The sequence below is a fragment of the Mobula hypostoma genome, chromosome 1, assembly GCF_963921235.1.
Source record: "Mobula hypostoma chromosome 1, sMobHyp1.1, whole genome shotgun sequence".
In the NCBI taxonomy this organism is placed as follows: Eukaryota; Metazoa; Chordata; class Chondrichthyes; order Myliobatiformes; family Myliobatidae; genus Mobula; species Mobula hypostoma.
In genome coordinates, this window is record NC_086097.1 from 97,137,914 (window position 1) to 97,282,092 (window position 144,179).

General features: G+C 44.9%; 3 protein-coding genes and 1 long non-coding RNA gene across 8 annotated transcripts; 1 reads left to right on the forward strand and 3 right to left on the reverse strand.

Moving 5' to 3' along the window:
• Nucleotides 1-38,809: 38,809 nt before the first annotated feature.
• On the reverse strand, nt 38,810-46,042 carry LOC134336469 (uncharacterized). Its single transcript, XR_010015806.1, has 3 exons — nt 46,014-46,042; nt 40,165-40,306; nt 38,810-38,946 (listed from the first exon to the last, which is right to left on the reverse strand). It is a non-coding gene; the product is annotated as an uncharacterized LOC134336469 (long non-coding RNA).
• Nucleotides 46,043-49,598: 3,556 nt separating this feature from the next.
• Nucleotides 49,599-59,958, reverse strand: LOC134336522 (EEF1A lysine methyltransferase 3-like). Of its 5 annotated transcripts, none has more exons than XM_063031142.1 (5): nt 59,655-59,897; nt 57,706-57,765; nt 55,985-56,187; nt 54,762-54,873; nt 49,599-50,211 (listed from the first exon to the last, which is right to left on the reverse strand). In XM_063031142.1, the coding sequence occupies exons 3-5, from the start codon at nt 56,153-56,155 to the stop codon at nt 49,808-49,810; spliced, it is 687 nt and encodes a 228-aa protein (XP_062887212.1). In that variant the 5' UTR covers nt 56,156-56,187; nt 57,706-57,765; nt 59,655-59,897; the 3' UTR covers nt 49,599-49,807. The 5 variants fall into 5 exon arrangements, with proteins under 5 accessions (XP_062887212.1, XP_062886983.1, XP_062887132.1 ...); XM_063030913.1 differs by having other exon boundaries at nt 49,600-50,211; nt 55,985-56,216; XM_063031062.1 differs by lacking the exons at nt 57,706-57,765; nt 59,655-59,897 and adding an exon at nt 59,910-59,958 and having other exon boundaries at nt 49,600-50,211; nt 55,985-56,216.
• A 19,970-nt stretch (nt 59,959-79,928) lies between these two features.
• LOC134336980 (EEF1A lysine methyltransferase 3-like) lies at nt 79,929-92,333 on the forward strand. The gene is made up of 3 exons (XM_063032080.1): nt 79,929-80,024; nt 85,810-85,921; nt 91,882-92,333. Exons 1-3 carry the CDS (start codon nt 79,929-79,931, stop codon nt 92,331-92,333), a joined length of 660 nt encoding a protein of 219 aa, XP_062888150.1.
• Nucleotides 92,334-113,686: 21,353 nt separating this feature from the next.
• LOC134337690 (EEF1A lysine methyltransferase 3-like) lies at nt 113,687-128,441 on the reverse strand. Its single transcript, XM_063033267.1, has 5 exons — nt 128,436-128,441; nt 124,633-124,695; nt 122,797-122,820; nt 118,647-118,758; nt 113,687-114,087 (listed from the first exon to the last, which is right to left on the reverse strand). Exons 1-5 carry the CDS (start codon nt 128,439-128,441, stop codon nt 113,687-113,689), a joined length of 606 nt encoding a protein of 201 aa, XP_062889337.1.
• Between the last annotated feature and the right edge of the window lie 15,738 nt (nt 128,442-144,179).

Genomic DNA, 144,179 nt, shown 5'->3' on the forward strand with positions numbered 1-144,179 from the left:
TTTTACATCCCCACCCTGGTTCCCCTCTTACCCCTTCCCTTCTCCTCGCTTGCCCATTATATCCCTCTGGTCTCCCACTTCCTTACCCTTTTCCCCATGACCCGTGTTCTCTGACATCACATTCCTTCTTCAGCATCCCTTTACCTCTTCCACCTGTCACGCCCAGCTGATCTCTTCATCTCCCCTGTCCCACTCACCTACCCACAATCCCCCTTACCTGGTTTCACCTATCACCTGCCAGCTTGTACTCCGGCCCTACCCCACCCTGTGATGGCCCAAGTGCGGAGCGAGAGACACGAACGCGGAATGAACTAAATCTTTATAGGAACTAGGCAGAACAAAAGGAAAGTAATAAATGTTAGACCAACAGGATCGTTAACTGAAACCCCCAACTAAAAATCTACGCCGACACTGCTGCTCGGAAGCTGGAACATAATACTAAATAAATTCCGCTGCTTTACAGCGTCAATCTAAATTGTGGTCTTTTTTCTCGGAATGTGGAATAAGGCAAGCAGGGAGCGTTGCTGTCTCGTGTTCTGCTCAAAATTTGATAAGGACTGAAACGAAAGGATTTCAATACCCCAATTTGCTGCAACATACATTCTCGTGAGCGTGACTGCCGACTCTTTTTAGTTGCCCGTCTGCGAGGGCGCCCGGACTTCATGCAGAGTCAGTAGTTGTGACATAATCTGGCTTCTTCCGCCTTCCTTTCCTGACCTGATCTCGGCCAGAAACGCCGACTATTAAGTATGAGCAGAAATGGGGGGAAATGTAAGGTTATACGGTGCTGCTGATAGTACGATATAGGTTTGAAGTGACACAAATATAAATAGGGCGGTGTTGGAAGCCTATCTGGGAGAGAAGTATTTTGTGTGTTTGAATGCTGGTAGAGGTACAAGGATAAATCTATTTAACAACACTCATTCTGCTATAGACCTTACGCTGGTATCTGAGGATATATAAAACTCTGCTTAACTGGGATGTATAATGATACGACAGTGACGAGTAATCATCTCCCCGGTATTTGTACAATGGGAATAGGTGTGTATCATATTATTCCTATCTCCAGATGGAATTTTAAACAGACAAATTGGGATGTATTTAATGATTTATGTGAAAGTAGATTTCCCGATCATTTGGTTTTGGAGGAGATCAAGTTGAGTAGGAATATCTGTCCTGATGAAGGGTCTCGGCCTGAAACATTGGCTGCTTATTACCATTCATAGATGCCGCCTAACCTGCTAAGCTCCTCCAGCACATTGTGTGTATCGCTGTAGATTTCCAGCACCTGTAATACCTCGTACTCTGTACGCAACTCAAGATCTAAGGGATCCGTTCCCAGATGGTTGAGAGATAATAAAAGGAAAGCTGTTCCCTGGTGGGTGGATGGATGTAAAAGAGCTGTGAAGGAGCAGAATAAATCTTTAGAAAAGTTAGGCATTGTTACGCCTGGTCGTCTTTCATATAATATAAAAGAGCTCAAGCTATAGTTAGAAGAGTAGTGAGAAAGGCAAAGAAAATGTATTAAAGAGCGTACAGTGCCAGCGTTGGGAAAGAGGTCCAGGTAGGAGAAGTTTTGGGTATGATACAGAAAGTGGACAAAGTTAGAAAACTTGATGCATGGTGGGGAGAAGAGTACGATTATTGGCTCTGAGGAAGAGGCATATGTCAGTGTTCATAGTTCGGTCTGTTACATGCTCAAGGAGATCTGTTTTTTGTGAGAATGCTGTAATGGTCTTTTGGAGGTCACCTGATGTGATTTTCCCGCCGATGTGAGGTCACGTGATGACATGTTCCCCGCCCCCCCCGTGTCTATATAAGGGTCGACTCAGGTGACGCAGTGGGTTTTTGAGTTTGTAGATTTCCTGGTGGAACGTGTTGTGCCTCCGTTTCTGTTGCGTGTTTATTTTTGTGCCGCAGTTTCATTTTTAAAACGGAAGGTGCGTTCTCTTGCAAGATATTGCATTTGGATTGGAAATTTGAGGCTGGAAGTGCCAATTTACTCAATTCCGACAATTCTGAAGGGAGAGTGAAGAATTCATCAAAGTGAAGCATCGACAGAAGTCGGCATAGTTTGGCAGTTTAATAAAGGATCGACCTTATTGCGTCTTCGTTGAAGAGAACCTGCATTGAGATAACTCTTGTAAAAGCGCAATGAGTTCATGCACAAAGGCTCTCTCTCGAAAAGGAAGTTAAGGTCAGTCGATATAAACTGTTTATTTTCGGCATCGGGAATCCTGTGGACAGAATCAGCAGTAAAGGTGCGTCTGTGAATAAATCCTTCTCCAGAGAAGTCTCTCCCAATTGAATGTGTAAAACCGTTGGACTTTAGAAGTTTTCGCTTTAAGAACTATATCTGATTGTATCGCTTTAAGAAATGTTTTCGCATTTAACGCTTTAAGAACCAGAGCCGAGTGGAGTTGATGAACGGCTGCGTACCTGTTTAACCTCCGGTTAAAATTTTCCTTTTTTTTTCTTTTATCGTTTATACATGTTTAATAAATGTTTGGTTGTTTTCATAAAACCTGTCTCGATTAATATTCATTGTTGCCGGTTACGTAACATAATTTTGTGGGTGCTCGTGGGATATGTTCTGATTCTGAGTTTAAGTGCTGATAATTGCCATTTTGATTTGGTAAAAGGGAATACCCGGTTTTTTTTTTGGTTTGATTGGTGTATGTGTTGTATTCGGCAACAATGGATATTGACGAGTTTTAGAAGACGCCTGACTCGGGATTTTTAAAGAATGCGAGAAAACCTGTGGTATTGGAGATTGCTAAGAAGTTGGATATTAAAGGAATTACGAGGAATTCTACCAAGGCTTTCATACAAAGGAAAATTGCTGAACATTCTATTAATTTGGAATGTTTTGAGGAGGAGGTGTTAGAGAAGTTTCCAATGAGTAATCTCGAAATGCAGTTGCATCTTGAACAGTTAAAGTTTGAAAGATTTAAAGTGGAAATGAGAGGAAGAGAAGCTGAAAACCAGAGGAAATTTGAGCTAGAGATGGAGAAAATAGGGTCTGGGAATCAGTCTTCTGGTTCTACAAAACAATTTATTGCTAGTCGTGAGGTTGTTTTGGCTCCTCCATTTAATGAAACTGATGTGGATGCATATTTTCAGCATTTCGAAACAGTTGCTCTGAGTTTAAAGTGGCCAAAGGACCAATGGCCAGTGATGTTACAAAGTGTAATTAAAGGCAAGGCACAACAAGTTTACACAGCTTTAAATGCTGAGCAAGCACTGGATTATGATATTGTTAAAGAGAATATATTAAAAGCATACGAGATGGTTCCGGAAGTGTATAGAGAAAGATTTAGAAGTTTAAAGAAATCGGTGGAAAAAACTTGTGGAATTTGCTTATGAGAAATCTGTGTTTTGAGAGATGGGTTTCCTCTAAAAATGTGAATGGGGAGTATAATAAATTGAAAGAGCTGATTTTGCAGGAGGAATTTAAAAGAAGCATTCCTGTTGAAGTGAGAACATACTTAAATGAACGGGACACTGCTACATTGCAGGAAATTGCTAAGTTGGCTGATGAGTATGTTTTAATTCACAAGAATAAATTTTCTCCAGGTACAATTTTTAAAAGGAAAACTAGCACAGAGAGTCAAGGTAAATCAGAAATTAAATCTGAAGTTAGTGAGAAAAGTAAGGATGAAGGGAGACGTGAAGGAAAGACATTTTGGTATTATTTGTAATTATTGTTAAGAAACCTGGACCTGTAGTGGCTAATTGCTTCTGATTGAAACGGAAAGAGAAAGAAGTGGCCCCAGATGCTTGTGTGCAGCATATTGAAAAACCTGTAAAACCACAGGGTTTAGGAAATATTAATGAAGATGTGTCAGAGTCTGACCAAGTTAAGAAGGGATATGAGGCTTTTATAGCAGAAGGATTTGTATCCTTGAAAGAAGGATCCAATGCAGTACTGATAAGGATACTTAGAGATACTGGAGCTTCACAATCACTAATATTAGATAGTGTGTTAAGGTTTAGTGATGAGTCTGACATTGATGAGGTAAATTATATAAGAGGAGTAGGGAGTGCCCTTATGCCAGTACATTAACATAGAGTAAATTTAAGGTCAGGATTAGTTACAGGGGTTGTTAAAGTAGGACTACAATCCAGTTTACCTGTGAATGATGTTTCTCTTTTGTTAGGGAATGATTTAGCAGGTGGACAAGTTTTTCCTGAAGTGCATTTGACAATAAATTCAAATTCTGAGGAACCACAGAGGGATTCTAACATAGATTCTTCCTGTGTTGTAACAAAAGCTATGGCTAAAAAAGACTGATGTAAAAGATGTGGTTGTTACCCATGACAGTTCAAATCAAGATTTGAATTTTGAGGATGTATCAGAAACTTTCTTATCTACCTTATTTGATCAGGATTTTGATGGTAAGTCTGATGGGAAGATTTGTCTTTATCTCGGAAGGAGATGATAGCAGAGCAGGGTAGGGATCCTGAGATAGTTAAATTAAAAGAGCAAGCCCTTCCAGATAGTGAAATTGTAAAAGTACTAGTTGGATATTATTTTGAAAAGGGGGTATTAATGAGAAAGTGGAGATCGCCTACAATTCTTGCTAATGAGGAATGGGAAGTTAATCATCAGGTTGTTGTTCCTAAAATTTACCGAAATGAGATTTTGACTATGCCTCATAGTATTCCTTTGGGTGGTCATTTAGGGATAAAGAAAACTATGAACAAAGTTTCTAAACATTTTTATTGGCCTAGTTTAAGACAAGATGTGGCGACATTTTGTAGAACATGTCATACATGTCAAATTGTGGGTAAACCTAATCAGGTTACTCCAGTGGCCCCACTGCAACCAATTCCAGTATTCGGTGAGCCGTTTTCAAAAATCATTGTAGACTGTGTAGGTCCTTTGCCAAAAACTAAAACTGGACATCAATATTTATTAACTATTATGTGTACAGCATCTAGGTTTCCAGAGGCAGTACCTCTTAGGAATATAATAGCCAAAACTGTGACAAAGGCTCTTATAAAATTCTTCACTTATTTTGGGTTCCCTAAGGAAATACAATCTGATCAAGGAAGTAATTTTATGTTTGGGTTGTTTCAGCAGATAGTTTATAAACTGGGAGCAAAGCAGATTATTTCCTCAGCCTATCATCCAGGATCACAAGGAGCCTTGGAGAGATTTCATTCTACATTAAAAACTATGATTAGGACATATTGTGTAGAAAATGAAAAGGATTGGGATGAAGGTATACAGTTACTACCTTTTGCAGTCAGGGAGGTAGTACAGGAATCATGAGGTTTTAGTCCTATTGAACTTGTGTTTGGACATAGAGTTCGAGGACCTTTGGCTTTGTTGAAGGAACAGTGGATTAATAAAGAAGTATACACTAGTTTGTTAGATTATGTTTTGAAATTTAAAGACAGGTTGTACAAAGCTTGTAGTATGGCCAAAGAAAATTTTAAGTTAGCTCAAGAGAACATGAAGACGTGGTATGATAAGGAAGCTACGATGAAGTCATTTAAGCCTGGAGATAAGGTGTTGGTTCTTTTCCCAGTGGAAATGAACCCATTACAGCAAAATTCCATAGTCCTTATGAGATTAAATCTAAGGTAAATGAGGTGGATTATGTGGTAAAAACCGCAGATAGGAGAAAGACAACACAGCTGTGTCATATAAATATGATAAAGCCGTATTATGAGAGAGAGGTTGTTACTGTGACTGTTAAGGAAAAGGGTTAAGGAAATTAAACTCCAATTTAATAATCCAGTTTAATGTTACAGGAGTAGAATATTTTGATCACTCATATCAAGGGTAAAGATAATGTGATCACTGACAGTTTGTCTAGATGTTGAATGTACAATGAAAATTTTTTTTTTGAAGTGATGTTTTTAATCATTTGTAACACTCCTACTGTACATTAGTTTGTAAAGGACTGAAAGATAAGATTGTATATATTGTGTATTTTGTAAATTTTATACCTTTGTATTTTTTTGTATAAATTGTTAAATTTTTGTTTTTCGAGAGACCAAAAATTTTTTTTTTTGGAGAGAGGTGTTACATGCTCAAGGAGATCTGTTTTTTTTGTGAGAATGCTGTAATGGTCTTTTGGAGGTCACCTGATGTGATTTTCCCACCGATGTGAGGTCACGTGATGATATGTGCCTCCCCCCCCCCCGTGTCTATATAAGGGTCGACTCAAGTGACGCAGTGGGTTTTTGAGTTTGTAGATTTCCAGGTAGAATGTGTTGTGCCTCCGTTTCTGTTGCGTGTTTGTTCTTGTGACGCAGTTTCATTTTTAAAACGAGAGGTGCGTTCTCTTACAAGATATTGCGTTTGGATTGGAAATTTGAGGCTGGAAGTGCCAATTTACTCAATTCCGACAATTTTGAAGGGAGAGTGAAGAATTCATCGAAGTGAAGCATCGAGAGAAGTCGGCATCGTTTGGCAGTTTAATAAAGAATCGACCTTATGGAGTCTTCGTTTGAAGAGAACCTGCTTTGAGATAACTCTTGCAAAAGGGCAATGAGTTCATGCAAAAAGGTGCTCTCTCTAAAAGGAATTTAAGGTCGTCAATTTAAACTGGTTATTTTCAGCATTATGAATCCTGTGGACAGAACCAGCAGTAAAGGTGCGTCTGTGAATAAATCCTTCTCCGGAGAAGTCTCTCCCAATTGAATGCGTTAAACTGTTGGACTTTAGAAGTTATCGCTTTAAGAACTATATCTGACTGTATCGCTTTAAGAAATGTTTTTGCATTTAACGCTTTAAGAACCAGAGCCGAGTGGAGTTGATGAACGGCTGCGTACCTGTTTAACCTCCGGTTAAAATTTTCCTTTGTTTTTTTTTCTCTTATCGTTTGTACGTGTTTAATAAATGTTTGGTTGTTTTCATAAAACCTGTCTCGATTAATATTCATTGTTGCTGGTGTAGCCCCCCTGGCCACCCTCAGGGTCGCTCGGCTCGCTGTCGTCTAGGGAAACAGCCTCGGCCCTGCCAAACTGGATAATTCGTTTATGTGGATGCTGTGTGAGGTACCCCACCCCGCCCAAATAACAGACAATACACCAGATGCAATTAAATGATATACAGTTTATAGATATTACTGGAACTATATAATTAAAAGAGAATAAATTATAAAAGGAAAATAAAAGGTGCCACACTTATCAGAGTTCAATCTCTTCGTGCACAAAAACCCGTTGGAGCTCAAGGACCTTCTTCTTCACCCTGCGACCCCCTCGGACCACCTCGACCGGCCGCCTGGGACCAACAACGGTGGTCAACCAGACGCTCCACAGGAGTCCGTCTCCTTGCCGAACGTCCCGCTCGGGGTCCGACCCCGTTAGCGGACTCACAGCACCTCGTCCATCCTCTGTCTCGCTCTCCCGCCTTCTACCCCAAAACCCCGCGCATACAGTATCTTCAAATACACCAAAACCATAACAACTATCCCAATTGGTTAATAACGTTTTTCTTATCACCTTCTGAACCAAAGTAGTGCAAACTTTCTCAACGTTTAACACAACAAAGCCGCATTCCCCAGATTAACATAACAAAGACGCCATTTTAATTAGCCTCCGCAGTAACATAAAAATCGAAACCCCCTTACACTCTCCCCCCACCAAATAAAGTCATGTCCTCATGACTTCTAAATAACTCGCCACCCAGTCCTGCAGACACACAACACACACATACACAGATACACACAGTGACAGTGCTCCCCAAACAGTGGACCTGACTCCCGTCCCACGGGCGCTACATAGGCCAACCTATCTGGGAGCTTCTTAACCCTCCGAGACCTCTGTACCCCCTCACCTAAACCCAAAAGGCTCAGACACTACTAGGGATACCTCGGGCCTGCTTGCCAACTCCTCTCTCACTCAGGCCACCATTACAGCTCAGAGCCCCCAGTCCCGTGTCCGGGCCCCGCCTCTCCTCCTTCCCAATCCTGCCACAACTCAGACTGCCCACAGCTAGCCCTCCCCACTACACCTGACTCAGTGGGAGAAGGGCCAAAGGTCTCTTCCTCAATCATGGGGAAGTTAGTGAAAGGCAGCATGTACCACATGTGCCCCACATCATCCTTTGAATCCGTATCCTTCCTCATTCCCTCGATCGGTAGCTGCTGTTTAAGTTTCTCCAAACTGAAACATTTAGCTGGGGCTACCCCTTCAGCCTCCTGCAGTCGAGACGTCAGCTTCTTCGGGGACTCCTTTAACTCTCGCCACAGCCTCCGCAGTTCTGACTCAGGGTTCCTGGCCATCTCAGTCTGGGACGCAGTTACCCCACCAGCTTCTCCCTCCCTGACCTGAAAAGCAGCAGTTAAAGAATGTTCAGCCTCCGGTGGTTTCTTCCTGAGGGCGTCTTCCAGGTCAACGTTCAGTTTTTCCACTTCATTTAAACTCACGATAGTCAACTTCAGGTTCCTTTCAAGCGTCCGCCTCCCTTTACCGAGATCTGTCCTCCATTTCTTTACCTCCTCGGGAGTGTAGTCAAACTCCCCTCCCCGGGCTCTCGGTTTTCTGTTGACCTTAGTCAGAACACTTCCATGATCTTCCCCAACTTGCAAGTCTTCCAATCTGTTCTGAATCGACGTCTTGAGTTTCTGCTGATCCCTTCGAAGGCGGGTCATTGTTTCTTCTCGCTGGATTAATTCGTCAGTATATGACCGCAGTGCGGTGCAAATCCCCTTTCTCCCCTGTGTCTCATTCAGATTGGCGACCCAGGTTTTCATCCCCAGGTCCACCACTGTCTGTCCCAACACCAGGAAGTTCAACTGGTATGTCGGGTCATTTTGCACCAAACTCCTCTGGCCAAAAACTCCTCCACATTTGACACTTCGCTTCGGTCGCCCGGGCTCAGCCACTCGCCTCGCCTCATAGTCCCCCCAGGCGAATCCAAGCTCTAGGCGGTCATCCACATACGTCAAAACTCCACACACCTTCACTTCCCCCATGGTCTTCCTCATGCCCCGCGGGAAGGATGTAGGGGCTCCGGATATGCCCTCGGGCATCTTTTCGGATTGGAGGAATCCTAGGGAACTAGTAAAGGCCATCTTCAGCTCAACAGCCGCACCCCTCAGGATCTGGCAACATCCACTCCTCAGATGCAGCACATTAAACCACATCGCATCATCCACACACACGCTGCCTTCATCTTCCACGCCGCCAGGGTCCAGTTGCTGCGACCTCTCTCTCACTGAGGTGTCTTCAGCGGTCAACTTCCCTCCCTCGTGGTGGTTCGGAGCATCTACTAAGAGGGTCTCACCCTCAACTACTTTCCCCAAGCCGTACCACCGCTGGGTCTCGTTTAAATTCGGTACTGGCTCAAGCCTGCTACACACGTCCTCAGAAGCAACTCGACACGCTGGGTGCCCAGACAATGCCCCCATGAACTCCAGGGTCACTAACCAAACATTGTCTTCTGGATAACTACTGCCACTAGTACCCAAAGTCTCCGGTGCCCTTGCGGTTGTCAAGGATAAATGCTTCAGACACCGGTTGTAAAACGAACTGTACAACAACTTGATCTGTGCCCCGAGGTCGAGGATGGCTTTAGCATCGCTTCCCTCTATTCATAACGACACCCTGGGGCGTGGTCCCTCTAAGCCTTCAGGAATAGGGTCTTTTCCTTGCGGAAGTTCAGTGGTACATTGCTGGGAACGTGCTTCCCCAGAGACCCCAAGCCTTTCCCCCACTGGGCCTCCACTAAGTTTCTCGATCCCTCTCTGATCAGCTGAATAACTGAGGGAGGGGCTGATCCCCTGAAATGATCCCCCTGGTACTACAAGCAATTTAGCCGCCCTCCTCACCAGAGAAGACACACTGAAAACTTTCCCCCCCTCTTTCAAATAACTGACAGCTGTCACTACGGTGTAAGTGAACCTGACAGCTCTAACACTGTCACCAGCCCGCCTACTCAAACCTTCAACCAATCCCTGTCGCTCTCCCTCAACCGAGCACTGCCACTCATGTAACAACTGAGAGATCCTCTCCGCCCGCGTCTCACACGCCTCCGCCCCTCTTGGGGTGGACACTATCCCAAGTGCCAGGCGGAGCCTGCCAGAGCTAGAACATTTATTCGCAGACTCTACCTCCAAATCAGACCACTCTTTCCTCTCTCTCCCAACCGCATGGACAGCCCCGAGTGCCACCTCCAACTCGTCAATGCCAGCCTGAACTCGAACGAAGACCTCACCCACCACGCATACAGCAATAACCAGCAAATAACCCACAGAGAGACACACTACAGATTTAAACAGGGCACTCACACAGCATACCAACAGCCTCAAGCATCCCGGACAAAGCCCCCACAATGTAGCCCCCCCGGCCACCCTCAGGGTCGCTCGGCTCGCTGTCGTCTAGGCAAACAGCCCTCGGCCCCGCCAAACTGGGTAATTAGTTTGTGTGGATGCTGTGTGAGGTACCCCACCCCGCCCAAATAACAGACAATACACCAGACACGATTAATTGATATACAGTTTATAGATATTACTGGAAATATATAATTAAAAGAGAATAAATTATAAAAGGAAAATAAAGGGTGCCACACTTATCAAAGTTCAATCTCTTCGTGCACAAAAACCCGTTGGAGTTCAAGGACCTTCTTCTTCACCCTGCGACCCCCTCGGACCACCTCGACCGGCCGCCTGGGACCAACAACGGTGGTCGACCAGACGCTCCACAGGAGTCCGTCTCCGTCTCCTTGCCGAACGTCCCGCTCGGGGTCCGACCCCGTTAGCGGACTCACAGCACCTCGTCCATCCTCTGTCTCGCTCTCCCGCCTGCTACCCCAAAACCCCATGCATACAGTATCTTCAAATACACCAAAACCATAACAACTATCCCAATTGGTTAATAACGTATTTCTTATCACCCTCTAAACCAAAATAAGCTGCTAGTGCGAACTTTCTCAATGTTTAAACACAACAAATCCGCATTCCCCAGATTAACATAACAAAGACGCCATTTTAATTAGCCTCCGCAGTAACATAAAAGTCGAAACCCCCTTACACTGGTTTAGTAACAGGTCAACTTAAGTAAAGAAAGGACTAATAGGAAAACTGAGAAAAAAGAATGTCCCAGTTCCTGCTTGGATATCGAATTTACACTGTCTGAACTTAAAAGGGATATTAATAGTGCTGATGAAACATCACCTGGGAAAGATGATATTTGTTTTAATATGTTTACACAGTTATCGTATTCAAAGCTTGCGCTGGTTTTGAAATTCTTAGATACAAGATTGGCTGAAGGGGGATTTTCTGCTTCCTGGAAGTTAGTGGTTGTTAACCCTATAGTGAAACCTGGTAAAGATCAATTATATCCTTCTAGTAAAAAACCTATTTCGTTCACTTCACGTGTATGTAAGATAATGGCTTTCTTTTTGTGGAAAGGAATGGAAAATCAGCTGTGTAGCAGTTTGGATTTCGTAAAGGGAGAATGACCTGGGATTTGGTGTTAAGTTTATAATCTGATATTTGTAAGACCCAAGTTAATAAAGAATCAGTGGTAGCAGTTTTCTTTGATGTAGAGAACCCATATCATATATTATGGGTACAAAGATTGCTGCTTAAACTGGAAAAGATGGGAATAGGTGGTAGAATGCAACACACACACACACACACACACACACACACACACACACACACACACACACACAGACACACACACACACACCTGGAACTCTGCAGGCCAGGTTGTATCTATGGAAAAGAGTAAACGGTCGACACTTCAGGCCGAGACCCTCCATCAGGTCTGAGAAAATGGACGAAGAAAGTGGGAGGAGGGGAGGAAGAAGTGCAAGGTGGTAGGTGATGGGTGAAACCGGGAGGGGGAGGAGGGTAAGTGAAGAGCTGGGAAGGTGATTGGTGAAAGAGATGAAGGGCTGGAGGATGGGTAATCTGATAGGAGAGGGTGGAAGTGGGAGGAGCACCAGAGGAAGGTGACGGACACCTGAGGAGATAAGATGAGAGAGGGAAACCGGAATGGGGGAATGGTGAAGAGGGGGGAGAGGCAATCACCGGAAGTTTGAGAAATTGATGTTCATGCTATCAGGTTGGCGGCTGCCCAGACGGAATATAAGATGTTGCTCCTCCAACCTGAGCGTGGCTTCATCGCGACAGTAGAGAAGGCCATGAACTGACATGTTGGAATGAGAATGGGAAGTGGAATTGAAATAGGTGGCCACAGGGAGATCCTGTTTTTTCGGCCCACAGGTGCTCGCCGAAGCTGTCTCCCAAACTATGTTGGGTCCACCAATATACAGGAGGCCACACTGGGAGCACCAGATACAATGGATGAAACCAACAGGCTCAAAAGTGAAGTGTCACCTCACCTGGAAGAGCCTTTTGGGGCCCTGAATGGTAGTGAGGGGGGAGGTGCTTGTTCCACTTGCATAGATGGTAGAATGTTCATTTGAATTCAGTATTTTTATGTGATAGGAAGATACAAGTTAGGATGGGAACAACATTCTCTAGGGATTATGAGATAGTCAAATGGATTCAACAGTATTTATAATTTTATGAATTTTATGATTAATTATACTTACTTAAATGTTGCCTCGGACATTTCCAAATCGTTATATGCTGATGGCGTAGTGTGAAAGAGAGGCAGGAATATAATTGATATAGTTAGGAAAATGTGGGCAGCTATTCATAATAGTCATAGTCATACTTTATTGATCCCGGGGGAAATTGGTTTTCGTTACAGTTGCACCATAGATAATAAATAGTAATAGAACCATAAATAGTTAAATAGTAATATGTAAATTATGCCAGTAAATTATGAAATAAGTCCAGGACCAGTCTATCGGCTCAGGGTGTCTGACCCTCCAAGGGAGGAGTTGTAAAGTTTGATGGCCACAGGCAGGAATGACTTCCTATGACGCTCTGTGCTGCATCTCCGAGGAATGAGTCTCTGGCTGAGTGTACTCCTGTGCCCACCCAGTACATTATGTAGTGGATGGGAGGCATTGACCAAGATGGCATGCAACTTAGACAGCATCCTCTTTCCAGACACCACCGTGAGAGGGTCCAGTTCCATCCCTACAACATCACTGGGCTTACGAATGAGTTTGTTGATTCTGTTGGTGTCTGCTACCCTCAGCCTGCTGCCCCAGCACACAACAGCAAAGATGATAGTACTGGCCACCACAGACTCGTAGAACATCCTCAGCATCGTCTGGCAGATGTTAAAGGACCTCAGTCTCCTCAGGAAATAGAGATGGCTCTGACCCTTCTTGTAGACAGCCTCAGTGTTCTTAGACCAGTCCAGTTTATTGTCAATTCGTATCCCCAGGTATTTGTAATCCTCCATGATGTCCACGCTGACCCCCTGGATGGAAACAGGGGTCACCGGTACCTTAGTTCTCCTCAGGTCTACCACTAGCTCCTTAGTCTTTTTCACATTAAGTTGCAGATAATTCTGCTCACACCATGTGACAAAGTTTCCTACCGTAGCCCTGTACTCAACCTCTAACTTCCGCTAATGCCCCACCTCCCCCTCGTACCCCATCCGTTATTTATTTATATACACACATTCTTTCTCTCTCTCTGTGCTTTTTCTCCCTCTGTCCCTCTCACTATACCCCTTGCCCATCCTCTGGGCTTTCCCCCCCTCCCCCTTTTCTTTCTCTCTAGGCCTCCTGTCCCATGATCCTCTCGTATCCCTTTGGCCAATCACCTGTCCAGCTCTTGGCTCCATCCCTCCCCCTCCTGTCTTCTCCTATCATTTCAGATCCCCCCCCTCCTCCTCCCACTTTCAAATCTCTTACTATCTCTTCTTTCAGTTAGTCCTGCCGAAGGGTCTCGGCCCGAAACGTCGACTGTACCTCTTCCTAGAGATGCTGGTTGGCCTACTGTGTTCACCAGCAACTTTGATGTGTGTTGCTTGAATTTCCAGCATCTGCAGAATTCCTTGTGTTTACGAAATCCGTATTTGCCATTTATTCATCACGGAGTCAAGTGCATTTCAAACGGTGCCTGCCTTTCTATCAATGTATAAGAAAATGAACATACAGTAGAAAGCCGTGTGATGCGCCCCGGGTTACCGATGCAAATTCAAGTCTAATTGTCATTCAATCACACATGCGTTCTGCCAAATGAAACAAAGCTCCTCGAGGAACAGAGTGCGAAACACAGTAAGATCAATCACACACAGCACTCAGTACACATGGCACATATAGTTACCATAGTAGAAAAAATACAGTTACAAACCAAGTCTCTGAGTGGCATGCATGGAGATTGATGGTGCGTGAGATGCTGTCCTGGGGCTACGTTCTTGCAAAAACAAGCGTACAGCTAGTGTAACCACAGATGAACGCAATCCAGTTTTTCTTTTACCGAGAGAACACTAGAGTGCAGCACGAATGGGAGGGGACCCAACAGATACTGAAGTGTGTCTCCTGTGCTTCTGATTCTCCCACACCATCTCCCTGGGCGGCTGAAAACCGGCCGTGCCGTGGCATGAGGGCCTGGTCCGTGCAAAAGGCAAAGCCGTGCAGCTCCCCCGCTTTCAGTCTCGCCAATAAATCAATGGCCCAGTCTTGCAGTATTCCACATTAAACGTGCCCATTTGTTGGGCCACTCACAAAATGCCGGTGGAACTCAGCAGGTAGAGCAACAAATGTGGACAGGCACATCAGCTATCGTTGGGGCATCTGCTTAAAGATCTCCAGTTTAAAAATGGAATATTTTTGTTCACTTCCTGATATGTGGAATCTACTGCAGTAGAGTTTATCTTCCTAATAACACCAAATTGAAAAAGAATAAATAATTAAAATTGCAGGTATTGGAAATCTGAAACCAAAGAGAAAATGTTGGCAATAGGCAGCGTTCGAAAGGGAATGAGTTTTCAGTTCAGTCTGTGCCCATTCAGGTTAGGTAAAAGAAAGATGCAAGTAAGTTTCCAGTCGGAGGTAAGGTGGAGGGAAGTCAAACACAGTGAATGCCCGTGATTGGATGCAGTTAAATGGCTTAATGAGGATAGTTACAGGGACGTTGTTAAAGGTTAGATGGCCAAATTGCCCTGTAAACTAGATGTGGGGGGAGGGGATAAAAAGATAGAAAATGGAAAATAATGAAATATCTAAGTATATCAGGCAGTGGAAGGAAAAATAATGTTTCAGTTGATAAACCCTTTACCAGACCCCAGAAGGAGAGAAAGTGTTAATCCTGGTAGTTGCAATATGTGGTCAGAGTCAAGAGTAATTATCTGATAGCGTGAACGTGTGATAGGTAGAAGAAAGGAATTTGAGAATACAGATCTATAATTCCTTGAAAGTGACATCGCAGGTAGATAGGGTCGTGAAGAGAGCTTTTGGTACATTAGCCTTTATAAATAAGAATACTGAGTACAGGAGTTTGGATGTCATGTTGAAGACATTAGTGAGGCCTAATTTGGAGCAGTATGCGAAGTTCTGTCCATCTATCTATGAGAAAGATATCAATAAGAAACATAGAAAAACCTACAGCACAATACAGGCCCTTCAGCCCACAAAGCTGTGCTGAACATGTCCTTAACTGAGAAATTATCTAGGGTTACCCATAGCCCTCTATTTTTCTGAGTTCCATATACATGCCCAGGCATCTCTTAAAAGACTCTGTCGTATCCACCCCCACCACCATCGCTGGCAGCCCATTCCACGCACTCACCACTCTCTGCGTCAAAAAACTTGCCCCTGACTTCCTACTTCCAAGCACCTTAAAACTGTGCCCTCTGGTGATAGCCAATCCAGCCCTGGGAAACAGCCTCTGACTATCCACACGATCAATGCCTCTCATCATTGTATGCACCTCTATCAGATCAACTCTCATCCTCCGTCGCTCCAAGGAGAAAAGGCCAAGTTCACTCAACCTATTCTTATAAGTCATGCACACCAATACAGGCAATACAGGAATTACAATACTTGTAATTCTCCTCTGCACCCTTTCTATGGTTTCCACATCTTTCCTATAGTGAGGCGACCAGAACTGAGCACAGTACTCCAAGTGGGGTCTGACCAGGGTCCTATATAGCTGCAACATTACCTCTCGGCTCCTAAACTCAATCCCACGAATGATGAAGGCCAATTCACCATATGCTTTCTTAACCAGAGTCAACCTGCGCAGCAGCCTTGAGTGTCCTATGAACTTGGACCCCAAGATCCCTCTGATCCTCCACACTGCCAAGAGTCTTACCATTAATACTATATTCTGTCATCATATTTGACCTACCAAAATGAACCTCCTCACACTTATCTGGGTTGAACTCCACCTGCCACTTCTCAGCCCAGGTTTGCACCCTATCAATGTCCCGCTGTAACCTCCGCACTATCCACAACAGGTTAAAAATAAGATTAAAAGAGTACAGCGATGTTGCTAGGACTTGAGGACCTGAGATATAGGAAAAAAGCTGAATAGTTTAGAACTCCCCCGGAGTGTGGGAGAACAAGGGGAGAGTTGATAGAGGTATGCAAATTTATGAGTATGTATTGTATTTTCTCCTGAGGTTTTATGAGTATGTATTGTATTTTCTCCTGAGGTTGGGTGGAACTAGAACTAGACATCAGGGGTTGAGGGTGGAAGGTGAAATGTTTAAAGGGAGCATGAGGGGGAACTTCTACACTCGGGGGTTGGTAAGAATGTGGAATGAGCTGCCGGGGAAGTGGTGGATGTGGGTTCAGTTTCAGTATTTAAGAGAAGTTTGGATGAGTGCATGGATGGGAGGGGTGTGGAGCACGGTTGTCCTGGTGCAGGTTGGTGGGACTCGGCTTGGACTAGATGCGCTGAAGTGCCTTGTTCTTTGCTGTAGTACTCTATGTCTCTATGACCTCCTGCTTGGTCAATACAATGCCAGAGATGCGAAGAGATGTCAGGAGTCACATTCACACCTGTTCCGCTGCATCAGTAGTAACACAGGTTGTGTGGTCCACAGTAACAAATCATCACTTATACCCACAGCAATGACTGAGAATAAGCCTTCCAAGCTTTGTAATCTGTAAGACAGTCTTATTGCACCTAGGATTGACATAACTTTGTGAAAGGACATGTGGTGAGTCTTTGAATAGGTGGTTAAAAATATCCAGTTACATCCAGTCAGAGATAATTGAAATAATTCCGGAGTAATATAAGATTTGTGCACACGAGGCATTGATATACTTGTGAAGAGTTGCATAGTCCTACTACCCACACATTTTGACAGATCCCCGCCTCATCTGGTTTCATCTGACCTACATCTCTTCCTTAATAGTTCATTTCCTTACTTATCATATTGCACCACTCATAGATGCTTTGTGTTCCCACTTTTCATACTCGTGGCTGCCCCCATCTTCACTCTCCCCCTCGCAGACCTGGCTCCATTTGCCCAATATTCTTTACCCTCACCCTCCACTCTTTATACCAGCCCTTCCTTCCCTGTCAGTGCTGATTCAGGTTCACAACCTGAAATATCAACAATTCCATTCCTTCCCCGGATGCTGCTTGACCTGTTAACGTCCGTAAGACCATGAGATATGGGAGCAGAATTAGGCCATTTGGCCCATTGAGTCTACTTCACCATTTCATCATGGCTGATCTATTTCTCTCTCAACCTCAGTCTCCTGCCTTCTCCCCGTAACCCTTCGTGCCCCGACTAGTCAAGGGCCTGCATTAAATATACCCAATGATTCGGCCTCCACAGCCAACAATGGCAAGGAATTCCACGGATTCGCCACTCTGCCTAAAGAATGTTCTCCTCATCTGCGTTCTACGTGGACGTCTCTCTATTCTGAAGCTGTCCTCGGGTCTTGGACTCCCCTACAGTAGGAAACAACTTCTCCTCATCCACTCTGTTGAGACCTTTGAAGATTCGATAGATTTCAATGAGCTCCCCCCTCGTTCTTCTGAATTCCAGTCCATGTATGTCACGGTCCATACCAGCTTCCGGGGTTTAGAAGCTCTAATTCTCCGGAGTATGGATAGCTGGTGCGGCCCCTTTTGGGGTTTAGGATCGATCCGCTAATTAGCAATCATGTTCTGGACGCCAAGAATAGAGTATTTAAAGAGCACCTGATCGGTCCTCAGTGTTCAATCGTTAGCCCGATCAGAGATATAGTCCAGTGTTTCGTTTTGCGCTAGGTTCACGATTCAGTACTGTATCTTGGTCCGAGCCTCGAATAGTCCAGCATTTGGGTCCAAACCATTGTCGTGAAGAACTTTCATCCCATTACGATTGAGCCAGCATAAACTCATTGATCTTTTAGTGTCTCTCGTCCGCTGTGACCAGTCCCAGCGAGAAGATTTCCAGACAGAGCCGGGAGATACACGACCTCCGGGTAGCCGTTTGTCAAATTTCGCAAGGGGGAAATCAGAGTCGCCTGGGAGAGCCAGTCGTTCGCTCTGCGGAACCAGTACATCTTCCAAGCCGGAGAGACCCGGGCTCTTGCCACGGCTTCCTCATGCAGCGCTCATTACTGTTGGAAATCCAGCCGTCCTAGTTCCCTTCAGAACACGGAAAGCTGTCTTCATTATCTCTATTCCGACCGGAAAAACCTTGGTCTGGGCTTCCTTCCGCGCATTGGGAATTCATTGATGCCATGAGGAAGGTGTTTCAATCGTCTGGTGAAGATTCGAAAGGGTGGTCGGTCCGCGGCCGATTACGGCATCGAGTTTTGGATCTTAGCCCGAGAGAATGTCTGGAACGCGGAGGCCTTGGCTACTCTACACCGCCACGGACTCCGAGACGAACTGAAGGAATCCCTCGCAATGGGAGAGCCAGCAGGTGACTACGAAGTTCTAATCGACCTCGTCTCGATGATCGTGTGGGACTAATTCGAGGTCGAAGGCGGCTAACCGAGGCCAGCTTCAACTCCCCCCACAATCCGATCTCGGACCATGACCTGCCCGTCCGCCGTTCGGGACTTAGTCGAACCCAGACAGATTGGCTGCACTGGACTCTCCGCCATTGAAATCCCGGCGCCAGAACTCCTATTGATGTGGGGAGATGGGTCTCCTGCGGGCCGAAGACCCGAGGGTGCAGCCGTTGGGATAACAGCAAAGACAGTCCAGTGTCGGGAGAATTGACCCCATAGCAGCCACTACTCCCGATTCCAGGGATTCTGGTTTCGTGCTGAAAGCGGAGATGACCTGGGGTAAGAAACGGCGGCAGTTGAAGGCTTTTGTGGGCTCTGGGGCTGCGGGGTAACGTTTTGGATTCGGGACCGCCTGTCGGCTCGAGAGGCAGCTGCGAGAGTTTAGCCAGTCCCTGCCGGCAACTGTCTTGGACCGCGGCCTGCTAGGTTCCGGCCAGGTGCAGCAATAGACTGCGCTATTGGATAGGGCATCATGTGGAGGACATTATTTTCTACATCATTGACTCACCAGTCATATCCTGATCCTCGCGAACCCCTGCTGTCCCAACATAAACCATTCGTGATTGGAAGGAGAGGAGAATCATAGCTTGGTCCAGTCATTGAAAGAGGGCATGTTTGCGGCATGGTGTTGCTACCCCACGACTCCCCGTAGATCAGCGATCAACAAGGGGCAGACTTCGGTGCAAGGCAACCTGAGGCCTTCTGGAGACCTAGTCCTGCCTTGAAGGACAGACAATCCGGTCCCGGCCAACAGGACCGTGCGTGTCAACCCCGTCTGGTCGGGACCGCACAGCAACTAGAGATGGGAATCTCTTGTTCAGGAGATGCCCGAGCAGTCTGGAACACTTGTAGCTAAGCCTAAGGAATCCAGCGGCCAGGTATACGCAGATCCTTAAAGCACATACGGGGCGGCGCGGGGGTGGCGTGGATTTGTAACGCCTTGCTTCCGTCGCCTGAGATTACAGACAAGGATACTGACTGATTTGGCCAGTTTCTACAAATGAGTTGTGAACCTAGGAAGGGGAGTCTCTCACTTGAGAAGCCTTAAGGGTCGTCCTCTAAAGGAAGGTCCGGAAGAGACTGCACCACCAAGGGCTCGCGTCTCCATGGAGTTTGTCACGGGTCTTCCACCATCCAAGAGAAAGACTGTCATGTCGCTCGATTTTCGAAAGTTTGCAAATCCTTTGCCTTGGATGAGCTACCATCTGCAGCGAGGACGGCCGAAGTTGTCCAACACCAGGTCTTCAATATCCACGAATTCCAAGTAGACATGGTCTCGGATCGTGGTCCACAATTCGCAGCACATTTCTGGAGGGCGCTCTGTAAGCTGATTGGGACAACAGCAGGTCTTTCTTCTGGATTTCACCCGGAGTTTAACGGCCAGAAGGAGTGGACCAACCATGATCTGGAACGAACTCTAACATGCCTGGCCTCAAAGACCTGAGGATTGGTGAGAGCATTTGATGTAGGAAGAGGTCGCCTACAACACCTCGCAGTATTTGGCGGAGGGGATGTCACCGTTCGAGTGCCAGTTTGTTTATCTTGTACCACTCTTTCCGGAACAGGAGGTCGAGGTTGGGGTTCCTGCGTCTGAAGACCTGAAGCAGAAATGGACTGGGTTGAGAGATCTGGCTGGCCTCTCTCCGGTAGGCGGATACGAAGGCGAACCGAAGGAGAAGGCGGGGGACTCGCTTTGCTGCCTGGGCAACAGCTCTAGCTGTCCACTCATAATATGCCTTTCCGGGTGTAGTCTGGAAAGTTGGTACCCAAGTTCATTTAACCCTTCAAAGTCCTAAGAGACGTAGACACGGTGGCTGCACCTTCCAGTTCCCCAAGACCCTAAAGATTCATTCCACACCTCTAAATTAAAACCTGTCAGCACCAGCTCTTTCTCCCCACTACCATCAGCCCCGCCACCACCCAGGTTGAGGGAAAGGTCTTCACGGTGAGAAGACTTTTGGACTCGTGAACTGCTCGAGGTGTTCGGTGATATCTCGCGGTCTGGGAAGGATTCGGACCCGAGCAAAGGTGCTGGGTGCCTGAAAGAGGCTCTCGGAACTGGTTCTCATTCACGATCACCATCGCCGTCTCTCTGAGCATCCAGGCCGTCAGGAATCGGCGCGGGGCGGAAATTCTGTTACAAGAAGCCCTCAACCGCACCAGCTGCCGGCGATAAACGCTCTAACTCTGCAGAATACAGATAACTCGCGTGGCCCCTTTAAGAGTTCGGACCGGTCCAGCTAGTTGGCAATCATGTTCTGGTTGCCAAAAAGTGAGTATTTAAAGAGCACCGAAACAGAGTCTCCGTGTTCAATCCCAAATGTCGTCTAGCATTTTGTTTTGTGCTCAGTTGTCGATCTAGTTTTATTCCGTGTCCAGATTCTAGCCTTGGATATTTCAGCATTTGGGTCCAAACCAACCTCGTCAAGGACGCTCGTCACAGTACAGACCCAGAGCAACCAAACGCACCTCATTGTAAGCCTTTCAATCCCGGAATCATTTTCCTGAACCCTCTCCAATGTCAGCCCATCCTTTCTTAGATAAGGGGCCTAAAACTGCGCTCATGACTCCAAGTGAGTCGTTACAGTTCTTTATAAAGCCTCAGCATTACAACCTTGCTGTCATATTCTAGGTCCTCCTGTAGTTTTGTGGTTTTGTTGCTCCAGATTCCAGTACAGTAATTTATATTGCATCAGTCAATGTAAGTTCCAGGTTGTACCTAATTGTCAGAGAGAAGGAGACGTGCGAATTGCTATTTATGCACTACCTCCTATTGACATAGGGAAGGATAATCAGGTAATTAGGAAAGGCACGTCTGATTTTGTAATCTGAATTGGATATTGCCTACTTCCAAGTTCTTCGTGAGCGATGCGCCCATTTTCCAGTTACAAGACTATTGCGGTCGGGCTACATTTTAATTGGCCACTATAATTTGCACCTAGTGTAAGTGAGTGGTACACTAATAGAGTACAGGGAAATTAATTGTGGGATTGGTGGGATTTCTCAGTGAGATAGCAGAAACTCGCTGGACCGAATTATCCTCCACATGTAAGAATTTTTCAATCTAATGCTGGGAAAATCGGTTTTCCAGAAGAATAACATTTAGCTCTATTAATTATCGGCATAATTTCCCGAATCTTCTTTAAACTCGTGCATTTTATTGAGTAGACAAAAGACGCGGACCTCGGGATTGGTACTAGAATGCTGAAATATTATCGTTGGAGGTATCAACCCTACATTCATTCAGGACCGAACACCAACTACCAGGAGTAAGCAGCCACGGTGCGCAATGGTTAGCCCTTAAGCCTTCAATGGAGTGGTGACATTGGGAGCAGTTCGAACAGTTCACTGTCGAATGGCCCGGCGAAACAATGTGTACAAATGTTATTCTTTGACTAGGAGCACCGAGTTCTGTACTTCGTCGATCTAAATGCACACAGTGCTTATTAATTCGCTACAATTCGCGTTATCAATTTGTTTCTCTGTGACTTCCTCATCCAAAATACTCAAGGCAAGATGCCTTTTACCTCCGTGGCACATCCGACTAACTGACTAACTCCGCAGCCCGGCTATCTTATATGTGTCTTAACATCGTACAGCTTGCAGAGAAGGACATGACCATCTTGGAGTAACAGTCTATCGCGCTATAATTTGAAATCAGTGCAATAACAACGCAAGACCTCAGGTCAGGTCAATTCCCATTATTGTCAATTTGTCACTAAATCATAATAATTAACATACGATTTTGGGACGAGTCATCTTAGATGAGCCGCGGAAAAGCTGCAAGAGAGCGCACTACAAAAACACTCAAGACAAAGGCGGCCGCTGAGAGTGTGGTTTAGAAGCTGGAGTAAGGTTGGGCGGGATAGCGATGTTCGGGGCTTGTTTCATTATTGGAGTATTCCACATTCATGAACGTAAACACTGGATCTATATTCGAGATCTTATAGATTCTATAAGAACAGGTAGAGAACATCTGAAAAGGATACTAATATCAGCACATCAAATAAGAATAATTGCATTCTGTGGTTTCGAAGGAGTGGTAGAATATAACCAAATCAATGTGGTTATAAGATCAACCTAACCCTAACCTCCATTTTTCTGTCCTCCATTGCCTATCTAAGAATTCCTTAATGTATCTGCGTCTACCAACTAAGGTAGGCGGCAATGTTCCCATCCATATTTTTAATTTTTCTGCGTGCACACAAACTGTCACCATTTGGCAGTCGATGAAGTCTGGAACCTACACTCCAATCCTCTCCACCCAGCTCCTCCTCCCCCCTCTCCGACCTCCGCCTCAGTTAATGCAAATTAAAAGCTGGCCGTGGGGACTTTTACCAATCTGGTACATAATAACGTATGATGCAGACTCAGGAGTAGACCAGTCGGCCAGTCGCCTTTGTCATTCAACAAATCATTGCTTGATAGTTTCAGTTTCATACCCAACTCTGCCCACTCTGCTTGGTATTTTATATTTTAAATGTCCACCCCGAGCTCGGACAATGACATAGTCAGCTCCCACCCATTACTCCCCATTAGATCCTGGATATTTAGATGGGATTGGAGGTTCTTCTCACTTCAAATGGGCCTTGTTCAACTCCCTTCAATACTGGAATCAGCCCAGTGCACCTCAGTTATACCACCTCTCAGAAAATAAATAATTCTTTTGTGTGGAGATCTAAACCGTGAGCAGCACTGCAGGTGGCTTTTTGCGTTCCCTATTAAATGTCATCAAATTACGCCTACTTTTCGGATCATTCGCCCTTGAAGTAAAGCTAAATGTTGCATAAGCCGTCATAATTATTGTCATGCCTATATGTTCTGCCGAATGTACTGGTACCCCAGATCCCTTTGCAGCAGAATATTTGGTAGCCTCGTTCCATATAAACGATTTACTGCCTTCCTTAAAAATGATGATTTCACATTGTCCCTTCTGACAAATTCTCGCCCAGTCGCTTAAATTGAACATATCATCTTTTATGGAACTCGAAAGCACCATTTTGAGATGCTTTCATGCTAGAACGACAGAAGTTATACAGCCTGTTGTTGTGAATCGTTATAAATGTGTATTAGTTAAAGTAATAGCTAGCTCACGGTGGGGGTGTCGACCTGGACTCAGGAGAGGGTAGATCTGAGCTCCGCCACCAGATCAGAACAAATAAAGATAGGGTCACACAGTCAAAGAGTCAATGAACACTACAGCACAGAAACAGGCCCTTTGGCCCATCTAGTATGTGCCGAACTATTAATCTGCCTAGTCCCATCGACCTGTAGCCAGACTATATTCCTCTATACGTCTCCCATCCATGTACCAACCAATTTTGCACTTAAATGTTGATATTAAACACGGATCCTCCACTTCCACTGACAACTTGTTCCACTCTCTGAAGTCCACTTCCCCCTTGTGTTCCCCTTAAACATTTCAACTTTCATCCTTAACCCATGGCCTCTAGTTGCATTCTTACCCCACTCAGTGTAAAAAAGCCTGCCTGCATTTACCCTATCTATACACCTCATAATTTTGTATACCTCTATCAAATCGCCCTTCACTCTCCTACCCCCTAAGGAATACAGTCTGAACCTGTTTATTTTCCCCTATAACTCAGGTCCTCAAGTTCCGGTAACAACTATGTAAATTTTCTCTTCACTCTTTCAAACCCATTGCTGTCTTTCCTTTTGGTACTGTATGTGACCAGAACTGCACCCAACACTTCAGATTAGGCCTCAGCAACATCTTTCAGAACTGCAAAATAACATCCCAACTCCTGTACTCAATGTCTTAATTTATGAAGCCCTGTGTGTCAAATGCTCGCTTTAAGATCCTATCTACGGGTGTCGCCACTATTAAGGAATTATGGATATGCATTTCCGGATCCCTCTGTTCTACCACCCTCCTCGCCGCCCTGTGGCTCACTATGTAAGTCCTACCCCGGTGCAACTCCCAAAGTGCGACATCTCACAATTGTCTGTTTTAAATTCTATCTGCCATTTTTCAGACCTTTTTTCCATCTTGTCTAGATCTCGCTGCAAGCCATGACAGCCTTCCTCGCTGTCCACTGCACCCCCAGTCTTGCTGTCATCTGCAAATCTGCTGAGCCAGTTTAGCTCATTATCATCCAGAACGTTGTTGTAGTTGTAAAACAACAACGGACCCAGCACCCACCCGTCTGACACGCCACTACTCACAGGCCGCCAGTCAGAGAGGCAACCACTTAGAACCACATCTCCCATGAAGCTAACATCTAATCCATTTTACTTCCTCATCCTGTGTGCCGACCGACTGAACCTACTTGACCAACCTCCCATACGGGACATTGCTAAGGCCCATGTAAGGCCCACTGCTTTTCATTGATCAACCTCCCTGGTAGCTTCTTTGAAAAACTCTATAAGTTTGATTATGGAGGACCTACCACTCACAAAGCAGGTTGACTATCCCTAATCAATCCCTTTCTATCCAAACACTCATATATCCGGTCCCTTAGAATACTTCACAATAACTTTTCCACTACTTTTGTCAGGCTCACCGGCTTATAATTTCCTGAAAACATAAACAAAATGCTGGAGGAACTCAGCAGGCTAGGCAGCATCTAGGAAGGGCTCCGGCCCTAAAGGTCGACTGTACTCTTTTCCTAGATGCTGCCTGGCCTGCTGAGTTCCTTCAGCATTTCGTGTGTGTTTCTCAGATTTCCAGCTTCTGCAGATTTTCTCATCTATAATTACCTGGTTTATTTTTAAAGCCTTTCTTAAACAGGAGAAAAACATCAGCTATCTTCCAGTCATCTAGGACCTCACCGGTGGCTAAGGACGTTTTAAATATCTCTGCCAGGGTCCTGGAAACCTCTCCGCCAGCCTCTGACAAAGACTGAGAGAATGTCTTGTCAGGCCGTGGGGATTTATCCACCTTTATTTACCTTAAATTATGACATTGCAGTTTGTAATATTTTAACATGCTTAAAATATGACCACGATTCACTTGGATGTAAGACTAGAGCTACTTTTTGCAAAAACAAAATATTCTCAAACATAATATAACTTTCTTCCCTGGCCCCACGCCACTAAAGCATGATAACCTTGCAATATCTGTATTCCGCAAAGCTGTCAGCCCAATGTGCCTAAATTACTAGGTCGACTATGTATCATTGGCCGTGAAAAAACTTTCCGTTTGAGGCCGACTAGAAGGGCGCTATATAAACGTTAGTTCACCATTTTCAGCAAATCGCTTGTGTTAATTCCCTGTCGGGAGCGAATCCCACCGCGTCTCCTTGAAGACCATCGACTGAAATTTGGGGGAGTGTAAAGATGGCAGCAATCCGACGGTTGGAGGCCTCCAACGATGGCGCCTCGAAGGAGGGGGATAGAGATTCCACAATCATTTTTGAGAACAAATACGAGTTCTGCAGATACAATTTAAAGATCTCTCGTTTCATCAATGCTATCCTGGGCTTTTCAGCCTATGTTTGGGAAGCTGTAAGTCAACTGATGAACTACAGCAGGGAAAAGACCGTGTTACGCATGCGCAGCGTTGTATTTACTACCGGGAAAGTGGGGAGGGGCGGTGGTGGTGGTCAAAAAGAAAAAAAAAAGCAGATACTGTATCCGTCTTTTTAAAGTACTTATCACATCGTGATTTGTCAGTGCTCTAATATAATATCTTTCCTAAAAACTGTATGCAGTAATATCCCTGTTACCTCTTCCTTAGTCATTTTCATGCGTGTGGATACAATTAATCTAAAGCAGGCATGTTGTCCTTTAAGCAACACACATCAAAGTTGCTGGTGAACACAGCAGGCCAGGCAGCATCTATAGGAAGAGGCGCAGTCGACGTTTCAGGCCGAGACCCTTCGTCAGGACTAACTGAAGGAAAAGTTGTCCTTTAAGTCTAATTTCCTTATTTAATGCAAATCCATTTTGAATTTTTAATCTCCTCACTCAGTCCGCTATTGTATCCATCTATGTCCCTGGATAATACTTAAGAAAACAAGGGTTTATAATTCTGCCATCTTCTAATTGTTACCTCTGTCTTGTACTGTCTGTCCACGATGGGCCTCACAATGTTTTGGATTTTATTTCAAATAACATAGTGATGAAATGGTTCCCTCTTCTTTCCCAAGCACTATTCCCATACCTTTAGTTTAGTCTCAATAATATTATATTGTTAATATTTCCAGTTGTAGTACTTCCATTCGGCTTTCAGTTCCAGAACATCTGGGGTGTCTTCTTTCTTCAAAGAACTGGGGTTCCGATCTTCAATTATCAATGCTGCTCTCAACCGCATCTTTTCCATATCCCACATATCTGCCTTCACACATCTTCCCACCTCCATAACAGCAATAGGCTTACCCTTGTGTTCACCTACCATCTCACAGGCCTCCCTATCCAGTACATCATTCTCCATAACTTCCACCATTTACAACAAGACCCACTTGTGCCTCCCTACTGACCTTCCTCCTGGCACTTATCCCAGCAAGCGGAACAGGTGCTACACCTTCTCCTAGACCTACTCCCTCACCATCACTCAAGCCCCAAATTGTCCTTCTACGTGAGCCAACACTTCACCTGCGAGTCTGTCAGGATCATCCGGTGCTCCAGGTGCGAACTCCTCTGCATCCATGAGACCCCACATAGATTGTGGTCAATTTCCTCAACCACTTTCGCTTCCGCAACAAAAGGTGGAGGGGGGGGTGGGGGTTCCGGTGGCCACCGTCTTTCAATAGGACTTTCTATTCCCATTCGGACATGTCGATCCATTTTTATCCCTTCTGCCATGACCAGGCCCCACTCAAATTAGAAGAGCAACACCTGATATTCCGTTTGGGTAGTCTCCAACCTGATGGCATGAACATTGATTTCTCTAGCTTCCGGTAATTTCTACCCCTTCCTTTTCTCTCTTTTTTCATTCTCCTTTCTGGCTCCCCTTTTTCCCTCTCTTCTTCGTGCATGTTTATTACCACCCTCTGGTTCCTCTCCTCCTTCCCTTTCTCCCTGTACTCCCCTATCACCTTGCTCCTTCTTCAGCCCTTTGCCTCCTCCATCTATCGCCTCCTAACTTATTACTTCAAACCCCTCCTCACCCACGCTCCTTACCCCTCACCTGGTTTGCTCTGGACTTACAGCATCTGCAGAATCTCTTGTGTTATGATTCTGGTAGTTATGATGTTTTATCAGAGGCGGGGTTGAAGGAGAATTTGATTTTGAGTCCGAGACACGGAAAGGGTTGGACGGTGAACTCCGGAACCAATGAAGTGGATTCCTGAACTTTGAAGCATATGTTTGGAAGCCAGAGCATCATTGTATCTCCAGTTCTGCCAATCAAAGAGTTAATTTCAGAAATTGTGCAGAACACAACCTGCAACACCTTGTATGTGCATATTGAGACAAAACAAATTTTTAAAAAAACGGAAGTAATTCAAGCTTGCCCAGTAGCAACTTCTACAGAGCATTTTGGACGAGGAGAGGTGATAGCAGGGTATCGAATTGTTAGGATCAGGGCTGCAATTCTATTGTTGTGCGGCGTATTCTCTGCACAGCTGGTTAGTGTCTGGGTTGAAGTTCCTCTCATGGTTGCCTGGTTGGGAAAAACTATAAGTTCAGAGTGGATCGGGGCCATTAAGAAATTGGAGCTTGAGAAGGGATTTTGTAAAATAAATAGCCATAAAATGGATTAGCTGTCTCAAATGGTATAAATACAAGAAAATCTCCATGGGGCACTGTTGAAGAAGACAGGTCTACGTAATACTAGTTTTTTGTGCCTCTTATCTCCATTGCAGGAGCAACAACGCGTGGCACAAGATGCTTAATGATGCCATCCTGTGGCTTGAGATGTTCACATTTATTTAACATATGCAGACGTGGACATCAGTAAGATAAAAAAAACATAGTGTTGTCTGCAAGAGCTTGATATAGTGCAGTTTTTCGCAGGTGATTATTCCTATGTAATGCCCTGGGAAAAGTTTCACTGCCAATGTAATGGTTGTTCTGTAGCAGCAGTGTTTGGGTCATGACTAGAGATAACAGGGGCTTTGGAATGTGCGCTGTCCAATGAAGGGAGTGTTTTTTTTCTTGTTGTGGGCCTGAGAGCAAGTTGTCGAGTTGTTCTAGGTCTTTTGTTCGGCAGAAGATGAAGAGAGGATGCCAGAATGGAGAGGTCATAGACTGCAGGACGGAGTGGACCTGGAATGTCGCCGGCAGTCATCGACGCCCGGGGGAAATCGAAGGAGGACTAATGGACGGGAAACCGTGATCTCCAACGTGTACATTAGACTGTTTCATTAAAATGGGCCTTTTTTCTGTTTTTCTTTACTAACCCTCTAGTTAAATTAAGAATTATAAAGCTAAATCATTTAATTGCATATTGTATACCGTCTGTTATTTCGTGGTACAGTACTGACTTGTAACAGGGGAACTCATCACGCAGCATCCACACAAACAAGAGGTTTTGCACCTCAGATTTCACAGGTTTGGCGGCGCCAGAGACTGTCTTCCCTAGACTAACACCACCGGCCGAACCTGAAGGTTAAAATTGTGGGGGCTCGTCTGGGATTTATTCTGTTGGATGCTGTGTGATTGTCCTGAGGATTGAACCAGTGGGTTGTGGCTTAAGTCTGTGCTAGTATGGATACTGCCGGGGTGGAGCGGTGGTGTTCATCCACGGGGTTGCCAGTAACTAATGCGTGCGTGTTGAGTGGGGTAGATATTCGTAATCCTGATGATTTGTTAATTCGACTTTGAAGTATTGTTAAAGCTGTAGGCAAAGCTACGACTGTGGAGTGAAGATCTGATAAAATGACGGGCACAGACATTGTTTTAGTTCGGACTAGCGCTGACGTAACGGCAGTAGGACTGCCTGATACTATTGGGACTGCAGGAGACGAGGGATGGGGGGCGTTATCTGTGTACCGCCGGGGGTTCAGCGGGACTGCGCAAGGGATGAAGCGGGGCTCGGCCAAGGGACAGGCGGGTCCGAGTTGCAGGAGGACAGGAGTGATAGACCGGGGGAGGCCTCACCAGGCGGACCAAAAGTATCCCCAGTAGTGTTGGAATATGAAGAGGTAGATGAGGTGGTATGGAGATCTCAGGGAATCAGGAGACCACCTGATAGGCTGGCCTATGCAGCACCGGGGGAACAGTGTGTGGCCCTTACCGCTTTGGGGGAGCTATGTCACTGCCTTTTACACCTGGGTTGGACTTTGTGCTTTGCGGGAAGGGTTGGCAAATTATCTCAATGTCATGAGCGCATGACTAAATTCTGGTGGGGTTGGGGGGGGAGGGTGTAACGCCCTGGGAAAAGTTTCACTGCCAATGTAATGGTTGTTCTGTAGCAGCAGTGTTTGGGTCATGACTAGAGATAACAGGGGCTTTGGAATGTGCGCTGTTCAATGAAGGGAGTGTTTTTTTTCTTGTTGTGGGCCTGAGAGCAAGTTGTCGAGTTGTTCTAGGTCTTTTCTTTGGCGGAAGATGGAGAGAGAAGATCTCAGAACGGAGAGGTCGTAGACTGCAGGACAGAGTGGACTTGGAATGTGGCCGGCAGTCGATGACGCCCGGGGGAAATCGAAGGAGGGCTAAAGGACGGGAAACCGACGTGCACATTAGACCGTTTCATTAAAATGGGCCTTTTTTCTGCTTTTTTTTACTAACCCTCTAGTCAAATGAAGAATTATAAAGCTAAATCGTTTAATTGCATATTGTATACCGTCTGTTATTTCGTGGTACAGTACTGACTTGTAACAGGGGAACTCATCACGCAGCATCCACACAAACAAGAGGTTTTGCACCTCAGACTTCACAGGTTTGGCGGGGCCGGAGACTGTCTTCCCTAGACTAACCTGAGGGTTACACTTAGAAAACAACAATTAGTGAACATCTGCACCGCATGCATGGTGAAAGCAATTCCACCGTTAACCGCAAGAGTACTTTCAAACGCCCGAGCCTTCGCATTGTGCCGCAGAAGTACTGTATGCACCAGTGTCTGGGTGTGTTTGATCCTCCTCAGCCTGAATCTAGAGGCGTTGAGTAATTTACTGAGCTGCAGAGCGGTTCAGTAGCTTGATGACCTGATCTCCCATGTAACACCGCACTATTCACTTGATTCCGGTCCGATCTCTCGTTGTATTGGTGTTTTCTAATTGACTTAAAATCATTTACTTTATTTATAAGTTTTAACGCATATATTGATGTTCTAATTGGTAAGTGTTCTGTTAAAGTTAATGCATTTCCAACTTCTCATGTCTGCGCAGCGTTTGAAATTAATGAAATACCTTTTGATAATGGGACCGCACTTTTTACTAGCGTCCCTCGCCCCAGTTCATAGAGCTCCCGGTCTCGTGAGAAACTGCTGCAGCGATATCGGCTGTGCATTGAGAGCCACGCAACTGCAAAATATGAATGTGGCTGCTACCTGATCTCAGGGACTTCTATTACAACGACAGGGCAAGTGGGCTTTTATTTGTGAAATGTGACTTCCGGAATCCTGATTCTAACATTCAGATACAAGAAATCGACTCAAGATCATTACATAGAGCAAAAAGAATTGTGTACTCGGAACTACTCGCAATTTATTCAGGAATTAAGATAGTCGTCCACTCAGATCAAATAAAAAGATTACTAAACGATTGGTGCGTGCACTGTTCTGTAGTCTGAAACCAGTTGATGCTATCTCGGCTGAACCACACGGTATAAATCTTTCTTAATGCATTGGTTTGATCAATTCTTCATAGAACATAGGACATAGAAAACCTACAGCATAATACATTCATGATCGGCATCATCTCTACGCCCATTAAGGACAAAACTTCTGAAACTCTAGACTATTATTACAGGTACTGTACAAAAGTGCCAATGTCCCTCAATTCTTCCACGTAAGAGTAGATTTTTATAAGAGCATCAAAATTTCCTTTTCCAATTGAAACACTGTATATAAAATCAACTCCCATTGATGCATCTTGCCAAAATGTTTTTAAAAACATTTTCCAGAACGAGGGGTCACAGTTTGAGGATAAAGGGGAAGCCTTTTAGGACCGAGATTAGGAAAAACTTCTTCACACAGAGAGTGGTGAATCTGTGGAATTCTCTGCCACAGGAAACAATTGAGGCCAGTTCATTGGCTATATTTAAGAGGGAGTTAGGTATAGCCCTTGTGGCTAAAGGGATCGGGGGTATGGAGAGAAGGCAGGTACAGGGTTCTGACTTGGATGATCAGCCATGATCATACTGAATGGCGGTGCAGGCTCGAAGGGCCAAATGGCCTACTCCTGCATCTATTTTCTATGTTTCTATGTTTCTAAAAAGGTACAGTGCTGCCCTGACCTACACGTTTAATTAAGTTAGCGATGAACAAAAAGAGGCTTCAGGAAACATCTTGTGCGACACATGTTCAGTCTTTCACCTGGATGAAAGGGCTATCGCAAATTGTCCCCTACTATTAGGGTGATTATAATTAAAATCAAAACAATAACCTAGTAATTTCTAACCAGTAACAGACTTCCTTAACCACTGTGACGTTCGGCCCGGCCATCTGCGGTAGAATAACGTCCGAAACGTCACCGAGGAGCAAAGATATCATATACGGAGTGGCCAGTTCCACCAAACAATCAGCATTAAGAACAGACTAGAAGATTAAATGTTGGATTGTTACTCATTTTTGAAATATTTTCCAGCAAGAAAAATAAATGTTCGGATGTGCAACTTGGATTAGTGTGGAAGCAGAAAACTTGAGACAAACTTCAGTAAAGAGCAAAAACAATTGTGTCGATATCATAAACTGGAAAGACAGTTGCCAGGGCAGCGAAGGTGAGTTGGCAGAGATAATGAATACACAATTGCAAAACTCAGTTAGATCTTATCTAACAATTTTTAATGTTTTCCTGCTTTTTACTGCGAGAATACCACCCATACAGAGAGACAGAGTAACACGAAGAGAACAGTAACACGCAGACTGAACGTTTACATGCAAAATGTACATTCAGCAATCAGAAGTGAAGACTGAAGATCAGGACATCGAACAAACATTGAGTGGAACAGAATGTTGACGAGAAACGGTAAAATTCAGGGGTAAGTGCTTGTTGATTACAACTCTGGAGAAATTTGCCTTTGATCGACAGCACTCAACAGGCCCCAGTATAGATACCTCTTTGAAATATAAGACACTAATAAGAGTAGAAAGGCCTTCAGTCAATGAACGGAGGTGTACAGCAAGAACACAAAACAGCAGACAATATACATTTGGCTCCCGCCTGCAAAGGTGATAATTTTCCACGTGGAAAATGTTACCTGTGTATCGTGGAACCAAATTATTATAAACAATAATACCCCTTTGTTGTTACAAAACCAGAATTTTACACTAATATGGGATTAAATATGAATGGAAGAGTGATCTCCACAAACAAGGAAAGACAATTGATTATCAATAACTGTGAAGGCGAGCAAAAGCACGGAGAGAAGCAAACTAGAAAACGCCATTCGCCTAACATTTCCAAGAATTTGTAAATCTTGGGAATCGCCTAAATAACAATTATCTTAAAATATCATTCTCCCTCTGACTACAAGGAAACATTAGTTCGCATCAATTGGGAGCTTTTTGGTTACTTTGTAAATGCAATTTCCATTGTTTGAGCAAATTATTTCGCTGTTGAACTTCTTTGGTAAGATATCCTCATGAAAATGCACAGCCCCAACCCTAAGTTTCATGTTAGAAGACAGGTAAATTATCGTATTTTCGTTGCAAAAATGCTGCAGTGTTTTTATCAGATTGGGAAACTGTGTTGGACTATATACGATATCGGAGCCAAGAATGATATCGAAATCTGATGGGTAGTTGTCCTGATCACTACCCCAAACCAAGGTACCGATGTTGGCCCTGTGTCTGGAGTGTGACGGGACGTTAGCAGAGACGTTGTGCTTGATTTGCTTCAAAACATCTGGTCTGTCCGTCAAAGTGACATCACCGCCTGAAGAAAAGGTCAAATAACTGTTATTGTCAATCTACCCAGTTCTTTTAGCAACATACATCAAGAGAATATAAATATTAAGATTCTGCAGGGAAAAATATCCATTGGCCTATTCCATCCGGCGTGCACTTGATTCATAAACTCAGACATGAAGAGGGCCAGGGTATGGCGCAAACGTCCTGAAGGGGATTCTGTGAATGAGTTCACCTATACTGTACACGCTTGCCGATTATACTCTTGCGAGTTAGTGAGGGGAATGATATAACACCCCTTAAAAACAGGGCACTCTTCGCCCTTCTTTACATACATTGGAAGCGAGGAAAATTTCGCAGTAAGACCAAGTGAAATTAGATCTTTCCAAAAGTAAGGCTGCATTTACAACTAGGACATTTCCCCAAACTTTCATTAGTTGCTTTATTCACTTCCCCACAAAGACGTCGCATTGGTATCAGAATTCTCACGTGCTTGATTTACACCAGTGGCTCTGTGCGAAACTTGCAAGGGGTGTTACGATATTCGAGTTCTTTGCTGGATGGCTCAAAACTCACCTAACAGAAAGTGGCCCTTCGATTTCAACGACCTAGTTACTGGCTATAGGCTTCAATAATAAAAATCTCTAAGTGGCTTGCTGAACTGCAGAAGGTACGAGTTGTCCGTATGCCTCAATTGTACGTTTGTGGCTTCTCGATGATGTACAAAGCACAACCCCTCGCCCTTTTCTCTGGCACGCTGTAATTGAAATAAACGCTTCAGTCCTCCTTAGGATGATCAATATCGGGTTATAGGGAAAAGTACCTCGAAAACAGCGGGAAAGCATTGAGATTCATAATCTCGTTTATCGGTAAGTCTCCTTCAAGATTTGGCGTCAGATTTTCTTTGTTAAACATGCAATGAGCGATCAGCTTGGGAGGGTTTTACAGAGTGCACCACATTGATCAACAGATTATTCGTTCATGGTTTGTTTAGGAAAGAACAATTGACGCCTCCTTTAAAAAAAATGTAAGTTTTGTAAGTAAATATTGTTATATTCGCTAGTTACAGCAAATTACAGCATATAAAAGCACAGAACGTATATTTGCAAATTTTATGAATGAAGTATATTCTTGGAGAAATACAGTTCTGCCAACATGTTAATGACGGGGTCAAAATTATAAATAAACACTACAGTTGTGCTTTAGGCGCCGAGTCTAATAGCTGAATTTTGGGCGACAGCGTGGCGTAGTGGTTAGCACATGCTTTACAGTATCGGGGAACAAAGTTCATTTTCCACCGCCGTTCTCCCCGTGACAGCGTTGGTTTCCTCCGGGTGCTCCGGTTTCCTCACACAGTCCAAAGACACACCAGTTGGTAGGTTAATTGGTCTTTGTAAATTGTCCTGTGATTAGGCTCGAATTAAATCGGGGAATTACTGGCCGGAAGAGCGTATTCTGTGCTGTATCTCAATAAATAAATTAATGAGCAATAAATACTACCAGCACAATCAATAATTATAATGATTTACAATGTGTATAGTTATTGTAGATTTAAGTGCAATAAATAATTAACCTATGCAACATTATGTTGTATATTAATTGTGGCAATAATGGCGAGAGGCAGTAATTATAGATTTCAGCGTTATTAATACTAAAGAAAGATCTAACTGAATTGTAGCTTTTGAGATAACCACCGTGGATTATAATTACCGTTTTACGAGCTTTAAATGATAATGCAGCACTTAGATACTTTGAATAGATTTGAAGCTGGATGAAGCAATTGTGTGATGGGGCAGTACTGTACTAGAACGTTATCACAGACGTAGGAAATGTGCAGTTGGGATAAATATTTCAGTTTGAGTATGACCCTAAAAATTAACTTGTTGTTGAGCGCCGTCGACTCATGGCGACCCTGTGGATAGTGTAATTATCCATACGGTTTTCGTGGGAAAATACGGCAGTCCCTCCTTCCGCGCAGATTTAGCTGCTGCCCAGGTTGGGACCGGGCCGGATTCGAACTCAGGACTATCAACCTGGAGTCCAATACTGATGCCACTACACCACCGGCTGGCCTGTATTAACTTAAAATGTGCATTAAGAATGTCCCCTATCGTGAGATTTGCTCTGATCTGCAATTATAGAGGCGGCTAAAATCAATATTAAATGTAAGAAACATTGGTCCTCCCGCAAATGTGCTTTAAAGTACTTAAAACCTGTAATATTACGTAGGAGGGTGAATTAACCTACCAAGGAGTACTGCCAAAATCCCCACAATTCCCGTGCCGGATCCGAGTTCAAGTATCTTCTTCCCGACAAAATTCATCTCCGTGTTTTGAAAGTGTTGACAAAGTTCAATGCCCTAGGAAGAGGAACGGGGCTCTGTTAATGGCGGGCAATCCACAGATTACGCCCGTTCCTGTGACATTGTAGGCACAGCAGTGACAGCTAGTTGGTGGAGGTTTAAGTGAAAGGCGCCTGTGGTTAGATCTGAGTGCTTTTGTTCACGACCCAAAACTCTGCGATCTCAAGGGGAAATGACAGTCTTCGGAAAACCATGACATATTGTATTGCCTTAACAGTGTGGATGTTTTTTGAGTAAATGAGTTTGTAATTTTTAAAAAATTGAAAAATCCGTTTTTTAAAAGCTTCATTGTCACACAGGATCTAATGGCAGTAATATCAAACAGAGGCAAAATGTAGTGCAAGTGGGATACTTTTACTCTTACTCTTCTTCGGAAGGAAACCAAACAGAATGGTATCACTTTGCTGACTAAATATTGATCCTTCTTATCGATCGATTCCCCCCTACAGATTAAAATCGACGTTGTTAGTTTTATACTCTACGACAAAGGTGGCTTTTTTTTAACTCTCAGAATGTAGCCCGAAAAGTTTGGCATCTGTTCATAGAGGCTGTTTTGCATTAGGGTCTCAGTGTTTGTCTTCGCCGGGTTGTAAATCATCTTGCTGTAGATAGCGTCACATTAGTTCAGGCTGTGCAAAAGTGACAAATCCCGTTCACACACAAAATGCTGGTGGAACTCCACATGCCAGGCAGCATCAATGGAAATGAACAAACAAATAGTCGACCTTTCGGGCCGAAACCCAAGGGATGCTGCCTGACCTGCTGAGTTCCTTCGGCATTTTGCGTGGGTTGTTCTGGTTTTCCAGCATTGGCAGAATCTCTTGTGTTTTTGAAAAGCCATTCCCTTTAATTTCGCAATTTTCTAAATGAAGAATTAATATACTTTGGCTATCTTGTTGTGCCCATGATAAAACAATTGCTCTGGTTTTTGAAATATGTTTAGTGTACGGCTTCGGGTCTCTTTATCTGGAGCCTCGCACTACCGCTAAAATATTGAAACTCAGACTGAACCTCAACTGTAGTCTCAGTACCTCAGCCACTGGCATATGTAGGAGCTATGAGGCATTCATGGGCGGTGTGACAAAGAGTGCTCCATAATAAAGAAGGAGGTGGGGAAGATGAAGATCTGGGAAGGCTGAGATGATGGAGTCGCAGTGAAAAGACCACAGAACGCAGGTAACTCAAAACACGTCCTCTAAGTGGGGAAGTGATCAAACAAAAATGGGGGCACCTGGCCAAAATGAACGACCGAAGAGAGCTTAGGGATATTGTGGCAAATAAAAGAGATAAGCAGGATGCTGGCACTACGGGGATTGAAGGCAAAGCCAGACATAATCATTGTAAAGATAATTACGAACGAGATTTTCTTTGCATTAGTGAATTGATATAATTATGCCTGATAGCCCTCTTGAAAGATCGCTAGGAAACTATCCAGGCGGTATTTATAATGTTCATTACTAGAAGATAGCTCAGATGCGATTAAAGTTATAGATAATTGAAAATCTAGACCATTATAGCTATTATGCCCATGAGACCTATTTTGTCTAACTTAATGGCGTAACATCGCCTTGAAATGTGGTCTACTGCGCATTGAAATAAAAGCGGCCTTTCGCTCCTCTGAATGCGCACTACTGCAGTGACACGAGGAATTCTGCAGATGCTGGAAATTCAAGCAACACACATCAAAGTTGCTGGTGAACGCAGCAGGCCAGGCAGCGTCTCTAGGAAGAGGTACAGTCAACGTTTCTGGCCGAGACCTTTCGTCAGGACTAACTGAAAGAAGTGCTAGTAAGAGATTTGAAAGAGGGAGGGAGAGGGGGAGATCCAAAATGATAGGAGAAGACAGGAGGGGGAGGGATGGAGCCAAGAGCTGGACAGGTGATTGGCAAAAGGGATTTTAGAGGATCATGAGACAGGAAGCCCAGGGAGGGGGAACCCAGAGGATGGGCAAGGGGTATAGTCAGAGGGACAGAGGGAGAAAAGGGAAGGAGAGAAAAAGAATGTGTGTATATAAATAAATAAATAGACATATCAGAATGGGAATGGGACGTCTACCCACGGCCTTCTCTACTGTAAAGATGAAGCCACACTCATGTTGGAGGAACAACACCTTATATTCCGTCTGGGTAGCCTCCAACCTGATGGCATGAACATTGACTTCTCAAACTTCCGCTAATGCCCCACCTCCCCCTCGTACCCCATCTGTTATTTATTTATATACACACATTCTTTTTCTCTCTCTCCTTTTTCTCCCTCTGTCCCTCTCACTATACCCCTTGCCCATCCTCTGGGTTTTCCCCCCCCCTTTCCTTCTCCCTAGGCCTCCTGTCCCATGATCCTCTCATATCCCTTTTGCCAATCACCTGTCCAGCTCTTGGCTCCATCCCTCCCCCTCCTGTCTTCTCCTATCATTTTGGATCTCCCCCTCCCCCTCCAGCTTTCAAATCCCTTACTCACTCTTCCTTCAGTTAGTCCTGACGAAGGGTCTCGGCCTGAAACATCGACTGTACCTCTTCCTAGAGATGCTGCCTGGCCTGCTGCGTTCACCAGCAACTTTGATGTGTGTTGACTGCAGTGACAAATTGCAAAGGCGTTTAATATATCGGCGGTATCGTTTAATCCTCGGCTGCTAAATTTGCAATGAGCTACTCCACTTACTGGTTCCCAGACATAGGCAGAAACGCCCAAAAAAGAATTCTTAAACATTGACATTTTTAAAGTGTATCCACAAAATTCATATATTTTTTCTTGCCGCCAGGGTTTTCTGTCATCGATGTCGCTCATCCTCGCTGGTTTTGAACAGGCCTGCCAAACAAGTAGACTCTATCAGCCAGTCCCAAGCACGCTACTTCTCCGGGATTTGATCTGGGATAAACGAAGAACGTTAAAGGTTTCATCTAAAAGTCTAAATATCGCAGAAACACCATAGTGGGAGAGTAACCAGAGTTACCTTCAGAATATATACTGCAATCAATTGGAACACTTCGCTAAATTCAGCACAAATCCAGTATTGAATTCTAACGTGGCTTAACAGTTATGCTACTAGAGATACGAACTACTACGTATACAAACTATTATCTATAAAACGATTTTTATTAATAAACTTATGTTAGCCGCAGAGCCCGATAGGAATCGCTCTACAGGAAAATGGTGTTGAGGTAAAACGTAAGCCATGATCTTATTCAACGGTTTAAGACACGAGAAAGTCAATAACATGATTTCGTGTTTCATCTATTACCTTCTTATGCAAGGTAAACACTCAAAAAAGTTCAAGTAACCACAGACTGCGGAGAACGTTCTCCGGCCTTGGCATCAGCATTACCTTTTGACCTATTAGCTGCGGGATTTTCTTTTTTGATTTTGTCTGTCTTCAGAAGCACAGGATTATTCTAATATGAAGCTCAGCACTGGTGGCATTCCGCCGAGACTCAGGAGTTACACTGCATTTAGATGGTCGGGCGGTACAGTGGTGAGGCCTGTAAAGCTGCTGTATTCGCAGCTCCTGTGGCCTGGTTTCAACATTGCGCCTAGAGCCGTCGGCGTGGAGCTTGTTTTTCTTCCTACGAACACGTGAGTTTCCTCGTACGTCCCAAGGGATTCGGCTGGTAGGTGTATTGGCCTATGTAAATTGTCTCGAGTGTGTAGCGAAATGGCAGAATCTGGGGAGGTATTCATAGCACATGGGGTGAATGAAATGGTTTACGGTATAATTAGTGCAAGAATGCGTTGCTGGGGACTCGATGGTCTGTTCCATGTCATGTCGTTATGACTCCGTAACTCTAACCCTTTAATAATAACCATCAGATCTTCCTCAACCTGATTCAGTTACCGCCCAAATTATACAACTCAAATGGGTTCCCAATCAAAAATCAGGTGTGCTTTGGAATTTCTCCCTATTTATCAGAATGCATTATTATTAATAACTCCGTAATATTTTACTTTCTTATTTTATGGAGACTATGACGGATCAGAAATCCCAAAGTCTCTCTCTCTGAAGAAATTTGGCAACATTCAGACATATCAGCAAAAACAAATATATCGCAGCTAAAGCGAATTCAATACCGGCAAAAGTGTAAAACTCACATTAATCAGCGTCACTGTCTCTACAACGATCTTCAATTGTCCTTGCTTCACTTTCAGTGAAGGAGCATACGGTGAAAGTGCTCAGGGCTTTAAGCCGCCAAAATCTCGCAAGAGTTAAAGTTGACCGGCCTTGATCTTATCACTGTCAAGGAGAGAAGAGACACATGAAACAGAATCCATGAAACATCAGTTCTACGAGCCTTTTCTGTGAGATCAGGGCAGACTTTAATGAAAAGTATCCCAATAAATAACCCAATTATTGACCCAGTGAGTTTGGATCTCTGCAAAAAAAAAAGACGCCTTTTAATTCTCGGTCTTCAGCTGCATTGTCCGCACGCACTGGACATCCGTTGCCTGTATTAAAAATTAAAAATGAAAATATATTGATTGTAAGACTTCCGTCAGCTTGCAGTCTTTCGCCTCCCTATCTTCAAATACTCCACACTTAAGTAACTTTAATATTTTAGGATGTGCTGACTGCCGTTTCTATTATATATGAGGGGAGTACATGCTGAGTAGTGTTATTACAGTAGGATGTCACACTGAATTGAGGTTAATATTGAAGTAGAGTTTAGGAAAACGGAGAACGTAGTGACTTCTTTGGCACCATGTTTTCGTGGCAAAAGTACGCATTGTAGATGCAAACAGCAAGCAACATCTTTGCGTGAAACTTATAAACGAACGTGATGCCCAACGTAACCAATTAAGATAGAAAGTCAGAAACTAGCAGGAGGTATTTCTTTAATCAGGAAGAATGATGAATTTTCTTGATACTGGTAGGTGAACTTGGACCACACCATCATCGACAGGTTCGCTTCATCGCAAGGGCTGCGCGAAGCTCCGAGGCGAAGATATCGTAAATCTACAAAACAAAAAGAAATTAATAGAATTCCACTGAATATTGTCCTCCTCGTCAACAAATGAAATGATAGCAACGTAATTTCAACGTCTGAAACTTTCTTGTCAAAAATCTAGAAGGTTGGACCTAGAAACTGGTAAATTTGTAAATTAGTTTATTATTGTCACGTGTACGGAGGTGCAGTGAAAATCTGTTTTGTATGCCATCCATCCAGACTATTTTATTACATCAGAACAGTGAGGTCGCCCAAGGGAAAATAACGACAGAATGCAGAATGAATTGTTGTAGAATGAAAGTGCAGTGCAGGCAGAAATTGTGGTGCAAGGCCATGACGAGGTAGATTGTGAGGACAGGAGTCTTATCTTATTGTATGGGGGGGGGAGGGGTGCGCGTTCAATAGCCTTTTCAGTGCTGGATGGTAACCGCCTGGTGATACGTGCGTTCAGGCTTTGCGTTCCCCATATCAGTCATTTAATTTTCAATCTGGGTTTCAAGGTAAGCAAGAAGATTAAATTTATGATCTGTTGTGTTGGTTGATGTTTACGAGAAATAACAATAGAAATCACTGTCACGTTGATTGCATCCCTCCTTGCTTGTGCCGCCCATCATTTGTGGGGGAGACAAAGACATTCTTTCACGTTAAGATCACTAAGTACTGCTTTCTGCAACAAACATTTTCTGTTTCTAGGACAAGTTGTTCAGGATTTTACGTTTGGACACCGAGGTTATCTCCCACACCCTCATGTCGTGTATTTTCGTTCGAATTACGCATGTGTAATGAACACTGTCTGTAAAGTTCTTGGCCCTGATACGAACTGTTCGAGCACTAAGATCTGATACTAGTGAAAGCACGAACGTATCAAGTGCGTTAAGCAACAGTCTCCTGCCCAAATAGAGTCAGTGTCTGGGTTCTGGATGCCGGCGAGAATCCCCGCCAGACTTCTACGCGGTCAACAAAAGGTGCTGCTCTTCTGCTTAAACGAAGTTCAAATGCTTGCAAGATTCAAAGATTCAAAAAACTTTATTGTTATTCTAACCGTACATCAGCTCTGCAGGGCAGAATGAGACAGCGTTTCCCAGGAGCAGTGCAGATCCTGCTATACATTAAGAACTGAAGATATTGCAGGTCTACACCATCAGCGAGCTGCTCACTAGCGGAGATAATGAAGGAGCTGCGTAACGTGCTGCTGCCTGAGGCAATGGGGGGTCACAGTCAAATGGCGAACGCCCGTTATGATTACTTTTCTTGTGATCACAAGACCCCTTTGAACATTGTAAATCTGGTACGCCGCAAGTTCGATTCGCTGATTTATTGGATGAGATCAGGGGCAGATGGAGGGGGCGTAGTCCTCAGTCGTAGCGAGGACTAGGCCTGAAGCCTCGGTGCCGCCTGTTTGCAGCGCCCGGAGTGAGGGGACAAAACCGTTGCGCTTCACCGGAGGCGGTGTGGCGAGGTGTCGCTGCCATCCCGGGGTTTCGTACGGCAGAAGACAAGCGCTGTTGTGGCTGACTTTGTTTTGCCAGCACCCAATGGACTTGGGGTCTCAAGCTGTGAGATCGCGTGCTTTTCCGCCGCCGTTGGAAGAGAGGTGTCCGAGCCGGAGCGCTCTACCGGCGGCAGCGTAGCAACTGGAGATTTAAAATTGACTATATACATATATATTTATGTGTTTGTGATTTATTAATATTCCATATCTGCTTGTAAATGCGAGAACTGGGCCTCAAGGCCGCGGATTCGCCTAACGGGATTAGGGTGTCGGGTCGACGACTGGGCCTCAAAGCAGCGGGGTCTCCTATTGGGTGTCGAGGGCCGGTCAACGGATGATATCAGTGGTTTGGGCGGGGGGGGGTGGAGTGTCGGAAATATATATATACGCATATTCTGTGTCGTTGGATTTTTACTGATATTCCATATGGTTTTGTTGACTTGTATGTGCGAGGACCGGCGACAAGCCGTGGGATGGGGGTGGGGTGTGGGGCATGGGGCGTGGACGCCGGGTCCCGGGACTCCTATTACGTGATTGTGACCTTATGTTTGCTTACTGTGTGTGACTGCTGGTAATGTCTCTTTGCACCTTGACCCCATAGTAACGCTGTCTCGTTTGGCTGTATTCAAGTATAGTTCAATGACAATTAACTTTGAATTTATTTTAATTCCCTGCCAAAACAGACGAAGGGGAGACATCCAGCTCCTCATTTCCTTCATCCAGGCATCATCTGCTCAAAGTTGTCAGAAAAGTAACCGTCCAGAATTTCCTTCTCTTCGGAGAGAGATCAGGTCCCGCAGTCCCTCCTAGAATGACACGGTAGCTGGCGGCAGCGCCAGTGGTGGGGCGGGGAATGTGGTGTGACTATTCGAGCCTCTGTCTGTAAGAAGTTTTACATTCTCGCTGTGTGCACGTGTGTTTCCTCCGGATGCTCCGGTTTCCTCCCACACCCCAAAGAGGCACGGGTTAGCCAGCGTTTGTAAGCTGTGGTCATGTTATGTTGGTACCGGAAGCAGGACGACACGTGCGAGCTGCCTCGGCACTTCGTCGGACTATACTGGTCATATGTTTCAACGTGCGTGAGACAAATAAATCTAACCATTAATCTCTAACTGTGCCACAAAAGGAAGGCTCGGAGTTCGGTACTCACAGTGGGTACGGTTGCTTCCAAACCAATCTTCTGCAGGGGTCAACACGTGCAAAGCCTGCCTGCGGTGAGCGGGCTCAATGGGATCTCTCTGCCCTTTCTATGAGTTAAAAATAAATCGGAGCATCCAGCAAATGCCACAACTGTGAGAATCATTGTACCTTTCAATACTAACCGCCCCAGTCCGCGTTCCCCGGGCCACTTAGTGCAGGGTGATATATCCGCCTTCCGATGTTTATATAGAGACCCGATTCTCTCTGTGTCATGGAAGAAACCAGTCGAGTGACCCGCTGTGCTCCAGTTTTCATCGTTAACACTTGTGAAACTGAAGATTCATCTGATGCAAGGATTAAAAATGACGGGGAAATCCAGCTCCTCTCCCTCCTCAGCCAAACCTTGACCCTCTAAACTTGTGGTGAGGTCAAATACTGGTTTTTCCCCAGAACTTAATCACAAGAAGATAGGCCCAGGGTGGGCCACTCGGCACTTCAAGCCTATCCTGCATTCAGTATCATTACTGATCTAGCCCAGGCCCCGTCTCCTTTCCGTGTCGGTTCCCCCAGAGCCTTTAATTGCCCGATCTTTCGAAAATGGACGACTTCGTCGTTCAACTACCTTTGATGATTTAACTTCTACAGCATTGCTGGGTAGAGAATTCCAGTGATTTACCGCTTTTTCTAAGCATCTGGTTAATTCCTCCAAAACAAAATGAGTAAATCTTGGACAGGGAGTTCTATGCTGAACGTACCATTAATCAAAGGTGAAAGAAATAATAATTTTCCCATGTGCACTGTCGGGTAAATGAGATAACAAACGAGCAGTTTTCTCCATCTTGTACCACAGCGATTGGAGAACGTAAAACATTTGCCGCATTCCATTTATTTTGTGTAATTGGAATCCCGCTGGCCCGATTACTCCTCAGATGACATTAAAACTTTTTTGCACTATCTGGGTGCACAGATTCACATCCAAACATGCAAATCACGATATTTTTAGTGACGGTAAGTAGAAAGGTTCATTGTGAGTAAGCAGAGATACAGAGTGGGGATGCAACATGATTTTTTTGATATCTGAGAATGGGATAAATTACAACATCCAGTCAGCAACCCGGATAAATTAACATCGGTATAAACTTAATAGCTAATTTATCAAGTAGTTCTTAACTTGTACCTGATCTGTGTATTGGTGACACACAAGAGAGATCCCCTAAATCAGTCACCGTCCTGCACAGCACTGCACACCAAATGTCTGCGGAATGATATTCAGTGTTATGGTAATTATGGCCTCAAGGTTTGGAGGAGGCTCCAGTTTTCAGTTGCCGTACCGTCCATCAAACCACGGGAAGACGTGAGGACGACAGTGTCGAATTGTTTTAAATATATTGAAGCAAGCTTACATTACCTATTTCTTGAAAGGAAGCATTATTCGTATGCACCGAGATAAAGGTGTGCCATTGATCCCTTTGGAGTAGATGGCTGGTTGCTGACTAATTTATGGAAACCCGTGTGTAGAAAAGTGAATTAGGTGTAGCTACACCACTAAAGCGGAACATCATCTGAGCGGACTGATTTGTTCCAAAAACAGTTTTAGAGATGATTTCCACCCATTCCGTGGAAAGGCAGAGAAGCGGCGCTGATGAGCCAGACGGGCATAGAAAACGCGATAGGATTCGAAGAATGGTCCGGGAAAGGAGTGTGCTGTGGATTGAGAGAAAGGGTGTGGATAGGTGACCATCAGCACACCTACAGACACTCAACAACAGTGCACAATAACATTCTTTTCACAGTGTTTTGCTGGTAAATCGTGGGAAGCGAATCGAAGGATCATGCATATGTGGTCATGTAGAAAACGACTGAAGAAAGTATCACTTCCTACGTGATTCCCTTGTCCACTCTTCCCTCCCCGCTTATCTTCTCTCCCTTGGTACTTATACTTGCAACGGAACAAGAGCCACTGCGCCTCCTCCCTCACTACCATTCAGGGCCCCAAACAGTCACCTGCCAATCTATTGTGGGCATTTGCTGTATCCAGTGCTTCTCGTGTGGCCTCCTGAACAGTGAGAGCCGACGTAGATTGGGAGACTGCTTTGCCAAACACTTACGCTCCACCCGCCAGGAAAATCGGGATCCCGCTGTAGCCGCCCATCTCAATTCCACTTCCCATTCCCATTCCAACATGTCAGTCCATGCTCTCCTCTACTGCCATGACGTGGCCACACTCAGGCTGAAAGAGCAGCGCGGTCTGGGGAGCCTCCAATCTGATGGCATGACCAGCGATTTCTGAAACATCTGGTAATTGCCCCGCTCTCCTTCACCATTCCCCATTCCTGCTTCCCTCTCTCACTTTATCTCCTTACCTGCCATCACCTCCCTCTGGTTCCTTCCCTTTCTTCTATGGTCTACTCACTCCTATCAGACCCCCTTTTCTCCAGCCCTTTATCTCTTCCACTAATTATTTTCCCAGCTCTTTACTTGACTCCCTCCCCCTTCCCGGTTTCGCCCTATCACCTGCCACCTTGTACTTATTCCTCCCCTCCCCCCACCTTCTTACTCTGATTTCTCCCCTTCCTTTCCAGTGAAGAAGCGACTCGATCCCAAACGATCCCAATCTTTTCCATAGATGCTGCCTGGCCTGCTGCGTTCCTCCCGCATTTTGTGTGTGTTGCTTTTGATGGAAGTGTTACCGCTTTGTGCTATCAGCTGCAATGCGGCTCACCAATAACCTCTCAAGGGACAGTTAGGGACGGACACTAAGTGCTGGACGTTTACAAGGAGAATAAAAGGTCGAAATTAAGCCTATAGTTTTGGAGGAGAGTGTTGATGTTATCGGATGTTCATTTATCGTCAGGAAAATGAAATAGATTAACATAGTTTCCATCCTTCCACCGATGTAGTGGACAACACTGGATGGAAAGAACGTGAGAAACGCAAGAGATATATTGAGATCTCCGAGTCTGAACGTTTCTCGCAGAATAATACGACTGTTGGAGGGGAGAGGCGACGGGAAAGTGTTTTGCTGAACAGAAGATATTCCTGTTGCACACAGGAATGATCGTCATTGCCATACTCAGATGTATCTAAAAATAGCCGAAACTTAGTAAACTTTCCAAAGCACAGTAAAATGAGGCATCACGTTACCAGCAGTTAGTGCTAACAGCGCTCAGTTTAATGCGGGTCATGGAACATACAACTTCGATGCCCGATTTTTGAAATATTATTTCCACACCACGTGAGCCGCCCTCTTATAACGACCAGGTCACCGTCAAAAATTACAAACAAGGAAGCGTAGAAACATGGAAAAGAGGTATACATATGATCATGGATGGCCGTCTGCTGCTGAAATTTGTTCCTGCTTTCCCACTCTATATGTTTGCAGACAATATGAAGATACGTGGAGGGCCAGATTACGTTAAGGAAGTAGAGAGGCTACAGAAGCACTTAGACAGATTAGGAGAATGAGCAAAGAAGTGGCAGATGAAGTACAGTGCTCGGAATTCTGTGGTCATGCACTTTGGTCGAAGAAATAAATGAGTAGACTATTTTCTAAATGGAGAGAAAATACAAAATACTGAAGCGCAAAGGGACTTGGGAGTTCTTGTGCAGGATTCCCTAAAGGTTAATTTGCAGGTTGAGTCAGTTCGAGGAAGGCAAATGCGATGCATTCATTTTAAGAGGACTAGAATATAAAAGCAAGGATCTAAAGTTGACACATTATTAAACACTGGTGAGACTTCACTGGAGTATTGTGAGCAAGTTGGGCCCTTTATTATAGAAAGGGCATTCTGAAACTGGAGAGGGTTCAAAAACGTTCTTGAAAATGATTCTTACCACCATTCAGGGCCCCAGACAGTCCTTCCAGGTGAGGCGACACTTCACCTGTGAGTAGGCTGGGGTGATATACTGCGTCCGGTGCTCCTGATGTGGCCTTTTATATATTGGCGAGACCCGATGCAGACTGGGAGACCGCTTTGCTGAACACCTACGCTCTGTCCGCCAGAGAAAGCAGGATCTCCCAGTAGCCACACATTTTAATTCCACGTCCCATTCCCATTCTGACATGTCTATCCATGGCCTCCTCTACTGTAAAGATGAAGCCACACTCAGGTTGGAGGAACAATACCTTATATTCCGTCTGGGTAGCCTCCAACCTGATGGCATGAACATTGACTTCTCAAACTTCCGCTAATGCCCCACCTCCCCCTCGTACGGAAGCCGTAATTTATTTATATACACATATTCTTTCTCTCTGTCTCTCCCTTTTCTCACTATAGCCCTTGCCCATCCTCTGGGTCCCCCCCTCCCCCTTTTCTTTCTCCCTAGGCCTCCTGTCCCATGATCCTCTCATATCCCTTTTGCCAATCACCTGTCCAGCTCTTGGCTCCATCCCTCCCCCTCCTGTCTTCTATCTTCTCCTATCATTTCGGATCTCCCCCTCCCCCTCCCACTTTCAAATCTCTTACTTGCTCTTCTTTCAGTTAGTCCTGACGAAGGGTCTCGGCCCGAAACGTCGACTGTACCTCTTCCTAGAGATGCTGCCTGGACTGCTGCGTTCACCAGCAACTTTGATGTGTGTTGCAGGATTGAGCGGCTTGTCATGTGAGGAGCGTTTGATAGCTCTGGGCCTGTATTCACTCGAATTCAGAAGAATGGCACGTGATCTAATTGAAATTTGTCTAAATAGAGTGGATATTTCCTGTGATGGGAGAGTCTGAGGCCAGAAGACAAAGCTTCAGAATAGAGGGGCATTTTTTCAGAACGGAGATGAGAAAGAATTTATTTTAAACTGGCGTGTGGTGAATCCGTTGAATTCATTGCCTCGGCAGTTGTGGGTGACAAGTCTTTATGTATACTGAAGGCAGAGGCAGAGGCTGATTGATTATTGATTGGTTCAGGCATGAAGGGATACGGTAAGAAGTACCTTCTTGAATGTACTTCACAACTCTTGATGGAGATTATCTCCTGTGGCTGGGTCTCGCCTACCACACGCATTCCTTTCCCATTGTTGGTGAACGTGGGCAATGTTGGATTTGAGTTTCATCGGTGGAAAGGAAAAGGGCGATATGCCAGTGCGAGCGAGCCTGACAAAGAGCACAAGGATCCGGTATCAGATGAAATGATTTTCGCAAGAACAGAGAAATCGTTTTTGCTCAATTCTCACGAAAGCCGTGTACACCAAAATTACTGTAACAAAATTAGCTTTAATCTGGTGTGTATAATTTACTTGAAATCCCTTTCGTTACGCCAGCAATTGCAGAAATAGGAAAGGATTAGTGACTATTCGTCATGTTTCTCTGTAACTCGACTGAATGTTCTTCTCTAAAGCCGAAGTATCCGTGCTCGTTGAGTGATGTTGGTTATCTTCAGAATCTTTCTATTTGCAATATTGGACTTCCTGGTAATATTTTTAACTTTCGCATTAAAGCTTCAAGGATATTTTACCCAATGTTTACAGCAGGAACGTTAAAGTGCGGGAACCATTGCCAAAAATTGGCACCAAGATAGAGATGCTCTAGCTGACAAATAGCCACATAGCTTGAGATGGCTGCTGCTTGGAAGACTACTGCATATACATAAGGACTTTGCTCCCACAGCCCTCTGGCAGAGTTCCAAAGGCTCACAGCCTTCTACAATAAGGAACTCCTTCCCACTCAGTCTGAAATAAGTAGCCTCTTATTCTGAGACTATGCCCTCCGGCCTGGAACTCCCATGAGATCCACCCTCCCACCATTGACCCTGTTTCACCTCCTAAGAATGTTATGCCTTTCAATAACTTCGCCTTTCATTCTTCCAAACTCCAATCAGCAGTTTCCTCTTTCTGCATGTCTATCCTACTGCGTGTAAGGCACGAAGCACATAACATCGAATACAAAGATTTAGACCACAGAACTCAACTAAATGATAAATCCCGCGCGTCTTCTCCATTAATGGCAAGCACGGGCGTCTAACTTAATTAGGCTTTGCAAACAATAGATCAAACTTTCTAATAATTAGGTTCCATTTATGTCACAGAGGTACAGCAACTTGTTACAACAACTGCCGTAAAATCTTTAACTACTGCATTATGTTTAAGATATTAGTGTAGATTGATGCGTTGGCTACATGTGAACTACCTGCTATGAGGTGAGTGACAATGATATTCGAGTTACATCTTCTATTTTTTACTGTGCCTTGTATCAATTTTAGTCAATTTGTACACAATAATACTTTTAGATTCTAATCTGCTTACGACCTCACAGTTAAAATAGTCAGGCAGGATTACATCATGGAAAGGGATGGACCCGTTCCCATTTCGGAGTTCCGATGAAAGGTAAATCGTGGTTTCTTCGCTGGAGAGGTAACGCAGTGTTTCTAAAAGCGCGGGATAGCAAACTGAGCTGTAGACGATGTCCGAGCCCAGAATGAAATCATAGTTGGTAGGGAAATTTTTGTGATCTTCTCCCCAAGTCAGCGGACGAACGTTTAAACGATGTCGGCATGCTAAAGGGACGTTGATTGAAATATTGCTGTTTATTTGCTTCAGGGTATCCGGTTTGTCTGTCATGGTAACATTGCCACCTGAGAATAAAAGAAGATGCCGATGTTTAATTCATGGTTGTCCTGGAAGACGTCTGTTCTTATACCATATTTATAGAGACATTATTACGGCCGCCGAAGACAGAGAGTGCGATCGCAGTCACCCTTTGGCTCTCTAAACCGCAGGTTTTACTGGTGAGAGCACCTCCTCAGGTGGGAGGAAAACATAGGAGCAAATGAAATGAGAAGTTGCAATCGTGGGGTCATAGAAACGTACAAGTTGGGTCCTCGACCTATCTCGTCAGTACGTTCCCTGATTTTTACCTTCGTGGATCCCATTTGTATTAGACCGTCTCCTTCTACTCTTTCGTTGTCTGCGTACTCATTTAAATGGCTTTGTTGTCTATTTAATATTTCAGTAAAATTGTCAATCGTATTATTTGACTAAGCATTCGTGTTGTAAAAGTTCGTAATTGGCATAAGCTTTTACACCTCCACGTCATAAGTGCGCGTCTCACTGAAGTGAAAACGAAGTAGGCACTTTTATCACCGGTACCATGTTTTTCTTTCGATTACCTTTTGTCGTAACAAACCATAACACATTTTACACGTTGTTATAGTATCTGCCTCACTGCTCCTCCTGACGGCTCGTTGCAGATATTCAGGACAATCATTGACCTTCACATCTCCTTTATATTCTTCTGGTCTTACCTTAAAGCGGTGTCCTATAGTTCTACGTTATTCTGCCTTGGAAGAAAGATTCTAACCGCCTGTACTCGTAATTTTATAAACCTCTATAAGGTTGTGCCTCATCCAACCTACATTCCAGTAAAGTAACCGCAGCTCCTCCACTCTACATATAAGTAAAACCCTGCAAGCCCAGGCAACGTCTTTACTGCTGTAGTATTCCCTGTGTGGTGTGGCGACCAGAAACCTACGGGTGCTCTAATCAATGCCTTATACGAATGCTACTTGATTCCCCGTCTCCTGTATGCAGCTTTTCAGCCTATGAAGGCAAGCGTACATACTACCTCCTGTCAGAGATCCACTTACAGATGGGGCCCGATACGTTATATTTGGAGAGTTTCTCTTGAAAAAAGCTCAAGGATTGTGGTATTTAAAGCTGAGCTGGGATCAACAATAACAAAAAGTGCTAGGGGAGTCGAGGTGGTGTAGAATGAAGTGAAGATCGATGATAACAGTATCGTCTGCAGATCTGTTGGCTCTGTAGGCGATCTGCAAAGGCTGGAGTTATGGATTTGAGAAATGACATGACCAGACTTTCCTATGTCTTCATTGTGACTGATGTAAGTGCAACTGGTCTGTAGTCACTGAATCCAGTGATCTTTCTTTGGAGATTGGAAGAATAACAGATTTCTTAAAACATGCTGGAATAGTGCATAGTTTGAGAGACTGGTTGAAAATGTCGATGACGACTGTAGGCAGTTGATCAGTGCAGTGTTTAGGGGATGCAGGGGAGAGAAAGTTAGGACCAGCATTCCGGACACAGTATTTTGCTTCCTGAACGGCTTCCTCACCTCCTCTTCCGGACAATCTGCTGGAACAACTCAACGGGTCAAGTAGCATTTGTGACGGGAAAGAAAAATATCAACGTTTCAGTTTGCAACCCTGCCTCAGAACCTTTTCTCATCACACGGATTAGATTAGGTTAGATTATGAGGACACTCAGTCCTCGTTTATTGTCATTTAGAAATGCATGCATTAAAAAATGATACAATGTTCCTCCCGTATGGTATCACAGAAACACAAGACAGACCAAAGACTAAAACTGACAAAAAACACATAATTATAACGTATAGTTACAACAGTGCAAAGCAATACCGTAATTTGACAAGAGCAGACCATGGGTACGGTAAAAAAAAAGTCTCAAAGTCCCGATAGCCCAGCATCTCACACAGACGGTAGAAGGAAGAAAACTCTCCCTGCCATGAGCTTCCAGTGCCGCAAACTTGCCAATGCAGCATCCTGGAAGCACCCGACCATAGTCCGACTCTGAGTCCGTCCGAAAACTTCGAGCCTCTGACCAGCCCTCCAACACTGAGCACCGAGCTCCATCTCTGCCGAGCGCATCAACCCCGGCCCCGGCCGCCAAGCAACAGGCAAAGCCGAGGATTCGGGGCCTTCTGTCATCGTCTGGACCGTGGAGTCCCTATTCCGGTTCACGGTCAGGTCCATAGTTCCTTATTCCAAGGTTTCTGGTTTTCCCCAGTTTCTGTTGTAGGCACATGATTCTCGTTTTGGGGCTCAGACATAAATACCTCTGCAAACCAGGGATTCCCTGCTGGACTGTTCTGTTCCCTCTCTGTCGTTTCCCCTCTCGCCTGACTCTGCCTGGATGCCTTGCCTGACTCTCTGCCTGCTCACCTAGCCTGGATACCCCACTTGTATTGCTGAAATTTTACCGCCAGAGCAAGACCAGAGCCTTGTTAGGTCAAGATAAGGAACTGTCTTTCGTTGTGTGGAATTCACTCTCTGTGTCCACGCCTTTGCTAGGTAGGTCCAGCCGTTTGCCGCTACCTAGTGTTAGGAACTGTCTCTGCATCCTCGCCTTCGCTAGGTGGGTCCGGCTGTTTGCCGCCATCTTGTGTTGGGATCCGTCTCTTCATGTTCAGCGTTCTGTGGATGACTCCCGGCCCTACGTCCTGTTCCCAAGGAAGGATCCCGGCTCTGTGTTATGTGTAAGAGTCCCGGCCCTACGTTGTGTTCCCAAGGAGGGGTCCCGGCTCTGTGTTCCGTGCTCCCATATCTTCTAATCCGAGGCTCCCTGTTCTTGTCTCTTCTAGTTCAAGGCTCCGTGTTCCTGAAGGCCCTCATCCAATCCGTGCAAAGTCCAGTCCTATCCGAGTCCTGTCCATGTGCCTTTACTTGTCCTTGTGTCTCGCCCTGCGCAGGACTTCCTCACACAAGCCATGCCCAATCCAGTAGCCTCGTCTTGTCCTCGCCTAGTTCTGAAGTCCGAGTCCGAGTCAAGTCCCACGTTCTGGGTCCTTGCCCAGTCTCTGGCTCGGAGTCCATACCCAAGCCTCGAATACCCTAGACCCAAGGCCCAAGACCCCAAACCTGTCTCCAAGCTCAAGCCTCAAGACACCAAGCCTGTCGCCAAGCTCAAGCTTCAAGACCCCAAGCCCGTCTCCAAGCTCAAGCCTCAAGACCCCAAGCCTGTCTCCAAGCTCAAGCTTCAACACGCCAAGCCTCTCTCAAAGCTCAAGCTTCAAGACCCCAAGCCTGCCTCCAAGCTCAAGCCTCAAGACCTCAGGCCTGTCTCCAAGCTCAAGCCTCAAGACCCCAAGCCTGTCTCCAAGCTCAAGCCTCAAGACCGCAAGCCTGTCTTCAAGCTTTAAGACCCCAAGCCTGTCCCCAAGCTCAAGCTTTAAGACCCCAAGCCTGTCTCCCAGCTCAAGCCTCAAGACCTCAAGTCGGTCTCCAAGCTCAAGCTTCAAGACCCCAAGCCTGTCTCCAAGCTCAAGCCTCAAAACCACAAGCCTGTCTCCAATCTCAAGCTTTAAGACCCCAAGCCTGTCCCCAAGCTCAAGCTTTAAGACCCCAATCCTGTCTCCCAGCTCAAGCCTCAAGACCTCAAGTCGGTCTCCAAGCTCAAGCTTCAAGACCCCAAGCCTGTCTCCAAGCTCAAGCCTCAAGACCCCAAGCCTGTATCCAATCTCAAGCCTTAAGACCCCAAGCCTGTCTCCAAGCTCAAGCCTCAAGACCCCAAGCCTGTCTCCAAGCTCAAGCCTCAACACCCCAAGCCTGTATCCAAGCTCAAGCCTCAAGACCCCTAGTCTATCTCCAAGTTTAAGCCTCAATACCCCAAGCCTGTCTCCAAGCTCGAGCCTCAAGACCCCAAGTCTGTCTCCAAGCTCAAGCCTCAAGACCCCAGCCTCCAGTCATGTCATGTCCTTGCCTGGTTCTGGGGCCCTAGCCCGAGGCAAGACCCAGGTTCTGAGTCCTTGTCCAGTCTCTGGCTCTGGGTTCAAGCCCAGGTTCCTAGTTCATAGTTCCTTGTCCAGTTTCCCTGTTTGTTGTCCTTGTCTTAGCCCAAGTCCTTCATCCTTGTCCTGTTCCTAGTACTTCAGTGTCTGTGTCTTGCATTTAGGTCCGCCATCAACGACCCCCATTGTGACACCTCCCCTCGGAGATTTCGGATCACACAGTAGCAGCGGCAGCGAATGCTGATGCGGCCAAGTGCGGGTTAATAGGAAAAGGTGTCTACTGGTCGTCTAGGACGAGTTGGGGAGAATGGACGATTCTACAATACGGTGGCATGTTTTATAAAAGAAGGAAGTCCACATTTAAACGGTATCCTACCGAAAGAAAAGTCACCGTAAAACGAAGATCAAGATCGCCTGACAAAAAGAAAAAATTAAGAAACTTCGGGCTTCCTCTTCCCCTGGAGCAATTACAGAATGTATTAAGTAGCATTGTGAGGATGAACTTGACATTGCCGCTATATTATGAAAGACGCTTCAGCGATGCATATTCTTTACTGTTACATATGAAATCCTCCTACTGAGACACAGACAGCTCTCCCTATACAGCAATAGCATCGGGCTGCTCCTTCTGCTGTCACTCACCTAGTAGAGCTGCCAATATCCCCACGATTCCAGTGCCAGATCCCAGCTCAATCACTTCCTTCCCAGTGAAATTGATGTCCTCCTTCTCAAAATACTGGCACAGAGAAATGCCCTGAAAAGACGAAAAATGTGCAGATTAGATTAATAGAATGTTGGGGTGAGTTCAGGCAACTCTTTGCAAGAGTTGAGAAATGAACTCGGAAAGGGCACTCCGTCTATTTCTGAACTTTGTCGAAGAACTGTCCTTCTCACATGCTCTGTGTCAAATGAACCGTTCTCAGGACCCGGATACCTGAAAAGACCTTGCCAGATCGGAAAATTTAGAATTTAGTAGTCAGTTTAGCTACAATGGGAGATGAATGACCAGGACAATACAAATATATCCAGCATATGGACACAATATGGCGGGGTAGTTTATATCTAACTCAGCGACTTAACTGAAGTGTGACCTCGGTTCAGCGTCTTATCTCTGTGACTAGGTCTGAGAGAGCGGAACTCCTCAGTAGTGGGAATGTCGGGGTCATTTCTAAGGTGGGAGTCTAAGGCAATGAGAATTGATTCGCTCACGCCCTGCTTCAGATGGAAGTGTGCTACAGAGTAAGATTGAAGCGACAAGAACATTTCAGGCAATTACGCAATGGAACCAACTAACCGGCTGCAGTACAAAGCCATTTTGTTCCCCTGAGCATTTAAATCTGCGTCACCCACTCAGTAATGCCGAGACGTAAAATGCCAGTACGGTGTGAATTGTCCAATCCCATTTCTTAAAATTAACTGTGTTTCGATTGTGGAGACTATATACTGTATATGTTCCCGTCTTGTTAAACTGCGAGCGTCAGGGTTTAGACCACAGCTGGGCCCAGGTGTGTAATTACATATCTTAGATAACAACACATGAATAGGGGGTGCAAATGTATATTATGACGGTCCTTAAATATGAGGCTCCCCGACCTTCTGACTCTTATGCAAAAACGATGCTAAACAAAAGATACTTGGTATATTACAATGTTCTGTTTGTATTCGTAGAATGTACGCAAATTACAGTGGAAGATAGGGCGAACTAATTAATGCTGTGCCTTACCCCTGATATACTTTTCAAATATTTTCCCACTATGTAGAGTAATTCAGTTTAAATGAAAACAGGGAGTAATGGGTAACATTTATCTGCTAAACTGATGTGAGGGGTTAACTTTAGATTGTTGCAAACAATACAATAGACTTACAGCGTCCCAGATATACGAGGAAATGCCCAGTCTTGCATCCATTATTCGAGCGATCTTCAAACTAAATCCGCAAAATTCGAAGTTATTCCAGCGGATTAAATTTGCCGACTCGTTGTCCTCATTCTCGCCGTCCCAGTAGATGGGACGTTGCTGATACTGCGTAGTTGCCATGGATTTTTCCCCGTTCTTCCCTCTTGGTCGACCTTGTGAAACAATTGTCACAGGCTAGGATCTGAATTTGAGAGAACAGTTAAGAGCTCCGCATATGTATCCAGTTCTAAATTCTCATGATGTATTAAAACGTTTCACAATCAATAGTGCGTAAGCACTTATCAGATCCGTCTACGAATACCAATACCCAATTTTATTCAGTCTGTGTGGAAAAACTGTTAAACGTACAGCCGAGCTTTCAGATTACAGCATGACTCAATAGAACGGAATGCTAAACATTGCAATTTCTTATTTCTCAAACACCTCATCATATCAATCGTTTATGGACTTGGATTTTATTCTCATAAAGAATCATTCGTAGACAAAATAATTCTCAGTAGCCACGAAATAAGCAGCAAACTGCAAAAATCCAAAGCCTTATGTGGCCGCAATGTAGATTATACTTCCCTTGAAATGTAAAGTCAAATTTCCAATAACCTTTTGTACCTATGGACCAGCTTTTAATTAATTATTTATGCGCTTGGCACTTCCAATTGGTCCGCTCCTCAAGGGTTTCGAGCCTTTCACCGTGTCGAAAATATGTATATAGTTGATAATGACAAGTCTAACATTGACAGCTTTACAATACGTCGTCTTGAACGCTGCTGTTCACGGTGTTTCCCATATATTTTTTAATGGAGTCAATGTAACTTTCCATTGACGACTAAAGTTTGCGTGTTCCTTAGGGGATGCTAAAATATGAAGACCCTGGATAGATCAGTACCTAGGGTAATCTAAGGTATCGTCTTAGATATCGGCAATAAAAAAAAGTATGTCTATCATTACTAGTTAAAGAGACGGTAGAATAATAAGCAACACACATAAAAGTTGCTGGTGAACACAGCAGGCCAGGCAGCATCTCTAGGAAGAGGTACAGTCGACGTTTCGATACGAGACTCTTCGTCTTCGTAGGTCCTGGCGAAGGATCTCGGCCCGAAACGTCGACTGTACTTCTTCCTAGAGATGCTGCCTGGCCTGCTGCGTAGACCAGCAACTTTTGAGTGTGTTGCTTGAAATTCCAGCATCTGCAGATTTCCTCGTGTTTGCGTAGAGTAATAAATGAGACGAAACCGGGCCCCGATAACGATGACGTATATCTCACGATCTGAGAAACAGAACAAGACAAACGACTATTTTGTTCCTGTGTTATGGAACGAAATAGATTTCGATACATTGAAACAATACTCAAATCAAAACATGTTTATCATTTCATTCAAGTAGATTTTGGTCTACTTTGTAATTATTTATGAAAACGAACTGGTAAACATTAGGCTACACAGTAGTATTCAATTAACGTTAATTTTGGAAAGTTCAGTATCCTTGAACAAGCGAGTAAATGGTGATTGCGTTGTTTACCGGACCTCGTTGTTTTTAAAATGTCTTCAATATCTTCACTTTGCTACATGATTCATGAAACAAGAAGGTCACATTGAACATTGTACATTGTACAGAGTTAACTTGAGCTTGGCCAGCTACACACCGCCTTTCTACAAATGTCAGGCACGACATACCGGTAACTGAAGTCTGAGGTACAGTCGACGTTTCGGGCCGAGACCCTTCGTCAGGACTAACTGAAAGAAGAGATAGTAAGAGATTTGAAAGTGGGAGGGGGAGGGGTAGATCCGAAATGATAGGAGAAGACAGGAGGGAGAGGGATGGAGCCAAGAGCTGGACAGTTGATTGGCAAAAGGGATACGAGAGGATCATGGGACAGGAGGCCCAGGGAGAAGGAAAAGGGGGAGGGGGGAATCCAGAGGATGGGCAAGGGGTATAGTGAGAGGGACAGAGGCAGAAGAAGCAGAGAGAAAAAGAATGTGTGTATTTAAATAAATAAACAAACAAACAAATAAATAAATAACGGATGGGATACGAAGGGGAGGTGGGGCATTAGCGAAAGTTTGAGAAGTCAACGTTCATGCCATCAGGTTGGAGGCTACCCAGACGGAATATAAGGTGTTGTTCCTCCAACCTGAGTGTGGCTTCATGTTGACAGTAGAGGAGGCCGTGGATAGACATATCAGAATGGGAATGGGACGTGGAATTAAAATGTGCGGCCACTGGGAGATCCTGCTTTCTCTGGCAGACAGAGCGTAGGTGTTTAGCGAAACGGTCTCCCAGTCTGCGTCGGGTCTCGCCAATATATAGAAGGCCTCATCGGGAGCACCGGACGCAGTACATCACACCAGCCGATTCACAGGTGAAGTGTCGCCTCACCTGGAAGGACTGTCTGGGGCCCTGAATGGTGGCGAGGGAGGAAGTGTAAGGGCATGTGGAGCACTTGTTCCGCTTACAAGGATAAGTTCCGGGAGGGAGTTCGGTGGGAAGGGATGGGGGGACGAAAGGACAAGGGAGTCGCGTAGGGAGCGATCCCTGCGGAAAGGAGATAGAGCGGGGGAGAGAAAGATGTGCTTAGTGGTGGGATCCCGTTGGAGGTGGCGGAAGTTACGGAGAATAATATGTTGGACCCGGAGGCTGGTGGGGTGGTAGGTGAGGACCAGGGGAACCCTATTCCTAGTGGGGTGGCGGGAGGATGGAGTGAGGGCAGACGTGCGTGAAATTGCAGAGATGCGTTTGAGAGCAGAGTTGATGGTGGAGGAACGGAAGCCCCTTTCTTTAAAAAAGGACATCTCCTTCGTCCTGGAATGAAAAGCTTCATCCTGAGAGCAGGTGCGGCGGAGACGGAGGAATTGTGAGAACGGGATGGCATTTTTGCAAGAGACAGGGTGGGAAGAGGAATAGTCCAGGTAGCTGTGAGAGTCCGTAGGCTTATAGTAGACATCAGTAGATAAGCTGTCTCCAGAGATAGAGACAGAAACTATTCCAAAAACGACATGAATGAAAGCAATTTTACACAGTCAGTGGCCCGAGTCCGGAATGCACTGCCGGGGGAAGCAGTGAATGCAGGTTAAACTGTGGTGTTCAAAGGGGGATTGGGAAAGTATATCTGAAAGCACGGTTATTAGGCGAATCCGAGGAAGTGGAGCTTTCTGGATCAGCCTACATCTAGCAGACACGAACTCAACGAGCCAAATGACTCCTGTGCCCTTATCATACTGCGATTCTGATCTTAATCATTCGTCCCACCTTCCCTGCAGTACCTGCATTCACTGATCTTAAAGTTCCAAGTTCAAGTTTATTGTTACGGGTATACATACCCAGAGTATAAATGACGTGGAATTAGGTTTTCGCAGCAGCGTCACAGTACGTTGCAAACATCGCAAACATAAATTAACAGAAACTGAAAATGCATGCCTAACACGAAAGTAAATACAAACAAACATGAACGCATCAGTGTAAGTTAAGGGAGAAAGAAAATAAAGAAATACAGTCCGAGATAGTGTTAGGGTTTTTGCAGGTAGTTTCAGTAACCTGGTGGCAGTGGGAACTATTGTTTAACGCTGAAGTGTGGGTCTTTAGGCTCCTTTTGTCATGGTCCGGATCGGGATCCCTTTACATATACCTTGTTTATGTTACGATCCGGACCGTTGATTCCCTGTTTTCCCGTGTCCCTCGACTTTGGTGATTAGAGGCAATTAACGCTCGGCTGAACCGGTAGTTTACAGTCTCCGGCTTTCAGCCGTTCGGCGCGGGAGAGTCTGCAAAGTCACTAAGGGTACAGCGTGCCAATGTCAGCTGGCCGGACCAAGCCTAGTCTCTGCCGGAAGCGAGTGCCTGTAATTCTCCTTTCCTCACGGGAGCAAGCCTGTCAAGTTACCTCGCCAAAGCGAGCCTGCTAAGTTTCCTCACCGAGGTGGGTCCGTCAGTTAACCCGCCGGAGGGAATCAAGAACTGCTGTCTACTGTTCCCGGGCCGAGTCGAGAGCTCGCCACTACCCGGAGGCTCCAAGTCAAGTCCTGGCCCTAGCGGCATTCAAGTACAAAGTCAAGTCCTATCCTGGCGGCATTCTAGCACCAAATCAAGTCCTATCCATGGTGGCATTCTAGCACCAAGACAAGTCCTGTCCCTGGTGGCATTCTAGCACCAAGTCAAGTCCTGACCCTGGCGGCAATCTAGCACCAAGTCAAGTCCTGGTCCTGGTGGCATTCTAGCACCAAGTCAAGTCTTGTCCCTGGCGGCATTCTAGCACCAAATCAAGTCCTATCACTGGTGGCATTCTAGCACCAAGACAAGTCCTGGCCCTGGCGGCATTCTAGCACCAAGTCAAGTCCTGGTCCTGGTGGCATTCTAGCACCAAGTCAAGTCCTGTCCCTGGCGGCATTCTAGCACCAAATCAAGTCCTATCCCTGGTGGCATTCTAGCACCAAGTCAAGTCCTGGCCCTGGCGGCAATCTAGCACCAAGTCAAGTCCTGGTCCTGGCGGTATTCTAGCACCAAGTCAAGTCTTGTCCCTGGCGGCATTCTAGCACCAAGTCAAGTCCTGGCCCTGGTGGCTTCCCAGTTCTGAGTCAAGTCCTCGCCCTGGCGGTCTGTGATTCGTGTCCTACCCCCTTGTCTGAATCCCTTCTCTGCCTCTCTCGCCTCTAACCCTCGTCTGCAGCCCCCGCCTGCACTTTGGTCTAGTTCCATCGCTGGAGCTACATAGGTTCTGTCTGGTGTTCATTCGTGTTGGTCTTGTCTTGTCCTGTCCTCGCCTCCATGGGGTAAGACAGGCCGTCTTGCCGTTGCTCAGCGGGGGGTCATGTTTTGTCTTGTCTGATCCTCGCCTCCGTGGGGTAAGTCAGGCCATCTTGCCATTGCGCCGCGGAGGGTCATGAGTCCCGGCCCTATGTCCTGTACCCAAGGAGGGGTCCCGGCTGTCTGTTCTGTGTGTGAGTCCTGGCCCTATGTCCTGTACCCAAGGAGGGGTCCCGGCTCTCTATTCTGTGTATGTGTCCATGGTTCCATGCACCTGCTCTCCTGAGACCGAGGCTCTGTGTTCCCATGTTCCTCCTCTCCCTCGCCCATGCAATGTCCATGCCTGGTTCTGGGGTCCGAGCCGGAGGCAAGACCCAGGTACTGGGTCCTTGCCCAGTCTCTGGCTCGGAGTCCATACCCTAGCATCTTCATGTCTCCTCTAGTTCTGGGAGCCGATTCCGAGTCCTAGCCCAGACCCTTGGTCCCAGCCTAGTCGTAATCCTCAGTCCTTGTCCAGTTCGCTATTCCTACTCCTGCCTTGCTCTCCTGGTTTCGAACAATAAACTAAATTTGAGTAACCTCACAAGATGTGTCTTGCATTTGGGTCCACCCTTGCTCCCAATGCCCCCGCCATTGTGACAGCTTTACTTTCTGCTTGATGGCAGTGACAAGAAGAGGGCATAACCTCGCTGATAGGGGTCCTTATTGTTGTCCAGAGGCTTAGTCCAGAATGCACTCAACTGAGTCCTGTGTAGCAGACTACTAAACAGCTGGAACACTTCAATTTGTTGAAAGAACCACATGACATCTTCCTGGCCAAGCTTTCTAAGAAAGGTATAAATTAACGTATCTGCATCCATTGCACCGTCTGACAAATCCATTGTCTTCGTCTCTCTATTGACTCCTTTCTTTTTGGCCTTCCATTCACCAACCTGGGTTTCGTCTTTGCATCTACTTTTACAACCAGCTTTTTGTCCTCCACTCGAAGATCATGCAATAACCTTAACACACTCAGGGTAGATTCTGTTTTTTCATACTTTCAAAAGCCGACTTCCTGCAACTTTCCTGCTGTCTCAACTAGAGTTCATTTAAAAAAAAGAAACTGTTTTTTAAATTTTTTGTTAGTATATAGATTGTATCTTCTCTGTGTAACCTCATGGGCATGCAGTGTGTCTTGCATTGCTTTCCTTTTATGTCTAATTGTTTGTCTTTAGACTAACTCTAGATTGTCAACACATACCTCCGTCACCTGACATAACTCATTCCCTAACAGGAGATCCAACACTGCCCCTTCTCTAGTTGGTACCTCTATGTATTGCTGCAGAAAACTATCCTGCTGTCACAATGGCGGGGCATTGGGAGCAAGGGTGGACCCAAATGCAAGACACATCTTGTGAGGTTACTGAGATTTAGTTTATTGTTCGATACCAGGAGAGCAAGGCAGGAGCAGGAGTAGCCAATGGACAAGGACTCAGGACTACGACTAGGCTGGGACCAAGGGTCTGGGCTTGGTCTCGGAATCGGCTCCCAGAACTAGCGGAGACATGAAGAGGCTAGGGTATGGACTCCGAGCCCGAGACTGGACAAGGACCTGGGCTAGGGAGAGGAAATCATGGGAACACATAGCCTCGATTTTGGGGAGCAGGTACATAGAAGCATGGACACATACACAGAACACAGAGTCGGGACCCCTCCTTGGGTACAGGACATAGGGCCGGGACTCACACACAGAACAGAGAGCCAGGACCCCTCCTTGGGTACAGGACATAGGGCCGGGACTCATGACCCTCCACAGGGCAACGGCAAGACGGCCTGACTTACCCCACGGAGGCGAAGACAAGACAGAACATGAACCCCCGCGGGGCAACGTCAATTCGGCCTGACCTACCCCACGGAGGCGAGGACAAGACATGACATGACCCCCGTGGGGCAACGGAAAGACAGTCTGACTTACCCCACGGAGGCGAGGACAAGACAAGAAAAGACCAACACAAATGAACACCAGAGAGTACCTATCTAGCTCCAGTGATGGAACTAGACTGAAGTGCAGGCAGGGGCTGCAGACGAGGGTTAGAGGCGAGAGAGGCAGAGAAGGGATTCAAACAGGGGGTTAGGACAGGAATCACAGACCACCAGGGCCAAGACTTGACTCAGAAATGACAAGCCGCCAGGGCCAGGACTTGACTTGGTGCTGGAATGCCGGCAGGGCCAGGACTTAATTTGGTGCTGGAATGCCGCCAGGTACAGGAGTAGACTTGGTGCTTGAATGCAGCCAGGGCCAGGACTTGACTTGGAACCTCCGGGTAGTGGCGAGTTCTCGACTCGGCCCGGGAACATTAGACAGCGGTTCATGATTCCCTCCGGCGGGTTAACTGACGGACCCACCTCGGTGAGGAAACTTCGCAGGCTCACTTTGGCGAGGTAACTGGACAGGGTTGCTCCGGTGAGGAGAGGCGAATTACCGGCACTCGCTTCGGCAGAGACTAGGCTTACTCTGGCCAGATGACATCGGCACACCGTATCTGGGATTACTTTGCAGACGCTCCCACGCCGAACGGCTGAAAGCCGGAGACTATAAACTACCGGTTCAGCCGAGTGTTAATTGCCTCTAATCACCAAAGTCCAGGGACACGGGAAAACAGGGAATCAGCGGTCCGGATCGTAATAAACAAGGTATATTTAAAGGGACCCCGATCCGAACCGTGACACCTGCACACATTTTACAAACTCCAAACCATCCAGCCCTTTTACAGTATGGGCTTCCCAGTCTATGTGTGGAAAATTTAAATCTCCCACAATCACAACCTTGTGCTTACTACAAATATCTGCTATCTCCTTACAAATTTGCTCCTCCAATTCTCGCTCCCCATTAGGTGGTCTATAATACACCCCTATAAGTGTTACTACACCTTTCCCATTCCTCAATTCCACCCAAATAGCCTCCCTAGACGTGCCCTCTGATCTATCCTGCCAGAGCACCGCTGTAATATTTTCAAAGCAACACCTCCCCCTCTTGTCCTTCCGATTCTATCACACCTGAAGCAACGAAATCCAGGAATATTTAGTTGCCAATCACACCCCTCCTGCAACCGTGTTTCACTAATAGCTACAACATCATACTTCCAGATATCAATCCATGCTCTGAGCTCATCCACATTTCTTACAATGCTCCTAGCATTAAAATAAATGCAATTAAGAAATTTTCCACCTCTTACTCTCTGTTTATCACCAACAACTTTACTATCTCCTTTTTCTTCCTTCTCCCGTACATCTATTCCTACACTCTGGTTCCCCTCCCCCCTTGTATCTAGTTTAAATCCACTGGAGCCTCTCCAGTAAACCTACCTGCGAGAGTATTTGTCCCCCTCCAGTTCAGATGTAAACCGTCCCGCCGGAACAGGTCCCACCTTCCCTGGAAAACTGCCCAATTATTTATAAATCTGAAGCCCTCCCTCCTGCACCATGTCTTCAGTCACGTGTTGATCTGCGCTATCTTACCATTTCTAAACCCGCCTGCACATGGCACTGGTAGCAATCCTGAGATTGCTATCCTGGAGGTCCTGTCCTTTAACTTGGCGCCTAAATCCCTGAACTCACCTTTCAGGACCTCCTCACTCTCCCTACCCACGTCATTGGTCCCTACATAGACCACGACATCTGGCTGCTCACCCTCCCTCTTGAGAATACCGAGAACTCGATCCGAGATATCACGGACCTTGGCACCAGGGAGGCAACAGACCATCCGGGATTCTCGATCTTATCTGTCCCCCTAACTATCGAATCGCCTATCACTGCTGCTCTTCTCTTTTTATCACTACTGCTCTCCATGCAGTCAATATATTTTTGTTTGCTCCACGTGCTCTTTGTATGTGACCTGCTTAGTTGCATTTTCTGCAAGTTTGGCATTTAAATTCTGCATGTATTTGGTGTATGTGAGCCCATTCCATAACGACATCACAATTTGTTTCAGTTTAGATACTGCAGTTTTATTCACGCTCTCTTTCATTTGTGTCTGCAACTTAATTGCATCTCTGTGGTTTTCATTAAAACAACGATTTCAACTGCTCTAAGTTGTGCTTCAGTTAGGAGCAGTTTTTGAATGCTTTCTTTTAAGATTCTACAAACTAAATGAACTGTCGGTGCATCATTAGGACCATTACTGATTGGCATTATTCAGGAAATCTTTTCAATTTAGTACGTACATTGAAATCGACTTACCTTCGTTTTGATTACATTTATGAAACCAAAATTGTTCTACAAGCAACAATGGGTTGGTTTTAAATATCCCTGCATCACTTTGACAATATCAGCAAAGCTAATTTCTGCTGGTTTGGCTGAAGTAGTCAAACTTCTAAGCAAACTGTATGCCTTCGAACCCAATAAACTCAGAGAAATAAGTACTCTTTTTTCATTAGCTATCTCACTTGCTTCAACGTCAAGATGGCGCTGAACAGTGATTCCTTTGCTTGCATCTTCGGAAACCTCCATTTCTATCTTTAATGTCCCTTTTTTCTCTCTTTTCAATATTCTTTTGAAGCCCTGAACTAGAGCTACGCTCTGACTTCGGTTCTTTGCGTGAATGGGACCCGCTGTCAGGGCCTCACAACCAGCTGCTTTTTGATATCCCAAGGACGCGGCCTACAAGACTAGGACACCTTCAGGCTGCCGGATTCCCGTGGCTCTGGAGACGTGCTGAATCAAGGCCGGTTCCCTGACTGAGGCATCGCAGGAGAACACGGAACATCAGGAGCAGCGGGTTAGCTGCCAGCTGTGTGTCCAGAGACCCGAGCTTTGCCGGGGTCAATTATCTGGGGGTAGAGCTCAGAAAAATTGATGTAATAGGCTTATAACATAATAAATCAGCAAGTTGTTTATAATGTCGTTCCTCACGCTGTGAAATGGGGACATCTCTTTTTCCCTTATTAGGGAGAGAGAGAGCGCCTGCGGTATGTCGAATACCGGGTGAATGAGTAGTCTTTGGGGTACTGCAAGTCTGCGTCTTCAGTGATGCTTTCCTGCATGATTGTGTGCCTGTGGAGTGCACCGATGCTTTTTTGAAGATGGGGGAGGGGAGGTCATTGCCTTGCTTCTACTTGTGCGTGGGAAGGGGTACTAGGGGGACCTCGGGGTTCTGACATTTAACTGTCAGCCATTCTTTGGGGCACCTCTCAGTTTTCATGGATGCTTCAAAAAAAAAGATTTTCAGGATCTATATTGTTTACATTTCTCTGACATTAACTGTACCTATTGAACCTATATTGTTGAATTAGCTCAACATACATAAGCTAGTTACCCATTGTGTAATCAAACATGTCTATCTTTCCAATGTAGCTATCCATTTCTGCTCATTTTTTTATGATTATAATCAGCCAGTACTCGCTCCTTATGAACTCGTAAATTCTTCCATTTCCTGGCTTTTCTTGATGTACTAAATCTTAAATAAGTGCGGCGCTGCTTTTATTTTCTTGACTGTCTCTTCACGTGCTGAGCTGTTATTTTTTAAATTCGACCTTACCTTGCTGCGTTTTTTTTTCAGTTCGAACTTCTCGCTGCGCTTCAACAGGTCAATAGCCATCTCAGGTTCGTTTTAGAAAATACCTCCTCGCCAGTATTATGTTTTGTAACTTCGACATTAAACTAATTCACAGGAAGACAATGGAGTCCGGGAAGTCGGGTCTAACTTCGTATTTACTTTAAGCAAGGCTTGCATGTGTCACGTGGTAGCGTGATGACATGTGCAATTCATGTATTTACAGGTATAACCCGTCATAGAATTGAATTGAATTGACATCATTACTTACATCCTTCATATACATGAGGCATAAAAATCTTTACATTACATCTCTGTTCAAATGTGCAATCTGCAATTATAGTAATTTATAATAAATATTATGTACAACAGGACAGTCAACATAACATAGAAATACAATCGTATCAGCTTGAATTAATCAGTCTGATGGCGTGGTTGTAGAAGCGGTCCCGGAGCCTGTTGGTCCTGGCTTTCATGTTGCGCTACTGTTTCTCGGATGGTAGCTGCTGGAACAGATTGTGGTTGGGGTGACTTGGGTCTCCAATGATCCTTCGGGCCCTTTTTACACACCTGTCTTTGCAAATGTCCTGAATAGTGGGAAGTTCACATCTACAGATGTGTTGGACTGTCCGCACCACTCTCTGCAGAGTACTGCAATTGAGGGAAGTACACTTCCCGTACCAGGCGGTGATTCAGCCAGTCAGGATGCTGTCACTTGTGCCCGTGTAGAAAGTTCTTAGAATTTGGTGGGTCATACCAAACTTCTTCAACTGTCTGAGGTCAAAGAGGTGCTATTGTGCCTTTTTCACCACACAGTCAATATGTACGGACCATGTGGGAGCCTCAGTGATGTTTATGCTGAGGAATTTAAAGCTGTTCATCCTCTCAACCCCATATCCATTGATGTCAACAGAGATGAGCCTGTCTCCATTCTTCCTGTAGCCCACAACGAGCTCCTTTGTTTTTTGCGACGTTGAGGGAGAGGTTGCTTTCTTGACACCAGGGTGATGACTTCCTCTCTGTAGGCTGCCTCGTTATTATTTGAGATTAGGCCGATCAGTGTAGTGTCGTGAGCAAATTTAATTAATAGATTGGAGCCGTGGATGGCAACACAGTTATGGGTATACAGAGAGCAAATGAGGGGGCTTAGGACACAGCCCTGAGGGGCTCCTGTGTTGCAGGTTAAAAGGGCAGAGGTGAGGGAGCTGACTCTTACCATCTGCTGGCGATCTGACAGCAAGTCCAAGATCCAGCTACACAAGACAGGGTCAAGGCTGAGGTCTCTGAGCTTCTTGTCGAGCCTGGAGGGAATTATGGTGTTGAATACTGAACTGTAGTCCAAGAACAGTATTCTCACATAAGCATTCCTCTTCTCCAGATGTGTAAGGACAGTGTGTAGAGCTGTGGCTATTGCGTCATCTGTCGATCAGTTGTGTCGGTAGGTGAATTGTAGGGGGTCCAGTGTGGGTGGTAGCATGCTGCAGATGTAGTCCTTGGCCAGCGTCTCAAAGCATTTGCTTATTACTGAGGTGAATGCGACAGGACGCCAGTCGTTCAGACATATTACCCTGGTCTGTTTAGGCACTGGGACAATGATGGATGTTTTCAAGCAGGAGAGCACTCTACACTGGAAGAGGGAGAGATTTAAAATGTCTGTAAACACACCTGCCAGTTGTGTCGCGCACATCCTGACTACTCGCCTTGCGATGCTGTCCGGTCCCGCAGCCTTGTAACTGTCCACCCATTGGAAACACCTGCGTACTTCGGCTTCCGAGATGACCAAGCTGCCCGTCGCATCATCTGCAGGTCTCCTCAGGGGGCTCAGTATTGGCGACATCGAACCAGGCAAAAAAAGATTTAGCTCGTCTGCGATGGTGTGCAGACATTGCCATAAACTGCGTGTGTCGTTGGTGGAGAGTTGTGTCTGAATCTTGTATCTGTATTGTTGTTTCGCTGCCTTGATGACTTTGCGCAGATCGTAGCTGCATTTCTTGAGTTACCGGCAGTGGAAGCTCTATCTCGTACAGTAAATGCTGCTCGCACAGAACTGCTGATCCGGGGTTTCTGATTTGGAAAGACTCTAACCGATTTCTGGAAGCCAACATCCTCGACGAAACTCATGACCCCATCCGTGATCTCGGAGACATCCGCATCACGAAAGACATTCCAGTCGATGTCATCAAAGCAGTCCTGCAGCATAGTGGCCGATTGGCCGGACCAACAGTGGTCAGTTTTAACTATGGCCGCCTCTTGTTTCAGCTTCTGCCTGTACTTTGGCACCAATAAATGGAGGAGTGAACTGATTTCCGAAATGGAGGGTGAAAGAACGCTTCGTAAGCGTTGCGGAAGGTACAGCAATAGTGATTGAGTAAGCTATCTCCCCGTCTAATCACCTGGATGTGTTGGCAAAACTTCAGAGAGACTTCAGTCAGCGACGCACTAATAAACTCACCGGCGGCGATGAAGGCAGCCTCTGGGTGTGCAGTCTCCAGGGTGTTGATGGTCTCGTACAGTTCCTTGACAGCCAGGTCAGTATCAGCCTGCTGTGCCATATACACAGCTGTGATAATAACAGCCAAGAGCTCCCTAGGCAGCCAGAAAGGTCTACACAGCAACAGCAGATCCGGGGAACAAAAGGATTTGAGGACATGCACGTTCTGGGGGTCACACCAGGCATTATTGACCATGAAACATACCCCACCTCCTTTACTATTCTCTGCGAGGTTTTTACACCTGACTGCCCAGAACAGAGAGAACCCAGAGGACTCGGTGGCATGATACGGTATCTCCTCCATCAGCCAGATCTCCATGAAGCACAAAGTGTTGCATTCCTTTGTTTCCCGCTGGTAGGAGATTCTGGCTCTCAGTTCGCACAGCTTATTGTCCAGGGATGAATGTTAGCTAGGAGTATGCTAGGGAGCAGCGGCAGATTAGCACGCCGTCTCAACCGCACCAGCACGCTGGCCCTTCTCCCTCGCCTCCGGCGCTGCTTCCGAGGTAGCGGTGGTGTAGTAGGCGAGTCTCCATTGATTGCGCAAGCAGGGAATCCCAGTGTAGAAAAGGTGGCACGTAGTGGATAAATGCCGTCTTCCCGATGTTCAGGAGAGCCAGTCTGTCATACCTGTGACTATCAGCGGCTTGAACGAGAAATGCGAAGGAAATCGCAGAAATCAAAAGTCTACTGTAAAGTTGGAACAGCTCGCAACACGGCCGCCATGCACGGCGCCATCTTATATCTGGACTATTTAAACGAGCAAAAATGCTTAATCAACGAATATTAGAATCAAAATCTGGTTTGATGTCACCTACATACGTCATGAAATTTGGCAGCAGTACAATGCAAAACATGATAATATAGAGGGAAAAGTAAATCAATTACAGTCAGTATATATATGGGTATTAAATAGTTAAATTAAAAATAGCGCAGAAACATAATTAATAAAAGTGAGGTTGTGTTCATAGGTTCAATGTCCATTTAGGTATTGGATGGCAGAAGGGAAGAAACTGATCCTGAATCACTGAGTGTGTGCCTTCAGGCTTCTGTACATCATTCTTAATGGTGACAATGAGAAGAGGGTTTGTCCTGGGTGAAAGGGGCCCTTAATGATGGACGCTGCCTTTCTGAGACACCGCTCCTTGACGATATCTTGGATATTACTCCCGCTATATTCAAGAACAGGGACAGATTAACCTATCAGCCCGCACGCCTTTAGATGTGAGAGGATGTGTAGCGAGGAGAATATAATGAACAATGTAGATTTTTGTTAGCAGAGCAGAAGCTACAGGAAGTAGCCATTTGGTGCGGGTCTATTGTGCGGTAAAGTTCGTAGCGTTATTGTGATGAAGGGTCATTTGCCTGAAATGCTAAGTCACAAATGCCCTCCACTTTCTTAATATTTTCAGCATTTCCTATTTTTATGTAAAATCTCCAGCATTTGTGGTTATTACTTCCAATATAGATGGCCTGTTTGGAAGTTCTACGACCTAACCCCTGAATGAAATTAGGACCCTTCTTTCCCATTTGTCACCGGTAGCTGGAGAATTTCAAAATGCGCAAGATCAATGGGTCCCACCATCGTGGGAAGGAAGACCGGACATGAACCGGAGTTTGTCGAAGTCAAATCACAGAACCTGCGTAAGGAAGCGTTGCAACAAATATATGTTTTATCGAAGGTCCTGTAGTCATGTGCATGAAGTTGTCTTTGCGTGAAATTCCAAGCAATAAAGAATCTAACCATTACATCCCATTGCATTACCTTTGCTGAATCCTTCATCATTAATATTTAGGTGGTGATTAACGTCCAAACATTTTACCGGACCAGCCATATTAATACCATGACCACAACGACTGATTCACTGCATGGCATCACTCGGTCCGTTTCGTTCTATAAGGCAGAATGTCCTCTGTTTGCTTGGACAACTGTGGTGCGAACAATGCTCAGCACTCCAGGAGAAAAGGGATTCCCTCCATCTCAACCAGGCTAAGCAGGCGTTCCTTTCACTGGTCATTGTACCTGCCGAGTGTACCCTCGACAACCCTCACCGTCCGGGCTACTCGGACAGCGTCTCACAAACCCGTGACCTCTAGCAACAAGAAATAAAGGGCAGCAGGCAGATAACCACTCTCTAATTTATTTCCATAAAACCATGAGTCCATACAACATAGGAATAGAATTATGCCTTTTGGCCCATTGAATCTGCTCCACCATTTAATTATGGCTTATTTATTATCCCTCTCAACACCAAACCACTGCCTTCTGCCCATAACCTTTGACACACCTACTAATAAAATCCTGTCGATCTCTACTTTGAATATATCTAGTGACTTGGCCTCCACGGCCGTCTTTGATAATGAGTTCCACAGATTTGCCATTCTCTGGCAAAAAAATTCCTCCTGATCTCTGCTCTAAAGGGACTTACTTCTATTCCAAGGCTGTGCTACCTGGTCCTTGACCCCCACCCCCATTATACAAAACATCCTCTCCACATCCAATCTATCTGGACCCTTCCAATATTCGACAGGTTTCAATAATATTTCCCCCTCATTCTACAGTGACTATAGGCCTAGAGCCATCAAATGCTCTGGATACCTTAACCCATTCTTTTCTGGAATCATTCTTGTGAACCTCCTCTGGACCCCTTCCAAAGCCATCACATCTCTTCCTAGATAAGAGGCCCAAAACTGCTCACAATACTTCAAGTGCTCAGTGGGGGCGCCAATGCTTGTTTTCTGGTGGGAAGTGGGGGGGGGGGCGCGGGTGAGAGTCGTTGCCTTGCTGCTGCTTACGCGTGGGAGGGGGAGCTTGGGGTGGGCTTTGGGTTCTAACATTTAATTGTCATTCATTCTTTGGGGCACTCCTCTACTTTCGTGGTTGTTTGCAAAGAAAAAGAATATCAGGATGTATATTGTATACATTACTCTGACATTAAATGTACCTATTGAAGTGCGGTCTGACCAATGCCTTATAAAGCCCCAACATTACATACTTGCTTTTATATTTTAGTCGTCTGGAAATAAATGCTAGCGTTGCATTTGTCGTCCTAACCACCAACTCAACCAGCAATTAAATCTTTTAAACTTGCTGGTTGAGTTGGTGGTAAGGACGGCAAACACAAAGCTAGCATTTATTTCCAGAGGACTAAGATCCCTTTGCCCCTCTGATTTCTGAACTTGCTCCTCCTTTATGAAATTTCCCTCCAGAATGTGGTCCATCCTTATTCAAATGCAGTGTTGCCAGCCAAAAGAATTGCAGTGGTTCAAGATGGCATGCCCTGAATCCGATATAACATATCCCATGAGAGGGAATCGAAACAAGCATCATATGCAATGTCTCTAATCTTCAGTCTGATGTGGCAAGAAGTGCACACGATGGGTTTCTGTGATGAAATTGGAAATTTATTCTTACAACAATGAACAGAATGCTGTCTGACGTCGGAAATAGCACTTCGAGAGATATCTCGTGCTGTGATACCAACAGCACTGAGGCTGGAGCTGATTTTTATCTTTCCCCTCGTGCCTTAAGAAAAGGTGTGTATTAGGAATGGGTGCAAAGAGCCGCCTTAGTCGGTAATAAAAGTGTGAGGAGGATGAAAAGGTTTGAGTTTGAGTTAGTGTAAGGCGAGCAAAGAGCACCGTGAACAGGTGTTGCCTTGTGCCATGGGACATACATCTGAAAGAAAGAGATATTAAGAAAAAAGGAAGCAGATTCCAGAGATGAAATGACATCACAACAGCATTTGGCCAGGCTTGGCATCAAGTCATCCTGATAAAACTGAAATCAATGGGCAAAGGGACAATATTCCAGTGGTTATAGTAATACTTCATAAAAGGGCAGGTTATCGTAGCTAAGCATGGCTCAACTGTAGCACAGAACCTGAGGATCTCCAATATAAATTCGAAATGTACAAAGCATCCACAGTAAATCCCAACATGCCACATTGCTCAATGGAGTACTGACAACAAACTCCTGACTTTTACTGATAGTTGGGCAAGTTGTAAAAAAAATCTGTTGGTACTGAATAGTTCGGTATGAATTTTATGCTGGATTAACAAGGACCACTGTGATAAAGAAAGAGTGCTATGTTTAGTGTCTAAATTTTGATCAAAGAATTATTTGCTGGGTCTGAGAACCAATGACAGAGAGTATTAACCTCAATCAGCATTAATCCCCACTGACATGTTTCTTGTCCTTAAATGCACAGTCACTGGTAAACTATGGGTATGCACAAAGCATTCATCTAATTCACTCGTCCCCTACACTAGTTTCCCAGTTATTTTTGGCCTACCATTTCTAATAGCATCGTAATCATCCACCATAATTTTGCAGTCGCTCAATTCCCCTTTCTCCCTAGGTCTATTGATAGCATTTGTATGCTTTACATAGACTCTTGTTCACTTTATTTGAGGTGTTGGATTTTAGAAGGTCAAATGCAAAACGTAAATATACGGTAAATGGCAGGTTCTATTTTGTGGCCCTCCGTTTGTTGGGATGCTGCATCCTAGCTATTCACGTCGAAGTCAAGACGCAAGCCAGTACACAATCTAGGGCAGTACAATATGGAGAGCAAGCTGTTGTCGATGCAGCAGGCTACCGCTCTTCACGCAGCAGATACATCCAAAGGAATGACAGAGATCGATATAGTTTGGCACCAGCCGGGTCGCAGGTGCTGCCATCTAGGCTTGAATTCAGCGTTGGACTGCCTTAGGAATTCCAGCTCCGGATTTTTCCTCGGGGCTTCTTCCAAAGCCTTCCCCGTGAAAGGGTACAGACTCAAGGCAGCAGAAGTTTGAGATCAGATTTTTTTCCTTCTCCTAGATGTGCTGTTAACCACGGCTGATGAGCACCATTAGCTGGGAGGACCCTTTAGAGCACTGATTTACTGAGGGATTGGGTACATGTCCTTGGCTTCCTGATGATGGCAACGCACACAGAGGGTGGTAAATAAGGTGTATGATTTGCATCTCCATTGGTGGGGGGGTCACTAAACTTACAAGTCAAGAAGCCATGCTGTAGATATGATTTTGATTGGACTAAATTGAGAGAATTGCGTGCAGTTCTGGTAGCGTCATTGCGGGAAGGATATGGAGACACTGGAAAGGGTACTGAAGAGGTTCACCAGAAAATGCTAAAAAGGAAGTCGTGGAGCAGGTTATGCATGTCAGGTATAATCTGTGGAAGCAAAGGGAAGATGGATGCTTTGGATGATAACCTGCATCATCACAGAGAGGGGAGGGTGGAGATAGCCGGCATAATGTGAAAGAGGAAGTGGCTGGCAGACAATAGATGAAGGAGCGGTGATGCACAGATAGATCTAGATTGGGGACTGGGAAGAGTGGGTTGACAGGAATGACTGGTGGGTGATAGAAAGTGATAGATAAGGAGAGAGGAGAAAATGAGCAGATGAAGCCAGGTTTCAAATGCACATATAATGTCAGAGAAATGTATGCAATATGCATCCTGAAATTCTTTTTCTTTGCAACCATCCACGAAAATTGAGAAGTGCCCCAAAGAATGAATGACAGTTAAATGTTAGAACCGCAGAGCCCCCACCCAGCTCCCCCCTCCCACACGTAGGCAGCAGCAAAGCAACGATCCCCCTTCCTCAACCAGCAAAAAAAAATTCGGCGCCCTCCACCGAGCACTCAAGCGTGTAGCAAAGCATCAATGCTCAAAGCCTGTGCCCCTCAGCTATGTGGAGTACTTCGCCATGTCTTCAACCTGAGCCTGAGGCTCCGGAGGGTTTCTGTACTGTGGAAGACGTCCTGCCTCGTCCCTGTGGCGAAGACGCCGCGCCCCAGCGGCCTCAATGACTACAGACCGGTGGCATTGACCTCCCACATCATGAAGACCCTGTAGAGACTTGCTCTGGAGCTGCTCCGGCCTGTGGTCAGGCCACACTTAGATCCCCTCCAGTTCGCCTACTAGCCCCGACTAGGAGTTGAGGATGCCATCGTCTACCTGCTGAACCGTGTCTACGCCCACCTGGACAAGCCAGCGAGCACTGTGAGGGTCATGTTTTTTGACTTCTCCAGTGCGTTCAACACTATCCGCCCAGCTCTGCTGGGGGAGAAGCTGACAGCGATGCAGGTGGATGCTTTCCTGGTATCATGGATCCTTGATTACCTGACTGGCAGACCACAGTACGTGTGCTTGCAACACTGTGTGTCCGACAGAGTGATCAGCAGCACTGGGGCTCCACAGGGGACTGTCTTGTATCCCTTTTTCTTCACCATTTGCACCTCGAACTTCAACTACTGCACAGAGTCTTGTCATCTTCAGAAGTTTTCTGATGACTCTGCCATAGTTGGATGCATCAGCAGGGAAGATGAGGCTGAGTACAGGGCTACGGTAGGAAACTTTGTCACATGGTGTGAGCAGAATTATCTGCAGCTTAATGTGAAAAAGACTAAGGAGCTAGTGGTAGACTTGAGGAGAGCTAAGGTACCGGTGACGCCTGTTTCCATCCAAGGGATCAGTGTGGACATGGTGGAGGATTACAAATACCTAGGGATACGAATTGACAATAAACTGGACTTGTCGAAGAACACTGAGGCCGTCTACAAGAAGGGTCAGAGCCGTCTCTATTTCCTGAGGAGACTGAGGTCCTTTAACATCTGCCGGATGATGCTGAGGGTGTTCTTCGAGTCTGTGGTGGTCAGTGCGATCATGTTTGCTGTTGTGTGCTGGGACAGCAAGCTGAGGGTAGCAGACACCAACAGAATCAACAAACTCATTCGTAAGGCCAGTGATGTTGTGGGGATGGAACTGGACTCTCTGACGGTGGTGTCTGAAAAGAGGATGCTGTCCAAGTTGCATGCCATCTTGGACAATGTTTCTCATCCACTACATAATGTACTGGTTGGGCACAGGAGTACATTCAGCCAGAGACTCATTCCGCCGAGATGCAACACCGAGAGCGTCATAGGAAGTCATTCCTGTCTGTGGCTATCAAACTTTACAACTTCTCCCTTGGAGGGTCAGACACCCTGAGCCAATAGGCTGGACTTGGACTTATTTCCTGGCATAATTTACATATTACTATTTAACTATTTATGGTTTTGTAACTATTTAATTATTTATGGTACAACTGTAACGAAAACCAATTTCCCCTGGGATCAATAAAGTATGACTATGACTATGACTATGAAGTCAGACTTGCAGTACCCAAACACTACTTGTTCACCCAGTAACTTGACACACCACAGGCTCTCTCTCTCTCTCTCTCTCTCTCTCTCTCTCTCTCTCTCTCTCTCTCTCTCTCTCTCTCTCTCTCTCTCTCTCTCTCTCTCTCCCTAATAAGGGAGAAGGAGATGTCCGCATTTCACAGCGAAAGGGGAGACATAACAAACAACTCACTGATTTACGATGTTAAAAGTCCGTTGCGTCGCTTTTTCCGAGCTCTGTGCCCAAAGAACTCGGGTCTCTGGGCACACAGTCAGAGATCTTCCGTCTCCCACGACATACCGAGTTCCTGCAGAGGCTGCTACCTCCAGTCCGCCCACCTCCGGAGCCACGAAATCCCGAAACTCCGAAGGCGTGCTAATCTTCCTTGGTATATCGAATAACAGCCAGTGGTGAGACACTGAGAACGGGTCCCATTCCCGCAAAGAACCGAAGTCTGCGTGTTACTCCAGGTCAGGGTCTTCAACAGAATCCCGAAAGGGAAAAATAGAGATATTAAAGTGAGAAATAGAGCTGTTTCCGAAGATGCAAGCAAAGGTGTCGCCGTTAGGCGCCATTGTCTCCCAAGCTCGACCCCCGAGGTTGTGGAAGGGCAGAGACAGAGCGGCAGATCACCGGAGAGTTAGCGGAGATGTTAACTGAAAGAACACCCCGCCAAAACAAGAAGCTCATTGGACTGCAAACTCGGCGTTTCCTGTTATTATTGGGCAACATTTTATGATGAAAATTATGACAGACGGAAGGATGAGCCTGAAGTTCACTGTGCAGTCTTGCGCCGCTGTTGCACCAGTGGGCGAAGCACTGGGTAGGAGCACAGTGAGTTCAAGCTGTCTGCAGAAACAAGGGAGTATCTGCGGTGTGTTTATCTCATTCTTGTTTAAGTTTGCATGTTAGTCTTCCGCGCGACGTCAACCTACACTCTTCAATGTCGGCAATAGTAAATAAAAGCACATCTATTATAATGCACAGGAGTTTCCATAGCACAGCTATTCAATTAGTTCTATTTAATATTCTGTAACTGCTACGACTACTTCTACTACTAATAATAATAATAATAATAATACAATAATGGCGATTTAAAAGTTATTTTATGGTTAGCGTTGTTGGCTCTATAAGACTTCTAAAGTTCAACCTTATGGCTCGTGTTATCAGAATATGCAGTATTAACAGATTCGATTTAAGCTTTTAGCTCCATTGTTAATGAGGAATATCTGTTTGCATTTGCAGAGCACCTTTTCACAGTTTACCACCAGAGGTATGTCACTACTGTCATGTTGGAAGTAGAAATGTTGAGCACACCAATCTCTCGAAAATTTATCAGATGAAGTGTTTCTCATCCCCCTCCCCCCAAAAGGGGTAACAACATGTCGACGGAAGCGCTGTGTAACGGCAGCACGACGGGCGGCTCCGGCCGTTTAATATCAAGGCTGATCCTGTCCCTACATTCTATTTCTTGCTACGTCTCCTTATCTCTAAATCAGTGTCCAAAGATCCATCATTCTTATATTTCATAGAAGGATGGTATTCAGACCGTCTCTGAGTAATCCCATCAGAGATATTCTCCCACTTACTTCCTCATATCCGACACTCTCGAACACCCATGAAGAACTAATCCCACCCGCCCTGATTCTCCTGGTAGCCACCTACACTAGGGGAGGTTTATAGGAGCTAGTTAACCTCTCCGTCCTGAATGTACTTAGCAGCATGATATCCATGGCCGAATCTTGCTGAAAATTTCATAACAAAAAAGACTACAGTCTTCTGGGCTTAATATTCATGTGTCCGCTGTAGATAACCTCCCACATTCCGTCTGTCTGCATTAGAACTGGCAGTTGCTGCCAGTCATAATAGCAACTCCATTTATTCCCCTTTGTGCACCATCTTTCTGGCTGAATATGTCCACAAACCCATTGGAAACTCATTTGACAAACGAAAAATGACCATCTTGACCTTAATTGCTACGAAGTGCCAGGTTAAGTCATTTGGTCTCACTCCAATCAGAGGTATTGCTATTATCTATCCGATCCCTAACCCACAAATCCCAACCTTTTCTATTAAGTAATACTAACTTGTTTTTTTTCTCTTCCCAGTTCCGATGTGGGATCCTAGACCGGAGTCGTCGTCTGTTGTTCTTTCTATAAACGCGATCTGTTCTTCTGAGTATTTTCTATCTGGGCTACTTCAGATTTCTAGAATTCTTTGTTAAAGTTTGCATGTTAGTTACAGAGTGCTTCTACTGAAATGCTGCTACCCTTATATATATTCTCTCATTTCTGTCCTAACGTGTGACCTCTTTTCCGGAAAAGATGCCCCGCCCAGACTTGTAGAATCTCACTTCTACGGAAACGCTAACGTTACATCCCCCCTCGCCCTGTGGACCCTTCTCTCAGAACATTCACCACGTTCGTGTAACAAGTCACAATTTTCTGATGTTCGGTCCATTAAGTGTAAATATTGGTGATGGCAAATGTTCCGTTCATCTCTGAATGAATACACAGAACAGGACAAGAGTCAACGTGATTCCTGCCATTCAATCCGATCCTGGCCGACTTGCCCAGACGTGAACTCTTTTCTCTGTATCGGATCCCCATAGTCCTCAAGCTCTCGATGTTTCAAAGATGTTTCCGCGCCGGCCTTAAATACTTGCAATGATCCAGCTTCCACCCCCTGCGGGGTAGACAATTCCAGAAATTCACCACCCTCTGTGAGAATAAATTTCTCAAGACGGTTTACGACCTAAGCGAGCAGAGTGGGGCTCGATAGAATAGCTCTTCCAAAGTCAACGCATTCTGATGTTTTGCGCCCATTTCTCAGGAGGAGACGATTGAAAAGTGAACAAAACCAATCGGCTGCAGATGCTGAGCGGGTCGAGCAGCATCTGTGGGGACGGAACGGAATTGTCCACGTTTAGTGCTAGAGAGGAAACTGAGAGAGAGAGTGCACTTCAGAGACAGAGGCAAGTGGGTGATAGCAGGCAAATTGAACTTATGTTTTTCAAACCAGATACGACTAAATTATCAATTGAGCCACGCTACACTATTTTGAGCATTAATTAAATTAACAGCTGCAGAATCCACATTAATTCTAATATTTTGTTTAGAATATTATCATTAGATGTTACAATTTTAATGTTATTATACAGAATAGTTTTATTGGAATTGACATCACCGTTGCTATCGTTGACATAATTTTCAATAAATGTTTCTTTACTTTAGGCGACAACCTTACAAGCAGGTAAACAACCGTTTATAACGAAGATTTTGCCTTTCAGGAAACATCTGTGCACTTAGAAGGCATGTGAGCACATTTTAAGAAAGACACCATGATAAAGTCTAATACTTAATTACTTTTGAACGAGATCGGGAGAATAGAACAATTAGGAAAAAACATCAATATTGGAAATAATAATTTGAATTTGATGTGTTGTTTGTAAAGATTACCTTCCGGAAGAAACAATATGCAGTTATGATGGAACAAGTGTTCTTAAAATGTCACACATTAGACCATGTTATTACAATTCCTGATACACTCAGCAAAAGATCACGTCACAGGTTGTAACTGACGGAGTTCGACGGGGACTTTGCTAGTGAAAGTAATGTTCATATCACTAAAAGACAAGATGACAATATGTTCTAATTTCTTAGATCGGTAAGTGCGCTGAATTGTGTACAGGATATTATTTCACTTGGCAGTTGTATCAATGTAACATAACAAATACCACGTGTCCTTCAGCGTTATTCCGTGGTATAAAACAAATAATCTGCCATCATCCTGCTTCAGAACACTCCCGTCCCTCTGTATCAGGGATTAATACTTGGTGACTTCACAGAAGACTTGCACTGGTATATATCTATATCAGGAACCGGAGACAATCTGCTCTGAACAGGGAGCCCACTGATCATTAGAGAGAGTGAGCAACGCCGACGACACTAGCTTCCCGTCTGAGATGGAAGAGAAGCAATATGAATTCAGTGGACATCTTTTAAAGATAACGACGTTTAAGGGAGCCTATCTCGGCGTGTCTGCTTTTGTATGGGAACCTGTAAGTCCAGCTACTTGTAACAAATGTATTGTATGAGTTTACACCTAATTTCCAACTCACTGGCATGAATGTAGGATTTATTTACCAAAACTCTGCCCAACACACCGATACTGTACACAACCGACCTCCCCAACACCTACCCCCGCGCCATCAACTCCTTCCCAGTTACAGTGGTATTCACAGCCTTACTGGATCCAGGCCAGGGCTGAAAGTTGCCTCATATTTTAAAAATCCCAAGGATCTATAGTAGGTATCGAGAGCCCAGTAGAGCAGCATAGCTCCTTCTTCAATCTACAGCTTCTGCTGCGTTTCGTCACATGAATGTTAAGCTTCTAAGTTATTCTCTCACCCGGCGTTCACTTCCCCACCATGACAATGTTTTGTGTCAGGTGACATATGGTTCACGGTGTAGTTTCGCGCGATCCACCCTTCCTCCTTTTCGTCCGCGTCAGAGCCACAACGGCCAAGGGTATTTATGCTCCTTTTACGGTCTTCTCCCACCCATGTAATCTTTCTGTCATAAAGGAAGGGGCGCTGGCAGCGGACCTGAATGCAAGGACACAGACACTGAAGTATTAGGAACAGGCTCGGAGTGAGAGCGGGGACAAGAACAGAGACTTGGGCAAGGACATTGGCTAGGCAAGCGGGACCAGGACAAGGAACTGGGAACTAGGAGCCTGGGCTTGGACTCCGAGCCGGAGACTGGACAAGGACCCAGAACCTGGGTCTTGACTCGGGATCGGACCCCGGAACTAGGCGAGGACATGACGTGGCTACAGGACTGGGCATGGCTTGGGTTCTTCGAGGCGAGGACATAACGAGGCTTGGGTTCGGGCTCCGAGCCAGAGACAGGACAAGGACCCAGAACCTGGGTCTTGATTCGGGCTCAGACTCCAGAACTAAGCGAAAACATGACGTGGTTTTGGCAGACAGGACTAGGCGAGGCTACAGGACATAACGAGAGACTCCTGGGCAAGACGAGGGATCTCTAGTACAGGACGAAGCACATGGACAGAACGAGAACATGAAGCCTTGACTTGGTACTCAGGAACAGCTGAGTCTTGGACTTGGGACTACAAGAGCCTCGGCAGCCTGGACTTGGGACGACAGGAACGCAGAACACAGAGCCCTGGTCTTGGGGAGGACGGGAACACAGAGCCTTGGTCTCGAGCATGGTAACATGGAGCCTTGGACTTGAGAGAAAGGAACACAAGGACATGGAACACAGAGCTGGGATCCCTCCTTGGGAACAGGACTTAGGGCCGGGACTCGTACACAGAAAACAGAGCCAGGACCCCTCTTTGGGAGCAGGACGTAGGGCCGGGACTCATACACAGAACACCGGGAGACAGGTCTCCGCTCAAGGTAACGGCAAACGGCCGGACCTACCTAGCAAAGGTGTGGACACAGAGACGTTTCCCAACATTAGGTAGCGGCAAACGGCCCGACCTACCTAGTGAAGGCGTGGACACAGAGACAGTTCAAAACAACAATAGACAGTTCCTTATCTTAGTCCAGCGGTTGAACTTGACAGCGGTTCAGGCGAAGGTTGCAGGCGCGGGTTACAGGCGAGGCAAGGCTTCAGGAGGAAGAGGCCAAGAAGGGATTCAGACAGGGGGGGTTTTGACAGGAACAATTCAGCAGCCAAGCCCTGGTCTCCGGAAGTATTTATGTGTCTTTCCAAACGAGAATCATGTGTCTCAATTAGAGCACCCAACAGAACAAAGGAAAACCAGAAAACCTGGTATAAGGATCGATTGACCGGTCCGTGAACCGGAATGCGGACTTCAAAGATCGGACCATGACACTTTCTGGACCCACAAATGAAACTACAAAGCACATTCTTCGGCACGAGGTTACTGCAGGGCTGCGAATGGTTGACATGAAGTGATTATAGCGCCTAGAAAACGCCCGTTGCAATTCTGAAACATTTGGGGAAGAACTATGGCTCGTTCTCATGTGAATTCTACCCAGTACTCTGCTTGGGTTGAAAAATGAGCTCTGTCAGTCCACCTCAAAACGAAACGTGAAGTGACAATATGTGCATATCTTAGACACGGATCCGTGTTAACAAATATACTTTTCTTAATCCTGATTTCTATGAAATCTGATCAATTCCAATGCGCTACGTTACACTCTGCAAGGATATACTGTATCTCTGCAGTGTAGCGACAGCACATAATTAATAAACTGCAAGGGAAAGAAAGTTGAGCATCTGTTGATCTCCGAGTAGCATCACCATATCAGTGAACAACGGGTGACCAGAAACGAGAAATGAGAATCCTAGGTGGATGGGGGGTGGTGCGAGGGGGGGAGCGGGGTCGGGCCGGTGGTTGTGTCTCTGACGTTGAGGCTGGACTATATGTCGCTTCCAACAAAATATCCTCCCAGGAACTAATCAAGCCGATCGAAAGGATTTTTCCTTGATTTTCCTTACAAACGTAACCCAGAATTTATTACCACTATGAGGACTTCACTGGGTCCCCAAGACCCATTTGAAATGGCCCTCTAAGACTGTAGGACTCTATCAACCCGCTCCATAGCAGTTGCTTAAGCTGCCTTTTAACAATGGATCCAACCAGCCTATTCAACACCCTGATCTCTCCCTACTCTGCTGGAGGAACTCGTGTTATCGAGCGGTGTGTGTGTGTGTGTGTGTGTGTGTGTGTGTGTGTGTGTGTGTGTGTGTGTGTGTGGAGGCGGGGGGGGGGGTGTGGTCTGGAAATAGAATTGTCAACATTTGGCGTCGAAATCCTGCAATGACACAGAGTATAGAGGAATGACAAAGTGGTGAAGGGATGTGAGCAACACATATAAAAGTTGCTGGTGAACGCAGCAGGCCAGGCAGCATCTCTAGGAAGAGGTACAGTCGACTTTTCAGGCCGAGACCCTTCGTCAGGACTAACTGAAGGAAGACTGAGTAAGAGATTTGAAAGTGGGAGGGGGAGGGGTAGATCCGAAATGATAGGAGAAGACAGGAGGGGGAGGGATGGAGCCAAGAGCTGGACAGGTGATAGGCAAAAGGGATATGAGAGGATCATGGGACAGGAGGCCTAGGGAGAAAGACAAGGGGGAGGGGGATAAAAGCCCAAAGGATGGGCAAGAAGTATAGTGAGAGGGACAGAGGGAGAAAAAGGAGAGAGAGAAAGAATGTGTGTATATAAATAATTAACGAATGGGATATGAGGGGGAGGTGGGGCATTAGCGGAAGTTTGAGAAGTCAATATTCATGCCATCAGGTTGGAGGCTACCCAGACGGAACATAAGGTTTTGTTCCTCCAACTGAGAGTGGCTTCATCTTTACAGTAGAGGAAGCCGTGGGTAGACATATCAGAATGGGAATGGGATGTGGAATTAAAATGTGTGACCACTGGGAGATCCTGCTTTCTCTGGCGGACAGAGCGTAGGTGTTCAGCGAACGATCTACCAGTCTGCGTCGGGTCTCGCCAATATATAGAAGGCCACATCGGGAGCACCGGATGCAGTATATCACCCCAGAGGACTCACAGGTGAAGTGTCGCCTCACCTGGAAGGACTGTCGGGGGCCCTGAATGGTGGTGAGGGAGAAAGTGTAAAGGCATGTGTAGCACTTGTTCCGCTTACGAGGATAAGTGCCAGGCGGAAGATCGGTGGGGAGGGATGGGGGGGGGGGCGAATGGACAAGGGAGTCGCGTAGGGAGCGATCCTTGCGGAAAGCAGAGAGGGGGGAGGGAAAGATGTGCTTAGTGGTGGGATCCCGTTGGAGGTGGCAGAAGTTACGGAGAATAATATGTTGGACCCGGAGGCTGGTGGGGTGGTAGGTGAGGACAAGGGGAAGCCTATTCCTAGTGGGGTGGCGGAAGAATGGAGTGAGAGCAGATGTGCGTGAAATGGGGGAGATGCGTTTGACAGCAGATATTAATGGTGAAGGAAGGGAAGCCCATTTCTTTAAAAAAAGAGGACACCTCCCTCGTCCTGGAATGAAAAGCCTCATCCTGAGAGCAGATTCGGCAGAGACCGAGGAATTGCGGGAAGGGGATGGCATTTTTGAAAGAGACAGGGTGAGAAGAGGAATAGTCCAGATAGCTGTGAGAGTCAGTAGGCTTACAGTAGACATCAGTAGATAAGCTGTCTCCAGGGATAGAGACGGAAAGATCTGGAAAAGGGAGGGAGGTGTCGGAAATGGACCAGGTAAATCTGAGGACAGGGCAAAAGTTGGAGGCAAAGGTAATGAAGTTAACGAGCTCAGCATGCGTGCAGGAAGCAGCGCCAATGCAGTCGTCGATGTAGCGAAGGAAAAGTGGGGGACAGATACCAGAATAGGTTTGGAACATAGATTGTTCCACAAAGCCAACAAAAAGGCAGGCATAGCTGGGACCCATATGGGTGCCCATGGCTACACCTTTAGCTTGGAGGAAGTGGGAGGAGCCAAAGGAGAAATTATTACGAGTAAGGACTAATTCCGCTAGACGGAGCGGAGTGATCGTAGAGGGGAACTGGTTAGGTCCGGAATCCAAAAAAAAAGTGGAGAGCTTTGAGACCTTCCTGATGGGGGAGGGAAGTATATAGGGACTGGACATCCATGGTGAAAATAAAGCAGTGGGGGCCAGGGAACTTAAAATCATCGAAAAGTTTAAGAGCGTGAGAAGTGTCACGAACATAGGTAGGAAGGGATTGAACAAGGGGGGATAAAACCGTGTCGAGGTATGCAGAAATGAGTTCAGTGGGGCAGGAGCAAGCTGAGACAATAGGTCTGCCAGGACAGGCAGGTTTGTGGATCTTGGGTAGGAGGTAGAAACGGGAAGTGCGAGGTGTGGGAACTATAATTTTGGGAGCAGTGGATGGGAGATCCCCTGAGCGGATAAAGTCGGTGATGGTGTGGGAGACAATGGCCTGCTACTCCTTAGTGGGGTCACGATCGAGGGGTAGATAAGAGGAGGTATCCGCTAGTTGTCGCTGTGCCTCGGCAAGGTAGAGGTCAGTACGCTCAGACTACAACAGCACCCCCCTTATCGGCGGGTTTTATAGTAAGGTTAGGATTAGTGCGAAGGGAGTAGAGAGCAGAGCGTTCGGAAGGAGTGAGGTTGGAATGGGAACAAGGGTGCGGTGAAGTCGAGACGGTTGATGTCCCGTCGGCAGTTAGCGATAAAGAGATCCAGAGCAGGCAGAAGACCAGAGCGGGGGGTCCATGAAGAGGAGGAGGGATGAAGACGGGAGAAGGGGTCGTTGGTGGGGGTGGGAGAGTCCTTGCCGAGGAAATAAGCTCAGAGACGTAGCCGGCGGAAGAAGAGTTCCGCGTCGTGGCGAACGCGGAACTCGCTGAGGTGTGGGCGATATGAAGTATCCCTAATATAGGTCGGAAGGAACTAGACAATGGGTGATAGGGTAAAGTCAAGGTATGAGGAGTGCAGGTAAATGGGGCAAGAGCGGGTACTATATCGGATCTACTATCACAGTCCGGTTTGTAGATGTTGGATAAAATATAGAAGTTGGAAGTGTGGGACTGTGGAACTATCAAGTGGGAGAATGTGTGGGAGCTCTGCGGATGTACATGAACCGTGACTGTACACGAGATGGCGGCCTGATGTTCGTAGGTGATCAGCGTCGATACGGGATTTCGACCCGATATGTCGAGAATTCTTTTCTTCTCACAGATATTATTCGATGCACTGAGTTTCTTCGGCAGATCGTTTGTTTTAGATACAAGCATGTACCTCTTGAGTCTTTTTCTCCCTAATGCTTCGTAAACCTTGTAGATAGATCAGCGTTAACATGTGTTAGGGTGCGTGTATGTGTTTCGTTTCAGGGCCTTGTACTCTGTCGCTACTTCGAGCAGGAAAATATTAACTTTACAGGGAAGAAGATGATTGAGCTGGGCTCTGGAACGGGGATAGTTGGGATTTTAGCAGCCCTGCTGGGTAAGTTAATTCATCCAATCGTTTTCACTGCAACGATAAAGTAACATTACAAATAATGTTATCAACTATATACACATTTGAATAAGTGAGGGTCAAGATTACAATAGTGCTTAGGTCTCTAATTTACATTTATCTTTTGTGTTCCACGGTCAGCGCGCATTGTCCTAGAACATATGATATAGACCAGTCTAGCACAATGGCTGCGATATTGCACGTCTACGATATTGTACCGATCTTTTAATGCATTCGACAATCAATCTAGCCTTTCCCTCCCGCGCAGCTATCCGAAAGCCATCCTGACCATCCCAAATCAGACTATCTTCTCTATATACTCGTAAATCCTGTCGCTAAGAATTTTCTCCAATAGTCTGCCCACCACTGACGTAAGACTGTCATGGTCCGGTCCGAGAAGTCCGTATTCCGGCTCACGGTTCGGTCCATAGTTCCTTATTCCAGGGTTTCTGGTTTTCCCCAATTTCTGTTGTAGGCACATGATTCTCGTTTTGGGGCTGAGACATAAATACCTCTGCAAACCAGGATTCCCTGTTGGACTGTTCTGTTCCCCTCCATGTCTCCCCGCCCCCTCGCCTGACTCTCTGCCTGGATACCTCGCCTGACTCGCTGCCTGGGTACCTCGCCTGACTCTCTGCCTGCTCACCTAGCCTGGATACCCCGCCTGTATACACTGCCTGTATAGCTGAAATTTTCCACCGAAGCAAAACCGGAGCCTTGTTACGTCAAGATAAGGAACTGTCTTTCGTCGTGTGGATTGTCTCTCTGTGTCCACGCCTTCGTTAGGTAGGTCCGTCCGTTTGCCGCTACCTCGTGTTAAGAACTGTCTCTGTGTCCACGCCTTCGCTAGGTGGGTCTGGCTGTTTGCCGCCACCTTGTGTTGGGATCCGTCTCTTCATGTTCAGCGTTCTGTGTATGAGTCCCGGCCCTACGTCCTGTTCCCAAGGAGAGGTCCCGCCTCTGTGTTCCGTGCTCCCGTCTCTTCTAGTCCAAGGCTGCCTGCTCCCATCTCTTCTAGTCCAAGGTTCTCTGCTCCTGAAGGCTCTCGTCCGGTCCGTGCCTAGTCCAGTCCTATCCGAGTCCTGTCCATCTGCCTTTACCTGTCCTTGTGTCTCGCCCTGCACAGCAGTTCCTCATCCAAGCCATGTCCAGTCCTGTAGCCTCGTCTTGTCCTCGCCTAGTTCTGGAGTCTGAGCCCGAGTCAAGTCCCAGGTTCTGGGTCCTTGCCCAGTTTCTGGCTCGGAGGCCATACCCAAGCCTCGAAGTACCTTCGACCCAAGCCTCAAGACCCCAAGCCTGTCTCCAAGCCTCAAGCCTCAAGACCTCAGCCTCCAGTCCTGCAGTCATGTCATGTCCTTGCCTGGTTCTGGGGCACGAGCCCAAGGCAAGACCCAGGTTCTGGGTCCTTGTCCGATCTCCGGCTCGGGATTCTAGCCCAGCTTCCTAGTTCGTAGTTCCTTGTCTCGGTTCCCTGTCTAGTCCATGTCCTAGCCCAAGTCTGCGTTCTTGTCCCTGCTCCTTGTCTGTATCCTGTCACGCCCCTAACTCTAGTCAGGTCCTGTTCCTTGTACTTTGGTGTCTGTGTCTTGCAGTTGAGTCCGTTCCCAACGTCCCCATTATGACAAAGACTCACTGGTCAATAATTCCAGGATTATCCATATCCCACCAGGAAGGTCTCAAAGCTCTCCATCTCTTTTTGGATTCTAGACATAACCAGTTCCCCTCTACCACCACTCAGCTCCGTCTAGCGGAATTAGTCTTTACTCTTAATAATTTCTCCTTTAGCTCCTCCCACTTCCTCCAAACTAAAGGTGTAGCCATGGGCACCCGTATGGGTCCCAGCTATGCATGTCTTTTTGTTGGCTTTGTAGAACAATCCGTATTCCAAACCAATACAGGTATCTGTCCCCCACTTTTCCTTCGCTACATCGACTGCATTGGCGCTGCTTCCTGCAGACGTGCTGAGCTTATTGACTTCATTAACTTCGCCTCCAACTTTCATCCTGCCCTCAGGTTTACCTGGTCCATTTCTGACAACTCCCTCCGCTTTCCAGATCTTTCTGTCTCTATCTCTGGACAGCTTATCTACTGAAGTCTACTATAAGCCTACTGACTCTCACAGCTATCTGGACTATTCCTCTTCCCACCCTGTCTCTTGCAAAAATGCCATCCCCTTCTCGCAATTCCTCCGTCTCTGTCGCATCTGCTCTCAGGATGAGGTTTTTCATTCCAGGACAAGGGAGATGTCCTCCTTTTTTAAAGAAAGGGGCTTCCCTTCCTCCACCATCAACTCTGCTCTCAAACGCATCTCCCCCATTTCACGCAAATCTGCTCTCTCTCAATCCTCCCGCCACCCCACTAGGAATAGAGTTCCCCTAGTCCGCACCTACCACCCCACTATCCTCCAGGTCCAGCATATATTTCTCCGTAACTTCCGCCACCTCCAACGGGATCCCACCACTAAGCACATCTTTCCCACCCCCACCACCCTCCCCACTTTCTGCTTTCCGCAGGGATCGCTCCCTACGCGACTCCCTCGTCCATTTGTTTTCCCCCCCTCCCCACATCCCTCCCCACCAATCTCCCTCCTGGCACTTATCCTTGTAAGCGGAACAAGTGCTACACATGCCCTTACACTTCCTCCCTCACCACCATTCACGGCCCCAGACAGTCTTTCCTGCTGAGGCGACACTTCACCTGTGAGTCGGCTGGGGTGATATACTGCGTCCGGTGCCCCCGATGTGGCCTTCTATATATTGGTGAGACCCGACGCAGACTGGGAGATCATTTCGCTGAACACCTACGCTCTGTCCGCCAGAGAAAGCAGGATCTCCCAGTAATACACATTTTAATTCCACGTCCCATTCCCTTTTCGATATGTCTATCCACAACCTCCTCTACTGTAAAGATGAAGCCACACTCAGGTTGGAGGAACAACACCTTATATTCCGTCTAGGTAGCCTCCAACCTGATGGCATGAACATTGACTTCTCTAACTTCCGTTAATGCCCTACCTCCCCCTCGTACCCCATCCGTCATTGCCCATTCTCTGGGCTTCCCCCCTCCCCCTTTCTTTCTCCCTAGGCCTCCCGCCCCATGATCCTCTCATATCCCTTTTGCCAATCACCTGTCCAGCTCTTGGCTCCATCCCTCCCCCTCCCGTCTTCTCCTATCATTTTGGATCTCCCCTCCCCCTCCCACTTTCAAATCTCTTACTAGCTCTTCTTTCAGTTAGTCCTGACGAAGGGTCTCGTCCCAAAACGTTAAATGTACCTCTTCCTATAGATGCTGCCTGGCCTGCTGCGTTCACCAGCCACTTTTATGTGTGCTCCTTATCCATACAGTATTATCTTTTTTTGAAGGGATGGCATTTGCCACCTTCCAATCTTCTCCCGTGGCCAGTGAGCACACAAAGATCATTGCCAATGGCACTGCAGGTTTTTCGCTTGCTTTCCGTTGCAGCGTGGGGTGTACTCCGTCTGGTCTTGAGGACTACCTAGGTCAATGTTTTTCAAAAATTCCTGCACATCATCTTTCTTACCGTCCACATGTTCCATCCCATTAGCAACTTCTACTCTGCTGCATTCCTCAAGGTTCCCCTCTCAGGCGAATACTGAAGCAAAATAATCATTAGAGACTTCATCTACCACTTCCGACTCCAGGCACGTTTTTTCTGTTATCCCTGAACGGTCCTACCCTCTCTCTAGTCATCCCCCTGTTCTTCACGTCCGTGAAAAATGCTTTAGGGTTTTCCTAGTCCTGCGCGCCAAGGCCTTCTCATGCTTCCTTCTAACTTTCCTAAGTTCATTCTTTAGCTCCTTCCTGGATACCTTATAACTCTCAAGAGCTAAGTCAAATGTTTGCCTGTCTGATCAATCCTGCCCTTGTGACTGTATACGGCCACAACATCGTAGCTCCAAGTACCATACATATTCATCAACTTTCTTCCCGATACTTGTCCTATTGGAATGAACTATTTTAACCCATCCAACTGTGGCTGAAGAATTCGTACAGAGGGCCCAATTTCAGTTTTGTGGATCATTGGAATCTCTTCTGGGGAAAGTATGACCACTACCAAAGGGATGTATTACATTTGAACTCGAGAGGAGCCAATGTCCTTGCGAGCCGGTTTTCTCGAGCTAGTCAGGAGGGTTGACGTGGAGATGGGAATTATAGTGATGGGTCAGATGATAGAGCAGTTGGTGTAAAGGTAAATGCAATGTGTAGACAGACCGTGAAGAATGTTAGACAGTAACAGGCTAGGAGACAACCTTATCACTGTAGAATTTGTTAGGCACAAATAATCATATTACCTTTGCAACAAAAACCATTACAGAAAGATTCTGTAATGTAATGAAAAGGATTCAATGAATAAGATTAAATTCACGCGAGAATAAGAGGCTGCTCACAGACTGATGCTTCAGCTTTAGACGTCACCAACCCCTTGAATCTTTATTTTATCCTCGTTGGTGGAACGTGTCCTCTGGATTTTGGAATAGTATATTGGACTCTCCTAAAACATTGGTTTCATTTAAAGCAACAATACGTTATCTGTTTCGGTCAGGGTGAAGTTGTTTGCACCTTGTAAAACTTCGATGCAGTTATTACAGAATCACTAGGTCCTAACAGAATGGAAGACAGCGACGCAGTCCACTTCGGGCGCCACACCACCCCACCCCACCCCGCTCGATCTAAGTAAGAGCTGGTAGAACTCGGCTGCGCTGTAAATTGATTTCCTGTACACCTCCATTTTGAATATTACAATTGAATTCTATTCAAGGACGCGAACCACTCACTATATTAAAAATGCTTTGGCGCAAATTTTGGTTCTTTTCTCAATCACGCCATTGTACATCCTATAGTCCTTAACCTCTCCGTATCAGCATCATTTTCTGTGCCCTCATGATTCTAAATACATCTACTAAATCATTTGTGCCAAGGAGAACAGTATCGCCGTCTAAATTTTGTCCATTTAACAGAGGTCCTTGAAATTGCAGATTGCTTCCGCAGTCTCTGCAAAGCCTTCACATCTTCCTTAAAACGTGTGCTCCCAGAACTGGACAGGATAGTCCAGCCGTGACCGAGTCAATGTTTCATAAATCATGTGCCTCACGATTTCTTGTTCCTGTGCTGTAAGCCCAAGCCCAAGATAAATACTCCTGTGTGTGTGTGTGTGTGTGTGTGTGTGTGTGTGTGTGTGTGTGTGTGTGTGTGCAGGAAGACGTGCATACTCTACACACGGGTCATGCTGGTGTGAAGTAACTGTTCTACCGGCTGAATCACTGTGATGCCCTGAGTATCCGTACATCATCCGTCACTGGGGAAAATCACGTTGAAGTGGCGTAAAACTATGTTTGGGCAACAAATCAAACCCCTAACATTTAAAGAGCACTGTCAAAAGCGTTTACTGTTCCCTGAGACATCTGAGTTTGGAAATGGAACCTGATTTCACGCAGTTCACTTTGAATTCGCTATTCAAACTTTCACTGCAGCCAATGGTTGTTGAACAAGAAAGCTACGGCTCAAGGGATTTGTATGACATGAGTCACAAAAGCCTGAAAGCTCGTACCGCCAGGCTCAATGACGGCTAGCTGTTAATGAACGAATCTCCTGTATGGTGAGACAAATTCTTGTCCTCACATCTACTTTGCAATGGGCTTGCTTCTTATAGTCCGCCTACACGGCAGCCTAACACACTATTTTGCATTCAGTTATCGTTTTACCCTTGCACAAATTGATGCTGTGAAATGTTAAAACAATAAATAGATTTACCAACCCCCTTCTACCTCCTTTAGGACATCTTCTGACTACTTCTGACTGGGGTTGTAGTTTGAGGTTATTCTGTGTTGTATTCTGAGCAATTTTCACTCCATCTGGCACAAATTATTACTCTAGATCGTACTGGCCTGAGCTAAAGGGTAAATTTGTATAATTTGTTCTTTCATCAGGCGGAGATGTCACTCTCACGGACATGCGATACGTCCTGAAACAAATAGAACACAATGTTTCTGCTAACATCCCCCTCAGCTCCAGGCATCGTTCGAAAATCAGCGCCCTGGTCTGGGGAACCGATCAGAACAACTATCCATCTGACTTTGATGTTATTCTGGGATCGGACATCGTGTACAACCCTACCAACTTTCCACATCTTTTGCAGACACTTTTACATCTTTGCAACGAGAAAACTATAGTTTACATCTGTTCTAACATGGTTGCCAGAGAGGGAGCCACTAATTTTCACCAAGAACTATTGCCGGGGCAGTTTAATAGCGAGTTAATTCACACAAGCGGAAGCAACAATATTTACAAGTTGACTAAAAAAACAAGCACCCTCAGGAGGAAGGGATTAATTTCTGATACGGAGTGGAAAAGCAGCCTGGTACCAAAGTGTAAAACCTGATAAAAAACAGAAGATACTGGGAACATTCAGCAGGTCAGGCAGCATTTGTAGAAAATGAAAGAGAATTAACGGTTATGTGATCATCTCCACGGAAGCTGCTCGATCTGCTGAGTGTTTCCAGTATTTACTGTTCTTATTTTAGAATTTCAGTAAATGGAGTTATTTGTAAGGTGGAACTTTATTACACGGACTAACATTTTAGGAAAAATAACATTCAAATGAAAATAATGATGGTTTTCCATTTTCTTATTTCCTTCCTCCTCAGTAATAATCTAGCGATTTATACTAATCCTCGTGCCATCAATGTGCGGAACACATAGCCTTCCTATAGAGCAGACTACACTTTGGTGCAGGTTCATATAAGTGAAAGAGAGAAATTTCTGGCGCCACGTAAAATGTTCACGTATTATTTAAATAGTCACCTCGCCTTATTGCAATGTTAATGCCAAATCTCGATCTCCTCAACGCTGAATGAAACCTGCTCATATGTTCTTTTTGTTGCCAAAATCCTTTTTAAATAACTGGAAGATCACTCAGCGTTTAAAACTGCGTAGAGAAAATCCTTTATTGCAAAGAATGACGCACAAAGGTCTCATTTTCCAACCCTCGATATTCCCCGTAGCCTTTCCCGTTGGATTCCATTTGTTAGGGCTAAACTAAATGCCGGCTGGTACTGATTCCCTCGAATTTATACCGCAATCACGTTTGAGTTATAGAAGGCTTTGCCTGCAGGTACCAATGAGAAGATAATCGGGTGCCTTTTATAAAGCTGCCCACGCTAACATATGGACTAATTCAGGAAGCAATCACCCTGTTCATTGCTTTGCATGAAAATTGAAGATGCGCAACACGTGCAAATTCCTTGGGAGTTCTATTTATGCAGTGCGATTCGATTCCGTCTCTTCAGTGGACAAACGACAGAACGTGAGAACGTGCTTTTTCACTGGCAAAAGGTGGTCACAACGCAAGCAAACACTGAGTGTCAGAAGAATATCTGGAATAGTTACAATCCAGTGCGCATTTCTGTTAGCTGGAAATGTTAATTATTAAGCATTGCAAACAATAAATCATAAAGTTATTGCAGTTTGGATCCGTCCTGCGTGTTTGATTTATGGAAATTACAGAACCACTGTAAGGAGTATAATGAGTTCTAGAATTCTCTTCATTAAGACGTCAAACTACGCGCATCATTACCAAATTTACTAATAACATTTCACATTAGTCTAGAGTCCAAAAATGCAAGGAACAATGCATTCCCCCGCCAACTGGCCACTGTTACTGGGGTGGATGACCGTGCACTGAGTCTGTACTTTAGCAAAAACCAACAGTCATCCGTGCCGACCGCAGTGGGAAAACGGAATATAATACAACACAGTTGGCGAGGGATTAGTCTCGATAGCTGGCACACGTCCGCTGGACCGAAAAACCTGTTCCTGAGCTGGCGGATTCTATCAAAGACGCCCGATGTACAGGCTAATCAGATGAAGCATTGATATGAATTTGCAGAGGCTGCTAATGATTCTTATGATAATTGTTGACATCAATAAGGTCGTAGTAGAATCAGAAAGTATCCAAATTTTATCGGGCGGTATGTCATTTTGGGGAAAAGAATGTGAGGTTATTTGCGTTTAATCAGGAAAAAGTTGAGTTGAATTGAACTGACTTTATTTCTTACATCCTTCACATACACGAGGAGCAAAAATCTTTACGTTACGTCTCCGTCTAAATGTGTAGTGTGCAATCATAGTATTTTATAATAATTTATAACAAATAGAACAGTCAATGTAACATAGAAATACACTCAAAGCAGCATGACTTAATCAGTCTGATGGCCTGGTGGAAGAAGCTGTCCCGGAGCCTGTTGGTCCTGGCTTTTATGCTGCGGTACTGTTTCCTGGATGTTAGCTGCTGGAATAGATTGTGGTTGGGGTGACTCGGGTCCCCAATGATCCTTCGGGCCCTTTTCTCACACCTGTCTTTGTAAATGTCCTGAATCATGGGAAGTTCACAACTACAGATGCGCTGGTCTGTCCGCACCACTCTGTGCAGAATCCTGCGATTAAGGGAGGTACAGTTCCCATACCAGGCAGTGATGCAGCCAATCAGGATGCTCTCAATTGTGCCCCTGTAGAAAGTTCTTAGGATTTGGGGGCCCATACCAAACTTTCTCAACTGTCTGAAGTGAAAGAGGCACTGTTTTGCTTTTTTCACCACACAGCTGGTGTGTACAGACCACATGAGATTCTCGGTGATGAGGATGCCGAGAAACTTACAGCTGTTCACCCTCTCAACCCCAGATCCACTGATGTCAATAGGGGTTAGCCTGTCTCCATTCCTCCTGTAATCCGCAACCAGCTCCTTTGTTTTTGCGACATTGAGGGAGAGGTTGTTTTCTTGACACCACTGTATCAGAGAGATGACTTCTTCCCTGTAGGCCACCTCGTTATTGTTTGAGATTAGGCCAATCAATGTAGTGTCGTCGGCAAATTTAATTAACAGATCAGAGCTGTGCGTGGCGACACAGTCATGGCCATACAGGGTGTCAAGGAAGGGGCTTAGTACACAGCCCTGAGGGGCTCCTGTGTTGAGAGTCAGAGGATTGGAGGTGAGGGAGCCCATTCTTACCTCCTGTCGGCGATCTGACAGGAAGTCCAGGATCCAGCTGCACAAGGCAGGGTCAAGGCCGAGGTCTCTGAGCTTCCTGCCGAGCCTCGATGGAATTATGGTGTTGAATGCTGAACTGTAGTCCAAGAACAGCATTCTCACATAGGCATCCTTCTTCCGCAGATGTGTAAGGACAGTGTGTAGAGCTGTGGCTATTGCGTTGTTTGTTGATCAGTTGTGTCGGTAGGGGAATTGTAGGGGTCCAGGATGGGTGGTAGCAAGCTGCAGATGTAATCCTTGACCTGCCTCTCAAAGCATTTGCTTATTATTGAGGTGAGTGCGACAGGACGCCAGTCGTTCAGGCATGTTACCTTGGTCTTTTTCGGTACAGGGACAATAGTGGATAATTTGAAGCAGGAGGGCACTCTACGCTGGGAGAGGGAGAGATTAAAAATGTCTGTAAACACATCAGCTATTTGTGCTGTGTACATCCTGAGTACTCGCCCTGGGAGGCCGTCCAGTCCCGTAACCTTGCAACTGTCCACCCTGTGGAAACATCTGCGTACCTCAGCCTAGGAGATGACCAGGTTGCAGGTTGTAGCGGTGGCTTTCCTCAGAGGCTCAGAGTTAGCGACATCGAACCAAGAGTAAAATAAAAGGAATAAAATATTTTCTAACTGATTACTACAGCTATGGACCTAGAAGCTAAATAATAAAATACTGCAGATGCAAAAGTAAAATCTGAGAGAGCAAAATGGAGCGAAGTAAACATATCTCCAGCCAGCTGGTTATTTTAATTGTACAATAATTTTGAATTATAATAATACAATACAGACTGAGGCACACATCTGGCGTGCCACATTTCCCGAAGAAATACTGGATTGCCTAGAGGGAGAGAGAGAGGGGAGTCAGTCGGAACCACAATTCCCCAGCAGACATTAGATTGCGCATATTTAGGCACTTGGCAAGATCCAATGAAAATAATTTAGTGATAAGCAGAGCAGCCTTTGTGGGAGAGGCCATTGTGTGAGTGGGCCAGTGTTAAAGTGGGGACTTGAGGCTTCACCTCATCGAGGCTTCGGCGAGGACAGAGAGGACAGGCGTGGGCTGTAAGGTAGATTCTTTTCATCGTTTAGTTTTTTTTTTCTTTCTTATTGCACACTTAGAGCAGTGGCGATGCTATGTAGGATAGTGAAATGCTCCCCTTGCGGGAAGTGGGAAGGCAGGAAGACATCAAGGAGTTGGAGCTGGAACTGGATGAACTCCGGATCATTTGTAAGGCCGAAGGTGCATGCAACTGCATGACCGTCAGGTAGGGGAACGGGGATAGGCAGCCAGTGCAGAGTACCCCTGTGGCCGTTCCCCTAAACAACAGCTTTAGGTACTTTTTTTTTGGAGGGGGGGGATGACCTAGCAGAGGAAAGCCATAGTGGTCAGATCTCTTACACTGAGTCTGACTCCCCGCGGCTCAGAAGGGAAGGGAACATGAAGAAGTGCGTTGTGGCAATAACGGATTCATTAGTTATGGAAACAGTATGGAGGTTCTGTGGACGACAACAAGATTCCTGGATGGTATGTTGTCTCCCAGGTGCCAGGCCAACGGGACATCTCGGATCAAGAGTTCAGCATTCTTAAGTGGGAGGGTTAGCAGCCAGAGATCATGGCCAACATGGATACCAATATCATAGGTAGGAAGACTGATGAGGTTCTGCAAAATGAGTTCAGGAGTTAGATGCTAAGTTAAAGGACAGACCTCCAGGGTTGTGATCTCAGGATTGCTACCCATGACGCGTGCTAGTGAGGCCAGACATAGGAAGATCATACAATTCAATACATGGCTAAGCAGTTGGTGTAGGAGGGAGGGCTTCAGATTTTTGGATCATTGTGCTCTCTTTCAGGGAATGTGGGACCTGCACAGAAGATACAGCTTGCACATAAACTCGGGGGGGGGGGTGGGGGCTGAATGCGATAAGTGCCGCTCTGCTGAGGGCCTCACTAGCACATATTTTCTGCTTTTGCCCTACATTATACAACTTTTGGACTGCAATTATTGAGTGGCTCTCAAAAGTCTAATCTAGAGACATTCAGCCCAATAATGACCTCGCCATCTTTGGATGCTCTGCAGAGACTCTTGAGTTGCCGCACGACATGCAGATTGCTCCGCATCTAGAAATGGTGGGGGCTAAGAAACTTATTCTTCTGACCTGGAAGTCTACTACTCCACCCATCTTCGCATACTGGCTCAAGGAGATGTTGTCTATTACACAAATGGAAAGACTGCGTCTGCACAAGCCCAATACACGGAATACATTTGAGAGAATATGGGGACCCTTATTGGTTCAGTGTCATATTACCTCACATACATGGTGACCTTGACCTGTCTAGTCTCATGAGTGGGTGTGGTGCCTAACCGGATTTCTTTATTCATCTTACTTTACATTGCTTCCGTGATGTCACTATTGGTGTCAACTCCTTATCTGAAAGTTTATTTAGGTAATCTTGTAAATTGCCTGGCAACCTTTTTGTTTTTTTTTGGTCTTGATTTGTTTTGTCTGTGCTCCACTTGGAGCTGTACTTCCTTTGTATTGTTTTGAACGTCTTCAATTTATTTTGTCTTTGTAAAACTGAAAATTATAGATAAAGTATTTTTTAAAAAAACGGGGGGTGAGCTAATGCTGCACAAAGGCTTTAAGCTAGAGTTGCAGGGGGCTGGGAATCAGAATGCAAGAGAAAATACGGGACTGGTTGTAGAGACAGATGATGTTAAGACCTCAGACAATGTTAGGAATTCAAACATTAAGCATGGTGGGACTAATGTTCTGAGTTGTGCATACTTCAATGCAAGAAGAATTGTAGGAAAGGTAGATGAGCGCAGTGCGTGGATCAACACATGAAATTATGATATTGTAGCCATTAGTGAGAAATGGTTGCAAATCGGTCAGGAATGGTAGCTCAATATTCCAGGGTTCCGTTGTTTTCGACGTGATAGAGTGGGAGGGATTAAAGCGGGAGGGGTGGTATTACTAGTCAGGGAAAATGTCACAACAGTGCTCAATCAGAACAGACAGCAGAATTCGTCTATGCTGTATGTGTGGAACTAAAAAATAAGAAAGGTATGATCACATTAATGTGGCTATATTATAAACCACCGAACAGTCTGCAGGATTTAGCGGAAGAAATTTGCAGAGAGATCACAAACTGTTGAAAAATAACATAAGGTTTTGTTAGATGGTGATATTAACTTTCCACATTGACTGGGACTCCCATAAAGGGCTGGATGAGAAACAGTTTGTGAAATGTGTTCAGAAGAGTTTCCTTAATCACTACATAGGAGTGAAGTAGTGACTACATAGTAGTGACTAGAAAATGACTACATAGTCACTAGAGAGAGCGTGCAATACTTGATCTCCTGCTAGGGAATGAAACAGAGCAGGTGACAAAACACATTCAATCTGGTGATCATAATGCCATTAGTTTCAAGGTAATTATGGAAAAGGATGGGTCTGGTCCTCGGATTGAGATTCTAAATTGCAGAAAGCCAGTTTTTATGGTATCAAAAAAGGATCTTGCCAGTGTGGACTGGGGCAGGTTGTTTTTTGGCAAAGATGTACTTGATAAGTGGGAGGCCTTCAAACGTGAAATGTTGTTAGTACAGAGCTTCTATGTGCTTGTCAGAATAAAAGATGAAGATAACCAGTTTAGGGGACCTCGGTTTTGAGAGATATTGGGATCCTGGTTAAGAAATAAAAGGAGGTGCATAGCAGGTATAGGCAGGTAGGAACAAATGAGGTATTTGAGTATAGGAAATGCAAGGGAAGTAAACCAGGAGGGCTACAAGAAGGCATGTGGTTGCTCTAGCAGACAAGGTGAAGCAGAATCCTAAGGGCTTCTACAGATACATTATGAGCAAAAAGAAAGCAAAGGATAAGATTGATCCTCTAGAAGATCACAGCAATGATCTGTGTGTGAAGTCAAAAGTGATGTCTGGTGGGACGGCAGGTAAGGGCAGTAAAGCATGCTTTCTGCAAACAGAGCAGAGTGAGCCCATTTCATGTGAAAGATCTTCCCGCTTCGGGCGCTAACATAGCACGCTCACAGTTCACTAGCCGTAAGTCTCCTGAATGTGGTGTGACAAGAATACACATAGATTAAGATGTTAGCTGTCCTGGGTGATGAGCAGTTGGTCTGTCACCTGTCTTCAGGAGAGAGAGAGATAAGGAAAACAATGGAGCAGCATTTGGAGATGTTAATGAAGGGACGGGAGAGAGAGCTGTCAAGAGCGGCTCCCCCTTTGAACCCTGAACTGTTTGAAGTGATGGACAGGCGATACCCCAGCAGGGGGATAAAAAGGGACAGGTTCGCTAAGGCGACACAAACGACACCCGAGGTAACGAGACCCTGGAAGCGGTGCGTCTCTCACAAGTCGGTGGGAAGTATCGGTCCATAAACGCACAGGGTGGAAAGGCACGATCGGCGGGAACCTGGTGTGTGTCCACCCTTGCCTGGGTGCCAGGTTCAGTGCAGAGAAACGGTCGTATCTGGAAACGGAGGGGTCAGGGTCGGTGACCTCAGATGACATCACAAAGGACTCGCCCGAAAGCTGACTGCGAAGGTCTGTGTGTGGAAGCTGTTTTGAATATTCATTCGTTTTGCTCTCTCTCTCCTTCCCCCCCCCCCCCCCCCCCACTGTCCATCGCCACGGCAGCGATTACTGCGAACTAAACTGAACTTTGCGTCACTTTGAAACTGGTCATTTACCCCTAGACAACGATAGAGCTTGATTGATCCTGTTATCTGAATTCTGTGTACATGTATGTTTATCATTGCTGAACTGTTGCATTCATTATCCTTTTGATTAGAGTACTGTGTTGCTTGTTTCTTTAATAAAACTTTCTTAGTTCTAGTAATCCAGACTTCAACTGAGTGATCCATTTCTGCTGGTTTGGCAACCCAGTTACGGGGTACGTAACAGTGGAAAGAAAGCTCGGCACTCAGAGGAAACCCACGTTGTCGCAGACAGAACGTGCAAGCTCCATACAAGCAGCGGTGGGAATCGAACTCCCATCACACAGTCACTGCCGCAGTAGCGTTACCACAACCACTACGCTACCATGCCGCCCCAACTAACCACCATAAACATCAAGGATGCTAATTCTTCTAACTTTATATTACAGAAGTAACACCTGCCGCAATGTTCTGAGCATGTGTCATTGATTTTCAACAACCATCCATTAATGTAGGTTAGGCTGTTGTTCATTGCTTACAGCTCAACTTTCGACACCATCATATCCTCAAAACATACTATCAGGCTCCAAGAACGGGACAGCTGTGCCTCCCTGTGCAATTGGATCGTTGTCTTCCTGGCTGGAAGACCACAACCCGAACAGAACAGGTCAGAGGCATGTGTTTCAGGGCTGTGTGCTTTGCCCTAATTCTATTCTCTTTATACCTAACGACTATAGCGCTGAGCATAGCTTCAACAGTATCTACAAAGTTGTGAATGACACCACAGTTGTGGCAGAATCACAGACGGTGAATAAGAGGTGTATAAGAGTGAAATAAGTTATGCTGGTTGAATAGTGTCATCGCTACAACTCAGCGTTCAACGTCAGCAAAGCGACGGACGGTGAGAAGGGAAAGTTAGCTGGACCAACACCAGTCCTCAGTGGAGAGTTTGCCGTGGAAGGGCTGAACAGCTTCTAGTCCATGGGTGTCAACATCTTAGACGATCTATCCCGCACATGACTGAACCCATGAACAAGGCACAGCAGTATCTCGGATTTTCTAGAAGTTTGAGGAGATTTGGCATGGTATCGAAGGCTCTGACAAGCCTCTGCAAATGTACAGAGGAAAGCATTATGACGGGTTGCATCATTGACTAGTATGGAAACTCCAATGCACAGAACTGCAAGAAGCTACAGAAAGAGGCGGGCTTAGTAGGTTGCGTCACAGTAGAACTCTCTCCGCCATCAAAGATACAAGAGGTGACATCACAGGGACGCATCATTCTCTGTTAAGGACCTTCACAATCCAGGCCTTACCCACTTCACAGCGTTCAACAGCAGTTTATTTTCACCACCATCAGGTTCTTGAACCACCTGAAAAACCTTAAAATGCGGCAGAGTATAATTTACCTGTCAATTTGCTCTGGCATTAGTATTATTCTGTTTGTTTTGTCATGTAAATTATATATAATTTATATTCATTTAAGTCTATTTCAATTTATCTATGACCTCCTTGTAAAGTAACGGGTTGCTGCAAAAAGCTAATTTCCATGGCATTTATATCCGGGCCTGGGGGGTAAAGGGAATAAACCTGAACATGCAGTTGATCTTTCGGCCAGAGGAGAGCTTCTCTGCCAGTCACTGTTGACCTCAGATTCATTACAACCACATTCTGACGATTCTGCTTCAATGCCAAAATCATCAGTTCAAAAACCCGCGTTGTGGATCAGGGCAGTATTTTTTCCGGCCGATGACGCTGACGGAACACAAGGTGAACACTTTGACCAGTCGCAGCCCTTTAGTGAGCAAGTGCTATTTGATACCATCATCTACAGTAACTTCCAGCAATTTCCCAAGAACAGGGGCCGTATTTCAATTTGCTGCCCCCATTTAGTGGACTGGGACTGCCTGCACATTATCAAAACTGCTTCGTAGATGTGCTATTAATTCTGGAATACTGTTCTGAAAGATCACAGCAAAGATTTGTATCACATAGCTTTTCCAGTTGGATGCTTTGCAGTTACATATGACATAATCGGATTTTCTATTACACGAAAAAGCTGCTCAATATATATTAAATCAACTGTTCAAGATTCTTGGATGTCATCATGCAATTTGAAAGCAACTGTCAGGTATTCAATATTCTGAGTCCCTCTAACTGCTGGCAGACTATTACAAATACCCAACTGTCGTAGTAGACAGCTGTCGATCCCAGAGCATCATGGGTTTGCGCCTCTGGTGGACCATGTCCTCTCCAGAGCTCAAGCCTGGACGGGAAGATTTGAAGAATCGGCTGTTGCTCATGCAGCAGGTTCTCACTCTCCATGTTACCGATGTAGTCCAAGGGAAGATGGCACCAGTGTCATCACAGGGGCTGCCAGAGTGAAGTTGTAAACAACATCAAACTGCTTTGGGGACCCCGGCTCTGGATTTCTGCCTCAGGGTTTCCACTCGAAACCTTTCCCCTGGGTGGGTATGGCCACAAAGCAGTGAAGGTTTAAAATCAGAGTTTTTCTTCTCTTAGGCGGGCTGCCATCCCAGGCTGACGACCCTCACCTGCCCGAGTCTACTGGTAGTGACTGAAAATGTGGATATTAACTAAGAGACGAAACTGATAATGAACAGGTCTTTTCGCAATGGGAGGCAATGTACATTGTTGGGAATAGATCATTAAGCTTCCTGAATCTGTTTTGATCAAGACTTATCAGTCTCTCAGTTCCAATTTCTCCTGGGTCCATTTCTGTCAGCAATCATGCCAACAAAATTTGTCAATCTTGGTTCTAAGATTTTCAATTGGTTTAACCTCAGTAATGTTTAAAAGGAAAGTGTTTGGAAGAAGCGAACGACAAGCCTGTCGTAAGCATCTGAACACATGTGTGATACAAATATGAATCAGCATACAGGAGGGAGATTGAAAATTTGGCTGAGTGGTGTAATAACAACAACCTCTCACTCAATATCAATTAGACCAAGGAACTGATAGTAGACTTCAGGAGAGGGAAGCCAGAGGTCCATGAGTCAGTAATCATCAGAGGATCAGAGGAGGAGAGGATCAGTAACTTTAAATTCCTGGGTGTCACTATCTCAGAGGATCTGTCCTGGAACTATCATATAAATATTATTGCGAAGAAAACACAACAGCGGCTCTATTTCTTCAGGAGTCTGTGGAGATTTGGCATGTTATCAAAAACCTTGGCAAACTTCTGTAGATGTGTGGTGGAAAGTGTGCTGACTGGCTGCATTATGGCCTGGTATGGAAACACCAATTCATGGTACATTGGCCTTTATTATTTGAAGTATTGAGTATAAGAGCTGGAATGTTATGATGAGGTTGTATAAGGCATTGGTGAGGCTGAATCTGGAGTATTGTGTTCAGTTTTGGTCACCAAATTACAGGAAGGATATTAATAAGGTTGAAAGAGTGCAGAGAAGGTTTACAAGGATGTTGCCGGGACTTGAGAAACTCAGTTACAGAGAAAAGTTGAATAGGTTAGGACTTTATTCCCTGGAGCGTAGAAGAATGAGGGGAGATTTGATAGAGGTATATAAAATTATGATGGGTATAGATAGAGTGAATGCAAGCAGGCTTTTTCCACTGAGGCAAGGGGAGAAAAAAACCAGAGGACATGGGTTAAGGGTGAGGGGGGAAAAGTTTAAAGGGAACATTAGTGGGGGCTTCTTCACACAGAGAGTGGTGGGAGTATGGAATGAGCTGCCAGATGAGGTGGTAAATGTGGGTTCTTTTTTAACATTTAAGAATAAATTGGACAGATACATGGATGGGAGGTGTATGGAGGGATATGGTCCGTGTGCAGGTCAGTGGGACTAGGCAGAAAATGGTTTGGCACAGCCAAGAAGGGCCAAAGGGCCTGTTTCTGTGCTGTAGTTTCTATGGTTCTATGGTTCTATGCGAGTGGAAATTCCTACAAAAGGTAGTGGATTCAGCCCAGTACATCATGGGTAAAACCCTCCCAACCATTGAGCACGTTTGCATGATATGTTGCCGTAGAAAAGCAGCATCCATCATCAAAGATCCTCACCACCCACACTGGGCACTTTTTTCACTGCTGCCATCAGGTAGAAAGTACAGGAGCCTCAGGAGTCACACCACTAGGTTCAATAACAATTACTACCACTCAACCATCAGGCTCTTGGTCAAAAGGGGAAAACTATGCCCACTTAAGAACTCCTTTGTCTTGTTATTTCCTGCAAATTATTTATAGCTATTTATTCATTATCTGCATTTGCTCAGTTTGTTTACAGTTTACTGTCCCTGATGTTTACAATTTACAGGTACTGTTTACAGCTACTGTTCTATAGATTTGCTAAATATGCCCACAGAAAAAGAATCTCAGGGTTGTATGTGGTAACATGTATGTACTCTGATAATAAATTTTACTTTGAACTTTGAACTTTTGAATTTTTTTTCTGGCATTAATGACAAATACTGTACCCCCACACTAAAAACCAAATCCGTTCGTTCAGGATTTCTTCTTTGTCCCATCAGCTCACTCAATCATCTTATGGTTACATCACATCAGAACTTTAACATATATTTAAGGGAACAAAATACCATTGTGTGCCATCTGCTCTTATAATGTAATAATTTTAGTGGGGGGAATAAAGAAAAATGCAAAATGAATATGTGTAGCTCCCTACCCTTGCTGTTTGACCTGGGTATGTCTAGGTTTGTTTTTTTTAAAGATGGAGTTCAAGATCTTTCTGTTTTTTTTTCCTTTTGTTTGAACATTCAGAATAGCAATAGGTATTGTCCTTGTGGGAAAGTTTTAAATTGGAGGAGGACAAATTACATGGGCATTAGGCAGGAACTAAGAAGCGTTAATTGGGAACACCATATCAACCATGTGGAGGGTGCTTAAAGATCAATTGAATGGAGTACAGAAGAGTACATGTTCCTGTTAAAAGGAAGGACAGGAATGGAAAAATAAGAGAACCTTGGATATCCAGAGAGGTGATAAATTTAGTCAAGAAGAAAAAGGAAAAGTATGTAAAGCTTCAGAAGTTAGGATCAAACGAAGCACATGAGGAGTATAAAGCAGTCAGCAAAGAACTAAAGAAGGAATTAGGAAAGCCAGGAGCAGCCGTGAAAAGTCCTTGGCAAGTAGGATTAAGGTGGATCCCAAAGCATTCTATACATACATCAAGAGCAAGAGGATAATTAGGCACAGGGTGGGACCACTCAAGGATAAAGGGGGTAACATTTGCTTGGATGCGGAGAACATGAGTGAGGTACTTATTGAGTACTTTGCTTCAGTACTTACCAAAAAAAAAGGATATGGAGGACCAGGAGATCAGTACTGAGTGTATAAAGACATCAGGGAGTTCAGAGGTCAAGGAGGAGGAAGTGTTGGGCATTCTAATGAGTATTAATGTGGATAAGTCCCCAAGGCCAGATGGGATTTACCTCAGGTTATTGAAGGCGGCAAGAGACAAGATTGCTGGGGCTTTGACCAGTATCTCCATGTCCTCTCTAGGCACAGGCGAGGTTGCGGAGGACTGGTGAGTGGCTAATGTTGTACCTCTATTTAAGAAGGGAGCAAGGGAAAATCCTGCAAACTGTAGACAGGTTAGTCTCACGTCATATGTAGGGAAATTGCTGGAGAAAATTGTTAAGGCAAGGATATATGAGCATTTGGAAACACACAGCCTAATCAGGGAGAGCCAGCAAGGCTTTGTGCAGGGCAGGTCATGTCTTACCAACTTGACTGAGTTTTTTGACAAGATGACAAGAGAGATTGATGAGGGTAGATGTTCTCTACATCTATTTTAGTTAGGCGCTTGACGAAGTCCCCCATAGGAGGCTAATCCAGAAGATTAAGATACATGGGGTCCACTGCAAATTGGCTGTTTGGATTCAGAACTGAATTGCACATAAAATACCGAGGATAGTTGTTGAAGGAACTTACTTGAACGGTAGGTCTGTAGTTGGTGGTGTTCCACAAGGCTCTTTGCTGGGATGTCTGCTGCTTGAGATGTGTTTGTATATAAATGACCTGGATGAAATGTAGATGGGTGGATTAGTAAATTTGCGGATGATACCAAGATTGGAGTTGTGGATGATGTAGAAGACAGGCAAAGAATACAGCACAATATAGATCAGTTACAGGTATGGGCAGACAAATAGAAGATGGAGTTTAACCCAGATAAATGCGAGGTGTTGAACCACAGTAAGGCAAGTGCAAGGAGACAGTACACTGTTAAGGGGCAAGATCCTTAGTGTTGTGAGCAGAGAGATCTTGGGGTCCAAGTTTGTAGCTCCATGAAATTGGCTACACAGGTCGATAAGGTGCTTAAGAAGGATTAAGAAATGCTTGCTTTTATTTGTCACATTGAGTTCAAAAGTTAAGAGGTTATGTTGCAATTTTATAAAACTCTGCTTAGGTCACATCTGGTGTATTGTATACAGTTCTGGTCGACCCACTATAGGAAGGATGTTGAGACTTTGGAGACGGTGCAGAAGAGGCATACTAGGATACTGCCCGGTTTAGAGGGAATGTGCTATCCTGAGAGGCCGGATAAACTTGGCTGTTTTCTCTGGGATAGTGGAAGCTGAGGGGAGATCTGATAGAGGTTTATAAGATTGTGAGAGGCATAGATAGAGTGAACAGTGTATCTGTTTCCCAGGGTTGAAATGTCTAATACCAGAGTGGAACGAATTGAAGGTGAGAGGGGGTAGGTTCAAGAGGGATGTGAGAGGTAAATGTTTTACTCAGAGAGTGGTGGATGCCTGGTATGGTGGGAGAGGCAAATAAATCAGAGGCTTCTAAGTGGTGTTTAGAAAGGTACTTGAATGTGAGGAAAATGGCATTATGTAGGTAATTTGGGGGGGGGTGTTGATTTACTTTTTCACTGGTTCAGCACAACATTGTGGGCCGAAGGGCCTGTTTCTATGTTCTGTTTTGTTTCCAATGTAAGCTGTCCATTTTTATTACTTTTCGATTATTCCTTTAAGCTCTATGTTTTATTCCTTTGAATTTCTGCTTCACCTACTCAAAGCCCAATATCTTTGTTCCTACATCTATGGCACAGAACTGAAAGCAGTGGTCCTAATATGGTCTAAAGAACACTACATGACTTTAAAATAATATTTACATTTTTGTATCCCTGACCTGTTGAGATGGAAACTATGATTCATTCGGCAATTTTAATTGTTTTCTTATTTGAACTCTAAATATTTCTGGACATTTAACCTTCCAATTTAAATGCCTATCTGGTTTGCCTGTCGTGTAACCAATCTGGATGTGATATGGGAGTTAAATGAGATTCAGTCTGCTACTAGTTTCGTTAGTCATTTTGCATGTAGACATTTGGAGTCATATCATAGTCTGTCAGACTCTGCTCTCCAGTAATGAAAAAAACAAAATGATGGACTCATATCAAGCCTTAAATTAATATTTATGATAACTTTATTTATATAGCACTTTTCATACATTTTTAAGATGCAGGCTCAAACTGCTTCATATAGATTGCAAATATAAATTGATATAGTCATTAAATTTGAGACAAAATGAAAAATTATAAGTAAAGGCAAACATGATATAGAATACAATGTAACTGAATATACCAAATTACACAAATATAATCAACATCAACAGGCATTAACTAATCCTATAAGTAGGGCAAATTTAAAAAGTAGTTTTTTTAGAAGTCTTTTCAAACATTCCACAGTACTGGTCTGGTGTATCTCAGTTGGTAGATTGTTCTGGATTGTTGGTGCGTAAGAGCAAAAGGAACATCTTATGTACTTGGCTCTAGGATCTCTAAATGAACTAGTATTCATGGATCTAAGATTACAATTAGGGACATAGGGGGAAAGACACACCAAAATATATGAAGGAGCTAGGTTATTCAGAGCCTTATGTACAATTAAGAACATTTTTAAATCGATCCTAAAGGACACAGACAGCCAGTGTAATGATCTCAAAACCAGTGGAATGCGTTCAGATTTTTTTTCTTTCATTAAGATTCTTGTTGCTGCATTTTGAACAAGCTGAAGCTGATTTATATAGCTTTTGGCAGTCTTGAAATAAATGCATTAGAGTTGTCAAATCAGCTGAAAACAAAAACGCGTATCAATTTTTCTGCATCCTGAGATGTTATAAGAAATCAGACTCCTGCAATGTTCTTTAAATTAAAGAATGCAGTTAACATGGTTAATATCTGTTTTGAAATTTAGCTCAGAGTTGGAAACAACGCCTCAATTCTTCACATCTGGCTTGATATGCAAGGTCAGATGATCGTTTATTTCTGAGATTCACACTTTTTATTTCTAGCAATACCAAAATTTCAGTTTTTTCCTAAGGAAATTTGAATTCATCCATTCTGTAATGTGAGGACATAGGGCAAGAGGTTTCAGAGCCTCACGGTCATCTGGCATAATAGACAAATACAGTTGTGTGTTGCCTGTCTAGCTGTGATACTTCACCTGTGTTTTGAAACAATCTGACCTAATGGGAGCGTGTAGACTGAGAACAACAACAGGCCTAAAATTGACCCTTGTGGCACACCAAACACAATATCATGGATTTCAGATGTACAATCACTACGGCTGATAAATAATTTTCTTCCTGTTACACAAGACTGAAACCAGCTTATGGCAGTACCAGAAACACCGACACATTGACTGAGGGGGTCTATGAAAATGCTGCGCTCCATGATATCAAATGCTGTGTTCAAATCTAAGAGAACAACAACTGATATAAGAACACAAGACATAGGAGCAGAATCAGGCCATTCGGCCCATCAATTCTGCTCTGCCATTTCATTATGGTTGATCCATTTCCCTTTCCACCACTTTCTCCTGCCTTCTCCCCGTAACCATTCATGGCCTGGCTAATCAAGGATCTGTCAACATCCATCTTAAATGCACCCAGTGGCATGGCCTCTGCAGCCGCCTGTGGCAACAAATTCTACAGAGTCACCACCCTCTGGCTAAAGAAATTCCTCTTCATTTCTGTTCTAAATGGATGTCCCTCTATATTGAAGCCATGCTCTCTGGTCCTAGACTCCCCCACCAAAAGAAACATCCTCTTCACATCCACTCTATCTAGGCCTTTCAATGCTTGATGAGTTTCAATGAAATCTCCCTTCATTCTTCTAAATTCCAGCAAGTACAGGGCCAGATCCTTCAATTGCTGCTCATATGATAACTCTTTCATTCCCAGAATCATTCTCATGAACCTTCTCTTAATGCTCTTGAATGTCAATACATTCTTTCTTAAATAAGGGGCTGAAAACTGCTTACAATAGCCCAAGTGAGGCCTCACCAGTGCCTCATACAGCCTCAGCACTACATCCTTACTTTCAAAGTACCTATAAAATTTACAGTGCAATTTTTCCCCATTCTTCTTTATAAAACTGCTCAAGCTCTCTCAGACTGCATGGGGGTCATGACAGAACAGCCCTCTTCAAATCCAGCTACAAATTCTCAATTGGATTGAAGTCTGGACTCTGACTTAGCCACTCCAGGACATTAACTTTTTGTCATTTTTAAGCCGTTGTCGTGTAGCTTTCGCTTTATGCTGGAAAACGAACCTTCACAGTTCTCTTGCAAACTACATCAAGTTTTCTGCCAAGATTTCCCTGTATTTTGCTGCATTCATTTTGCCGTCCACCTTCACAAGTCTTCCAGGGGCTGCTGCAGTGAAGCATCCCCCACAGCATGATGCAGCCACCACCGTGCTTCACGGTAGGGATGATGTGTGTTTGATGATGTGCAGTGTTTGGCATACACCAAACATAGAATTTAGTCTGATGGCTATATCTTAATTTTGGTTTCAACAGATCATAGAACCTTCTTCCACTGATTACAGAGTCTCCCACATGCTTTCTGGCAAACTCGAGCCAAGATTTCATTTGAGGTTTTTTTCCTACGGTGGTGTTCTCTTTGCCACTCTCCCATAAAGCCGCAACTGCTGAAGCACCCAGACAACACTTATTGTATGTGCAGTCTCTCCCATCTCAGCAACTGAAGCCTGTAATTCATCCAGGGTTGTCAGAGGTCTCTTGGTGGCCTCCCTCACTAGTCCCCTTCTTGCCTGGTCATTCAGTTTTTGAGGACAGCCTGCTCGAGGCAGATTTACAGCTGTGCCAAATTCTTTCCATTTCTTGATGTTGACTGAACTGTACTCCAAGCGATAGGCAGTGAATTGGAAATTTTCTTGTATCCATCTCCGGACTTGTGCTTTTCAAGAATCTTTCCATGGAGTTACTTGCAGTGCTCTTTTGTCCTCATGGGGTAGTTTGTGCCAGGATACTGACTCACCAGCAGTTGGAATTTCCAGATACAGGTGTATTTTTACTACAATCAAAACACATCTGGACCACACACAGGTCTCCAAAAACAGACGTGCATTTGACTAATTATGTGACTTCTAAAACCAACTGGCTGCACCAGTGATGATTTGGTGCTTCATATCGGGGAGGGGGGGCGGGGGGAATACTTATGCAATCAATTATTTTGCATTTTATGATTGTAATTGACCAAGATCATTTTGTAAAGATTTGTTTTCACTTTGACATGAAAGGACCTTTTTCTGTTGATTAGTGTCAAAAAAGCCAAATTAAATCCACTGAGATTCAATGTTGTAAAAGAATAGAACATGAAAACTTCCAAGAGGGGTCAATACTTTTTAAAGGCTCTATATATTGTAGTCCTCTTGAAATGAATGCTAACATTGCATCTACCTTCCTCACCATCTGCACATGGTCTCCCAAATCCTTCTGCATCTCAGATTTTTTTAATTTTAGCCTCGTTTACAAAAGAGTCAATGCTTTTATTCATTCTACCAGAGGAGTCTTTTTGATACTGTATGTGATCTTTGCCCTTTCTCCTATGTCCTTCTGCAGCCTTTCTGCTTCCTCTGCAATACCTCTGCTCCTCCACCTATCTTCATATTTTCCACAAACCTGGGCACAAACCCATCAATTTTGTTATGCAAGTCGTTGACATACATGTAAAAACAAACCACCCAAAGTACATATCCAGCTTGTCCTCCATTTCCTTGCACCCCGTTAGTATCTCTCCAGCAGTCCAAAACTACTCTGGCCTCTCTTTTAATCTTTATATGACAGAAAAAAAATCATTTTACCTGCATTGGTATTAAGTCATGGTTTATTAATTTATTTCAAGCAATTAAATTTCTGAACTATGATTAGATCTAAAACTGATTGATACTTGCAAAAATATAATTTGTATTCAAGAAATCAATTAATTATGGAAAAATTACTTTTTCAAACTTTTACTAAGAAAATTCAATAACTTGAGACAATTTATTGGATTCTTTCTCTTCATATTGTAGTGAGCAGTGGTTTGATAATAGGCCACATAATTTTTGGAATAGAGGAATGCAAAGGAACAATTATTTGTTCCATGGTACCTGTCTCATTCACACAATAGAACATGTTCAACCGTTTTGCATCACAGATATCATTAATACATCTACTTGAATATTCCCATCCCGGATATATTTAAATTACATCGTATTATTGGCTTTAAAAAGTCAGGCTCGCACACTCAATACACGATCAACATAAACAAAATACCAGCGTCTGTAGATTTTCTCAATACACGATGTTTCCTTAAAATATGATTATCTGCCTTACTGAAAATAAAATGGCCTCACTGGAAAGATTTGACTTTTATTTGCGCACGATGGCTCCTTAGACGAACGGGAGAACAGTCATAAAAGTACTAAAGTAACACAATCAAATATTATCGTCTTTGTGGAGTTAAAACTGGTCCACCCGCTTCTCCAAGATTCGTCAGAGGCACGGGGTAAAAGAGTAGTGGATGGGTGCTCACGGAGATATGCAGTTGCCAAGAAAACACCAATTTCCATTCAATAAATCTAACATCAACTATTTAATTAGGGCAACATAATTGGAGGTACTTTCCGAGCTTTTCAGTTCCACTTTCTCTGAGGGTTTTCAAATTAAATGAATGTAATTGCATGTGGTTTTTATTTCACGGGAGTTATGAATGGCCGGAATTAGATAATTAAAGCAACACGTGGTTGAAGGAGCCTGAACTGCTAAACTCCTCCAGCCGATTAGATCAGTTATTGATTATGGTTGTATTGCTTATGGTTTTGCTGCTACGGCAGTGCTTGGAAAACTAGACACTGTGCAATCCAAAGCACTTAGACTCTGTTGTGGTGCTTTTAGAACAACATCAGTTCCGGCATTGTGTGTGCAGATGGAAGTGCCTCTCCATTTAAGACGAATTCAGTTGGGCCTGCAGTATTGGGTAAAACTAAATGGATTCAATCACAGCTGTCTGCCAAAGTGTCTTTTGCAGGGGAAGTCAGAGCGCCAAAGTAAAATTAAAAGATATCCATTTTTGGATTTGGTTAATAACTGGGCTGTGAAATTGAAACTGACTGAGGAAAACATAGTTGACCAAATTTGCTTGCCACTTGTCCCTTTTGGGCTCTTGCCAGAATCAGAAGCAGACCTATTCCTCCTTTTTTGGCTTCAAGGAAGCAGTGCAATTTCATCAGCGGTGAACACAAATGAATATTTAAATAATAAATGGGGATCTTATCTGAAGATTTTTACTGATTGCTCAGTGGACCCAGAGAGCAGTAGGGCAGGATTTGGGATGTATGTGTCTCAACTTGGAATTAAGATTAGTCACTGGGTTTCAGATGGTGTTTCTGTCTTTGCAATAGAATTATTAGCAATCCTCTGGGCCTTATGGTGGATAGAAGACCATGTAGGGTTATCATCTGTTCGGATTCTGCTGCTGCCTTAGAGGCTGTAAAAGGGAATAAATCAAAAGCTCGGCCTGACATAGTTATTGAGATTCTCTTCGTGTTGTTTACAGTAGGGAAGATGGGTTGTGCAGTTAGATTTTCATGGATACCTGGGCATGCTAGGGTGGAAGGAAATGAAATTGTGGATGGCATTGCAAAGTCTTCCTTACAGAGCAGGCAAGTAGAAATTAGAGTTCCCCTAGGCAGAGCAGAATTGAGAGGTAGGATTTAAAAAAGGTATAGAGAAGAAGATGCAGGAGGATTGGAATAATGAATTAAAGGACTGGCATTATTTTTCTAGTCACCCGCTAGTTAAAAAGGTCTCAGACTATTACCTTTTAAATCATAAAGATATGGTGAGATTAACAAGATTTAGGTTGGGGCATTGTGGGCTAAACTATTATTTAAAGATAATAGGAAAACATCCCACTGGATTATGTGACTGTGGTAGTCCAGAGACAGTCCAGCATGTTTTGCCGAGCTATAATCGACACAATAATTGAAAGAAGCATGTTGTTCAAGAGGCTATCTTTCTTAAATGTATTTTGGTTTTCTATTAAATCTTTGTTTGGCCATCAAGAGAACCAACATCAGATTAAAGAGTCTATTATTCAGTTTATACGTGAGACTAGATTATATTCGAGAATTTGAGTTCCTTGAAGTTCTATAATTAATTATACATCCTGCGGAGGGCAGTAATACGCCTAGATGCGTCTAAACTGCCGGAGATAGAGGAAGAAGTAGTTCCTCCAGCCCCTGTAGGCTGTTCCAGACCTCCAGCCTCTGCAGTCTCATGTGACTCGATAATTGAATAGCACTTTACGATATTAACTGCGAATGAAACACCCTCGGCGTTATTTCTTAAAGATGTTAGCATATTTTTGGAAAATTTACACCCTCATCGACCAATTGCAAGTTCCGGGTTGACATGGAACAGAATAATTTCTACTTCGGTATCTTCAGTATTTTATACTGCTGCTGTAACTTGGCCATGTCCGTTTATGGGTATACCATTGCCTTTGGGCAAGAGGAGAGGTTGATTCGGTACTTGGAACCTGAGGGCCATAAACCCCTTTATAAGATTTTTAAAATTGTATTTTCAGAAGGGAAAAAAAGCCATTATATAATAAGATGTGCCAGAAATATCATCAATATTTGGTGAACCTTAGCATCGAAACAAATAAACAGAGAGGAAAGTTACTTTAGAAGGGAAAAAAAAATGTAAGTTTGGGAGATTCCTGTCCCTACATCAGAAAGTGAAGTTCATTGCCGGGGCCTTTTTGGTCACTTTGTAAATGCAGTTACTCCCGCTTCTATGAATTACCTCACTATTAAACTTCTCTGGCACCAGCACCTCGTGGAAATGGACCGAGCCCTCTCTGTACTTTATATCGGAAGACAGGTAAATGACAGTGTTTGAACCGCAGAGATCTTGAAGTGTCTGCAAAAGGAAAGGAAATTGCGATGGACTGTACACAATATCCGAGCCCAGGATGAAATCAAAATCATTTGGGTAGTTTTTCTGATCAGTCCCCCAAACCAGAGAGCTGACTTTTATCCGATGTCTGGAGCAAGGAGGAATGTTAGCGGAGACATTGTACTCGATTTGCTTCAAGACGTATGGTTTGTCTGTCAGAGTGACATCTCCGCCTGGAAAATATCAGAAATATCATTATTAATGGTGTTGTTCTGTTATGATACTAATCAACTCTAACACAATCTCTCTATAGATGCTACTATTTGTATTTTTCTCACGGCCATTCGGAATAGATATCTCCAATATAAAGTAATATCATACCTTAAATTTAAATAATTGCCCGAGTAAATGGGAATTGTTAGCTGATGCCTACCAGTACGGCGAAAATGTCACCACTGACACTTGATTATGGGCAGGCACTGCTATTGATCATGAAATTGGCATAATAATTAACTTGATGCCCTCAGCTAAAAAAAAATCAGAATTTCATCTCTAGTTGCTACTCCTGACAGTGTAACATGAGAAACGGTCACAGTATCCCCTAAAACAATGATCACTTAGAACAGTGGATATGCAGTGGACGGGTGACCAGATGCGAGTCATGATTATGAGCGGATGCACGAGGAATAGCAACTAGAGATGCGAGTTAAGTCTGCGATGCTAAAAAAATATTAATTTCAAGCACTGTGAATGATAATTATAGGATCAGCTGCGATTAACATTCACAGGTTCATTTATTATCAAAGTATGTACCCATAAACAACTGAATTTCGTCTTCTCAAGATAGCCAAGAAACTAGGAAAGAACGTGAAAGTAACACATCAAAGTTGCTGGTGAACACAGCAGGCCAGGCAGCATCTCTAGGAAGAGGTACAGTCGACATTTCGGGCCGAGACCCTTCGTCAGGACTAATTGAAGGAAGAGCTAGTGAGAGATTTCAAATGTACCTCTTCCTAGAGAGCTGCCTGGCCTGCTGCGTTCACCAGCAACTTTTATGTTTGTTGCTTGAAATTCCCGCATCTGCAGATTTCCTCGTGTTTGCGTTTTTAAAAGAACGTGAAGTCGTTCAGAGAGAAACATCAAGCCCAACTCCCGCATAAAAAAGAACGGCATCCCAATCGTCAACCCACAACCCCCCACCCTGCACAAAACGCAACAAGGACATCCCCCAAACCCCTCTCCCGTCGCGCAACAAAACGGAAAGGAACGGGCAGAATACAAGAACCATAAGACTGGAAAAGCTCGCTGTCCATAAATGCAATACTCTAATCCATAACGCGGTACCGTCCTCCTCCTCGTCATTGAAGAGAGAGGCAGCACGCCAGCGCAGAGGACTGCCCGCATGTCAGTGAGCCACAGAGCGACAAGTCGCTCACTGGCCGCTCCCCGGCAGCGACTTTAGGGAAGGCAGTCGGCGCTGAACGCTCGCTTGCCTTCCGGGAGGCAGACGGGTGAGAACCTGTGGATATTGCTAGTATGGCCTTCCAGACTGCACTCGGTGGCTCCACGGGTGACAGTATGCAATAGTAGGTGGATCGAATGTGATGAGTATTTATATAGGAAGGTAACTGGTGTAAAAGATAAGAGTTATGGAAGACAGTGTTACTCGCGATGATTCCCAGGAATTTCTGACGGTGCTTCAACTTTTCACTAACCTTCAGATGAGTCACGTTATCTGAACTTTCGGATCCGATTAACAATGTAATTGGATGTAAATTAAACGAGTTGATACCACTGTGGGAGAGTTATTTGAATGGGGGAGGGCGTGGGCAGCAATTGAAAATGAGAAACTGAGACAATACAGGAACTCTCCTCAGACGCTATGAAACAGAGTTAACATTTCAGGTGGTTTGACAACAAAACGAACGCAAAAATGATGGTCAAGGATATTGTATTTAGAAGCTTAAACTGAACTAGGAGAGAAATTTAACAATTACTAAAGGCTAATGAAAGGTTTTCTTAAAGCCTTAAAAGGTTCATGGAATGTTGACTTACACATCAAAGTTGGAATACTAATGAGCAGAAGTTATGAGCCTTTTGGGGTACCGCAAAGCTCGGTGCTGGGACCCCAGTTGTTTACAATATATATTAATGACTTGGATGACGGAATTAAATGCAGCATCTCCAAGTTTGTGGATGACACGAAGTTGGGTGGCAGTGTTAGCAGTGAGGAGGATGCCAAGAGGATGCAGGGTGACTTGGATAGGTTGGGTGAGTGGGCAAATTCATGGCAGATGCAATTTAATGTGGATAAATGTGAAGTTATCCACTTTGGTGGCAAAAATAGGAAAACAGATTATTATCTGAATGGTGGCTGATTAGGAAAAGGGGAGGTGCAACGAGACCTGGGTGTCATTATACACCAGTCATTGAAAGTGGGCATGCAGGTACAGCAGGCAGTGAAAAAGGCGAATGGTATACTGGCATTTATAGCGAGAGGATTCGAGTACAGGAGCAGGGAGGTACTACTGCAGTTGTACAAGGCCTTGGTGAGACCACACCTGGAGTATTGTGTGCAGTTTTGGTCCCCTAATCTGAGGAAAGACATCCTTGCCATAGAGGGAGTACAAAGAAGGTTCACCAGATTGATTCCTGGGATGGCAGGACTTTCATATGAAGAAAGACTGGATGAATTGGGCTTGTACTCGTTGGAATTTAGAAGATTGAGGGGGGATCTGATTGAAACATACAAGATCCTAAAGGGATTGGACAGGCTAGATGCAGGAAGATTGTTCCCGATGTTGGGGAAGTCCAGAACAAGGGGTCACAGTTTGAGGATCGAGGGGAAGCCTTTTAGGACCGAGATTAGGAAAAACTTCTTCACACAGAGAGTGGTGAATCTGTGGAATTCTCTGCCACAGGAAACTGTTGAGGCCAGTTCATTGGCTATATTTAAGAGGGAGTTAGATATGGCCCTTGTGGCTACGGGGGTCAGGGGGTATGGAGGGAAGGCTGGGGCGGGGTTCTGAGTTGGATGATCAGCCATGATCATAATAAATGGCGGTGCAGACTCGAAGGGCCGAATGGCCTACTCCTGCACCTATTTTCTATGTTTCTATACTACAATGGCTGGGATTGGAACTTAGAGAACAGAGCGGAACCGTCCCCACCATCGGGGACACCATCAAGAGGCAGTACCTCAGAAGCCATCCATCAGTAAGGGCCTGCACCATCTCGGACATGATCCATTCTCATTACTACCATCAAAGAGGAGGTACAAGAGTTAAGGCCCACATACAATTCAAGAACAACTACTTCTCCCCATCAGATGTCCGAACAGTCCATAAAATAATGAACACTGCCTCAGTATTCCTTTATAATTTATAGTAATTTCATCTCTTCGCAATGTACAGCTGTCTCAAAACAACAAACTTCACGTCTAAATCTGATTCTATAACATGGTGGTTTAAAGGGCCGGATTATTGGACAGTTTACGATTAATCACTATTGAATACAGAAGATCAAGAGGTGAACTCTTCAGGGTATTAATAGTAAAGCCAATATTTCAGGGGGAAGAAATTCCTGAAAATAATAGTGACCAGTGGGGCCTGGTCCAGACGCATCTCCCTGCCCTCAGGTCAGAAACTGGTGCTATTACATGGGAGTTTAAGGGCAATGACGACCCGTGGGATACTGCTGTCGAGAATGCCACAAGGGCCGATAATTAGCTTCTCTCTTGCTGGGGTAGTCATTGCTCATACTTAACACTTACAAGCCGTGCCTAATTAGCAGATATTGCCAGGGTGAACGGTGAATAAATTGATTTACACTGCAAATGGTGTCCACTATAGCAAGTAGTGCCACAACCACGGATTCGGCAGCGCAGCAAATGCGGCCATTGCGCTCGTGAGTATGCACGCGTCAGCTAATTATTATTTCATTCTGACTGCATTTAACTCCACTCGTTTCTGCGTAGTGCTGGTCGAGACTTGAACACAGCAGCGTTTAGCTACCTGTTTGCATTCAGCCTTGCCTGAGAAATTGGACTATCGATCAAACTGACTCTGAAGACTAGCGGTATTCGTTTTATATTTTCTTTCAGCCGCAGTGTTAGCTTCGTTTCCCATTAATGGCCCTGTTTAGCTAGCGTTTACTGATTTCTTTTCCTTCTAATTTTGGGTGTCGCATTAAAGTCCGAACTACCAACCCGCCTGGATCATATCCGAACATAGTGACACTGTGGGCGTGGCGAAAACTAACTTAGAGTTCAACAACGCACACAAAATGCTGGAGAACGCATCAGGCCAGGCAGCATCAATGGAAAAAGAGTATAGTCGACGTTTCGGGCCGAGACTCTATCAGGACTTGGGGGGGGGGGGTGGAGTGAGAAGTGTCAATGTAAGAAAGCGGGGGGAAGGGGGGAGCTTAAACCATGTAGCGGCTGGCGGGGATGAAGTAAAGAGCTGGGAAGTTGATTGGTGAAAGATACGGGGCTGGAGAAGGGGGAATCTGATAGCAAACACCCCATGGAAAAAAGGGGAGGAGCACCAGAGGGAGGTGATAAGGTGAGGGGGGACATCGCCGGAAGTTCGAGTAATCCATGTTCATGCCATCAGGTTAGAGGCTACGCAGACAGAATAGGCGTTGCTCCTTCAACCTGACTGTTCGCATTGCGATAGTAGAGGAGGACATCGACTGACACGTCGGATTGGGAAGTAGGATTAAAATGGGTGGCCACTGGGAGATCCCGCTTTTAAACAAAGTTAGATGTTAATTGGAAGAATGAACGTACCCAGCAACGTCGCCAAAATCCCCACGATTCCGCTTCCCGAACCAAGTTCAAGCAGCTTCTTCCCGGTAAAATTCATCTTCTCGGCCTCAAAATACCGACAAAGAGCAAGGCCCTGAGGAAAGAGACAAAATGCGTTTCTACACCACTTTCAGACAGAAGCCGATGTGAGAAAGTGGGAATAGGATGGTGGTAGGGTACGTGCGGAAGACTTTCGTGAGAGAAGGTCAGCGCAGCCTTCCGAATTCTGAAGAACAGTTGATTTAAAGGAATCGGGGCCTTAAACGAAGGAGACGAGAGAAATGCAATGGAAACCCAAAACGATTACTATTAACTTGATTAAACTTTTACAGTTTTGTTCAGTTTGAAAGTCAGAGCGAAATGATCAAGGACAAGGATTGTGATGTACTGCATTGACAGTATAGGGCAACGGTGGAAAAGTGAGGCGAAGGGTAGGTCGAAACAGGGTTCAATTCACCTGAAGATAGAAGGAAACAGAATTTCGCTGGTGAAGAGCGCGTTGAACGTTTTGTGCTGGTGAAATATAAATGGTTAATTTGAAGAGAAGGCGGTAACTTGTTGCAAGCTTCTCTCTCACACACCCACTTAACGTTGTTTTACTTACAACACTACAAAAGTATGGTTATCATATTGTACGTTGTGACTTGCGGACAAAATCGATTTATGGATGTATGCAAATACCAAACCTATTTGTTACCTGGTTTTATGTTGACATTGAGTATGAGAGACATAGCTAGTGAAGAACCTTGTGTCTCCGTTGGTAGGGACGCGAATCAAACTCCACTAGATTTGAGATTGTAACTCGGCAAGTCTGATTCCATGGTCAGAAGGACAGGCCAAAGATGGTTCTCGATCAATGCAGGTGTTGGTTGACCCATTCGAAGCGAACTGTGGAACTCGTCCGTGTTCGTTTCTCCGCTTTTCTCACTAAGATTTCCCTGGTCTTGTCATTTCAGCTTGAGACTCGTCTTTCATCCAACACGTTTACAACTCAGAACTACTTGCGGTTCGAGGCGTATTTTGTAGATCGGCTCAACTTGTAAGGCTTCATATTTTGGAAATATTTCTTCGGTACCAAACTCGATTTTTTCTTTGTTTTGCATATTCTCTTTACAATGTCATGCAGCTGGAATCTTTCTCGGGGGGAGAAAACTTCGCCCCCGCCCCGGGAATAATCAGAACCCTGACAAATCCTCATGCTTCCGATGCACATTGTTGCTGCACTAAATAACAACGGTGGAGTCTTAGAGTTTTTTTTTTAAATATAGAGCCAGTGGAGTCGCAGTCCTTAAGTTTTAAAGTTTGTCTCATTGTTCTAGCTGAATGGACACTGTCGGCATGCGGGTTGAGCACAGGGCCCGTATCTGCGCACTACTGTTCTACCATGCTTTGACTTGTATTGCAGGTTCAAAGGAAGAATCGGCGGAAGTATTGCATATGGCTTCCCTATCACCGTCTGTGTCTATAGTTTATTTGTGATTCTGTACACATACATTGTCTTAATTGTTTTCCTCCGCTTCTCGGTAAATCGCTATTTATTATGCTTATAAAGTTCAAACCTCAGCCCAACGGGTACCTTTAACTGATCCTACCCTCATTTTATTCCCACCCTCACAACCACCTAACACTGGAAATCAGTTACCAATAGGGAAGGTTGGTTTAGAGGAATGTGGGCCAAACTCGGGTCATCAGAACAGAAGATGTTGGATCAGAATTGAGCCATGGGGCCCGCCGAGTTTGCCTCGGCGAGGGTCGCTCATGGAAGCAAAGACCTGGTTCCGTGCTGTATAACTCTGAACCTAAACCAGACCACGTGGAGGAAACCCCGCCTGGCCGCAGGGACAAAGTGCACAATAACAACACTTGTGATCAGAATTGAAACTGGAGCTGTGCCACTGTCGTTTCCATAACTCTGCCAGATCCAACCAAATTATCATTTCGGTTAGGAAGAGCTAGCGAAGTGTTCTCCCGTTGGTTATCCTTTCAACTTTCCGGAGCTATTCAGAATCAGGATAATTATCACCGGCATATGACGTGAAATTTGTTAACTTAGCAACAACAATTAAATGCAATACATAATTTATTTTTCCTCTAAGTAATTAATTAGTATACGTATATTGAATAGATTAAAAGCGTGCAATAACACATACTGTATATTAAAAGTGAGCTAGTGTCCAAGGGTTCAATGTCCATTTAGGAATCGGATGGCAGACGGGAAGAAGCTGTTCCTGAATTGCTGTGTGTGACTTCAGGCTTCTGTACCTCCTATCTGATGGTAACAGTGAGAAAAGGGCATGCCCTGGGTGCTACAGGTCCTTAATAATGGATCTGCCTTTCTGAAGTTGTCCTGGGTACTTCGTAGGCTAGTACCCAAGCTGGAGCTGACCAGATTTACAACCTTCTGCAGTGTCTTTCGGTCCTATGCAGGAGCCCCCTCCCCATCTCCATATATGATATGTCTGGTATGTCCAACATTTTCTTCATTTGTTAGATTCCCTGGGTACCAATTATATCAATACAGTATATGGTCCAGTCTATTGTACAAAGTCCACGGCGTCTCTCTCTGGTGTACCTGAATGCACCTCGGTTACAATAAGGCAGGCTTTAGGAACGGAAACGTGTCAAACATCCCCACACAAATGTGCGTCATTCTCCATCGAGGGGCTTATACTACACTGGTTTAAAATCAGAGTACACTCTGCGGGTAGCCTCCCGGAGACGTGCATGCTTCTGATCCAAGCCACCGCTGCCAGAAGCTCTTCGGCAATTGGCAAAGGTAGAGAGTAATTCACAAGGATGTTACCTGTCCTGGTGGGTTGCTGATATAAAGAGGCTGAATGGGCTGGGACCTTTATTTCTCCGGGCACTGGAACCTGATGGGTGACTTTGCAGAGATATTTCAAATCATGGTAAGGTAAAATGTCAGTCTTTTTCCCTCAAAGTAGGGGAGTCCAAGTCTAGAGGGCATGGAATTTAAGGCGAGTGAGGAGAGAGTTAAAAGGGGACTGAGGGACAAGTTCTTCCACAAGGAAGATAGTGGGTGTATGGAATAAGCTGTAGAGGCAGGCACAATTATTGAGATTAGAAATCATAGAACACTGCAGCAAAGCAACAGGCCTTTTGGCCCATTTAGTCTGTGCCGAACTGTTGGCCTAGTCCCTTTGATCTGACCCGGACCATCACCGTCCCATCCATGTACCTATCCAAATCTCTCAAATTTGAAATCTATCCCGCATCCAATACTTCCACGCTCTCACGACTTCGAGTGAAAAAGCTCTCCCCGAGTATTCACTGTCCGCCTTTAACTCTAGTTCTAGTCTCACACAACCTGGGTGGGTGGGTGGGTGCAGGGGGAACCTACTTACACTGGCCCTACCAATAACCCTAATAACTTTACATACTTCTATCAAATCTCCACTCAATCTTCTACGTTCTAAGGAGTAAAGCCCTAACCTGTCCAATCCTTCCCCGTACATCAGGCCCTTAAATCCTAGCAACATCCTTGTAAATTTTCTCTGCACTTTCAATCGTATTAATCTTTCCTGTCGTCATTTAAAAGACATTTGCTCGGATACATGGATAGAAAACATTGTGGGGGATATGGGCCAAACACAAGCAAGAAGGACTGGCTTGGATAGATGTCACAGACAACGAGAACGAGTTGTACTGAAGGGCTTGGTGTATCAGGATTTCTCTTAAGCAAAATAGACTGGTAATAGGTTATCAGACTTACAGGACTCCAGACATAAGCAGAAACGCCCAATGAAGATTCTTTAAACAGACTAATCTTCATAGTATGTCCATCAAATTCATAATCTCTCTCCTCCAACAACATACTGTTATTTTCTGTACCAGACATGTAGAGTTCACGAGTCTGATCCAAGAATTTACCTGAGATTAAAGGAGAGCAGGGCGTGATTTAATTGTGTGTTAATTGCTGTCTATTAAGGAGGTTGTAGCTTCTCCCCATGGCCACGTGAGTTTCCTCCGGGTGCTCCGGATTCCTCAGAGTCCAAAGACCTACCGGTTAATTGTCCCGTGATTAGGCTAGGGTTAAATTGGGGGGGGGGGATTACTGGGCGGTGTTGCTCAAAGGGTCTATTCTGTGCTGTATTTATCGAAGTTGATAAACAGATGAATAAATACTACTCACGTACTGTAAAATAGATTACACTTCCAATAAATTTAATCACTGATTCAGCGTGACCCTAATGACTCCAGTATTGTCTTAAAACAGCGAGAAATGCCGATTCCTGCTGAATTCCCAGTTGACAATGAAAACATGCCGGGGACAGGAGGCATAATCCATAGATCCAAAGCAAGGGCAAAATAGAATAATAAATAAACAAACAACAATTATCGAGAACATGAGATGTAGAGTCCTTGAAAGTGAGTATATTGGTTATGGGGACATTTCGATAATGGGGCAAGTTATCCCCTTTTGTTCAAGAGCCTGGTGGTTGAGGGGTAATAACTGTTCCTGAACCTGGTGGCGTCAGGGGTGTTAACTGTTCCTGAACCTTGTGGTTGAGGGGTATTAACTGTTCCTGAACCTGGTGGTTGAGTCTGAGGCTCTTGTAACTTACTCCTGGTGGCATGAGTAAGACGAGAGCTTGACCTCGGTGGTGGGGGTCCCTGATTATGGATGCTGATTTCCTGCTACAGCATTTCATGTAGATGTGCTTAATGGAGGGAAGGTTTTTACCTGTGATGGACCGGCCTGTCTCCACTTTTTTTGTAGGATTTCCCGATCAAGGGTATGATGTTTCCATACCAGGCTGTGATGCAGCTGGTCAATATACTGACCGCTACATATCTATAGAAGTTTGTCAAAGTTTCAGATGCAATGCCAAATTACCGCAAACTCCTAAGGAAGCCAGAGGCGCTGCCGTGCTTTCTCTGTGCTGGGCCCGGGGCAGGTCCTTCGAAATAACACCGACCCTCGTTGCTGACCCTCTCCACCTCTGATCCTCCTATGAGGAGTGGTGTAGAGTGGTCCAGAGAAGATGGAAAGCGGTATATAGGACCAACGTAATATCTGATAATCCGACGCGAAACTAATCTTGGTAATACAGGGTAAACTGTTTACGATTTTGTTTTATTGTCATGCAAGCGACGTGAGCTTTCACAGGGCCGTCCTTGAGGTGGCTTGCTGCCTTCCCGAGGCATTGTAGTCCTTGGGGTGTGGTTGTGATGTTACCAGGGAGAGATTTCCAGGATCTTAAGCCAGGGTGAAGAAACGGCGAGATGTCGTGCGTGGCAGGGAGAACAGCCGCCGGGCGGCCGCGTTCCTGAGCTGCCCTTCTTGCTGCTGGAGGTCGTGTGTTTGAAAGGTGCTTTTCAAAGTGTTCTGGTGAATTGCCGCTGTGCATCCTGCAGATAGTCCCCGCAGTCTGAACTATGTGTGGATGGGTTAATTGGGCGTGGGGGTTGGAGAAAGAACCAACTCATCGTGTTTCCAAATTGTGCCTTTCTACCACTCTGGTTCTGAACAAAATAATGGAAAAGCTGTGAAATATGGAGCTAAAGGTAATGCTTAGCGGATCTTGTGGTAGTAATGAAGAGAGAAAATTCAAGTCAATAACACAAGGATTAGCTCTGAATTTTAAAAATCAGATTAGTTCTGAATTTTTTTAAAAGGAGATTATATGAAGTTGTTGGTCTTGATATTGAGTCTGGAAGATCGTGAAGTGCCTAAACAGATAAGGCACTATTCCTCCATCTTTCACTGGGCTTCATTACAACAACCACCGACCGATCGGGCCGAGTGGGAGTTGGATGAAGAAGAGGCAGGTGACAGTTAACTCTGAGTCTGCTCTTCGGATAGAGGGCGGTGTTCGGCAAAGTATAAAAATGCAAGTCCAAGTGTATTACCACATCACCTGAAAAGAGTGTTAGAGTCTCCAGATGGTGGAAAAGGAAGAGAGAAAGGCTGGCCGTAGTAGCCCGTTCCCCCTTTTCAACTCACCCTTGCTCCTGTAATGAGCTCTGCGGAGCGCGGGAGAGCACTGGGCTCGGGTTTTTTGCGCACCTGAAATGGTTAATTGCTGATTAACGATCGTCGTTAATCGTTTGAGTTCCTTCTGTTTTTTCCTCAAACGTCTCGCTCTTTGTAATGTGGCTTCCAGCTGCCTTCTGTTTAAGCTTATTAAATTTATTTTGATTGGGTCGGGGATTCCGTGTTACTTGTGTTATTTAACAAACAAACTTGCCCCCAAACTTGCACCTGACATCTCCTCTGTACCTACTTCCAAGCACCTTTAAGCTATGCCCTCTCATGTTAGCCACTTCACCCCTGGGGAAAAGCTTCTGACTCTACAGAATCAATGCCTCCCATCATCTTATATACCTCTATCAGGTCACCTCTCATCCTCCGTTGCTCCAAGAAGAAAAGGCCGAGTTCACTCAACCTATTCTCATAAGGCATGCTCCCCAATCCAGGCAACATCCTTGTAAATCTCCTCTGCACCCTTTCTATGGTTTCCACATCCTTCCTGTAGTGAGGTGACCAGAACTGAGCACAGTACTCCAAGTGGGGTCATCCTTGCGTCATTCTAAGATGACTGACCCTTGGTTCAAGGACAGCTTAATCAGGGGAAGTGTAGTCCCTGCATCTTCCCTGTTGAGACCTGGAAGGGTTTAAAGGTTTGGTTCATATTGGAAGGAGATTGGATTGAATAGAATCCCCCTTAGAGTTTTAAAAGAACTTGGTAATGGAAACAAGCCATTGCAACATATCCAGAGGAGGATATGAACTCTGTTGCAAATTCAAAGATATTTGCTCTAGCATTAATTCAGAGATGAAAACAGTAACAATGTCACCACATATAGAATCCTGGATACTTTAGGTGCCTGGCTCCATTTAAATATTGCTTCTGTGGGGTCTATCATTGAATGCCCTATCCACTTCCATTTTAATTACCATTACTAATCAGTCCAACCTGGGTCAGGAGGTTGTGGGACATCAAGAGTCTAAAATAATAAAGCTGATTATTTGGAAAGAGAGGAAAGGGAGACACTAATTTACTGAGGTGTTCTTCCCAGCAGATCCACATGGGTGGGCTTACTATATGGGAAAAGAAACCTACTTCCACCATGACATTTATGTAGATAGACTTGGCTGTGAGAGTCAGCAATGGGTGGTTAGGGGCAAGACGCTGGGTCCAGAGCACTAGGTTTGTGTACGTGCTATCTCTCAGTTCATCTCTCTCTCGGGTACTCTGCTATTGCATTTCTTGCTCTGATGCTTTCCTGTACTTCATTTCACTGCTGTTTCAGCTTTCCCACAGAAAATTTCTGCTACTTCAGATGAAAAGGGTCATCAGCCTGAAATTTTATCTGTTTCTCTCTGCACAGCTGCCTCCTGGCTAAATAAGTAACACTCTCTAGTTATTGCTTCATTCATATCACCTCTTTCATTTCTAACAAGTACTGTCTGTCATTTTACCTCACTATCTGACACTATCTTACCTCATCTCTGCCATTGCTTGGAAACTGCTGGAGTCAGTTATCAAAGATGTGATAACAGCACATTTGGAAAGCGGTGAAATCATCGGACAAAGTCAGCATGGATTTGTGAAAGGAAAATCATGTCTGATGAATCTCATAGAATTTTTTGAGGACGTAACTAGTAGAGTGAATAGGGGAGAACCAGTGGATGTGGTATATTTGGATTTTCAAAAGGCTTTTGACAAGGTCCCACACAGGAGATTAATGTGCAAACTTAAAGCGCGCGGTATTGGGGGTAAGGTATTGATGTGGATAGAGAATTGGTTACGGGACCAATTGGAAATGGGACCTTTTCAGAATGGCAGGCAGTGACTAGTGGGGTACCACAAGGCTCAGTGCTGAGACCCCAGTTGTTTACAATATATATTAATGACTTGGATGAGGGAATTAAATGCAGCATCTCCAAGTTTGCGGATGACACGAAGCTGGGCGGCAGTGTTAGCTGTGAGGAGGATGCTAAGAGGATGCAGGGTGACTTGGATAGGTTGGGTGAGTGGGCAAATTCATGGCAGATGCAAATTAATGTGGATAAATGTGAAGTTATCCACTTTGGTGGCAAAAATAGGAAAACAGATTATTATCTGAATGGTGGCCGATTAGGAAAAGGGGAGGTGCAACGAGACCTGGGTGTCATTATACACCAGTCATTGAAAGTGGGCATGCAGGTACAGCAGGCGGTGAAAAAGGCGAATGGTATGCTGGCATTTATAGCGAGAGGATTCGAGTACAGGAGCAGGGAGGTACTACTGCAGTTGTACAAGGCCTTGGTGAGACCACACCTGGAGTATTGTGTGCAGTTTTGGTCCCCTAATCTGAGGAAAGACATCCTTGCCATAGAGGGAGTACAAAGTAGGTTCACCAGATTGATTCCTGGGATGGCAGGACTTTCATATGAAGAAAGACTGGATGAACTAGGCTTGTACTCATTGGAATTTAGAAGATTGAGGGGGGGATCTGATTGAAATGTATAAAATCCTAAAGGGATTGGACAGGCTAGATGCAGGGGGATTGTTCCCGATGTTGGGGAAGTCCAGAATGAGGGGTCACAGTTTGAGGATAAGGGGGAAGCCTTTTAGGACTGAGATGAGGAAAAACTTCTTCACACAGAGAGTGGTGAATCTGTGGAAGTCTCTGCCACAGGAAACAGTTGAGGCCAGTTCATTGGCTATATTTAAGAGGGAGTTAGATATGGCCCTTGTGGCTACGGGGATCACGGGGTATGGAGGGAAGTCTGGTGCAGGGTTCTGTGTTGGATGATCAGCCATGATCATAATAAATGGCGGTGCAGGCTCGAAGGGCCGAATGGCCTACTCCTGCACCTATTTTCTATGTTTCTATTCTTTCTTGTATAACCCCTCTGAAGATTTGGCCCACCAAATGTGGATATTTTAATCCCCTTTCCACCTAGATGAGCAGACTCATCATTTAGGAAAGATTCATCGATTCAAAGCAAAGTTAATGTGGTTTCATGAGGATCTAACAAGCAGAGTAGACATAGGGACTGGATTTGGACTTTCAAAAAGTGTCTGTCAAGGGAGCACATAAGAGATTGGCGGATATGAGTTCGTGGTATTGGATGAAGTGCATTAGTTTGGATTAAATAATGGACATCACATAGAAAACAGAAAGTTGGAATGAACAAAATATTTATTTTAGGTTTGCTTTGTTGCTAATTACATACAACATACATTAAAAACATTCCAGGGAATGACTTTGCCAAACAACTATACTTGTTCACTAGTCACAGTTGATTAAAACAACTCAAACATTCACCACATAGTGTGAAATGATCACTTAACTCAACCGTTTAATTTACAATTTCCAAATCTCACAACTTGCATTCAGAAATTGTCCACTCTTGTTGAACCTGGCTGGAGTTCAATCTGGCAAGTTCTGAGTCCTTGACTATCAAATGCATCTAGTTCTTGCCCTGTCTTCAGGTCACATTCAGATATTTACAGGGCTGTAAAGCTGTCCCAGCCATGTGCTCAGTTGAGGCTGACCAGGTGTTGATGACAGGAACTTTATTCACTGTGCCCCTTTGTTTGGTGGTTTCCAGCATTTCTTCCCTGGCAGCAAGGTATTATCCCAAAGCATGGTGATATATTTGATATCTCCCCGGCTGCTACTGGATGTTGTAACTTATGGAGTACCCCAGGAATCAGCTCTTAGTCTTCAGTTATTTACTATTTACATTCATGATTTGGAGGTAGAAGCAGAGTGTAATGTATCCAAGTGTGCTGATGACACAAAAATGCTGACCTGCATTGTAGCTGTTCCCCCAACAGTGAGGGTTGTATGGTATTGAAGGCAATTGAGAAATCAAAAAACATTATCTTCACGGCGATGCCCTGCTTATCAAAATGGGAGTATGTTCTGTTCAGCAGGTAGATGATGGCATCATCGACTTTGGTGTGGTCCTGATAGGCAAACTGCAGGGGATCGAGGCCTGATCTGACCAGGTGTTGGAGGTGAGCCAGGACCAGCCTCTCTGGGGTCTTCATGATGTGGGAGGTTAGGGCCACTGGACGGTAATCATTCAAGACTTTCAGTCGGCCCTTGGGTACTGGGACTGTGTTTTCCAGACAAGCAAGACCCTTTCCAGGCTGAGACTCAGACTTAAAATGCATTGAACTTCCACAACTGCTCAACACACTCCCTCAGGACCTTGGGGTTCACTCCATCTGATCCCAATACTTTGCCGTGTCTGTGTTCCCAGAGCCCTTCTCACCTGCTCAGTAGTGAAGGAGAGTCCATAGTGAATGAGGAGTTGACAGAAGTGGGACCAGGGGAGGAGAAGATCAGGATAGTAGTATTTGGTATGTGGACGTATGGATGGTAAGTGCAGGGGAAGGAGAGGTTGTAAACTGTGGTAGCATGTGTTGTTCATCCAAGTGTTGAACTGGACAGGGGAGGAGGGAGGATGGGAGTGTGACGAGAATACACATAGATTAAGATGTTAGCTGTCCTGTGCTGGCACCAGTGGGATCAGCAGTTGGTCTGCCACCTGTCTTCAGGAGAAAGAGAGATAAGGAAAACAATGGAGCAGCATTTGGGGATGTGAATGAAGGAACGGAAGAGTTTAACGGAAGGAGAGCTGTCAAGATCGGCTCCCCCTTTGAACCCTGAACTGTTTGAAGTGATGGACAGGTGATATCCCAGCAGGGGGATAAAAAGGGACAGGTTCACTAAGGCAGGACACACACGACACCATGAGGTAACGAGACCCTGGAAGCGGTGCGTCTCCCATAAGTCGGTGGGAAGTTTTGGAGGGCTGGTTGCGGGACCAAGCACAGGGTGGAAAGGCACGATCGGCGGGAACCTAGTGTGTGTCCGCCCTTGCATGGGTGCCAGGTTCACCGCAGAGAAACGATCGTATCTGGAAACGGAGGGGTCACGGTCGGTGACCTCAGAAGACATTACGAAGGGCTCGCCCGAAAGCTGAATGCGAAGAATATCGAAGGTCTGTGTGGAAGCCGTTTGAATATTCATTCGTCTTTGCTCTCTCTCTCCTTCCCCCCACTGTCCATCTCCCACGGCAGTGATTACGGTGAACTGAACTGAACTCAATTGAACCGAACTTTGCATCACTTTGAAACTGGTCATTTACCCCTAGACGACGATAGAGCTTGATTAATCCTGTTATCCTAATTCTGTGTACCTGTGTGTTTATCATTGCTGAACTGTTGCATTTATTATCCTTTTGATTAGAGTACTGTGTTGCTTGTTTCTTTAATAAAACTTCCTTAGTTCTAGTAATCCAGACTCCAACTGAGTGACCATTTCTGCTGGTTTGGCAACCCAGTTACGGGGTACGTAAGAGGAGGCATTGGAAGACATGAACATACACTCAGTGGCCATTTAATTAGTGGTAACTGAGTATACAAGATAGTAAAGAGAGGGGAAAAAATTGCAAAAACAACAGTGCAGAAAAAAAGCTGAAGGTACAACCCATGGCATTGTGAGATGTGATCTGTGGTGTTCCATTACTGAGGTAGGGTTAGGAGTGTGCAGGTCAGTTCAGGAAGCTGATGGACGTAGGAAAGTTGCTGTTCCTGAACCTGGTGGTGTAGGAATTCTGTACCTCCTGCCTCATGGTAGCAGTAAGAGGAGGGCTTTAGTAGAATGGTTTATTATTGTCACAGGTACCGATGTACAGTGAAACACTTGTCTTGAACACCATCAATTCTGATCAATTCATTACAACAGTGCATTGAGGTGGTACAAGGTAAAACAATAACAGAGTGCAGAATAAAGTATTACAGTTTACAGGGGAAGTACAGTGCTGATAGACAGCAAGGTGCAAGATCATAATGAGGTTGACTGTGAAGTTAAGGGTCCATTTTACCATATTAGTGGACCATTCAAAAGGCTTTATAACAGTGAGATAAAAATAGTCCTTGAGCCTGGTGGTAAGTCTTCAGGCCTTTGTATCTTCTGCCCAAAGGGAGGAGGAAAAGAGAGAATGTCTGGGGTGGGTGGGGTCTTTGATTTTGCTAGTAGCTTTACCAAGGCAGCGACAAGTTTAGACAGAGTCCACAGAAGGGAGGCTGATTTTTGTGATTTGCAGAGCTGTGTCCACAATTCTCTACCGTTCCTTACAGTCATGGGAGAAGCTGTGCCATACCAGATTGCGATGCCTCTGTGCCTCAATGCATCAATAAAAATTGATGGTGGTTAAAGGAGACCTGCTAAATGTCTTTAGCCTCCTGAAGAAGTAGAAGCACTAGTGAGCTTCCTTGGCGGAGACATCAACGTGGTTGGACCAGAGCAGGCTATCGGTGATGTTCACACCTACGACCCTGGAGCTCTCAGCCCTCTCAACCTCAGCACCGAGAAGGATGTATGCTGCCCCCTCATCATGAAGTCAATTGCCAGCTCTTTTATGTTGTGGACATTGAGGAAAGGTTGTTGTAATGACTCCATGGCACTGAGCTCTCGCTCTCCTTCCTGCACTCTGACTCATCGTCATTTGAGGGGCCACTGCAGTTGCACTCATCATGTGTAAATTTGAAGCTGGAGCTGGAGCAGAATCTGGTCTGCAGGCATGAATGTGTAGGGTGTAGAGTAGGGAGCTTTGGAGGGGGAGGGGAAATTGCTGAGAATAGCCATGGCAGAGGTGTTGCTGCCTATCCTCACTGATTGTGCTCTATTGGTCAGGAAGTCAAGGATCCAGTTGCAAAGAGGATTATTGAGTTCCAAGTTTGAGTCTGGTGGTGAGACTTCTTGGAATTGTTGAAGGCAGAGCTGCAGTCAATATACAATAGTCCACAATAAATATCTTTACTGTCCAAATGCTCCAGACATGAGAGTCGGGTCAGGGAAATAGCATTTTACATAAACCTGTTTTGATGGCAGGCACATTGCAGTTGGTTGAGGTTGTCAGGGAGGCTGGAGTTAATGACCAGCTCTCGAAACACTTGATGATGCTGGATGTCAGAGCATCTGGGTGGCATTTATAAAGCCACATGACCTTGGTTTTTTTTTCAGGACCGGGACGATAGTGATCATTTTAAAGCAGCTGGGAGCCTTCTATCCAAGCAACAAGAGGTTAAAAATGTCTGCAATACTCAATCTGCTGATCTGCACAGGATCTAAGAACGCGGCCAGGAACACTGTCAGGGCCAATTGCTTTCTGCAGGTTCACTGTCTGGAAGTCTGATCCTACATCTGCAAAAGTGACTATGGGTTCAGGCACATTGACAACTGCCAGAGTGAGTGGTGACATTCCAATCCCCTTCTGGTTAAAACATGCATAGAATGTGTTGAGCTCATTGGGAAGGGATTTGGCGCCTGATTGTTTTGTAGCCTGTTATAGCATGCATGCCTGATAGATGGTCTAAGACTCAGTTTTGAACTGTTTTGTTTCTTGGCATCTATGACAGCATTATGGAGGTTGTATCTCAATTTTGAGAAGATCAGCATCACCTGACTTGAACACCGCAGTCTTAGACTATATAGAGAGTGGATCCCCCAGCGGCTGGTTTGAGATTACCCTGATTGTCCTCTTTGATACACAATCCTCAATGTACTTGCTGATAAAGTTCACGTGCTGGTGACATAGTCATCTAGGCTGAGTGCTGAGTCTTATTCATTTTGAAGCTCATCTATTTCCACAAATCACCATTGAATGTCTTTCAGTACTGGATCCTCACATCACAGCTTCTGTTTGCATGCAGGGGGTCTGATTTACCAGGGGATGGGCTAATAATCACCTTTGGTTGTGTAGCAATAGTCAGTGGTGTTTGTGCCTCTGACAGGGTAGGAGAAACTATCCAGATGGTGAGTAGCCTCGATGATAGATACTGCCTTCCAGAAATAGCACCTCCTGCAGATGCTGTCAGTGGCAGGCATAATGTGTTCACTACTTTCCGCAGCCTCTTGTGTTTCTGCATTGGGATTGCCTTGGCAGGCTACGATGCACTCAGTCAGGCTACTTTCAACAGTGCTTCTGTAGTGTATCTGGTGACATGTCAAATTTCCTTAAGCTTCCAAGGAAGTAGAGACACCCAGGCACTTGGTGATTGCATCTAAGTGCTTGGTCACTGCAACAATGTAGAGATGGATTTAAAATATGAATGAAATCTTAATAGACAGAGTTTAGTTTGGGAAAGTGTGAGGTCATCTACTTTGGTCTGATGAATGAAAAGGTGGATTATTGTCTAAATGGAGAGTGGTTACAATTCAGTACAGAAGGATCTAGATGTTCTTGTGTATGACATATGAGATGATGAGGGAGAGGGAGAAGCGGAGAGTCCGCCATTGTGCCTGACGCCGGCCCCCTAGGCCTGAGTCGTCATAGTAGTAGTACATACAAGAAATCAGAGGTAATGTGCAGTAAGTAGTTAAGGGGAAACACAATGCAGTGACACTTGGAATTTAGAAGTAGGGAAGTTCTGTTACAATTGCACTGGGCGCTGGTGAATTGTCACCTGGAATACTGAACAGAGTTTTGGCCCCAGTACCGAAGAAAAGATATAGTAGCAGTGGAGACAGCTAAAAAGCGATTCAGCCAGATTCAGATTCATTTATTTATTACATGTACACAGAAATGTACAGTGGAATGTGTCATTTGTGTTAACAACCAACACAATTTAAGTATGTGCTGGGGCAGTACTCAGATGTTGCCATACATTCCAGCGCCTACCTAGCATGGTCACAGTGCTTCATAGAGCACTCAACACAACAAACAACAAAACAACAACAGCAAAGCAAGCCCCTTTCCTAACTCCACCCATCCACATCTACAGACAGCCCTCCAGTCCGGGGCAGGCCTTCAGCCTCCAGTCTCCAGGTTTCAGATATCAGGCTTTGCCTTCTGGACAACTGATCTACTTTCTTGCTCCGATCATCGGTATTGACCCTTGGACTGGCCGATGATAGGACCCCAAACTCCAGACTTGAACTCCATGCCTCACGTCACTGGCCTTTGAGCAAGGAGTGAAGGCCTGACATCTAATTCCTCCACCTCCCTGTCCCTAAATCCTAACATCTGACTTCCCCACGTCACTGTCTCTAATTGCTAAACTGACTTCTAACTCGCCTTTCTATCCCCAAAGCCATCCCTGCAAACTTAAAAAAACAACTAGGTGTGAGTCACAATCTCAACAGAGATCATTTAGAGCCCAGTTATGTTGAAGTTTCTTCTCGCAGAGACGAGTGAATCTTTTGAGTTCTCTGCCCTGAGAGGGCTATGAAAGTTAGCTCATTAGAAATATTGAAAGTGGAGTAAAGTAGCTTTCTGAAGGATTGTGGGATTAAGGACTGTAGGGACCTCGCAGAGAGAAGGAAATGAAACCTGGAACAGATTAACCATAATCATATTGAACAGCAGGGCAAACTTGATGGGCTGAGTGGCCTATTATTGTTCCTATTTTCTTGTGTACATCTTTGAAATTATTTTTGTAGTAAATGTTATTGCACAGCTATGAGTAGAAAGTGTATAGAGTTGGACTCTGATGATATCAGAGCCCTAGTATTACAGTGAATCTAGCGCTGGGTGAGCACAGCATGCACAGATCTTTGCAGCAAAGGACTGTATAATTATCAAAGTGTCCTGAAGGTATTTAATGATGACATATACTATACGCTGTACAAATAGTCTCTGTTTTGGTTTTGTGTGTAATATTTCATGGTGCTTCAGTCAGTACTAGTTCATAAAGTTCTATCCACATGTCAATTGTAAAACAACAGAAGCAGAAAAGTATTTGTAAGAAGGTGGACATGAGAAATATTATGCAGAGCTGGGAGGTGTTATGGAAGTTTAGGGTCATGTTAGTCTGAACTTCCAGTGTGAGTAGATTTACGAAACTTTCAGGCTTGGGTTTCCTTGCCTTTGGGTGAATTCAACAACTACCGTCATTTGGTATGTATAATGTATCAATCATCGCAATGAGGCTAATGTCACATATAAAAGGACTACTTGTCGAATCAGAATTGGAAAGACAATGGCACTTTCTGTCTGAGGATTGTTAGATTAAGAAGGGAGGTCTCTGCTCTGTCACAGCCTAGTGTTTCCTTTTTTTAAAATACAAAGAGCATCAAATATTGCAACCACTTTGCTGATGTCACCAACCCAGCTATCATCAAAATAGGAACACAAAAATGTAAGGAATAAGAGCAGGAATAGCCCAAAAATCCCATGAAACCTGCTCTGTAGTTCAACAAGATCTTCACTGGTCCAATTGTTGTTCTCATTTCTATTTCCTTACTAACTCCTTACAGTGCCTCAGAAGGCATATCTTATGAGGGAGCTTTGGGAAGGTGAGGCTTGTGACCACTAGGGTTTAGAGGAATGGGAGGGACCTGAGTCTGAAAGGTCTTGACAAGCTGGATGTGAAGAAGATGTTTCCTGTTCTGTTTCTGGAAGAATCCAGAACTAGGGGTCACATTTTAAAAAGAGAGTAACCAATTTAGAGAAGAGATGATGCATTTTTGTTTGCTCTCAGTCATAACTCTTTGGATCTCAAAAGGAAAATTGAAGTCGAGTCATTAAATACTTTTGTGGCCAAGGTTCTTAATGAGTGTAAGGGCTTAGGTATTCTGGAAAGTGGAGTGGGAAGGATCAGATCAGCAAATCCACAATAAGGCAGTGTTTGTGAGACCGAGTGGTTTGTTCTTGCTCGTCATTAAATTTGGATGAAACCATTGGTTCATTATTATCTCTTTGCCTTGATGATACAGTATCTCCGGGTTGGAGAATTCCAAAGAATCACACAGCTCTCTCCAAGAAGAAATCCCTCATTTTTTTTTTAAGTGTCCATTCCACTGCCCTGAGACACTGCATGGTATTCCTTTGTTCTAGACTTTCCTACCGGGGGGGAAAAGAAAAACCTCTTCACAGCATCTCCTCGCCAACCCTCACAGAATTTTCATGATTCAAAGAGATCTTCCCTTGTTCTTCCAAATTCCAGAGAACCTCACCTGAAAACTCACGAATTTAAAAAGGGGACACGTCAGCGTAGACAATCAAAAACTGGGGGAAGACCAAACAGTAAATTCCTGCGTTAAATTTTAACTCATTTAACAATTTTAAAAACCTTTAAGGGAAGGAGACTTTACAAATTTTACTGTGAATTTGGCACAAAAATGATTTAAAACAAGCATAAAATGCAGAGCTGTCTCAGAAAAAAATATTTAAAGCATTGTAGAGAGTTGTTGAAGAACTTTGGTACAATTTGCATTTGAAAACATGGTCACAGTTTAATCCCTGAAGGGTATTCACAGTCACAGGTTGGGGTGTAGAGAGATTTATACATAGTGGGACTGATAGGGAGATGAATTATAAGAATGAGATGTGCCACTCAGCTGGAGAAAACCTCTTAAACCACAAAACATGTTTACACTCAAATTGCAGCCACTCCTCCACAAGTACAGAAAGGAACTTTGTCATCATAAAATAGTCTGTGAACATCAAATGACGTCAGTTTGCAATGCACCAAACATTTCAAACAGTAACAGAGTATCTGTAGCAGAACGGACTGTGGAAAAGGAACAGAAATTATTGTTCAAAGTTGTTGGTGAACACAGCAGGCCAAGCAGCATCTCTAGGAAGAGGTACAGTCGACGTTTCAGGCCGAGATCCTTCGTCAGGACTAACTGAAGGAAGAGCTAGTAAGAGATTTGAAAGTGGGAGGGGGAGATCCAAAATGATAGGAGAAGACAGGAGGGGGAGGGATGGAGCCAAGAGCTGGACAGGTGATTGGCAAAAGTGATATGAGAGGAACATGGGACAGGAGGCCCAGGGAGAAAGAAAAGGGTGGGGGGGGAATCCAGAGGATGGGCAAGGGGTATAGTGAGAGGGACAGAGGGAGAAAAAGGAGAGAGAAAGAAAGAATGTGTGTATATAAATAAATAACGGATGGGGTACGAGGGGGAGGTGGGGCATTAGCGGAAGTTTGAGAAGTCAATGTTCATGTCATCAGGTTGGAGGCTACCCAGACGGAATATAAGGTGTTGTTCCTCCAACCGGAGTGTGGCTTCATCTTTACAGTAGAGGAGGCCATGGATAGACATGTCAGAGTGGGAATGGGATGTGGAATTAAAATGTGTGGCCACTGGGAGATCCTGTTTTCTCTGGCGGACAGAGCGTAGGTGTTCAGCAAAGCAGTCTCCCAGTCTGCGTTGGGTCTCGCCAATATATAGAAGGCCACATCGGGAGCACTGGACGCAGTATATCACCCCAGCCGACTCACAGGTGAAGTGTCGCCTCACCTGGAAGGACTGTCTGGGGCCCTGAATGGTGGTAAGGGAGGAAGTGTAAGGGCATGTGTAGCACTTGTTCCGCTTACAAGGATATTGGCAAGACCCGACACAGACTGGGAGACCGCTTTGCTGACCGCTTTTTTGGGAAGAATCCGGAGAATTGGCCTCCACTGCCTTCTGAGGCAGAGCATTCCACAGAACCACAACCCTCTGTGTGAAAAAGGTTTTCCTCAACTCTGTTCTAAATGGTCTACCCCTTATTCTTAAACTGTGGCCTCTGGTTCTGGACTCCCCCAACATCGGGAATATGTTTCCTGCCTCTAGCGTGTCCAATCCCTTAATAATCTTGTATGTTTCAATCAGATTCCCTCTCATCCTTCTAAATTCCAGTGTATACAAGCCCAGTCGCTCCAGTCTTTCAACATATGACAGTCCCGCCATCCCGGGAATTAACCTGGTGAAGCTACGCTGCACTCCCTCAGTAGCTAGAATGTCCTTCCTCAAATTTGGAGACTAAAACCATACGTAATATTCCAGGTGTGGTCTCACCAGAGCCCTGTACAACTGCAGATGGACCTCTTTGCTCCTATACTCAATTCCCCTTATTATGAAGGCCAGCATGCCATTAGCTTTCTTCACTGCCTGCTGTACATGCATGCTTACTTTCAGTGACTGATGAACAAGGACACCAAGATCTCATTGTACTTCCCCTTTTCCTAAATTGACACCATTCAGATAGTAATCTGCCTTCCTGTTCTTGCCACCAAAGTGGATAACCTCACATTTATCCACATTAAACTGCATCTGCCATGCATCTGCCCACTCACCCAACCTGTCCAAGTCTCCCTGCATTCTCATAACATCCTCCTCACATTTCACACTGCCACCCAGCTTTGTCATCTGCAGATTTGCTAATGTTACTTTTAATCCCTTCATCTAAATCATTAACGTATATCGTAAATAGCTGTGGTCCCAGCACCGAGCCTTGCGGTACCCCACTAGTCACTGCCTGCCATTCTGAAAAGGACCCATTAATCCCTACTCTTTGTTTCCTGTCTGCCAGCCAATTTTCTATCCATGTCAGTACCCTGTCCCCAATACCATTTGCTCTCATTTTGCACATTAACCTCCTATGTGGGACCTTATCAAAGGTTTTCTGAAAGTCCAGGTACACTACATCCACTGGCTTTCCCATGTCCATTTTCATAGTTACATTCTCAAAAAATTCCAGAAGATCAGTCAAGCATGATTTCCCCTTCGTAAATCCATGCTGACTCGGACCTATCCTGCTACTGCTATCCAAATATGCTGCTATTTCATCCTTTATAATTGATTCCAGCATCTTCCCCACCACTGATGTCAGACGAACTGGTCTATAATTGCCTATTTTTTCTCTCTCCCTCCTTTCTTAAAAAGTGGGATAACATTAGCTACCCTCCAATCCGCAGGAACTGATCCTAGTCATACTTTACTTCATTGATCCCGGGGGAGATTGGTTTTCGTTACAGTTGCACCAACCAAGAATTAGAGTATAAATCTATATTTATAGAATCTATAGAACATTGGAAAATGACTACCAATGCGTCCACGATTTCTAGAGCCACCTCCTTAAGTACCCTTGGATGCAGACCATCATTCCCCGGGGATTTATCAACCTTCAGTCCCATCAGTTTACTCAACACCTTTTTGTGCCTGATGCAAATGGACCCCTCAGCTAATGGCAAGTCTCCATGGCGTAAATAAAGGTTGGAAACCCCTGCTGTTAAATGTTGCCATTGTATCTGTTTCTACCACTTCCCTAGGCAGTGCATTCCAGTTACCCACTGCTCTGCATGAAAATCTTGTCTCATATTTCTGCTTTAAACACTCACCCCCCCCCACCCCCCACCTTAAAGCTATGTATTTGACTTCATTGACACAGGGAAAAGACTCTATCTATTTAGACCTCTCAATTTTATAAACTTCTCTCGGGTTGCCCTCCAGGGAAAACAACTTAAGTTTGTCCAACCTCTTATGGCTCCTACTCTCCATTGCAAGCAACAGCTGGTGAACCCCTTCTGTCCTCTCTCCAAACCACCCTCATACTTCCTGCAACGAAATGCACACATATATAGCCTCAGCAAAGTTTTTCCCAGCTGCAACATGACATCCTGACTTTATACCAATGAAGGTAAGTACTCTATACGCTTTCTGTACCACCCCTTCCACTTGCTTTGCTACTTTCAGGGGACCATAGATTTCTGTCAGGTGCCTCTGTACATCAATGCTCTAAAGGGCCCTGTCATCAGATGAACATTTTCAGAGAACTGCTTCTGAAGAGCTACTGCCCGAAACATGGTCTAGATCTCCTGTTTGAGTTCTTTTGAAGATCAATTGGAAGCTAAAGATGGACTCACCCTGGATGTAGGGTGTGGTATTGGGAAGCCACAGTGACTGTGTAAGTATGAGACAACATATTATGGAAATTCATGGTGAAAAATGAGCCCAAGACAGACACAATTACTTGACAACACATCATGAAGTGGTTAAAATAGCTCAGGGAGAGATAACAGTTCAAAGCACTATGACAAACCTTGTACTGAAACTGGTTCAGAAACAATCAGACAGTGAAAATATTTGGGCATTTTTTAAAAACAAATTGAAGCTAGGAATTCGAAAGGATTGATGGATGAGATAACTGAAAGCGAAGATCTGACTTTACAGTTGCCACCTATCAATGAATAATTTTGAAAAAATGCTCTGGAAAAACATCTTTCATATTTGTTTCACATTGAAGCTTTGCCTATACAGTAACTAATATATAACATGCAGTTGAAAACAGCCCTTTTGGACAACTAAAATACATTTCTACCTCCTTATTCTAACTTGATTGAGATCTGTTCAGTCAATTCAGCACGGACTAGAAGGGCCTGTTTCCATGCTGTAATTGTTATTATGGTTATTAGATTAGATTAGATTCAACTTTATTGTCATTGTGCTGAGTACAGATACAAAACCAATGAAATGCATTTAGCATCTGACCAGAAATGCAAAGAATAGTGTTATTTACAAAATAACTGTGAATAAAAAAAAGTGCTACAGCACACAAATATAAAAATACTGAGACAGTACAATACAGATGCAACTGCTTAGCACTGTGATGAGAGGTTCAGCAGTGTCACAGCCTCAGGGAAGAAACTCTTCCTGTGCCTGCTGGTGCGGGAGCAGAGGCTCCTGTAGCGCCTACCGGATGGGAGGAGAGTAAAAAGTCCATGGTCAGGGTGAGATGCATCCCTGATAATGCTTTTCGCCCTGCCCAGGCAGCATTTATGGTAGATGTTCTCAATGGTGGGCAATTGGGTGCCGATAATCCGCTGGGCAGTTTTCACCACATGCTGGGGTGCTTTGCGGTCCGATATGGGACAATAAGCATGAATGCCTTCAGGTAGAGATGCTGAAATTCATAGAACCAATGCAGAAGGCTTGGGTAGGTCATGATGATTAAGAATACATTTTCTCACTGGAAATGAATAAATTTCACACACATTGATTATAACATGCATCATTGAAGCACCTATTGGGTGTAACACGATCACAATAAACACAGTAACGAAACAAAATCTTTAGAAAAGAATAAAAATAGGACGTTGAGGTTAAGTGAATAAAGCTTGAGAGTGTCAGATTAAAAATATCTCACCCTCAAGACAGGGATTTACAAGTGTTAATTTAAGCAAACAAAAGCAGTTTTTCAATGCATAGTACAATTTTATGATGTTCCTATGCACCCTAGTGTTTAACATTGTTCCTGCAATGGACCTCCGTTGGTAAAGATTGTTAAAGCAAAGGCAACAGGTATTGATGCTATTGAAAAGATGTAAGACCATGAATCAAAAATTGATCAGTTAAGTCAAAAATGGTGCTAACTGCAAATCATGTGCTGAACAGTTCTGTTTAAAACCTTCCAGCTTTGAAAGTGGAAGCACTACTCTAAAATGCAAAACTGTGGTATTTTGTTGGGGCCAGATAAATGCTGATAAAATATAGTCATCATCTCTTACCCTAACAGCAAACACATCTTTACCCTTCCTTCATGGTCTTCTGTCCTCTCCTATCAGATTCTCCCTTTTCCAGCCTTTTGTCTCTTTCACCAATCAAATTCTCAGCTCTTTACTTTACCCCACCCCCTCTCCCGCTTTCACCTATCACCTCCACCTTGTACTTCTTCCTCCCCTCCCCCCCACCTTTATTAATCTGACTTCTTCCCTTTCTTTCCAGTCCTGATGAAGGGCCTTCACCCCAAAACGTCGACTGTACTCTTTTCCATAGATGCTGCCTGGCCAGCTGAGTTCCTCCAGCATTTTGTGTGTGTTGCTCAGATTTCCAGCATCTGCAGATTTTCTCGTGTTTGTGATTTACTGATTCACAGCGAAGTCCGTTCGAGAAGTGCCGACCTTGAAGAAGTTAAAATCTTCCCTTTGATGGGAGATCAGTGAAACCATCTCTCACCACTCCCTCTGTGAGATCTCTGATGCCCTCCAACTCTATGACTGTGTGCTCACCCAGACCTGCTACCACAGCCATGTATCCCCCCTGGGAACTTGTCTTCACCACCATCTTGTGGCCACATGGTTTCCAAATCCATTTTCAGGCTCCTCGGTTTGGACCCACTGAGGACTCCAGATGCTCTCGTTCATTTGACTGCTTCTCCCTCCACTATGAGGAGATTCTGGTGGCCCTGTCTCAGTCACTGCCACAGCTCCAGGATTCTCTCTCCTCCACCTGCAATAGACTTCTCCGATACTTTATCTTCCACCAGATCCACACTTTCAACCATTGGTTCTTTGCCTTCCTTACATCCAGCAAGGATGGGAAGGTCACCCATCTCCAGCAAGGATGGGAAGATCGCCCATCTCCAGCCTGCAGAACCCAGCATCTCCAACTCCAGCCACCTTGGGTGCCTCCTGCTTGGACCTCAACACCACCTGATGCCCCCAGATCATGAATCTCTCTGAATCCATCCCCAGCCCCAATCTCTGTACTGGTGACATTAACATTGCCAGCAGCGGTTCCAACAATTCCGAGTGGATGCAGATAATGGATTCCATCACCATCAATGCCAGATTCTACGATCCCGCACATCTTCAAACTGCTAATTACTCAACATTGAAGTCAAGCTCCAGCTTGGAAATTGACCGACAACACCTCCAGGCCAAAACTTTGTGTTGCCAGCAGACTCTCCATCTCCCTTTCCCCCACCATCGGTCTGTAATCCCGTGTCTCTCAGGCCTGACCATCAACTATTGGGTCCTCAGATCCTCCATCTTCCTCCCACCCCACCTTCCCCAAACACCCCAACCCTCCTTTCTCCTCAGACACTACCAACCTTCTTCCCCCCTCCAATTCCAGCTCTCATCCGTGCTGGGTCTTCACCATCCCCTCTGACCTTCCCCTCTCTGAGGCAGAACACTCTGTCCTCACTAAGGGTCTCACATTTGTCACCTCAGTGAGTTCTACACCTGCCAAGATGCCAAGTTCTTCTTCTGTCTCCATACCTGCTTCCTTGGCAAGGATTCTGCTGCCCACACTGCTGACACCTTGTCCCGACTTCAACCCTCCTCCTATTTTTGGACACCCTGCTTTGATTTTCTTCCTGCTATGGAGCTTTTCATTGTTAACTGCTGATGAGACATCAATCATCTCAACTTTAATACTCCTCTCTCCAATTCAACCCTCACTCCCTTTGAACACTTTGCTCTCCACTCTCTTCACACTAATCCTAACCTCGCCATCAAACCCATAGATAACAGAGGTGCTGTGTAGTCTGCTAGGCTAACCTCTACCTTGCTGAGGCCAGGTGACAACTCTCAGACATCTCCTCTTACTTACCCCTTACACAGGACCTCACTAAGAAGCATCAGGCCATTAACTTCCGCTCCGTCACTGACCTCATCGACTCTGTGGGGGTGGTCTCCCATCCATTGGCAAGAACCTCATAGTTCCCTTACCCCACACCTCCTGGTTCTACCTCCTTCCCAAGCTCCACAAACTTGACTGTCCAGGTAGATCCATTGTTTCTGCCTGCTCCTGCCCCACAAAACTTGTGTCTGCATACCTCAACTCTGTTTTACCCCCTAATGACTTTAAGTTCCCTGGCCCCAGTTGTTGCATCTTCACTATGGATCTCCAGTCTCTGTACACTTCTATTCCCCATCAGGAGGGCCTTAAAGTTCTCCACTTCCTTCTGGACAACAGACCCAACCAGTTCCCCCACCTCCACCACCACTCTTCTCCATCCTGGCAGGACTGGTCCTTGCCCTCAACAGTAACTCCTTTGGTTCCTCACACTTCCTTCAATCCAAAAGTGTAGTTATGGGCACCTGTACGGGGCCCAGCTATGCCTACCTTTTCATCAGCTACATCCAACAGCCCATCTTCCAATTGTAACACCTGTGTAGCAGTTGTCTTATCTCATGTGACTGGTTGCCACACTCTTTATGAGAAAAATCAAATTACATAGTACGATACTAGGTGCTCATGGGCTCTAAGTATTGGAAGGAGGCAACGCATAGAAAACGCACACTTCTACAGGTAAGTTTTGTTTAAATAAAAAGCAAGATGTACATAATGTTTACATGAGTAAGAACAATTCAAAATTCCAAATTCCCCTTGGGTTCCAAATCTCAGACATCAAACAAAAACCAAACTCCTTTTTAGTCAGAATCAGCGATATTCATTAGAATAACCTTTGTTACTCCAGTTTCTCTAACTAATTAGATCTAGTGTTCTCCCCTATTTAAAGGTTTACAGTCTAACCCTTTTTATATATCCCCAGTCAGAAAAACTATATAATTGAATTCCTATTCTTAAGTATTATGGTTAACTTCAGTTTCTGTTCAGGTCAGTATGTCTACAAATCCAAATTTAAAAATTATATATCTATACAGCTGAACTCCTTTCACGACAATTCTCCAAAATCAGAACTTTAAAACAAAGTAAATCTCCTTCAGTAACACATCAAAATCTTTGCAGAAATAATCAGTTCTTGCAGAAAATCAAATTCAGATCCTTCAACTGAAAATAAACATACATCCAACCGTATTAAATCTATCTACATCATTAAACATTTCATTCCCACGCTGTTTCTTCGACCTTGGGTGGCTCGCCATCTTGTTTCTCATTTTGTTGGATGAAATAGTGGATCATCCACCAAAAGTCGATTTACAATACTTACACAAAAAAAACCTGACCAAATCCCTTGGTGTGAATTAACAGAACTAATTCCCGGTTACACAGTAGAGATCTTGGACACTGGTCTCTGCCGAT

Bases quoted from the DNA above. Each gene is read 5' to 3' on its own strand.
- LOC134337690 (XM_063033267.1), bottom strand. The intron at 122,821-124,632 runs GTGAGTTGAAAA...TCTATTTTACAG, and splicing joins AGCTCATTACAGGAGCAAGG to TACGTGAGTAGTATTTATTC. The intron at 118,759-122,796 runs GTTTATCAACTT...CTCTTTCCTCAG, and splicing joins TGAGTAGTATTTATTCATCT to GGCCTTGCTCTTTGTCGGTA.
- LOC134336980 (XM_063032080.1), top strand. From the start codon at position 79,929: ATGGAAGAGAAGCAATATGAATTCAGTGGACATCTTTTAAAGATAACG. The intron at 80,025-85,809 runs GTAAGTCCAGCT...GTTTCGTTTCAG, and splicing joins CTGCTTTTGTATGGGAACCT to GGCCTTGTACTCTGTCGCTA. The intron at 85,922-91,881 runs GTAAGTTAATTC...TTCTTTCATCAG, and splicing joins GATTTTAGCAGCCCTGCTGG to GCGGAGATGTCACTCTCACG.
- LOC134336522 (XM_063031142.1), bottom strand. From the start codon at position 56,155: ATGGCAACTACGCAGTATCAGCAACGTCCCATCTACTGGGACGGCGAG. The intron at 54,874-55,984 runs GTAAGTCTATTG...TCGTCTTTTCAG, and splicing joins CCTCGTATATCTGGGACGCT to GGCATTTCTCTGTGCCAGTA. The intron at 50,212-54,761 runs GTGAGTGACAGC...TTTTATTCTCAG, and splicing joins GATATTGGCAGCTCTACTAG to GTGGCAATGTTACCATGACA.